Source organism: Hemibagrus wyckioides, linkage group LG23 (genome assembly GCF_019097595.1).
Source record: "Hemibagrus wyckioides isolate EC202008001 linkage group LG23, SWU_Hwy_1.0, whole genome shotgun sequence".
NCBI classification, from domain to species: Eukaryota; Metazoa; Chordata; class Actinopteri; order Siluriformes; family Bagridae; genus Hemibagrus; species Hemibagrus wyckioides.
The window spans coordinates 16,031,970-16,175,832 of NC_080732.1; the positions used below are offsets into that span (position 1 = coordinate 16,031,970).

At 40.2% G+C, this 143,863-nt stretch overlaps 11 protein-coding genes and 1 pseudogene across 28 annotated transcripts in view; 8 read left to right on the top strand and 4 right to left on the bottom strand.

Annotated features, from left to right (window-relative positions):
• Positions 1-30,010, top strand: part of ago3a (argonaute RISC catalytic component 3a) — a 30,052-nt gene extending 42 nt beyond the window's left edge. Inside the window, exons 1-19 of one of the 2 annotated variants that reach the window (XM_058377105.1) lie at positions 1-633; positions 10,492-10,663; positions 11,234-11,354; positions 11,440-11,648; positions 14,632-14,768; positions 16,269-16,403; positions 16,826-16,913; positions 17,311-17,458; positions 17,569-17,688; positions 19,148-19,291; positions 19,879-20,012; positions 20,131-20,315; positions 20,707-20,866; positions 20,969-21,059; positions 21,185-21,379; positions 21,756-21,890; positions 22,947-23,048; positions 23,697-23,896; positions 24,007-30,010. The exon at positions 1-633 is cut by the window's left edge and continues 42 nt beyond it. In XM_058377105.1, coding sequence (XP_058233088.1) covers positions 615-633; positions 10,492-10,663; positions 11,234-11,354; positions 11,440-11,648; positions 14,632-14,768; positions 16,269-16,403; positions 16,826-16,913; positions 17,311-17,458; positions 17,569-17,688; positions 19,148-19,291; positions 19,879-20,012; positions 20,131-20,315; positions 20,707-20,866; positions 20,969-21,059; positions 21,185-21,379; positions 21,756-21,890; positions 22,947-23,048; positions 23,697-23,896; positions 24,007-24,115 — 2,604 coding nt within the window. In that variant the 5' untranslated portion in view covers positions 1-614 and the 3' untranslated portion in view covers positions 24,116-30,010. The remainder of the gene's footprint in view (positions 634-10,491; positions 10,664-11,233; positions 11,355-11,439; positions 11,649-14,631; positions 14,769-16,268; positions 16,404-16,825; positions 16,914-17,310; positions 17,459-17,568; positions 17,689-19,147; positions 19,292-19,878; positions 20,013-20,130; positions 20,316-20,706; positions 20,867-20,968; positions 21,060-21,184; positions 21,380-21,755; positions 21,891-22,946; positions 23,049-23,696; positions 23,897-24,006) is intronic. The other variant, XM_058377106.1, reaches the window with a different exon arrangement.
• Positions 30,011-34,108: 4,098 nt separating this feature from the next.
• si:dkeyp-97a10.2 (uncharacterized) lies at positions 34,109-44,887 on the bottom strand. 5 transcript variants are annotated; one of them, XM_058377033.1, is made up of 6 exons: positions 44,662-44,887; positions 42,856-42,912; positions 39,992-40,345; positions 37,900-38,136; positions 36,448-36,636; positions 34,109-34,836 (listed from the first exon to the last, which is right to left on the bottom strand). In XM_058377033.1, exons 2-6 carry the CDS (start codon positions 42,905-42,907, stop codon positions 34,721-34,723), a joined length of 948 nt encoding a protein of 315 aa, XP_058233016.1. In that variant the 5' UTR covers positions 42,908-42,912; positions 44,662-44,887; the 3' UTR covers positions 34,109-34,720. The 5 variants fall into 5 exon arrangements, with proteins under 5 accessions (XP_058233016.1, XP_058233018.1, XP_058233014.1 ...); XM_058377035.1 differs by having other exon boundaries at positions 39,992-40,342; positions 44,662-44,886; XM_058377031.1 differs by lacking the exon at positions 44,662-44,887 and adding an exon at positions 44,090-44,601.
• Positions 44,888-48,763: 3,876 nt separating this feature from the next.
• LOC131344326 (uncharacterized) lies at positions 48,764-57,641 on the bottom strand. 2 transcript variants are annotated; one of them, XM_058376529.1, is made up of 6 exons: positions 57,546-57,641; positions 55,993-56,045; positions 55,474-55,803; positions 53,467-53,694; positions 51,360-51,483; positions 48,764-51,279 (listed from the first exon to the last, which is right to left on the bottom strand). In XM_058376529.1, exons 2-6 carry the CDS (start codon positions 56,039-56,041, stop codon positions 51,204-51,206), a joined length of 807 nt encoding a protein of 268 aa, XP_058232512.1. In that variant the 5' UTR covers positions 56,042-56,045; positions 57,546-57,641; the 3' UTR covers positions 48,764-51,203. The 2 variants fall into 2 exon arrangements, 1 of the variants encoding a protein (XP_058232512.1); XR_009203309.1 differs by lacking the exons at positions 48,764-51,279; positions 57,546-57,641 and adding an exon at positions 51,922-52,077 and having other exon boundaries at positions 55,993-57,201.
• A 534-nt stretch (positions 57,642-58,175) lies between these two features.
• LOC131344121 (free fatty acid receptor 2-like) lies at positions 58,176-61,404 on the bottom strand. The gene is made up of 2 exons (XM_058376119.1): positions 61,272-61,404; positions 58,176-61,001 (listed from the first exon to the last, which is right to left on the bottom strand). Exon 2 carries the CDS (start codon positions 60,997-60,999, stop codon positions 60,031-60,033), a length of 969 nt encoding a protein of 322 aa, XP_058232102.1. The 5' UTR covers positions 61,000-61,001; positions 61,272-61,404; the 3' UTR covers positions 58,176-60,030.
• Positions 61,405-63,169: 1,765 nt separating this feature from the next.
• Positions 63,170-68,022, bottom strand: LOC131344119 (free fatty acid receptor 2-like). 3 transcript variants are annotated; one of them, XM_058376118.1, is made up of 3 exons: positions 67,887-68,022; positions 64,714-65,457; positions 63,170-64,278 (listed from the first exon to the last, which is right to left on the bottom strand). In XM_058376118.1, the coding sequence occupies exon 3, from the start codon at positions 64,263-64,265 to the stop codon at positions 63,297-63,299; it is 969 nt and encodes a 322-aa protein (XP_058232101.1). In that variant the 5' UTR covers positions 64,266-64,278; positions 64,714-65,457; positions 67,887-68,022; the 3' UTR covers positions 63,170-63,296. The 3 variants fall into 3 exon arrangements, with proteins under 3 accessions (XP_058232101.1, XP_058232100.1, XP_058232099.1); XM_058376117.1 differs by lacking the exon at positions 67,887-68,022 and adding an exon at positions 65,643-65,782; XM_058376116.1 differs by lacking the exon at positions 67,887-68,022 and having other exon boundaries at positions 64,714-65,747.
• LOC131344117 (free fatty acid receptor 3-like) lies at positions 66,093-100,204 on the top strand. 9 transcript variants are annotated; one of them, XR_009203289.1, is made up of 11 exons: positions 66,093-67,149; positions 67,362-67,419; positions 70,238-70,582; positions 72,017-72,283; positions 75,167-75,451; positions 76,212-76,316; positions 76,399-76,460; positions 76,542-78,212; positions 78,502-78,657; positions 79,372-79,424; positions 81,226-84,731. XR_009203289.1 is itself a non-coding variant. In XM_058376107.1 (10 exons), exons 2-9 carry the CDS (start codon positions 67,377-67,379, stop codon positions 91,829-91,831), a joined length of 2,853 nt encoding a protein of 950 aa, XP_058232090.1. In that variant the 5' UTR covers positions 66,093-67,149; positions 67,362-67,376; the 3' UTR covers positions 94,300-94,420. The 9 variants fall into 9 exon arrangements, 6 of the variants coding, with proteins under 6 accessions (XP_058232090.1, XP_058232095.1, XP_058232092.1 ...); XR_009203287.1 differs by having other exon boundaries at positions 78,502-79,424; XR_009203288.1 differs by lacking the exon at positions 79,372-79,424 and having other exon boundaries at positions 81,226-84,730.
• A 71-nt stretch (positions 100,205-100,275) lies between these two features.
• On the top strand, positions 100,276-105,772 carry LOC131344118 (free fatty acid receptor 2-like). Its single transcript, XM_058376115.1, has 2 exons — positions 100,276-101,076; positions 102,603-105,772. Exon 2 carries the CDS (start codon positions 102,622-102,624, stop codon positions 103,600-103,602), a length of 981 nt encoding a protein of 326 aa, XP_058232098.1. The 5' UTR covers positions 100,276-101,076; positions 102,603-102,621; the 3' UTR covers positions 103,603-105,772.
• Positions 102,605-112,427, top strand: LOC131344122 (free fatty acid receptor 2-like; annotated as a pseudogene).
• Positions 112,428-115,605: 3,178 nt separating this feature from the next.
• Positions 115,606-119,375, top strand: LOC131344068 (free fatty acid receptor 2-like). Its single transcript, XM_058376020.1, has 2 exons — positions 115,606-115,756; positions 116,814-119,375. Exon 2 carries the CDS (start codon positions 116,833-116,835, stop codon positions 117,811-117,813), a length of 981 nt encoding a protein of 326 aa, XP_058232003.1. The 5' UTR covers positions 115,606-115,756; positions 116,814-116,832; the 3' UTR covers positions 117,814-119,375.
• Positions 119,376-124,049: 4,674 nt separating this feature from the next.
• Positions 124,050-129,968, top strand: LOC131344010 (free fatty acid receptor 2-like). The gene is made up of 2 exons (XM_058375934.1): positions 124,050-124,146; positions 125,595-129,968. The coding sequence occupies exon 2, from the start codon at positions 125,607-125,609 to the stop codon at positions 126,567-126,569; it is 963 nt and encodes a 320-aa protein (XP_058231917.1). The 5' UTR covers positions 124,050-124,146; positions 125,595-125,606; the 3' UTR covers positions 126,570-129,968.
• Positions 129,969-132,390: 2,422 nt separating this feature from the next.
• On the top strand, positions 132,391-135,549 carry LOC131344414 (free fatty acid receptor 3-like). Its single transcript, XM_058376707.1, has 2 exons — positions 132,391-132,713; positions 134,135-135,549. Exon 2 carries the CDS (start codon positions 134,139-134,141, stop codon positions 135,090-135,092), a length of 954 nt encoding a protein of 317 aa, XP_058232690.1. The 5' UTR covers positions 132,391-132,713; positions 134,135-134,138; the 3' UTR covers positions 135,093-135,549.
• Positions 135,550-139,357: 3,808 nt separating this feature from the next.
• Positions 139,358-143,863, top strand: part of LOC131344570 (free fatty acid receptor 2-like) — a 6,119-nt gene continuing 1,613 nt past the window's right edge. Inside the window, exons 1-2 of one of the 2 annotated variants that reach the window (XM_058376963.1) lie at positions 139,358-139,496; positions 141,795-143,863. The exon at positions 141,795-143,863 is cut by the window's right edge and continues 1,613 nt beyond it. In XM_058376963.1, the coding sequence (XP_058232946.1) occupies positions 141,815-142,795 (981 nt within the window). In that variant the 5' untranslated portion in view covers positions 139,358-139,496; positions 141,795-141,814 and the 3' untranslated portion in view covers positions 142,796-143,863. Of the gene's footprint in view, positions 139,497-141,374; positions 141,467-141,794 lie in introns of those variants that run through there. The other variant, XM_058376964.1, reaches the window with a different exon arrangement.

Sequence of the window (143,863 nt, forward strand, 5' to 3'; positions counted from 1 at the left end):
GAAAAACGGCGTTCTGGATTTGACATTTTGACAACGCCTCACGGACGAGGTTAAACGTCGGGGAAATTAACAACCGGAGCCGTTTTTAACAGTCGTCTTCGGTTTATTTAGTAGAGTCGCGAGCTAAGCGAGCGAGCTGGCTAGCTAAGTTAGCATGGCACCGAGCTAGCTAAACTTTTAGCTACTTCGCGAGCGCAGTCGCGAGACATTCTTGTCACGAGCTAAATAAATAAATAAATAAATATACAATAATGGTCCGCTGTATTCATTGTTCAAGCTAGTTGAGTCGAATATCCGGACGTCCTCCGAACAGGCTACCGTGTACAGCGAGCTAGCTCCGTCGTTCTGTCAGGGGCAAGCCGCGAGGAGTGACCGCGAGCCCGCGGTCGAGTCGCGGGGAGACCGTAGAGCCCCTGAAGCCCGGGGCGGCCCCTCGCACCGTGACTAACGCCATTTCTTACCGCGTTTCTGGACGAGAATCTTCACAGATAGCACATTTGGAGTATACACGGGATTTTCCTTGGATTTTTTTTTGCCTCCTTTTCTTTCTCACGGAAAGCCGGAGTTTTCTTCTTCTGTGAGCCGGGGAAGGAACCGGACAGAGAGCCTCATGAATGGAAATCGGAACTTCAGGTAAATGCAAATTGTATAAAAGCCTCATTTCTTTACTCTGTGAAGTCCTTGTACCGTAATAAGTATGCATAAACCTTGATGCCTAAATAACTTCACGCAATTGGACCTTAAATTATCCCTCGTAATAGAAAATAGGCTTTTTCTCCTGCACCATTTAGGTCAGCCTGAATAAAGATGCTTTTTCGCATATTCTCATTTTATTTATTTATTTACTTTATATTTAATCACTTTTAGGAACACGTAACACATTTTTCATTACTCATCCTGTACTATTTTTGTGTTTGTCCAATTAAAAGCCTTGTAAGTATAAGCCCCGCCCCTGGAGGCGGGCCTTGCTCTCCAGTAGCAGTAAACATTTTGACTTTTTTTGGCTGTACCTCTGAATAAACACTAACACCGTTCCCAATTTTTTAGCTGGCACTTGATCAGGAAAATTTATTACGTTTATACGTTTGGAAATTTGGCGTTTTCGAGTCGGTGGTTGTGTGAGATTTTTTGGGAGGGGGGTTTACAAACTTCTAGCTGAACTCTTCTTGGTGACGGCCCTGCGATTCTCCGTAACCATCGGGTTTAGATTCCTAAAAGACGTGACGATTCGTCACTTATGATTTCGTGACGGTGGTGGTGAGAGATCACCCGCAGTTGTAAAATATGTACGTATATATATATAATATGTATTTCTCAAAATATATCTTCTTTGTTCTCCGTATTTAGCTAGTTCATTAAGCTATAGTCAAGATGTGGTGGGAGGTGTCTAGACTTTTACATAGTTACAAAACAGCAGGCTCCTCAACATGCTTTTACGTAGGTAGTCTTCTAAAAGGAAGTATGTCGATGTTCAGCATCCGTTCACAACTCTCAAGCCGTTTCAGGGTGACTTTCAGGATGTCTTACAACTACTGATGCTGACAAGTCCTTCATGAGCTGCGTAAGCACAGGGAAGTGGGTTAACGTACTGGTTCTCCATCCTCAGTGATCACCTGCCAGTCCGTGATTCGACCTGGATCCTGAGCTCGGGTCATCAGGGGTCATAGCAGAATCCTCAGAATCAGATGAAATGGTTCTGCTACAGACCACATATCTAATAAATGATTAATTAATCATATTGAGTTATGATGGTCATTCATTCGGCTTTATCCTGTTTATGGTCAAGTCTGGATCCTCTGAATTCTTACATGACACCGTGAAGATTAAAAAAGTATTACATGTCATCCTTTAATTATTTAGAAGTTTTTATTTCAAGCTCAGATTGCTGTGGTTTAATAGAAATAAAATGGTTTGGGATGTGCTGATGTCACAGTCGTAGCGATGACCATAACTTTAATTCGTATTTGATTGTGTCACACTCATTGATTACTTTCCTGTAACAGCACACCCCCAAGTGTTTGTTAGGAAAATGATTTTCTTTCGTAAGTAGATGGTGGCACCATAGAATATTAGTGTAACCGTGTAAATCACACATCCTACCTATAATGCTGATAGTGGACAGGTGGTTCTGTCCTGGCAGTTGTTGGAAAACCCCACTGGAGATCTACCATGACTAATGTTTTAACAGAAATTAAAGATGGGGAGGCGGGGGATTCTGATCGAAATCGCCTTCAAGTCATCCTGCTGTCTGAGCTTTTGCTGTGATGAAAATGTGTCTCTGCCACTCGCCGCGTCACAGCCGTGGACATTTGACTCACACACAGTTAACAAATCTTTCTGACTAATCTGTACAGTTTGAATGAGGTAATATTGTAATCCAGGTCTGAAAAGAGAAGTGGATCCGTATCGTCTACAAAACATGGCAGCAATGTCGCTTCTAAAAGGGCGAAATTCAGCTCGGTGCATGCGAGTGATCTTACATCCAACCCCTGACCTATTAAGTTTGACATCATTGTAACGTCCTGCCCACAGATTAAAGAAAAGCGCAGCCCACACGTCACTGATTTCTCAATTCGATAAGCAGCTGTGGGTTATATGATGATGATGTTAAAGGGAACATCTTTTGCATGCTTTAAGATCATATCGACTGACTGAAGGACTCAAGTCACTTCATTGTTCTTTCTACATAGGGATGAAGCAAGGGATGAATCCCACTGCACCTCGGTCAGCCGGTGGTCAAGCAGCATTTTGGGCACCTAAGAAACTGTTAGCCTTGTTTCAGTGAAGTGTAAATGAAAAAAGAAAACATTTATTCATACAGAATGAAACGTGAAAGACAGAGGTCATAGTTTTTTTGTTTGTTTTTTATTAAGAGAGCTGGCTGAACCAAATCTTGTACCGCTGGTTAAAAGTATGAAGGAAGTCTCTGAATAATTGCAGATATTATTTTCATAATTTCAAGCATCCTGGCTGCTGAGTATTAGGTTTAATATCTGTGAAATAGGGGAAAAAATCTGAAACGGATATTTCCCTCATGGGATCAATAAAGTCTATTTGTCTGTCTGGCTGTCTATTTGTCTATCTTTCTCTGTCTGTCTGTCTGTCTGTCTGTCTGTCTGTCTGTCTGTCTATCTCTTTCACCTGTTAAAGGAGGACGTACACAGGACACCTGTGAGAATGTGGAACAACGTACGTTGTCATGATACAGATAGCATAGCTGACTGAAAGACCATGTCTGCACATCCCCACACACACACACACACAGACAGTGGATAGTGTATTTGGTGTCTTGGTGGAGGTTGGGCGTGGTGTGGTTAACAGAGCGTGAGATGCCAGGTGTTTCCTGTCTCCGAGTGTGTAACGGAGGTGAGAGAGGGATGCCCCGGCTGGGAGGTAGAGCATAAGGACGGTCCAGGTGGTGTGGTCAGGGTATGTGTGTCTTTTTAACGGCTCTCCTGCATCTCCAAGCTCACGCCCTCTCAGTCCAGTGCGGCTCAGTTTGTGTCTTCCTGTGCCAGATTTCATCAGTCTGAAACAGTGATGCTTATGTTGAAAGACTCATTTTTAGTGGCTTTCACATGTCCTCTGCTACTCCCTCTCACGGTGTTTGTGTGTCCATCTAGTCCGTGCTCTCTCTCATTTTCTCTTTCCTTGCTCTCTTTCCGTCTTTATCTCATTCTGTCCCACTCTGTCTCTTTTTTTTTTTTGCTCTCTCTCTCCTCTTGCATTCCATGAGCAGACGATATGGAGCTGATGGTGTGTTGTTGCACTTTCTTTGACGTTGTCCTCTCCATGTTTAACTCCGTGCCTGTCCTCAGTCTAACACTGGACTCGGTGATTTCACTCCGGCTGTTTTAATTCTGAACTCCGGGCCCTCTGGAGTAGACTGTTGGCCTGGGAAATGTTTCAGGCTCAGTGGCAAACAGATCTCACCGTGTGTGTGTGTGTGTGTGTGTGTGTGTGTGTGTGTGTGTGTGTGCGCGCCTTTGCCTGGAGAGAGAGAGGGGCCTCTTTGCAGAGGCAACATGGAGTCAGTGGACAGTTTAGAGAGGTGCTTTGTGCTCAGGAGACCGACACTAAGAGGAAAAGAGCCCGAAGGCTGACATTAGCACAAGTTTGTTTATTTTAGGTGATCAAGTTTTTTTCCCCCCTCCCTTCTTACTCTTCATTTCTCCTCGTTTCACCTTCACGGCTTTCTGCTTTCCTCCCATGACCAGCAGTAGTACATTTTTTTTTTTCATTCTCTCTCTCTCTCTCTCTCAAACACCCTTCATACAAAAAGAAAAGCTGTAGTATCATGATATGTCTATAACAGAGAGTTTCATTCACCGTCCCAAGCCCAGAATGGAGCTCATTCATATGGTCAATGGACACTCCACTTTTTCTCAGCGCAGCCTGACGTGCCAATCGTTGTAGCTCGGCTCTCGCCTTCCTCACGTTCCTGTGTTCGCCGTGCCAGTCAGACCGAATGCAAATAAAAATTTGAATTTGCCGAACCCTGAAAAAATCTCTCATCGCGTGACCCGATAGAAAACATTAGCGCACTCGACTTTTTCTGTCAAAAACCAACACCACCGATTTATTATTTCACTATGATCTCTGTTACGTTTTCAACCACAATTAAGAGGATGTCAGTAATTCTGGCGCTGTACATATCATTCCACTTATCCACCACAGACCCGGTGGCTTGTCGTGTGAAAGCATGATTATTGTGTTACGACTCTAATCGCATTTCAACAGTTCGTTCTGGTGCATTGTGTCGTGGGCAGCTAGTCAAAGAAAAACGACCTCGTATGTTATCACTTATCAGCTAAAGATTTCGTGTGCAGTTTTCTAGGCAATGATTTCAGGTTTATTTGGTCTCTGAAAGGCATTAAAGTCGTGCTTTTAAAATGTTTTGTGGGTGTTGCAGGCAACAGGATGTTGAGTTTTGGCAGTTGTGATGTGTGGGACTCGGCGCTCCACAGAGGCACGGTGATTGACGTGTTCGTCTCCGGATCGTTTTTCTTTTATTCCTCCTCTCGCACGGCCTTGATTCACGAGGCTACGTTTCGTGGAAGATCTGATGACGCAGTTCTCCCGCAACTCTGCGAGTGAATGAGAAAGAGGTGGTAGTGAGTAGGTGAGCGTGGGAGAACAAGCTTCACCTCAGGACTAGAGGAAGTGGAGTGGTGCATGTGCGGGAGTGTGTGTGTGTGTGTGTGTGTGTGTGATTGTGAGAGTTGATCTGATGACTCACGAGCGGAGCACCGAGTTTACGTGGTCGGTGGAGTGGAAGATGAAAAAGAACCTCCACCACCTTTTTTTCCCTCTCGTTTGTTTGTCGTCATTGTCGAATACATCACTGTATTAAATCGTACATGAAATATGAGTCATGTAAATGCAGAGGTCACATCTCGAGTCCAGCAGTGTAGTAACGTTTCAATCAAATGATGCTAACGAAGTCTAAATAAAATATTGCTGCGGAATCCAGGCTGCCGGTCTGATCGTTATTAAGTCATAGACAAGTATTAAAATATTGCATTAAGCACATCTTTAGTTAGTGGGCTTCCATTCAGTGTCTATGTCTGTATACTTGTTTGTGAGGGTGTGTGTGTGAGTGTGTGGCCTGCTTGAAGCATTTCCATCACAATCGGTCTGGAAATTCAGACTCTTTATGTCGTAAGAAAGACGGGATCTGCTGCGTGACCCATGTCTGCTGGAGATGACCCGCTGGCAGCGTCGAAGAGCTCCACGTTTGGATTTGGACAGGAATAATGATGCAGAAATATCAAGTCTAGTAATATTAGTCTAGTAACTGTAAAAGAAAATAAAATGAGTTTGTGATCAGCTGTGACTATTTGCGAAAATTCAAACCTTTCTCATCTCGGAGGGAAAAACCTTTCGTGTGATAAATAGGCGTGTTTTTTTTCTGTCTTTAAATGAGCCTTTTTTCCAAGTTAGTCTGAAAAAGGAAAACCCCATATTGTACCCATGTTGTCCCCCCCCCACCCCAATTCAAGACTTGAGTAGTACCTTGGGGACTTTGGACTTGTTTTAGGACATGAGATTGAAATGACTCAACTTAGAGTGATTAGACTGTGAATTTGCTAAATTAGTCAATGATAAATAGGTTCTTATTCATTTCATGAGCTGTATACACACACTATATTGCCAAAAGTTTTGGGACGTCTGCCTTTACATGCACATGATATGTAATATAGAGTTGGCCCACCCTTTGTAGCTATAACAGCTTCAACTCTTCTGGGAAGGCTTTCCACAAGTTTTAGGAGTGTGTTTATTGGAATTTTTTGACCATTCCTCTAGAAGTGCATTTGTGAAGTCAGGCACTGATGTTGGACGAGAAGGTCTGGCTCGTAGTCAGGACTCTGTCAAGTTCCTCCACACCAAACTCCCTCATCCATGTCTTTATGGACCTTGCTTTGTGCACTGGTGTGCAGTCATGTTGGAACAGGGGTTCCTCCCCAAACTGTTCCCACAAAGTTGGGAGCATGAAATTGTCCAAAATGTGTTGGTATGAAGCTGAAGCATTAAGAGTTCCTTTCACTGGAACTAAGGGGCCAAGCCCAACCCCTGAGAAACAACACCTGAATTCAATGATTTGGAGGGGTGTCCCAAATCTTTTGGCAATATAGTTTTATAGTATTGCAGAAAACGCTCCTCACTTTACATGTGAAGAATTGTAGATGTTTTTCTTCACCTGGCCATTTCTTTTCCTATGGTGAGGCATGGTGATGGCGGCATAATGTATATCAGCAGAATCTTGTCAGGGTCATGGGAAATTTACATAGTTTACCGGATGAAATCCTGCTTAAGAGTAAATTGTGGTGCGTCCAGACTGTGACGGTGTGTCTGACCGGAACAGGCTGAGCCCAAATCTCCAGATAGACCTGAAGGTAACTGTACAGAGAAGCTTGTAGCATCCAAGAAGACGTATAGCTGTATGTTTGGTATCATTTTACATGAAGGAATAATGAATTCATTCACTCTAGAGTAAAGCTGTTGTGGAACAAAATGAGGTAAAAGTGGAAGTGTTTTGAACGCACTGTATGTTCATTCAGAGGCACTTTTTCCCCCAAAAGCATAATGTTGTTAACAATATTATTGCAGCTATTGATGTCATTTGGGAAACTTGGAGACAAAAATGACCGAACAACTAGGTCTGGTTTATCAGTAAAATTTTTGATGAAGGTAATTGAAGTAAGGAATATCAAACAACAGACTATGGCTTTATGTGAAAATAATCCATGCCTCCAAAGCACAGTATTTTCGTAAAACGTCACTGCATGTTGCATGTTATTCTGCATATACCACAGTGTATAAGCCAACAATGACAAACAAACCACAAAACTTAAACTTCTCTTTGCTTATAAACGTTGACGGTCACAAAGTACATACAACTGATATCAAGAGGTACACTTCGTTGTCAAAAGTTTTGGAACACCCCCTCCAAATCATTGAATTCAGTGCTTGGGCTCGACCCCTTAGTTCCAGTGAAATGAACTCTTAATGCTTCAGCATACCAAGACATTTTGGACAATTTCATGGTCCTAACTTTGTGGGAACAGTTTGGGGATGACCCCTTCCTGTTCCAACATGACTGCACACCAGTGCACAAATCAAGGCCCATAAAGACATGGATGAGTGAGTTTGGTGTGGAGGAACTTCACAGAGTCCTGACCTCAACCTGATGGAACACCTTTGGGATGAATTAGAGCGGAGACTGTGAACCTGGCCTTCTCGTCCAACGTCAGACCTCACAAGCGTACTTCTAGAGGAATGGTCCAAAATTCCCATAAACACACTCCTAAACCTTGTGAAACGCCTTCCTAGAAGAGTTGAAGCTGTTATATCTGCAAAGGGCGGGACAACTCCATATTACATTCAAAGGCAGACGTCCCAAAACTTCTGTCAGTATAGTGTATCGGTATATGAGCTACCTGTACTGTTATGTTTTTGACCTATCAGATTCAAGCATTTTACCATGCTGTGTTACTTAATATATCTGAAAGAAAATACTATTTCCGTTGTTTCCCCTCCCCATACTGTACAGCTGTAACAGATCTACATGCCTGATGTATGCTTCACACCGCAGTCACTCAGCGGTGGCTTTTTGATTCTTGGTTGTTTTGGATGTGACTCCTCAGGGAGAGACCCAAAACGGGCCTCTGAAATAGGGGTTATGAGTCAGGAATGAATCACACACACACACACACACACACAGACTTTCATTTAATTTGTCATGTCTTAGGAGAAGTGTTTCTGCACCCTCTTCTCCTTCATTACAGCTGAACAGTACTAGGGCCATTTCTGTTTACCAAAATGACGTGGCGGAGGAGTGACGTGCATGTGTGATGGCACGTTCTCTTTCTTCCACTTTCTGATTTCGGTGTGTCTTTCTCTGCAGGCTTCTACTGCAGAAATTCGAGAATAAAACAACCGTCGCCTCTTAGTAAGCTTGTTAGTAAGAGTCATGTAAGCAGGAAGGGTTTTTTTTTTTTTTTTTTTTTTTGCTTTAACAGCATGCCTGGGCATGAGGTGTTGTTTAAATAGCTTGGGAAGGGGATTCGAGTGAGCTAACTCTGAGACATCCAGTACGCGTGGGCAGCCACGTACACGTGGCTGGCACCTTGCACTGTAAATGTTGCGAGTCGCTAAGTTACTCAGGCCACAGTGTTCTTTTCCCTTTTCCTCACAGCAAGATTCTGTTCTTTTTTCCACCCGCCCGCGGAGTTCAGAGAAGCTTTTGATAAAGCGAAAAAGCTGCCGTCGGTGTTGTGGGTAATTTAGCGTCAGGAAACCATTAGCAGCTGTCGCCGAGCTGGATCAGTCTGGAGAAGTACATCCAGTTATGCAGTTTTTTTGCTTTTTCGCAAGCAATATCAATTCTGAGAACCGAATTTCGTGTAACTGCTGAATTAAAAAAAATACCGAAAAGACGTTCTCAGTGCAGTGTCAACAAGAGCAGGGTTGGGAATGTACCTGGGTGATTCACATTATTGTTATTGTTGTTATTATTAGACTTTTATGCGTTCATCTTTAAAGTGCACAAGACTGAGCACAGTGACATAACTTGCATATCATACTCTTTCGTTCTGGGCAATATGACCATGTATAAACCGATCAGGCATAACATTATGAGCAGTGAGAGGTGAAGTGAATAACAATGATGATCTCCTCATCATGGCACCTGTTAGTGGGTGCAGCAAGTGAACATTTTGTCCTCAAAGTTGCTGTGTTAGAAGCAGGAAAATTGGTTGTAAGGATTTGAGCGAGTTTGATGAAGGGCCAAATTGTGATGGCTAGACGACCGGATCAGAGCATCTCCAAAACTGCAGCTCTTGTGGGGTGTTCCCGGTCTGCAGTGGTCAGTATCTATCAAAAGTGGTCCAAGGAAGGATCAGTGGTGAAACATCGACAGGGTCATGTACGGCCAAGGCTCATTGATGCACGTGGGGAGCGAAGGCTGGCCCGTGTGATCCGATCCAACAGATGAGCTACTGTTGCTCAAGTTAATGCTAGTTCTGATAGAAAGGGGTCAGAATACACAGTGCAGGACTAACTGGTCATATAGTACCCAAGTGTTCAGCTATACAAATATAAATGTAATTGTCGCATAACTGTATCTCATACTCTAGATGCATCACATGACTCACATCATACATATTTGACTAGGAATATAAATAAATCTCAAATACAAAAAGTGAAATGTTTAAGTATTTATCCCCCCAGGGTTTTTTTTTTTGCTAATGTTGACCTTTCCATGGAATTGCCCCAGCAGATCAGCCTGTGTCTAGTTGTGCACCAACCCTTGATGTTTCACCAAGTTGCATCACTCAATAACAAATGCCACTGATTACAGCATATGGCTGTTAAATACTGCAGACTGATTTGGTCAGAGGGTGATGAGTAATTTTCTATAAGAAGTAGTTGTTGTTTTTTTGATGAGGAAAGTTTGCTGATGCAGACAGAGGTGGTTTTTTTTTTTGTCATATTAAGTATGAGAGAGAAGGAAACTGTATACGTGGAATTTAATACTACTGTAAGTCATGTGAAACATCTAGAGTATGAGATACAGTTGTGCAACAATTAAATTAATATTACTATCACTGATAAGTCTATGTAACATATCCCTTAGGGCACTCAAAAAAAATGATCACAGTGGATAAAAAGAATGACTTAATAAAATAAATTGAAGACGTATGTGGTATAAGAGGAACAGGATGCTTCAAGACAAGCTTTAATTGGAGAGTAATCAACTTTAGGGTGGTGTAGTAGTAATCGCTCCATTGTTGATAACTTTCCTATAACACCAAGTCTTATATATCTTCTCATACGTATTTAGATTGTAGATGAAGTACTATATCTGAATTCTTATTTGAATACATGATGTCTTGTCTAAGCCGACATTTTGCCACAGAGATGACTCTGAAAATCCTCTTGAGCAGATATTGACCCCTATTTTCCCCACCGCTTTGTGTCTCTCTGCAGGAGTCGTTGGGGCCCAGTCCCTATTCTCCATGCCCCGGAGGCCTGGCTATGGCACCATGGGGAAGCCCATCAAGCTGCTGGCCAACTGCTTCCAGGTGGAGATCCCCAAGATGGATGTCTACCTCTACGAGGTGGACATTAAACCTGAGAAGTGCCCACGCAGAGTGAACAGGTATGCTCTTTATTTTTTTTGTCATTTAGTCCTGGAGCATTTAGCTAAAAACGGTAATGTTGGGCAATGTCAGTTTTTTTTTATCAGAATGTCAAAAAATTTTAACTTTTGAGTGGAGAATAAAAGAATAATTCTCCGTCCAGTACACTTTAACATTCCGTCTTCTGTCAAGTCACATATTAGTCCTAAGAGGCTAAATAAAATAGTTTTCGCTGTCTGCTTTCGTGCTTAAATAATATAAATGCACTTGATGTTGCACTTACAGGGGCTGTTATAGAAGCCACAATAGTTCCTGTGTAAATAAAATTGAAGTCACAAACATTTTCATATGTTTTTGCTAAAGCTGCTAAACGTTTCTGCGAAAGCATTTTTCATCACTTTTGGTGGGTCTACAGACACTGCACACCATCTTCTAGCCAAAAAAGATGCTAGTCTGTAATTACGCTTTTCTTAACATGATCATGTATTAATTAATATATTAATCTGTTTGCACCAGATCTACTTTTTTCCCCTCATGAAAGCAGTTGGCTGTAAATACATTTTTCCCCTCCTCTTTTTCTGTGTCTACAGAGAGGTGGTGGACTCCATGGTACAGCATTTTAAGGTGACCATTTTCGGGGATCGCCGGCCAGTCTACGATGGAAAGAGAAGCCTATACACAGCAAACCCGCTTCCTGTGGCCCCTGCAGGGGTAAGATTAGGTTTTAAGACTTTCATTACCTGTATGATTATTCATGCTCCAGGAAAGTGTTAAAATTCACTGCTTTCTGTCGCAGGTCGACCTGGATGTCACGCTGCCAGGAGAAGGGGGCAAAGACAGGCCTTTTAAAGTCACCATAAAGTTTGTATCTCTGGTCAGCTGGCACCTGCTGCATGAGGTGCTGACCGGGCGCAGCATGCCTGAGCCACTGGAGCTGGACAAGCCTATCAGCACCAATCCGGTGCATGCCGTAGATGTGGTGCTCAGACACCTGCCCTCCATGAAGTAAGCTATCAGAGCTCATCACACATTGTTTACTCCTTTAACTCATGATGCAGCACATCTCTCTCTCTCTCTGGACTCACATACAGAGCTTTGCTCAGCAGGCTTTACCTGTTACACCTGCCGTTTCTCGTTTGCATGAAGGGTATGCAAAGCAGCAGGGTTATTAGCTACCATACAGAGTTTGTCATTAACTTTCATGTGAAACCGAGACAGGCTCGTTTGGTTGGTCGGTTTCACAAAGCCGCATGCTGCAGAGATGAACTTCTGGGAGTCTCTGCGGTTTTGGATAAGAAGGAAATGCCTATTGTGTATTTATAAACTCTCTCTCCCTGCCTAGTGTAGTGGGAATACTTGTCTAGGCAGTACTACCAATGGAATTTACACCTAGAGAATTCCTGCATTCCTCTAAGCATACCTGTTTCAGAGAGGACACTAAAACACATCAGCGTCAGTAATAAATTAGTTTCTTTACACCAACGCTAACACACACAGACATGCGCCAATGCCATCCCATTCCTCAAACCAGTCCTTGAAACTGGAAGTAAAGAAACATGTCTAAGCTTTGCACTATATAATCTAGTGCCCAAATAGTGCAGTATATATTTGTGTGATTAGGGGCAGTTCCCACCTACTCGATAAAAGACGACTAATTGCTAGATTTTGCCTACATCTTGGCATGTAAACCCCAGGTGCAACCTTTCATCTATACGGAGCTAAAGAAGAGAGTGCAAATGACCCCCACACACACACCCATGGGTCTTTTTGTTCCTGTTGGCAAGCACCTGAACACTGTTTGTGAGTGTTTGTACACCTGCAGCATTCCCGTCTTCATTGAGAGTGATAAGAGTATCCTTAAGGCTCTGAGTACAACACAGAGCAGTAGCTTTAGAAGGAGCAGCCGAGAATATAATATCATTATCCGTTTATATGAGACTGTGTAGGTTTATAGTTTTAAAATGATATATTTTGATCAAAAAATTGTTTGACAGTTTATAACTTTTGGCCCAAAGCTTGAAGCACGATTTGCATCGCTGGTGTTTTTCTGCTCCTCTTACTAGCAATGCTAAGTCTGTAGCTTTAGTGTAAAAGTAAAGAAGCACATTGAATACAGGAAACATGTTTTGTTTATCACTTTCTTTTGCATGTACGGAGAGAATTAGCGAAGGTTTAAGTTTAGCCGCTCTGACGAGGCTCTCATGCAGCGTGTTCTCTAGGTAAACAAAATGACACCGATTTCAACACACGGGTGAAAGGATACAAGGGAGCCATCAAGTACATTTGTGTGCGTGTTGGCAGCTCAGCTCTTTTCAAAAGTTATAAACAGCACTCGTGTGTCCGTGCCAATTCGCAGAAAACGGCAGGTTTCCAAGTCACTGTCAATATTTATTGGCTCATTATGATCCATTTTGCTGCCTATTGGATCGCAGTCTTTGGCTCTAGTGGGAACTTTGAGTAAACAACTTGTAAAAAGACACTGCAACAGATTTCCAGACCCAGTTTTAAACTTTCTTTGGTGGTTCTTTATCTAGCATTATATTTATCCGCAGAGGCATTATAGTCAGGTGTGAAATGACACCCCACATAGTCTGGGTGAAGTCCTAGGGATTTGGTACGGGAATACGTGTGTGCCTGCTGTTCACACGTGTAACTGAGGTGATACCGTGGTTGGTGCTAATTCTGTGACGTGTCACAGCTTGAACCCTCACTTAGATGATGTTGGCTGGTAAAGATCTATACAGTTGTGTGGCAGCCTGCTGAAATTTTGTTCTTTGTTTTGGAAAAGGCGGTTCAGTTGTCTGGTGCGTGCATACTTTCAGATTATATTTAAGAAAATTGGACCCGTTTCCACAACCAGGGAGTCTCAGTCCATCAAAGCCGAGGACGTTGACCGAAAAAAAGGAATATTATAAATGAATAGTGTGGTTAGCAGACGCTCTGCTGCTCAGAGCAAAGCATCTTCCATCGCACATGTAGTTACCTGCTGACCTTCTGGGATTTTATACCAATTTGCTGTAAGTGTGAAATGAAAGATCTGCCAACATTTCCAGCAAGAGGCCTTGCAGACCAATTGCTCCTAATGGTCTAATGGCATAGTAGAAATGTTTGCATCGAAATAGCTGAAGAGAGAGAACTGAGAGAGAAAGGGCAGGAGAGTAATGTGTATCTAGACTGGAGATCTTCTTGACTGTTTAGATTTGATCAATGCATGATTTTAATGGTTTTAATTAAATAACCACATCACAGCTGAATACATAAGGCTGATGCGCTTCTCCTGAAAACTTGCTGTTCAGGCATTATGTGTGCATTACAAACACATGATTGATGAAATCTCTTCCTTACTTTCGTATGCTTTGATTCGCTAGACAGAGGTGGCAGGAGCTACAGAGGACCGGAGAGAGAGAGAGGGAGAATGAACAGGAGAGTAGCAACATGTATTGCGTACAACAAACGAGTGTAAAGAGATTATTGTGCACTGTGCTTAATCTTGCGCTCTTCATTCTGATCCTTGACAGGCTCGATAATCGGTTATTCAGATTGTGTTATTTATATCTCTAAAGGTTTAGGCAGAGGCTATTTTAAAACAGGAGAGGATCCTCACTCTGTAGTGTCTGGGAACAGGGAATGCTTGGCACTCTGTTTGACCTCGGTTCAGCAGGAGCTTCTGAGGTAATCGGAGTAGCCACCAAGCCACCGTAGAGCGAGGAAAAAGCCATGTGAACACACAAGGAAAAGAAGAAGAGAAAAAAAACAAAACTAGAGGTCAGGTATGAGAAGAAGTACAGTTTAGTAGAGCTATGAATATTGGCTAGAGGTCAAGTTTCAATGGTGTGGTAAAACTCTACTGAAAATATCCTGCGGAAATATCCTTAAAAGTTTACTGAGCATGATTGACTGCATTTTCAAGACGCACGTAGTTCTGCTGTATAACATAAAGCTATTCTGTATAAATACTGAAATTTTACCCATCCTCTTCCTTCTGCAGATACACTCCAGTGGGCCGTTCGTTCTTCTCCGCTCCGGAGGGCTATGACCATCCCCTGGGAGGAGGAAGAGAGGTGTGGTTCGGCTTCCATCAGTCTGTTCGCCCTGCCATGTGGAAGATGATGCTTAACATTGATGGTGAGGGTTCTTGTCTCTGTATACAGAGGGTTTGGTGAGCTAGCACTGAACACCTAATGCCTTAACGTCAGACAGAAAACTTTACCAGCATTTACTTTACCACGGACCGTTGCTGCAGGACTGTCCGGCCCAGTGTGGTCATGCAAGAAATTCTGAATGTGAATTTAACGTTGCATTTGGACTTTCCCACCTCAGACTAGGAAAAACCAAAGAAAATGCCCAAGACTTTAAACTGACAACGGTGAGCACTCAGCAAAGTAGCACCGTTCTACTTTAACCTTTACCTAGATGAGTTAAATCTACAGAACTCATCACAGTTACAGTGATGTCTTGAAGCTCACCCTTGAAAATGACTTAACTTCCCACTTAAGTCGAACACGTTATTAACGTATGTGACAGAAGATTCAGTTGCGGCTCCTTGCATTGCGTCTTCAACAACAGACATCACACCAAAACCTTACAGAAATCCGGATTGCAGCCTCAGATTTCCTGTAACTTTAACTCTAACTGTCTGCATGCATGTATGAAAAGGGTTTCAGCCACACTCTCCTTCCCTTTTGTCTGGAACTTTGCCCACCCCCTGCCACACACACACACAGCTCTTTCACACTTAGACACAGTTTTCAGTTGACTAAGCCCACTCCTCCTGGTACGCCCCCCGCCATCACTGGGAAAAGCCCGCCTGTCTGAGAGCACCTCTCTTTTTACACTCTCATTGTGTCTGCCATAATGGAGTGAATAGTTGCAGAAAAGGCGCGAAAGCAGGCGATTGTGGCTCGGCTTTGAGTTCACGCCACCGCCGGGTGCAAGCGCGTTCCCAAGATTTATCGATTTCTTGCCGCTGTCATCCGATTCTTCACACACCTCACTAAGTGTGTAGGAAAACAGCTAAAAGTACAGAGCGGCCGATTGTCCTCATTCTCCCAGGGGGAAAAAGCTATTCAGGGTTTATTCTTTTTTTTCCTGTTTCAGATGCATTTGATTCCCTGGTTCTCATTTATCATGCAATTGATCAAAAAGGTCTTGAGAGTTGGAATTCAGAAGTACCCACTGTCTGTGGAATCATCTTTCACCCTTATCTGATCATTGATAAATTTGTTGAGTCAGATATTTAAACCACAAGGGAAATGTGTCTGTGGCATCGACGAACGTCTTCCAGAAACATCGTCTGTGTTTACAAACGCAGCAGAAGTGTTGGGTCTCATTCGTGTCCTAACTTCACCCTTTTGAATAAAGTCCAGTGACTCACTGTTCCTGATAATTCTATTTCTTTTTTATTTTTGCTATAAGCTTACAAGAGAAATGCATGGCTTGGTTCTGCGGTTCACATTTTCATTAATCATCACGGTGGTGCAATGTTTAATTATGAGTTCAAAAACTAAGGAAACAAACATGTAAGGGCTGATTTTGGGGATTAAGGCTAAAATTGTCTATATTCTGGATGAATCATTCCTAGAATAGTGATTAACGATTTCCTGTTTCATCCTGTTTTGCCCCTAGTGTCAGCCACGGCCTTTTATAAAGCACAGCCGGTCATCCAGTTCATGTGTGAGGTCCTGGACATCCACAACATTGACGAGCAGCCCCGTCCTCTCACTGATTCTCACCGAGTCAAGTTCACCAAAGAAATCAAAGGTGAGTCTTTTTTTGCAGTGTTTAATAGAGGGGGAAAAAAAGCAGGGAACGATGAGTACAAGAGTCTGGCTTTTTCTAGCACTAGCCTCCACTCGAACTATGCGTCATCTGCTTCTCAGAGCCGATCTTTTTGATACGGCTTTCATTCGGCGGTGACTCACTAGCAAAACCTTCACATTAATATGTATAATCTGGTGCAACGAGCATGAAATGTGGACCTTTAAAATGTGTAACACAATCCAATGAGTAGTGTTCTGCTCTGTTTGTACCAGAACAAGAGAAATACAAGTTTGTACTCCGTCCGCGAGTGCCTTGAGCAGTTAGTGAACAGGGTTAAATATTTAAGTGCCAACACATTTGCTACGCCATTTAACGCGTGGTGCATTTGTTATACCTTTCCTGCCTCCTGTGGGTGTCTTTAGGTCTTAAGGTGGAGGTGACGCACTGTGGAACCATGCGGAGGAAGTACCGAGTCTGTAACGTGACCCGAAGACCTGCCAGCCATCAAACGTGAGTCAGCCTCATTGTGGTCCACAGCAGGGGCCCGAGATGGGACAGGGCAGAGCATGAGGAAACTTGACATGACTTTTAGTCACTGTGTTTTTCTTCTGTAGAAAAATCTTACTCAGACGTTAACAAGGAATTAAATCTTGCTAGCACGATTTCTTATACATCAGAGTTACACGCCGGAACTAGCGCTTAATATTCTCATGTTAAGAAATCGGTCATGATACGGTGTTGGCAAAATAGGCTAAGTTTGTAATTTGACAAAACAATGCCGTTAGTCTTTAATAGGTTTATTATAAGTAAGAGTATTTTGTTATGCTTATTATTACATTTGCTCTAAAGCACACCTTGTGTTGTACTTTATTCCATTAACATCACCTTCCTCGCTTTGCTGCTGCAGGTTCCCCTTACAGTTGGAAAATGGACAAACGGTAGAACGGACCGTCGCTCAGTATTTCAGAGAAAAGTACAACCTGCAGCTGAAGTACCCTCACCTGCCGTGTCTGCAGGTCGGCCAGGAGCAGAAACACACCTACCTGCCCTTGGAGGTGAGACGTCCATCTTCTAGAAATGCTAATGTTGATGCTAATAGGTCTCGGACGAAGCATGGCTAGTTTAATTTTTTTTCTAATTTTGTTATGTTTTTGTTTCTTGTCAGGTGTGTAACATCGTAGCAGGGCAGAGATGCATCAAAAAACTGACCGATAATCAGACGTCCACTATGATCAAAGCCACAGCACGCTCAGCACCGGACCGGCAGGAGGAGATCAGCAGACTGGTGAGCGCCCTCTACTGTTTAGAATAGTATTGAACTCTGCTTCTTTAGAAATCTAGTCCTTAATGTTGATCAGTGTGATATGCATCCATCAGGTCTACAGTATTATTATTTCCTCTTATAACAGTGAAGATAACTACACTAACTCTATTGTAGAATTCGTTATAGGTTACTAACTTAAGTGTCTTTGGTCAGAAGGAATGGATTATTAATATGAATAATGAATAATAATTTAACAAATAAAGGGCAAATGCAGTTAATATGATGCAAAAGCTTTTGTCTCAACAGTTCGATTAATGCACATTTAAGTTCCTCTGTAAATAAACCGGACACGCCATTTCTCTTAACTCGCAGTCGATCAGCTGAGGCATGTTGGTTTTTATCATTTTAAACTGTGACTGCCGGCACAATGCAGCCGGTCAGCAGATATAAATCACGTGGAGTGGCCATCTTAGACTTAAAGTGACTTTCCTTCCTAGGCATCACTTTACATACTCAGGCAGGAGGCATGAACTCTGTAAGATGTGATTTATGAAGATGTGATCGTTATGATTTTAGAATATAGATTAATAAGCTGTTAATTTCCATGTATTATATAATATTCCATGTATAATGTCCATGTATTTATTACTTTTGCACGACTTGAATGGCTTTTGTGACTCGTATGGATTTATGAATATGAAGCAACCAAGTTTCCGAATATTCTCATTCAGTTCACGTGCAGGTTTCTTATATTTAAACGTACAAGTATGTAAATGTAGCTAAATTTATCTCGGAAGCTCTCATTGGATATGACTGTCTTTCCAAACGAACTTTTGATGTCTTGTGTAAATGATCCTGTCAATGATGTACTAATGAATTAATTTGCTAAATGAGGGCTAATGTCTTACTGGTCGTGTAATTTTTACAACGCTAGTCTTCATTCATTTCATGTTGGACCACAAGCTCCAAATGTGCCTCTTGGCTCATCATCTCCATTTGGCTAAAATAATGAGATGCATGCCGTTTTATTTTCTCTTTACAAATGTCGATCCATTTAGTTCTGAACAGTGCGAGATGGGCCGTGGGCGTAATGAATTTGACAAAATATCTCCAGTTTGCGTCTGTGATTCTAAAAATAACCGTCCAGTGTTTGTTTTCAAGTGCACACACAGAGCAGTGCAGCTCGAGCTGGTGTTTCGAGGCGAAATGTTCAGTCAGCAGATTGAATGCTTTTCAGGAGACAGCTTTTCAAGTGTGCCGTGATCTCGGTGTACAGGACTTTCATGAATAAACGTAGAGCACTGAGCTCAATGAAATGATTGTGTCTTAATACAGATCCTTCTCCTCTCCTCTCCTCCCTACTTTACCCTTCCCTACCCTACCCTTCCCTTCCCTACATGTTTCTCCATCACTCCTCATTCTCCTCATGCCTCTTTCTCCCTGTCATTTTTCTTTTGTCCCTCTCTTTTCACTTCCTTAGGTACGCAGTGCCAACTATGAAGCCGACCCGTTCGTTCAGGAGTTCCAGTTCAAAGTGCGGGACGAGATGGCTCACGTGACGGGCCGTGTGTTGCCCGCGCCCATGCTGCAGTACGGGGGCAGGGTGAGCTCAGAGAACTTTCTGGTACCCTTCCTTTAAATCACGCTCATCTCTCTTTGTCCGTCTGCCTGTCTGGCTCTCCACTGGAGGAACTAACCCCTGTCTCTAACCTTTGCTGGTGTGAACTGTGTGTTGCACAATAACTACATCACTATGCCAGGGTCTGACCAGTTGTGCTGACCGTTAACCGGCTGCCATCAGTCAGCAATTAACCATCTATTGTTTTACAATTGAAGTATTGATAGTTTTCACTGTGAAAAGTGTTCATTGTCAAGTAGCTAAATATGGCTTAGACTGCACTCAGATTAATTTAAGGGATGTAAAATGTTTAAAAGCTGTTTTAAAAGTAAATGCATGATGGTCATTTTTCGATATTCAGTAGTTCATAGTATATGTTTTTGTATTTAATCTGTTGATAATGGAAAGAAATATTTTGTAGAGTATATTTTGGCTCTGTTGTGTGTGCATGTGTGCGTGTGTTACGTGCGTGTGCGCGTGGGGGTGTGTGTTGTGTGTGCGTGTAAGTGTTATGTGCGTGCGTGAGTGTGTGTGTGTGTGTGTGTGTGTGTGTGTCAGCATGCAGCAGATCAACCCTGTGATTTTACTTGCAGAACCGGACCGTTGCCACACCCAGTCACGGTGTGTGGGACATGCGAGGAAAGCAGTTTCACACCGGTGTAGAGATCAAGATGTGGGCCATCGCATGCTTTGCCACACAGAGGCAGTGCCGCGAAGAGATCCTCAAGTACGTTCTTTGTCTCTGTTCTTATCACCAACATTTCCAGTGCTGTCTGTGAGCCAACCGCCATCTGCAGTGGACAAAAACACATACATGATCATTGCCTCTTTTTCTTGTCTTTTAGAGGGTTCACAGATCAGCTACGCAAGATCTCGAAAGATGCCGGGATGCCCATTCAGGGTCAGCCATGTTTCTGTAAATACGCCCAGGGAGCCGACAGCGTGGAGCCCATGTTCAGACACCTTAAGAACACCTACTCCGGTCTGCAGCTCATCATCGTCATCCTGCCCGGGAAGACACCTGTCTATGGTACACAACAACACAAAGCTCTGATCACTGACTCTGGCTTTAAAAGGCAGTTTTAATATATTTTATTATACACTCCTGTACATTTAAACTTATTTGATAAGATTGTTCAACACAACACACTTTATCCCAGTAACACAAACTGCCACTGAAATCATTCCTGGTCAGTGGAAACTCCTGAAGTCCCAAGATTATATAAACAGGTGGACACATGACTGTATAAAACCAGCTTTAGGATTTTGATATTGTTGGTTGTCCCCTGAAGCTTTTGTTTAAAGCTGTAGCCTTTCTTTATAATAGGAACTTTCATCAGAGATTTCAATAACTCTAACATTGGTTCTTCAAATAGGAATGTATTTATTTTTATTAAAACATATTAAATGTGTGTTTGTAGCGGAGGTTAAGCGTGTAGGAGACACTCTCCTAGGAATGGCCACTCAGTGTGTTCAGGTGAAGAATGTTGTGAAGACGTCACCGCAGACCCTCTCCAACCTCTGCCTGAAGATCAACGTCAAACTCGGCGGCATAAACAACATCCTGGTACCACATCAAAGGTGAGAGCTTTTAGCTCACAAAAGTGCCAACAGGATTTCTTTTTGGTAAATTTGGTTAATTGCATTTAAGTAAGACAAGCGTGTATATGTGCTGTTCTTCAGGCCGTCAGTGTTCCAGCAGCCTGTGATCTTCCTGGGAGCAGATGTCACACACCCTCCTGCTGGAGATGGCAAAAAACCGTCCATCGCTGCGGTGAGTGATTTTTCTTATCTATCCGCCTCTAACTGCTCATTTTCTTTATTCTTTAACTTCTAGTGTTTTGTCTCATGTCTCTTCTGTCCATTCTTTAATTCTCACTCATTCCCATCTCTCTGTAGGTGGTAGGCAGTATGGACGCCCACCCCAGTCGGTACTGTGCCACAGTGCGGGTGCAGAGGCCGCGGCAGGAAGTGATCCAGGACTTGGCCTCCATGGTACGCGAGCTCCTCATCCAGTTCTACAAGTCCACTCGATACAAACCCACCCGCATCATCTTCTACAGGGACGGTGTGTCCGAGGGCCAGTTCAGACAGGTCAGTAATCACTGAACCACTATGTAATAATATTCCTTTTCTCATACGTGAGACATGGAATAAGATGCTTCAGGATTGTTAGAGGAAAATAATCATCTAGGATGGTAACCGAAAATCCACATCATATCACCATATCCCTGTAACAGCATATAAGAGCTTTATTCATGAAGCTTTTTAAACCAGCATCGTGGCAAAAATACAGATTCTGTGAAAATCTGCTGTGGGCAATAGGACAAGCTCTGCACCACTGCTGGTTCACTGCCTCTGTTTTAAGTTATATATAATACAAGCTATATCAGATTATACAGAGGCTGCATTACTAGTGAGTTTGTTTTATCAATCTGACTAAGGGTTGTGTGTTTATGCTTTGGTTCAGGTGCTGTATTATGAATTGCTGGCTATCAGGGAGGCCTGCATCAGCCTGGAGAAAGAGTACCAGCCCGGCATCACCTACATTGTGGTGCAGAAACGGCACCACACCCGACTGTTCTGTGCCGACCGCAATGAGAGGGTGAGTTCGTTCGCAGACACTAGAACGCTTTTTTACATCATAGAAAAGATGTCACATTTTACCATGGTTTATACGATCACATATTATCTTAAGTTACCCCTGACTATAAATGCTACCTCAAAATTCTGCCTACCTAGGCAGCCTTCTTCTGAATGTAACAGCATCCAACTTTGATGCATTTTGGCCAGCATAGTCACTACATCTTATGCATTTTAAGCAAGTTTTTTGAACCTTGGGCTCAAGTGCCCTCAGCCCTGGCCAGTTTCCTGTTTCTGTTATTGAAAAGTATCCCAGCAATTTGGTGCCGCTGCCACAGTTCTTCTATTGTGGTATAATGGATTAACGTATGTATGTATTTTTCTTTATATAAAATAATCTTTGTATAACAAGCTAATATCTTTTAATTTAGGTAAATGATATTAATGAGGTCTTTAGAAACATTCAGGCCTGAAAAGTTGACCTTACCAGCCTATAAAATTGAAGCTACTCTCGCAGACATTAGCTGTAAATTACTCACCAGACCAGGGGCATCCTTCACTTCTCTCTCTCTCTCTCTCCCTCTACCACTGCTCTAATTGTTATCAGCCGAATGCTTAATTACGCTCATTAACACAAGAGTCCACCGGTTGACAGTCTGTAATTATTTTACTTCAGCTGCATCACAGAATCAGGCTTCTTAAGATGCGCTCAAGAGACATAAGCAATAGCCCTATTTACAGAGAGCATGCTAGAGCCACTATAAAGCAGAAAGGCGAAAATTGATGAATTGGCCGGTTGATGAAGCTTAACAGGGTTACTGAAAGGCAAAATGGAGCTCTAATGGTTAGATTTACATTCTCTCTTTAAATCTGTAATTGGCAGAAGAATGTGGCGATACTCCAGATTTTCATCTGGTAACCTCTGTAAGTCTAACCACACTGTTAATCTTTTTGCATAACGAGTGCCATCTGGAAAAGGGATGACTAATTTATTAAACCTCCTTATTACCTCTTAGTTTAATCCTAATTGAAAGTCTCACTAATTGTTATTTTCTGGCAATCTGGATGCTGTCTGCAGGTGGGCCGCAGCGGAAACATTCCTGCTGGTACGACTGTTGACACAGACATCACACACCCTTATGAGTTCGACTTTTACCTCTGCAGCCATGCTGGAATCCAGGTACTTTTGCCCCTGAACTGGACATCTGTGTGGGGGGGAATGCTTTGCAGCGTGGTTTAAGGAATTCATTTGCATCTCCATGACTTTTCAGTGCTCCCTTCTCCCACGCTTTGTGTTAAGCAATAATTATAATGACTAGTTATAACCAGCTGTCGCTGCTTAGCTAGTTCTGAAAGTTTTACTCTGTTCACTCATTTAGAGCACTCATTTTTCTCTGTCATACCAAACCTCCATATCAACAAGATTTACTTTATTCATCCCAAAGGGAAATTCACAAGACACTTTGCTTGTTTTGGAAGCTCTACAGCCTACTGCAGTGCATTGTGGGAGTGCACCAGATGTTTTTCTGTACGCTTTTAGACGTTTATAAAGTGGCAAAACTCGCTATGCAGTGAGCTCTGTGATTTGTTTGTCTTGCTTTATGCTGCTTGAAATCACAGCCTATCCTTATCCAAGTTTTTTTTTTTTGACAGGTCACTTGTCAGCCTATAGTTATGTAAGCTAAGACCTAGTGCGTGTGGAAAGCTTAGAAATAAACAGTTTACCTCGAGAGAATACCTGTAATGCACAGAACACCTGCAATGTTCCGGTTAGTGCCATACAGTGCAGAGTATCTACTGAATAGACGAATTGCTTTTCCTCTACCAGGGCACAAGTCGCCCCTCTCACTACCACGTGCTGTGGGACGACAACTGCTTCACAGCCGACGAGTTCCAGCTGCTCACCTACCAGCTGTGCCACACATACGTGCGCTGCACACGTTCCGTCTCCATCCCCGCACCTGCCTACTATGCCCACCTGGTGGCCTTCCGTGCCCGCTACCACCTGGTGGACAAAGAGCACGACAGGTGAGGGTCTACAGTTTGTATCTATCTTGCTTGCTGTGGCTTGTGACCTTTGTTGAAAAGAGTGCATGATGTCAATCCCCCTTCTCTCTCTCTCTCTCTCTCATCCACAGTGCCGAGGGAAGCCACGTCTCGGGTCAGAGTAACGGCCGAGACCCCCAGGCTCTGGCCAAAGCTGTGCAGATTCACCATGACACCCTGAGGACCATGTATTTCGCCTGAGAGCCCTGATTCATCCCACTCGCTCGCCCACACACCTCCTCCTAAAAGCGGACCGGACACTGTGCAGCAGGAAGCGGGGGTGGGGTGTTTTGTGGGGGTCTCGCCAATCCCAAATCCGGCCTGAGAGTGCACACCTGCTTTAATCCAACGCCCAAACTCAGCACTGTTATGCAATATTAAACCAGCCAACCACGTTTTATTTATTTTTCGGATTAAGGTGACCCTTACACCAAACGAAAGGGAGTTCTCCCCCCCTCCCCCGTCTGTCTGCTTGATTTGTTTACCTCAAGGTTGTAACAGCAGCACTTTGACCGCCCAGTTTTGTTTTGTTTTTTTTCTTCTTCGCAGAATGACATCTAGGAAAGCCGAAAGAAGTTAGGAAAGAGTTAGAGTTCGTCTTCTGCCAGATGGACGAGTGTCAGTTGTTATGAATTATACATTAGGAATATCTCAAAAAAATTCACACACAAGCTCTAATTATAAGTGCCACCCATTAGGGCCAGATCTTATTACAAACTGCTTTTTTTTTTTTTCTTCTTCTTCTTCTTAGAACTTCTTCACTTGTTTCCCTCGGGCTTCATGCCGATGTTAGTCCTCTCGTGGTGGTCCGGATCACTAAGCTTTTATTTACTACAGTGCGAAGTGATCTTATTTTTAATGTTTATGTGTATAAAATTGTAGAATTTTTTTTTTTTTTTTTTTTTGGTTTTATTTCAGTTTCTCCCAGTATTTATTTACCTGTTTTTAGATGAATTTGGATTTTTTTTTCCCCAGCTTTCTTTCTTTCTGTTTTACAAAAAAAAAAACCAAGTAGAGGCCATGTTAAAGGAGAGATTGTGATATATTCCGGTTTTAGTGCAATAACCGATCAGCTCCTATGTAGGGTACAGTTTTCTGGATCATGTGAGAATAGAAATAGGGTTAAGGATGTGAGATGACGGCATCAGCACTCTGTATATCAATACGAGATGGAGGGTTGGACATAAGATGGAAACGTGTATGTTTTGGCACTTTTACAGTTGCATATATATATATATATATATATATATATATATATATATATATATATATATATATATATATATATATATATATATATATATATATATATATATATATATCTCAGCTAAATTTATATATAATTGCTAATACAATAATAGATCTCTTTGGTGAGGGTTCAAAATCAAGTGCCTGGTTTTAGAAAAGGAATATTTTCTAGGAGGTTGTTATTATTTTTTTTTATTTTTTTGGCTAATGAAAGATTTTAAGAAAACGGTTAATGCAGTGCATTAAGATGCCCAAGTGTGCAGTTTCACTGGAGAGATTTTTATTTTATTTTTATTTTATTTTTATTTTATTTTTATTTTATTTTTAAAGAAAGGCTTAGAGGTCACAAATTTTATTCGATTGCAGAAAGCCATGATCTGTACTTCTGTTTTGTGATGGAATAATGTTAATGAATTTCTTTCACTGATCAGTATTGCGTGGCCTTTAGGTCGTCTTCGGATTCAGTGCGAGTCCTTCGTGTAACTCTCCCAGCTTTTTATCCTGCACAGCAGAAACGTCTTATACCATCGTCTGCCAATTCTGATCAGGATCTAGCTGCTATTGTACAGGTTCCTTTGACGAGACTGACGGTGTGCTTCAGCTTCCTTTAAGGACGAGAGTGAGCGAGGTGATGCAGCAGCACATGTGGTGTAACTGTGTGTGTGTGTGTGTGTGTGTGTGTGTGTGTGTGCGCGCGCGTGTGTGTGCGCGCTTCTTCACCAGAAGGCCAGTAGAGGGCAGTGTGGAGTTGTACAAGCAGGCTCTCTTGCTCCTTCTGAAGCACATCCCGTTTTGTAAGCGAGGGGACAGTAACTGCACTAATTGAAGCTGAATAAAGCTTGGTGCTATACTGTGCATCGTGTATGATGCACACTACAGAGATTTTGACGTGAGGGTGGGAACATGGAGCGTGCAAATGGTGCTGGCTACATATCTTTCTGTTAGAAAAAGACCTTTGGGTTGCGTTTGATGAAGAGGGCAGATGTGGTACCCATGATGCCTAAACCTCAAACCAGTTCACGTCATGCTAAATGGTCCCTGATGGCTTTTTATCAGTTTTATTACATACTGGAAAAATCCAACTTCTTTTCCAATCCAGAGCTGACTTATTTATAACTATTTTTGTTTTTAAATTATTTCATAGACAAAAAAAAAAAATGTACTGACTTTCTGATGTTACTAAATACTATAGACAGTGGTAATGGTGCAAGATTATCTTATGTAGAGATTAAGAATGTGCTTTTTTTTTTTTTTTTTAAAGACTGTACTTTGTGTTCGAAGCATCTTCTGAGCAGAGTTTTAGTGCATGTGCTAAAGTTGAGCATCACAGTGAGCTTGAAATGTGTCCCCATCAAATCAGGTGGTACAGCGTAGTGTCTAAAGTTGATACCAATTCCATTTCTCATGTTCTGATATTCTGGTACCAGTACCAAGTACCGAAGCCTGCTCAGAGCGAGCTTCCGTCGCCCAAGTTAACACGAATCGTCCCGAGCATGTCGACGATGTGCTTTGAGGACAATTTTTAATACACAAAGATCTGTGGTGGTGGTGTATATTTCGACACCTCACGTTCACGGCACGAAAGACATCGCCGTATCGGATAATCAGTCAGTTTAAAAAACCTGGTCCAGTGCTGAGGTCAATGCTGTGATGATGAGTATGTCTTTTAAATAATGGAACCACTATCGGAGTTATTCTGGTCGATCATCGGTTTTGTCCCACCTTCAACAATGTAGAGTCTTTATAAATTCCTGTTTTAGGAACGTTCTGGTAGCAGATGTTATGAATAAAGCTGTGTAGCATGTTGGACCGGATGGTGCTTAGCGTGTAGCAGTTGTATTTCACCTCATGAGTATTCTCAGAGTCGCGCCATTTTTAAAAAAAAAAATTTTCTGACGTCCTGCTATCCATTCGTGAGGACTGAAGTCGGCTCGAAGCGCAAATCTCCAAACTCGTAGGCCTTCTTCCCCTTTTCAGTGTTTCAGTGTAAAAGCGTGTGGAGCCAAAAGAGGTTAAAGTCCTTAGAAAGTGCCTTTCCTCATGACGGTGCTGAAGAAATCCGAACTTAAGTGACAGATCAAACCGTTTTCTTTATCTTACCTTGCACACGTGCAGACGCATGCACAAGCTTACGTTCACACATTTTTCATCTAAGGAACGAGGCTAAGTCAAGTCTCTGTTTATATTCATAATATATGCCAAGTGTGTGTGTATATATATATATATATATATATATATATATATATATATATATATATATATATATATATCTCTTAAAAAAAGGTTTATGATTGAGCTCTGGGGTTTTTTTTTTTTTTCCAGTCAGGACCATGGGGCAATTGGTACACAGCCTGACAGAGAGAAAAGCCTAGCACAGCACTTTAAAGACTGCCACCCAAACAGGAAGTAACAACTGACTTGCTTTCTAATTGTTTGGGGTTTATGTTTTTTTACAAAAAAAAAATCTTCTAAGCATATAGGCATGTGCCAGTCGAAATGTATCATCCCTATCCCCGAACAACCCGTTCAGGATGATGTTGCCTTGATAGGTGGATTTTAACGGACAACGTTTGCACTCTGAAGGTTGTGCAGTCTCACTCATTTAATGCCTGGAAATTAGAACAGGACTGCTCAGCAGCTCCTTTTAAGGAGGCATGTGTAGTTTAGAAATCTTCAGAGGTCTCCCAAAGCGATTCTTAATTACATCCTGTCTGATGAAACTTGCCTGGTCGACAGTCGAGATTTGGCATTACACTTGGCTCCCCGCTGGTTTGAGGTCATTTCAGGTGGCTCGGTCACCGCCCGTGCAATGCCCTATAGAAAGTACTTACAGATATATCATACGAGTCTATTTTATTACCTTCACTTTCGACCTGGAGTATTAGGGTCAAGAATTAGAGACCCCTCAGGCGCTTTGTCGGTCACATGGGTGCCTGTCGGTCCAGGAGGGGGGAAAAAAAATAAAAAATACCTCTTACATACAAGAGATCTCGAAAAACACTGCACCTCACTGACCTTGGTATGCTGCAAATGTACAACTAAACGAGTTAAACTGCAAACATTGCTTTTGATTACAGTATCAGTGCTAGATTTAAATGCCTGACCATTTATCCTTAACTATTTGAGTAGATGTAATTGTAAGAAGTGTTCTTTTTTTGTGTGTGTGTGTGTGTGTGTGTGTGTCTCTTTAACACTTCTTTCTGTTTATTGAGCCAACTTTTCATTATTATTATTTTTTTTTGTCTTATTTAATTTTTTTTTCTTTTAATATATTCGAAATATATATGCGAAATATTTTATGGTGTATTTATTAAAAAGCGTTCTAAAGTGCGGCTGGAGTGACCGCATAGCGGGCGGCGTTACGGAGGGGGCGAGGGAAGGAGGAAAAGGGGCAGCAAGAGGGCGCCACATCACCCCCAAAAAATAAAAACCCAAACAGTCCTCACTCTTCCGTTAGACGAGAGCCCTTCAGATCCGAAAGAGCCGATTTCTGTTTTATTTAAAAAAAAAAAAACCAGGCTGATTTGTAAAATTGTCTGATGTCCAGATCAGTGCTGGTGTAGGATCCGGTGGACAGTCTTTTTAAAAACGCTGAAAAACGCCAGTCAGAAGTGTGCTGATTATCAGTTATACAATATACCACAATCTTCACACTTGCAGTATTATTATTATTGTTATTATTATTATTGGACTGCTAAAGACATTACCCCTATCTCTGTGCTTTATCTAGAAGGCTTCCTCATTTTGGACAGAAATGACAAGGCAATCCCACCATTCTGAATAATATAGCAGCTTTTTATAGACAAAATGAGCACCGTTCTGGTACAATTATTATAATTTGCAAACGTTTAAAAATACTGAGGCCGTCCTCAGGACTGGATTTTGCAGACAACGAGGGCGATGGAAGACGTGATGATGTGTTCAGGCGTATTTCCAGTATCTTCAAGATACTGTTTCCATCTGAACGTTGATCATTTCCCCATCCTGAATTGTTTTATTCTTCATATCCCACAGCAAATCGCCAACAGTTGCAGCGTTCCATATATGAAAGAATGCCACATCGTATTTTTTTTAGCCGTTTATAGTTAGTTCCACGTCAAATGTTTGCAAAAGGAAATTCATGCGTCCTTCTTCCTTCATATTCTTTCCCACAAAATAAACAAGGCAAAAACATGCAGCTTGTTATGTAATTGAGAAACCAAACCTCATGCCATGCCTATACTTGCTCACTGTAACAACAGAGCTAACACTGCATTGTGCACATTGTTTTATGTGCCAGAAGTGACCAGAATTCTGGGAGTGCCTTGTTTTGTTTTTTGTTATGCCCCCATGCCACCTTCTGAAGAACATCTGACCGCATTTCTGAGAATTTCACTTTTGCTGGTTGCAGTATATTGTGTAACTGATCATCAGTTATAACTTCTCTGATGCAAAGGAAAAGAAAGCTGCTCCGCCTCGATCCTCTCCGAACGCTGCTTGGTTTCTGTTTGGGGGGGGGGTCAGAGAACCACACTGACGATACAATATACACAAAGCTGACGTGTTTCAAATCCAGAGCTGCTAAACTCCAGCCATAGAAGTTTCCCCCTGCTTTTGGAGGCAGGGACGTTCGTAGTCGTGTGCTCGAGTTTGAGTTAGTCTTTTGTGCCAGAGCCATTTGAGAAGAGAGCAGGAACGTTAAAATACGAGTCCCATTCCACTCGGATGACATGAGCCTCAGCCTTAACTGTTGTCGGGTTTTTATCTTCCTTTTCTTTCTGGTTTCTGTTTATTAAATGCCTTAGTTTGTATAGAGAAGTATGCTAACTCGCAGTTGCGTCTTATTAACAAAAAAAAACAAAAAAACCACTAACTGTGCAAATCCCCATGTGTGAAAACGTACTACTCGTCCAGCATAACGGCTCCTCCAAGTCCAGCACGATTTAAGATCAGTCCCGATCAGACGGCCACAGCTCGTACCACCGCCTCGTCAATCCATCGCAGGTCTCGTCTTCGGCCATTAGTCCATTTAACCGAGGGGGACAGAAACATGCAGCTCCGGTGGAGTTCACGCATGAAGAGTAACGCACATGCACAACCAACTGTTCCTGAATTTGTGGATTGTTTACAAACAGTTGTTTACTAAAACCTGTCAAGCTCCAGCATTCCAAACGACGACTGTAGACGCATAGCGTCTTGAGTTAGCAGATCAAACAAAAAAATATATACATGTTCCTTTAATTGTTCTCTCTAAGTGCATCGTCTTCGGTGTCCGTCCACGGCACGGGACGCTGAGCTCCACGACACCCTTTTTTTCTCCGAACAGTAAAAGTTTATCCCTAGAGGAACCAAAGTATGCACTCTTTTAGCTAAGTGTCCTTCAGGACTGTCCTTCAGCTCGAGGGTCTCAAGGACGTTCTTCACGAATGTTTCATGTCCAGGAGCTCCATGACTCTGTCTCCCTCTCCTTCTCTCTCTCTCTCTCTCTCTCTCTCTCTCTCTCTGTCTCTGTCTCTGTCTCTGTGTCGCTACACCAAGGGGTCTTTTTATTTTACCTTTAAAAGTATTTCTTATGTATGTTTTGTAACTTTCTCTGATGGCCTTTTAGTGTTGCTTTGCCTTAGATTGAAGTGTATCTTTCACTACTAATTGCAATAAAAAAAAGCTTTGCTTTTAACGCGTGTGAGACGTGTATATTTATTTCAACTTGTATATATCCGCCTGCGAGTGGACAAGAGTTTTAACTACGAGGGGAAATTGTTTATCGGAAGCGGATAAAATTTATTATCAGCCATTTTCAATTTCTAAGTGCTCACCTGGCTGGGGAGAACTGGACGAGAGCGAGCAGCCAGTTTTGGGAAAAAAACACCTCTTGTGCTGCCTGCTTTTGTCCCCCAGGACTAACAGAAAGGATCCAGGTGATGAATGGAGCCAGGAGCTTGTGAAGAGCCTCTTGTTTACACTGTGTTATGTGTGTTGTGTGTTTTATGATGAGCCTTTTATTGTCGTTATCAGGTTCCCGGCAGGTGTACGTGGCTCTGCCAGCGCTGTTCTGTCATCGCCGAGCCATTAAGCTTCTGCTCTCATCCCCTGCATCCGTGCTGAACGAGGTTTATTCGATAACGTGATACTTGTTGCGTCATATTCTAATATAGTCCAATGGTTTTTTTTTTGCTCTTTTGCTAGAAAGCTGACGTACAGCTGGCTAAATTGGTTCTAATGGGTTTTCCTGTTCCTTTGTAGAGGATTTGCATAACAGTTGGGCTTTTTGTGGTTAATGCTAGAAATACAAGCTCTTTCGCAAGCATTTCTATCACCATGTGGTGATGTATTCTCGATTCTGGTTGCTCAGAAGGAGTTTATGTAACAGCAGATCTAAAAGTAGGTCCAGTTCATTCGTATACATTATTATTACTATTATTTCCCATAACAGGGAAATTATGACCACCTGCCTAATATTGTGTTGGTCGCCCTTTTGCTGCCAAAACAACCCAAGGATTCAGTTGCGATTATGAGGAGGAAGCAGTCGTGGGAGGACCGAATTAAACCAGATCGTTGGGAGAAAGAGCATCTCAGACAAGGTTACAGGCCATTCTCTGCCTTATAGCACTCATTATGGAAATCTAATTAGATCATCATTAACAAACTACTCACTGACACAGTGTAAATAAACCAGCTTTATTAACTGTAACTTGATTAAAGAAATCAAGCCTCCTGGTGGTCCAGCGGCAGGATCCAGCGCTCTCATTATCGAGGCTTGGGTACGATTCCCGAGCAGGGAAGCTAACCCAGCCACTGGAGAGTTAACTCCAGTGTGCCGGGGCCCAGCCTGAATGGATGAAATGATGAAATGGGAACAGATGAAATGGGAGGGTTGCGTAAGGAAGGGAATCCGTCATAAAACCTGTGTCAAATCGAAACTTGCGGATCAGCTGCAAGAACAACAATAATTTGATTATAGAAATCCGTTTTGATGATTATTATTCTCTTAGGAAATCTTTGGACCCCTAAGTGTCAGACCCCTGATGTCCTTGGGCCCCATGATGAGAACAGCTGTAAGGACTACACTATGTTCCCCATGAAAGACTGTTGGCCCCAAATCCTGCAGGATTTCTGTATTATGGTTGGCCTGAGAGTATGAACTGGTCAGAGAGAAAAAGTTAGAGTTAAGAGAAAGGTCAGAAGGGTGAAGTGCTGGGTTTTTTTGTGTCTGCCAGCTGAGCTCAAATGAAATGATGCACCGGGGTTCTATTGGTGTTTCATTCTGTTGGAGGAACAGAAATTGTTATTGTTATTATATACTGTGTATATATGAAGAAAATGAGCCAGGTCATTGTTGGCTTTCAGTGAGAGAGGTGTGGTTGTTTTTTTTCCCTCTGTTGGATAACCTTTCAAAACTTCCAAAACTCTTCTTCCTTTCGGTGGTACACAGTGGTCAGCATGGGCACCCTGACTAGTCTGCAGCTATGCAGCCCAATATGCAACAAACTGCAATGCACTGTTTATTCTGACACCTTTCTATCAGAACCAGCATTACCTTCTTCAGCAATTTGAGCAACAGTAGCTCGTCTGTTGGATCGGATCACACGGGCCAGCCTTCTCTTCCCACGTGTATCAGTAAGCCTTGGCCGCCCATGACCCTGTCGCCGGTTCACCACTGTTCCTTCCTTGGACCACTTTTGATAGATACTGACCACTGCAGACCGGGAACACCCCACAAGAGCTGCAGTTTTGGAGATGCTCTGATCCAGTGGTCTAGCCATCACAAGTTGACCCTTCATCAAACTCGCTCAAATCCTTAAGCTTGTCCATTTTTCCTGCTTCTAACACATCAACTTTGAGGACAAAATGTTCACTCGCTGCCTAATATATCCCACCCACTAACAGGTGCCATGATGAGGAGATCGTCAGTGTTCTGTCAGTGCTCATAATGTTATGCCTGATTGGTGTACACATTCTTAAAGCCCAGAGTTTATATGAGCTTCATATACATTAATCAATTCTAAACATGGACACACAACAAAAGAGGAGCAAACTCCATTTTTTTGGTCTCTGGTAGAAAGAGTTGGCACACGTACAGCAGTTGTGTCCTGTTATAAACTCATACACGATATAACTGAAGATGTACTTTAGACTGTAATAGCGTCTCTCTGCTGTTCTATGTAGCGGTTATACTGGCGTGATATCTGATCAGTTGTTCATTAAACATCAGAAATCAACAAATCCTAAGCCTTTCACATTGAAGACAATGTGATTTGTCAGTGGATGGCTCAAGAAAAAGCTCTATTGTGCTAACAAATTCCACACTAGACAGACAGTGGGTAGGGCTGACCTTTGCTTCTATGGATTTCACAAGATATTTCGAAACATTGGAAGAGTGCCTCTTCATACCAAAGGTGTTCTCTTGGATACACAGCCAGTGATTTGGACGGTTGCCAAGGAAATGGTGACAAAGAAAACATTTCCCGTACTCTTACACCACCTCCACCAGCCTAGACTGCTGACACAAAATAGATTCATGCTGTTGGTGCCAAATTCTGACTTCATCTATTCTGACTACCATCTGTGAGCCTCAGCAGAAATCCAGTTCTTCACTTGTTCCAGTCTTCACCTGTCCAGTTTTTGGTGAGCCTGCGCTCAGCTTTCCGGTCATGATTGGCAGAAGTGGAACCTGACGTGATCATCTGCCGTTGTAGCCCATCTGCTTCCACGCGGTCCCAGTCCAAATCACTGAGATCCCATTCCCCCCCCCTCACAGTCTGATGATTTATGCATTGCACTGCTGCCGCATGATTGGCTGATTATAAAATCGCATGCATTTTCTGAGCAGTTGTCAAGTCTAGTAAAATGCTTGTACTTGATATAAAATAATTTAACAGAAACATTTTATTTTATTTTATTCTGTAAAACAGCATGGAAAATATGAATTAAATTTATTAAATAATTAACAAAATTATTCATTCATAATAAAATGTAAATCTTTTATTTTTGTCTAACGTTATAAGAATATTTATAAGTACAATAATCTAAATTTTTTACATAAAAAAACCCCAATAGTTTCAGTATTATAATGTAGAAAATGTATAGTAAAATAGTATTATTTATACCTTTATTTTATTTATTTTATGTTCTATATATTTATACATATACGCATTTTTAAAATCATGTATTTTCGATTTAAAAGATTCCCTGGCTGTAAAAACATTTAAAAGTCTTAAGAGACACAGTGTTTAAAAGGAAGCATGACTTCACACACAAACTGCAGCATCCTGTTTATCTAAAAAGCCCTACCCCATTATCGGTCTGTCTTCATTCTTAGACACGTTACATGAAATGTGAAGAGATCTGGCGACAAGCAAAAGAAAAAAAAAAATACACGCAAATAAACAGGAAATTGCACGTGTTCCTTTTTTTCTGAAGCTTCAAACTGTTCAGCTTTCTTTTCTTCATCCTTAAAAAAAAAACCTCTCCACTCGTCCAACTGTGATTAAAAAGTCAATGGAAGTCAACGGTAGCGCACGCCTGAAATGTCTCTTAACGGACCGAATGCTTGGAAAAGAGACGTCTGATCCCTCAGAGTCACAATGTCCATGTTTCCACCTTGTTCGGTTCGTTCTGACAGGAAGACTGGAGGTTACATGTCCTCATCTGATTCTTGGAGCCTCTCACCTCTGTTGCTGTAACTCCTGCGTTTCCTGGACACACACACACAATGACATTTTGGTTCCTTTATTTTCACATTTCTATCCGCTGTTATTAAATTAAATTCTATTAAATACCGCAGTGTTATTAAAGTTCTCAAAATAGACCGGCACGAAGCAGAAAGAAAGCATGATCTATGGAAAGTACGGTTAAATAATCACTGTTTCGAGCCGTGTTCAATAACATCAAACCTCTTAAACTGTCATTGTACAATAAAATAAAACAGAATTTTTAAAAAACCCATCCAAGTTTTTTGTATGTTAATGGGGAAGGAGGAACCTTCGTATGCCAATCTAACAGGAGGAGCTTTCGTATTCTAAGGCTCCTTAGAGCAAGTGGAGCTTTCGTATGCCAATGGGGCGGGAGGAGCTTTCGTATGCCAATGGGGCGGGAGGAGCTTTCGTATGCCAATGGGGCGGGAGGAGCTTTCGTATGCCAATGGGGCGGGAGGAGCTTTCGTATGCCAATGGGGCGGGAGGAGCTTTCGTATGCCAATGGGGCGGGAGGAGCTTTCGTATGCCAATGGGGCGGGAGGAGCTTTTGTATGCCAATGGGGCGGGAGGAGCTTTCGTATGCCAATGGGGCGGGAGGAGCTTTCATAAAGTAATGAGACAGGAGGAGCCTACGTATGCTAATGAGACAGGAGGAGCCTACATATGCTAATGAGGCAGGAGGAGCTTTCATAAAGTAATGAGACAGGAGGAGCCTACGTAAGCTAATGAGGCAGGAGAAGCTTTTGTATGCTAATGAGGCAGGAGGACCTTTCATATGCATAATGAGGCTGGAGGAGCTTTCGTATGCTAATGAGACAGGAGTTTGACAGGGGTCAAAGTGTGATGGCTAGACGACTAGATCAGAGCATCTCCAAAATTGCAGCTCTTGTGGGGTGTTCCTGGTCTGCAGTGGTCAGTATCTATTAAAAATATCCTTTAAATCCTATAAGTATCCTTCAAGTTGTGAGGTGTGGCCCTTGCAGGCCCCACAGAGCAACTTATAGGACCTAATGGATCTGCTGCTAAGATCTTAGTGCCAGATACCCCAAAACACCTTCAGGGATCTAGTGGAGTCCATGCTTCGCCAGGCTATTTTGGGAGCAAAAGGGGGACCAACACAATGTTAGGCTGGTTCTGATAATGTTATGCCTGATCGGTGTGTATTACTGTAAATTCTCCAATTTCCTCGCTTTATGAATACACACTTGTTCTAATACATTTGTGTTTCTATAGCAAACAACAGGTAATTGAATGGTGGACATCAAACACCGAGTTACTGAATCATGAAAGAATATATAGTCATTAAATGTGGTGAAAATGATACAGAAGGCGTGTCCAGTGTCGGCGCTTGTAATTTTCTGGACTTTGGAACGACCGAGGAACTTTTCTGGTTTCTCTGAAACTGGAGTCTTATTCACCTTCAAGAGGGAGAAACGCTGATGTTCAGCAACATGTGATTAACTATAAACGGATGAAAAGCATGTCATTTAATCGTAAAGAAACACGGCTGTGGTATAGAAGATGCGGATATAGGAAACTATTCAACTTAATGACTCTCCCTGGGCCACATCAAACCACCGCAAACCTTTAATTACTTCAATTAATTCTTACTTGTCGCACAACCAGCTGTGGGTTCCTGATGTGAATGTGTATTGGTATACGTATGTTCAGTGTTGTAACTTGTCCCATGTATGTTCATGTACCTCCAGACCAGGAAGGCCAGACCTCCAGCCAAGAGCAGCAAGAGCACGAGACATACAACAGCTACAGCTGAGCCTCGGCCCTCTCTCTCACAAGGCACTGAAACACACAAACCCACAAACACACATTACATCAAGAATTCCCCTTTTACAAGAATTTTTTTAACGTACCACTCAACTTTTCCAAGTAATACAGAGGAAATCGTTATCTGCCCTTTTTCTGCCATTTTTGAGCACACTCATGACTGACTCACAGGAAAGAGTGAGTATCTTTCCCACTCAGAAAACACAGTACTAATATATGAAGAATATATTTACAACATTTTCATTAGTATAGCAGTTAAAATAAAAAGAGATACACTATATTGCCAAAAGTATTCGCTCACCTGCCTTGACTCACATATGAACTGTGAACAGTCAGACAAGTACCGTTCTCCTGGCAACCGCCAAACCCAGACTCGTCCATCAGATTGCCAGATGGAGAAGCTCGATTCGTCACTCCAGAGAACGCGTCTCCACTGCTCTAGAGTCCAGTGGCGGCGTGCTTTACACCACTGCATCCGACGCTTTGCATTGCACTTGGTGATGTATGGCTTGGATGCAGCTGCTCGGCCATGGAAACCCATTCCATGAAGCTCTCTGCGCACTGTTCTTGAGCTAATCTGAAGGCCACATGAAGTTTGGAGGTCTGTAGCGATTGACTCTGCAGAAAGTTGGCGACCTCTTCGCACTATGCGCCTCAGCATCCGCTGACCTCGCTCCGTCAGTTTACGTGGCCTACCACTTCGTGGCTGAGTTGCTGTCGTTCCCAAACACTTCCACGTTCTTATAATACAGCTGACAGTTGACTGGAATATTTAGGAGCGAGGAAATTTCACGACTGGATTTGTTGCACAGGTGGCATCCTATCACAGTTCCACGCTGGAATTCACTGAGCTCCTGAGAGCGACCCATTCTTTCACAAATGTTTGTAAAAACAGTCTGCATGCCTAGGTGCTTGATTTTATACACCTGTGGCCATGGAAGTGATTGGAACACCTGATTCTGATTATTTGGATGGGTGAGCGAATACTTTTGGCAATATAGTGTACATTCGAGAGAGAGAGAGAAAGAAAGAGACTAATATTTCTCTCTTGATTTCCTGCCGTAGATGCCATTCTCAAAGAGCGCGAGAGAGAAGGGGAAAGAGAGAGAGGGAGAGAGAGAGAGAAAAAAAAGAAAGAGAAAGAAAGAGACTAATATTTCTCTCTTGCCTTCTTGCCTCTCTCTTTCCCTCTCTCTCAATCTCTCTTGTCCCTCTTATTCTTTCTCTCTTAACCCCCCCCTCCCCCAACCCCTCTCACACACACACACTCATGTGTACCTGCAGTATAGGTGGCTGAGCTGTGGCCCAGCTTGTTGCTCACAATGCAGGTGAAGTGACCACACAGTGCAGTGGTCAGGTACAGTGAGGTGCCATCAGGTGACACCCGGCCCACTGCCTCCGTTACTGCCACTTTCTCATGAAGCCAACGGAAGACTGGCTCCGTCCCCCAGGCCTCCATACAGTGCAGGCTGGAGTGTGACACATTAACCATGATTGACACATGGTGCACAGCCTCTGGTACGTACACACATACACACACACACACACACACACAGGAAAAATCAACTGACACTGGCTGCAAGAATATATTTACAACATATTCATTAGTATAGGAGTTAAAATAAAAAGAGCTATGTTAAGTGAATTACGGATGAATAAAACATAGGTCATGTTGCTCTAGAATAAATATTAGTGTCGACATTTTGCCGCTCTCCAGAGAAGAACCCATCAGGCTCTAGGGCACAAACCGAGAAGGTTCAAGAAGGAAGAGAGAGGGAGAGAGAGAGGGAGAGAATAAGAGAGCGTGGGGAAGAGGGGGAGGAAAGGAGGGAGGGAGGGTGGGGGAGAGAGAAAGAGAGGGAGAGAAGAGAGAGGGGAAAAGAGATGGGGGAAGAGGGGGAGAGAAAGAGTGAGGAGGGAATAGAGTGAGAGGGGAACTGAAAGCACACTTGCACAATATCAAGCTCTTCAGGATTGGATCTTTAATCATGCTTCTACACCAATCAAAGCAGGGGTTCACCCTGGACAGGTCACCTGTCCATCACAGGGCCACACATATATACAGACAACCACACACTCACTCCTATGGGCAATTTAGAATTACCAATCAACCTGCATGTTTTCGGACTGTGGGAGGAAACCGGAGTAAACCCACGCAGGCACGGGCAGAACATGCAAACTCCACACAGAAAGAGATTTGAACCCAGGACCTTCTTACTGTGAGGCAACAATGCTAACCACTAAGCCACCGATCGTACAACCAGTTAACCCAATATCACAGCTTTCAGCGGAAAACACTAGAACTTCCTGCATAGCTGGGTCAAAACATCTGTTACAGAAATGACCACGTCTCTTCAGGATTGGATCTTTAATCATGCTGCTACACCAATCAAAGCTGGGCATCTCCAGGAAGGGTTTTTTTTCCCCCCAAACTTTGATTATAACAGCCACACACAAAGCATAGGCTGCTAATGTTATTTCCTGTAATTGTTCCCACCCTTCCTGTAAGGTGCCTTGTTTATAATTTGTGTCACGTCTTTTGGTTTCAGCTTCTCTCTATAGTTCACTATACTGCTGTACACCAACAGTATACACTGACGGCAGACATTTCACATTATTAAAAGCATTCGGTCAGAAGTTGTTGATCAATTAAGTTAAGTAGCCTTTGTTTAACACATAACCATTACTGCACGGTGAAGTTCTTTCTTCGCATATGCCATACTTTGGGGTTGGGGTCGGGGTCAGAGCGCAGGGTCAGCCATGATACAGCACCCCTTGAGCAGGGTGGGTTGAGGGTCTTGCTTAAGGGTGCAACGGTGGCAGCTTGGTGGTGCTGGGGCTTGAACTCTGATCTTCTGGTCAACAACCCAGAGACTTAACCACTTGAGCCACCCCTAATGTAGAGGAATTACATTAAACATTACAGTATGTTGGCATTGTTGTTGTTCTTTGGCACAGGTTTTACACCGGATGCCCTTACTTTTGCAACCCTCCCATTTAACCTGGGCTTGGGACCGGGACTGAGACCCAGTGGCTGGGTTAGCGCCTTGCCCGGGAATCGAACCCGGGCCGCGGCAATGAGAGCGTGGGATCCTGCCACTGGACCACCAGGAGGATCTATTAAATTTATCTACAGTATAAACTGGTAAAATAAAACAGATGTATGATGTACAATGGTGTGAACGGTTTTAAAGTGGGAAGCTGCTCTGATATAAGACGAATATTCCAGTCATTGATTTCTTTCCGCCGTAAAACACCCTCAAGGTTGATAAAGACAGGAAGTGTGGTTTGATAGATTGATTTTAAATCTGTTTTAAGTGTATCCGGGATGCATTAAGCACACTTGAAATCTTATACAAATTATTCATACCGTATTCGTAGACGGTGCATCGTGCTGAACTTTGACCTCCTTTCTGATCCCGGACCGTGACTGTGTACACGCCATTGTCCGTTCTCTGGTAATTCCGTAACGTCATCACGGATCCGCCCTTGTCTACAGTGACCCGGCCTCCGGAGTTCCAAGCAGGATATTCAGCCACCGTAGTTATGATTTTCCCAGCATTTCTTTTCCCCTCGACTTCCTGCTCCCAGGTGACTCTGGTGACCTGATCTCCTTGGGGCACCTCGAACTCAGCCCGCAGGACCAAATTCTGGCCGCTCACCACGTAGACGGTCTGCTGGCTCGGGAAACGAACCGAGACACAGAGGCAGGTCGGGAGAACTGCTTGAGGGAAATTCGACAATAGTACAAGAACATTTTAACACTTAATCATTACGATGTTTATTCACACATAAAAAAAAAAAAGACAAGAATGTGAGAAACTGCAACGCTGACACCTTTCTTGATTTTTTTTTAAATTGAATATTGAAGATGTGTCCTGTTCCTAAAAAAATCAGTGAAGCAGATCTATCGATCGTGTAGCAACACGTTAGTACTACAAATTCTATAGAGGTGTGGTGGAAGGGAAGAATACATTTATCGCACAACCATCCATCCATCCATCCATCTTCTATACCCACTTTATTCCTAATTAGGGTCACGGGGATCTGCTGGAGCCTATCCCAGCACACATTGGGTGAAAGGCAGGGGTACACCCTGGACAGGTCACCAGTCCATCACAGGGCCACACATATAGACAGACGACCACACACACTCACTCACTCCTATGGGCAATTTAGAATCACCAAGCAACCTAATGTACACTATATTGCCAAAAGTATTCGCTCACCTGCCCTGACTCGCATATGAAATTAAGTGACATCCCATTCCTAATCCATAGGGTTCAATATGCTGTCGGTCCACCCTTTGCAGCTATAACAGCTTCAACTCTTCTGGGAAGGCTGTCCACAAGGTTTAGGAGTGTGTTTATGGGAATTTTTGACCATTCTTCCAGAAGCGCATTTGTGAGGTCACACACTGATGTTGGACGAGAAGGCCTGGCTCTCAGTCTCCGCTCTAATTCATCCCAAAGGTGTTCTATCGGGTTGAGGTCAGGACTCTGTGCAGGCCAGTCAAGTTCCTCCACACCAGACTCTGTCATCCATGTCTTTATGGACCTTGCTTTGTGCACTGGTGCACAGTCATGTTGGAAGAGGAAGGGGCCAGCTCCAAACTGTTCCCACAAAGTTGGGAGCATGGAATTGTCCAAAATGTCTTGGTATGCTGAAGCATTCAGAGTTCCTTTCACTGGAACTAAGGGGCCAAGCCCAGCTCCTGAAAAACAACCCCACACCATAATCCCCCCTCCACCAAACTTTACACTTGGCACAATGCAGTCAGACAAGTACCGTTCTCCTGGCAACCGCCAAACCCAGACTCGTCCATCAGATTGCCAGATGGAGAAGCGCGATTCGTCACTCCAGAGAACGCGTCTCCACTGCTCTAGAGTCCAGTGGCGGCGTGCTTTACACCACTGCATCTGACGCTTTGCATTGCACTTGGTGATGTATGGCTTGGATGCAGCTGCTCGGCCATGGAAACCCATTCCATGAAGCTCTCTGCGCACTGTTCTTGAGCTAATCTGAAGGCCACATGAAGTTTGGAGGTCTGTAGCGATTGACTCTGCAGAAAGTTGGCGACCTCTTCGCACTATGCGCCTCGGCATCCGCTGACCCCGCTCCGTCAGTTTACGTGGCCTACCACTTCGTGGCTGAGTTGCTGTCGTTCCCAAACACTTCCACGTTCTTATAATACAGCTGACAGTTGACTGTGGAATATTTAGGAGCGAGGAAATTTCACGACTGGATTTGTTGCACAGGCGGCATCCTATCACAGTTCCATGCTGGAATTCACTGAGCTCCTGAGAGCGACCCATTCTTTCACAAATGTTTGTAAAAACAGTCTGCATGCCTAGGTGCTTGATTTTATACACCTGTGGCCATGGAAGTGATTGGAACACCTGATTCTGATTATTTGGATGGGTGAGCGAATACTTTTGGCAATATAGTGTATGTGACAAATAAAGGCTATTTCTATAACCAGTATTTTCACAAATCTCAATCGTGTGAGCCAACAGAAATCAAGAGACTGGGATCTGTTTGGATTGTAAATAATGGAGCTGTCACACTCATAATACACTTTTCTTTCAATTTTTTCTTACTCTTGCTTGGCACACGTGAAAAAAAACCTGATATATGCTAGTGGTTTTGTGGTAAATTTTCTTGCTAGCGATATTTAAAAATTGAACCCTGTGCTGTCCAAGTGAATTATTCATTATACTTGTGTTCATTGACATTTACCTTTGCATTTCAAAGACTCTCTGCTTCCAAAACATTCGAGAACCCCTGTGTTAAATAATGAATATCAGACTATCAGCTGTGGAACATTGTTTTCGGACCCTTATCTATTCCCAGGGAACAAGAGTCGATCCATTATCAGCTCTTTATTTTATGAAACCAAATATACTGTATCACATGATCTACTCAGTGTGTGTTTGTTTGCATGGGGTAATGTTGAAATCCTGTTGAGTTCGCTGACACAATTCATGCGCAATCATGTTGCACACTTTATCCTGAAGACAACACGCTTACTTCTGTTTTTGTGTTGCATTATTTGTCGTTTCTGTAACTGAACTGAGCGAATTTTAAACTGTGCTAAAAACCATCGCTCCGTCGCCTGTTCCAATTCTGTTCATTTCAGTACCAAACACAGCCTGATCCAAGTGATCATCAGTTCTGGACTTAATTTCAGACTTCGTTGTTGTAGAGACTAGGGAGCATTTTTTAAAATCTCACCGAAAGCTTGGAGCAGGATGCTGGCCATGAAACACCGTGATCCAACGTCCATGCTAGCTAGAAAAACAGAAAGAAAGAATCATTTTTTCCAACATCATGTGTTCATTCTATCCTGTCACTTTTTCCTCTCTCTCTGTGTGTGTGTGTGTGCGCGCGTGTATTTAGGTGTGCCTCATCCTGTTATCATTGTGCATGATCAGATAATCAGAACTGTAGAATTTGTATTCAGCTTCATGACCTGCCAACAATTTTAGCAACTAAAAAGATTTAGCAACTTTCACACCTTTATTGGCTTTATTAAAATAAAAAGAAAGAAAAAAAAAAGAAAAAAGAGAGACCAGTGACTGTCTGATTAGATGTTAGTAAATGTTACAATGACCAATCGATGATCACTACAGATCACGGTAACCAATCAATGATCACCATAGATCACAATCACAGTGGCCAATCACTAATCACCACAGATCACAATGAACTATCACTGATCACCACATATCAATGACCAATCGATAATCACTACAGATCACAATGACCAATTGATGATCACCACAGATCTCAGTGACCAATCAATGATCACTGTAGATCACAATGACCAGTAATCACTAATCACCACAGATCACAATGACCAATCACTAATCATCACAGTGACCAATCATTGATCATCATAGATCCTAATGAACAATGATCAACACAGATCACAATGACCAATCAACAATAGCCACAGATTAAAATGACAAATCAGTGATCACCACAGATCACAATGAACAATCACTGATCACTATAGAACACAATGACCTAACAATGATCACCACCGATCACAATGACTGATCAATGATCATCACAGTGACGAATCAATGATCACCACAGATCACAGTGACCAATCAGTGATCACCACAGATCACAATAACCTATCACTGATCAACATAGATCAAAATGACCAATCAATAATCACTACAGATCACAATGACCTATCACTGATCATCACAGATCACAATGATCAGTTGGTAATCACCACAGATCACAATGAACAATCACTGGTCACCACAGATCACAATGACCAATCTCTGATCATCACACCCAACAACCATTCACTAATCACCATTGTTCCCAATGACCCATCACTGCTCGAATTTGTGCTCAACAACCAGTCACTGATCAAAATAGATTACAATAAACAATCACTGATCATCATAGTCCCCATCAACCAACCACTGATCACCATAGTCTGTCTCACCTGCACACTCTCTCCTTGATGACACAAACAACATCCCCGAGTCATTGCATCTATAACCACGCCCTTTGTGTCTGTTTCCTAACCTCTCATGACTTCTGTCTTCTTGATCAAATTCAAGCATTTTATAAATACTGTGAGGCGCCGGGAACAAAGACTGATGTTTTTTTTTTTTATTAACAATAGATAAAATAACATTATAATCTATTCTGATAAAAGACTTAACCCTGTCTACTATAGTCTAACGGTCTTTCTGTAATAGGTTTTGATAAACAAATGATCACGATGCAAATGAATCGATGTCGTCATTCGCGAATACCTGGCAACACAGTAGGACACACACACACACACACACACACACACACACACACACACGCCACATCCCATGCCTCTTCCTCAGCTCTACACACTATTATGCGTTTATTTCTGTTCAGCTGGTGAAAATATGCAGCACTCAGTCTTACACAGCTCTGTACTTCCACTCCCTACCTCACATGCAGGTCAACATATTAATAATTAATATGAGCTGATCTGATAAAGCAGTAGAGCAACGGGCAATTTAATAGAAATCTTACCTGTCTCGTCCGGCCAAGAAGGTCCAAAAGAATAGGAATAATTCTTCTTTGCACCAAAAAACAACAACCGTGCATTAAATTAAGGAAGAAAAAAGTGTAGTGTTTCCATCATCACACACACTGCTGAGGCAAATTCTGTGTGCAGAGGAACACAATCACAGGAACCTGAGAGCGAAGCCACGCCCACAAGCCGCGGTTGCCAGATCCTTACTTTAAATGCGTTTTATTTTTTAATCATACCAGTGTTGCCATGGAAATCTATCTATCTATCTATCTATCTATCTATCTATCTATCTATCTATCTATCTATCTATCTATCTACATCAACCAGGCATAACATTATAACCACCTGTCTAATATTGTGTTAGTCCCTCTTTTGCTGTCCCTTTTTCTGACCCCTTTCTATCAGAACCAGCATTAACTTCTTCAGCAGTTTGAGCAACAGTAGCTCGTCTGTTGGATCGGATCAGCCTTCTCTTCCCACGTGCATCAATGACCCTTGGCCGCTCATGACCCTGTCACCGGTTCACCACTGTTCCTTCCTTGGACCACTTTTGATAGATACTGAGCACTGCACCCCACAAGAGCTGCAGTTCTGGAGATGCTCTGATCCAGTGGTCTAGCCATCACAATCTGGCCCTTTGTCAAACTCACTCAAATCCTTACGCTTGTCCATTTTTCCTGCTTCTAACACATCAACTTTGAGGACAAAATGTTGACTTGCTGCCTAATAAATCCCACCCACTAACAGGTGCCATGATGAGATCATCAGTCTTATTCGCTTCACCTGGTTGTAAGTACTGCTTCAAAATGCCAAAAGAAGAAACAAGAGCTGGCAATTTATTGAAAACTGAATTTAAACTCAAACAAGCTGTTCATCCCCTTGCCATCCATTCCCAACCGTTCTCAATGGGCTTTAGACCAGAGGAACACGTAGGATGGTCCAAAAGAGCTACATTATTCTCCTGGAAGAAGTCCTTCATCAGGTGGGCGTTGTGAACTGTACGAACCTGTTGAAAGACCCAGTCATTACCGCACATACAAGGGCCCTCAGTCAAGAGAGATGCCCATTGTAACGTCCACATAGCCAGCCGTCGTTTGATGCCCCTGCGCAACATGAAGCTCCATTTTCCCATAAAAGGAGCCTCCTCCACTGTTGCTAATGTGATCTCTTAAAACAGCTCTCTCCTTAGCTTTCTGTGCTCTGTGTTCAGTGTGGTGTACACCATGATACCAAACAGCATTTAAATAGGCAGACTGACTGACTACTAGTTTGAAGATGCTAATTGTGACTTGTGATATTAATTACATCTTTTCTAGTACCATCATTTTTGTCCAGGCCAGTTTTATTAGCTTGTTTTTTTTTAGTGAGTGGGTTTGTCTTTCTTTAATGGACGGGTGCCAACAATTTTGTCCATGTGTATGTGTGTATATATATATGTGTGTGTGTGTGTGTATATATATATATATATATATATATATATATATATATATATATACACACTATATTGCCAAAAGTATTCGCGCACCTGCCTTGACTCGTATATGAACTTAAGTGACATCCCATTCCTAATCCATAGGGTTCAATATGACGTCGGTCCACCCTTTGCAGCTATAACAGCTTCAACTCTTCTGGGAAGGCTGTCCACAAGGTTTAGGAGTGTGTTCATGGGAATTTTTGACCATTCTTCCAGAAGCGCATTTGTGAGGTCACACACTGATGTTGGACGAGAAGGCCTGGCTCTCAGTCTCCGCTCTAATTCATCCCAAAGGTGTTCTATCGGGTTGAGGTCAGGACTCTGTGCAGGCCAGTCAAGTTCATCCACACCAGACTCTGTCATCCATGTCTTTATGGACCTTGCTTTGTGCACTGGTGCACAGTCATGTTGGAAGAGGAAGGGGCCAGCTCCAAACTGTTCCCACAAAGTTGGGAGCATGGAATTGTCCAAAATGTCTTGGTATGCTGAAGCATTCAGAGTTCCTTTCACTGGAACTAAGGGGCCAAGCCCAGCTCCTGAAAAACAACCCCACACCATAATCCCCCCTCCACCAAACTTTACACTTGGCACAATTCAGTCAGACAAGTACCGTTCTCCTGGCAACCGCCAAACCCAGACTCGTCCATCAGATTGCCAGATGGAGAAGCGCGATTCGTCACTCCAGAGAACGCGTCTCCACTGCTCTAGAGTCCAGTGGCGGCGTGCTTTACACCACTGCATCCGACGCTTTGCATTGCACTTGGTGATGTATGGCTTGGATGCAGCTGCTCGGCCATGGAAACCCATTCCATGAAGCTCTCTGCGCACTGTTCTTGAGCTAATCTGAAGGCCACATGAAGTTTGGAGGTCTGTAGCGATTGACTCTGCAGAAAGTTGGCGACCTCTTCGCACTATGCGCCTCGGCATCCGCTGACCCCGCTCCGTCAGTTTACGTGGCCTACCACTTCGTGGCTGAGTTGCTGTCGTTCCCAAACACTTCCACGTTCTTATAATACAGCTGACAGTTGACTGTGGAATATTTAGGAGCGAGGAAATTTCACGACTGGATTTGTTGCACAGGTGGCATCCTATCACAGTTCCACGCTGGAATTCACTGAGCTCCTGAGAGCGACCCATTCTTTCACAAATGTTTGTAAAAACAGTCTGCATGCCTAGGTGCTTGATTTTATACACCTGTGGCCATGGAAGTGATTGGAACACCTGATTCTGATTATTTGGATGGGTGAGCGAATACTTTTGGCAATATAGTGTATATATATATATATATGTATGTATATATATATATATATATATGTGTATTTTTTCTTTATGTAGTGCATCAGCTATACACACCCTGACAATGGTTGAAATGACAATAAAAGCTTCTTGACTTGACACTTGAGATGGATTGATTTAAAAAATAATAAAAAAGCCAAGTATCCTGTTAACAATATTTTGATGCTAGCAGCATATATGGCTATATGTGTAATATATGGGCAGCATATATGGCTATATGTGTAATATATGGGCAGTATATATATGGCTATATGTGTAATATATGGACAGTATATATATGGCTATATGTGTAATATATGGGCAGCATATATGGCTATATGTGTAATATATGGGCAGTATATATATGGCTATATGTGTAATATATGGGCAGCATATATGGCTATATGTGTAATATATGGGCAGCATATATGGCTATATGTGTAATATATGGGCAGTATATATATGGCTATATGTGTAATATATGGGCAGTATATATATGGCTATATGTGTAATATATGGGCAGTATATATATGGCTATATGTGTAATATATGGGCAGCATATATGGCTATATGTGTAATATATGGGCAGTATATATTATGTCAAAGTCAAAGAAGCTTTAATGTCACTTCAACCATATATAGCTGATGCAGTACACAGTGAAGTGAAACAACGTTCCTCCTAGGCCAGAGGTGCTACACATAACACAGACAAAGTACAGTGACGCAGACAAACATAGAGATAAAAAACTAAACTATGCTTAAGGAGCAAGAAATAAACTAGACATACAACAGAAGTGCACAGGATGACAAGACAAGACAGTGCAGACAAACAACATATAGACCGACTTTTGTGCAAATAACAGTGTATACAGTGAATGCAAATATGAAATTGACACATGTAAACAGGATTAATATAAAAAATGTAAAGTGAAATTGTAAAAGTGACATGTGCGTGCAAACAGGACAATTTAGTGTGTGTGTGTCTGTGTCCAGCACAGTTCAGTTCTTCTTGGAACACAGTTCTCAGCTTTTGTGCATGTGTGTTATGTATGTGTGTGTGAGAACGTGTCCAGCACAGTTCAGTTCTCCTGTTGAGATCAGATCTTGGTGTGTGTGTGTCCAACTCAGCTCAGTTCCCTGTTGAGATACCTGATTGCCTGAGGGAAGAAACTGTTTAACAGTATGGTTGTGTAATATATGGGCAGTATATATGGCTATATGTGTAATATATGCGCAGTATATATATATATATATGGCTATATGTGTAATATATGGGCAATATATATATATATATATTAATTACACATATAGCCATATATGCTGCTAAAAACATTCCACAGAGATAAATGTATAAATTAATATATAATTTATTGAGGCATTTTATGTTTCATAGATTTAAACCATACAATTTTATGTATTAGTGGTTTCAAATTGTTCAAAAAGTGTTCAAAAGTACATCATTATTCATTACACTTTGAAAAAAGACACAGTGTTGAGGTAAGAAAGAAAAGGCACGTCACCGACTTTCACATTCCATTACTTTTGGCGGCTGTGGATAATAATGAGACTCTAAATAATTAATGCGACTCGAAATAGGTGAGATGGGAAATAAACAGCGCTGAGATCAACAGATATATGCTCCAAGTGCTACAGTGTAATTAGAGTCTCAATAACATTTAATGATGATTGCTTCATTTGTTTAAAAAATAACGAATTCTACCTCTAAGCTATTGTTTTAACGAAAACGTTCTTGGTGTTCGAAACAAGCATACTGTAGAAAATAAGAGGGTTTGGTTTTAGGAACAATGTCCCTTTTCCTTTTCCTGTGACTGCTCTTTGAATTTGTTTTTTCCTGACCTCTTTGTCCATTGGGCATACTGGAGTGTATGTTTTGTATGTGTAAGTGTCTTTTGGAAGAAGCATAACGCACAGGAGTGTAAAGCGTCTTTTAGAAGAACTTTTAAGATTTCATTTCAATTCTACTGAATGGTGTTCTACTGAACGTGACTATTAAAAGGAGAGTTAGTAACAAATGTGGTAGTGCAGGGAATGGGTGTATAAATCATTGGGAAAAATAGGAAAACAAAATCAGGAAATATTTTACACACACAAAAAAAAAGACACTTCTGATGATGGTTACTATTTGAAAACACATGCATAGGTGGGCTTTGACCAGAAGGTTTGCAGTACAACATTATCAAGAATATCTCTGCATCATTAAGAGTTCCTTTGTACCGGAACCAAAATGCCCATACCCGTTCCAGCATGACAAAGCGAGCTCTATGAAGCCGTGGCTTGCCGTGTTTTTTTGCCGGACTTTGGCTTGACAGGCTTGAAAGGCGGACTGCATGTCAGACGTCTGCACCTAGCTCCAAAATCCAATACAAAGACTTCTCAGGAGATTGGAGGATATAAAATGGGATATTCTGCAATAGTGTAAATGGGTGTGATTGTTCAGATGTCCTTATATCTTTGGCCATAAGCTTCTCAAAAAGTATTTGGACATTAAGAAAATGTATTGGAAAACTTTAATGTAAAGAAGAGTTAAAAAAATATAGTGCTCAGTAGTCCTTCATTAAAGATCATATTTGTAGGGTTTTAGTATTTAATAATAAATAACTTCTAATAACTGGCGACCTGTCCAGGGTGTACCCCTGCCTTTTGCCCTATGTGTGCTGGGATAGGCTCCAGCAGACCACCGTGACCCTAGGAGTCTTAGGAATAAGCGGGTATAGACAATGAATGAATGAATGAATGAATAACTTCCAATAACAAAAGCTCGGGATAAGGGCATCAGTATATATAGGCAGTATATGCAGTGTATATATATATACACGCTTCTAGAGGAATGGTCAAAAATTCCCCTAAACACACTCCTAAACCTTGTGGAAGCCTTCCCAGAAGAGCTGAAGCTGTTGTAGCTGCCAAGGGTGGGCCACCTCCATATTACATGTAAAGGCAGATGTCGCAGTTTTGGTCTGGCTTACAGTCTCCGCTCTAATTCAATCCAAAGGTTGAGTTCAGGACTCTGTGCAGGCCAGTCAAGTTCCTCTACACCAAACTCGTTCGTCTGTCTTTATGGACCTTGCCCCAAACTGTTCCCACAAAGTTGGGAGCATGAAATTATCCAAAATGTCTCGAAGCTGAAGCATTAAGAGTTCCTTTCACTGAATCTAAGGGGCTGAGCCCAAACCCTGAAAAACAACAATAATTTGGAGGGGTCCCTAAACTTTTAAAACAATTAAAACTGCCCTTCTTTGTACAGACCTTAGTCCCAGTCTCCTTCATAGTAGATGTATGTAGTCAGTTACCTTTCTTTTTCTTTTTTAATACAGATGCCCATAGCAGAGCAACCACATTGTGTAGACCATCAAAATAACTATGCATAATTAGGATTGACCGTATAAAATCCAGTGAAATTCATGTTTAAATGTGTTTGTTTTAATATCTGAATGAATTTTAAGGCCATTTTATACCATTGCAGGATTTATCAGATACTCTTAACATGTAGGTGCATGACAGTTGTAATTACTGCACAAAATCCACCAGTCCACGAGTTCCAGAAGACTTCTAGAAAATGGCCGGTGGACTGTGGTGAATAATTCTACCCACAGAGTCAGTTAATAGTCATTACAAGGTATGGTAAGTGTATCTGGTAAAGTTGCCCATGGTACAGGAAAATGTCCACTTAAGTTGATTACAGAATGTCAGAGTACAATCGATATTCCTATACATAAATAATTTATTTCAAAATAAATAACAATACTTTCTCATGGAAAAAAAAGGTGCTCAGAAGTCTATATCAGTGTTCGGCACACTCTCCGCACATCCACTGGCATTATTCTTCTTATACCATACGCATCCCCTATAAAAACATTCACCTTTCAGAACAAAAATCCAACTTAAATGTAAAATAAATGGATAAAATGTTCCTGTGAGGCTTACCCAATTATTAAAAGCCCAAGAGTGATGGATTCAATGACTACAGCCACAATCAACCCAGTACAGTGACAGGGGCCCGGGGGTGGTGATGGTGTTGGTGGTGGTGATGGTGATGGTGTTGGTGGTCCTGGGTTGAGTTCAAGAGAATAAAACAATTGAATCAAGTGAGTTAACATCCTTTTCAATCCTATGGACCTAATCTAATCATCTTTCTAGTTCCACTCTATTTTTAAGCCCTTAAGCTATAGCGAATGTTGCTTAGCCAATGATAATCACTAACTACCAAGCTAACTAACCATTTAGCTGCTTTAGTGGCTTTGTGTCATGTTAGTCAGCTAGCTAATTTCAATAAGCTTTTTATTTGTGACCTAGATATTCAAGATACACTATACTGCCAAACGTTTTGGGACATCTTCCTTTAAATGCACATGAAATTTAATGACATTCCATTTTTAATCCATGGGTTTAATATGGATTTGGCCCGCCCTTTGCAGCTATAAGAGCTTCAACACTTCTGAGAAGGCGTTCCACAAGGTTTACGAGTGTGTTTATGGGAATTTTTTACCATTCCTCTAGAAGAACATTTGTGAGGTCAGGCACTGATGACGAGAAGGTGTGGCTCACAGTCTCCGCTCTAATTCTGTCGGGTCGAGGTCAGGACTCTGAAGTTCCTCCACACCAAACTCCCTCATCCATGTCTTTATGGACCTTGCTTTGTGTACTGGTGTGCAGTCATGTTGGAACAGGAAGAAGAGGAACAATTTCATTGTCCAAAATGTCTTTTTGGTATGCTGAAGATTTTATACACCTGTGGCCATGATTTGGAGGGGTGTCCCAAAACATTTGGCAATACAGTGTAGGATCCTTCACTTCCTAGTAAGCACCGTATTGCCATACCACAAAGCTTGTTTATTGTCATGCTAGTTACTAGGCTTTAGACTACAGTGCTACAATTTTCTAGAACAGGACGTCTGCCAAGCAAATCACATGTTTATATTAATGTGCTCCTTATAGCAGGTTATCTATAGTAATAGCTAACTCACAGGACATCAAATAGACACTGTATGGGTTAAAAACATTATTTCACAAGTAAAGAAAAACATCTCTGATAAGGAAAAGGTTCCAGTAAAGAAATATAAGGAGTAACACGACGTAAGGATATTACGACGATCTATAGTTCCTGAACATTCACAATAAGGCACCAGCTCTAAAGAGTTATATTTCAGGGCTATTATCTGACGAGTGTCACTGAAGAATTTGAGTGAAGATAAATTGAAATTGGCCCTGTGAGCTGGTGTCTGGTGGTGATAGGGTCAGTTCAGGATTATCCTGCGCTTCAGATGTATAGTATATAGTCAACTCCTTGAACCTCAGCCCTAATGTAATATATAAGTAAATATAAATAGGGTACATGACGTGAGCATTGTGCCACATCAGCGCTTTGATGGTTTTCCACTTCGGCAGGCATGCAAATCTTACTCTGCGCTCATTCTGTGCCTGACTGGGGAGAGCACTGGGAGATTTCCATAAAGCAAATAAGGTGCTCTGTTTTATTTAAAGACCTAGTTAGATCGAATCAACAGGCTCATGCTGTCAGAGACTATCTGAAACACTAAAAACAAGACATCGATATACAGGTCTGTATTTGCGAGCAAGTATTTTAAAATGGCTGTTTTCACTTCATCACTAAAACTTACTTACGTAGTTGCATGTGAGGGCAAAACATACACGAATTCTTTCTAAATATGTCCAGGGATGGATCTGATCCAACAACTTCAGCGCCATGTGAAATACAAATCTATACAGAGCATTTTTGGAATCTCAACAGAAAACATCTAGTGCCTCTGTATAAAAGGAAACCTAACCAGTCTAAACATAGTCGCCTTGTACCACACCCAGTGTTCAACCACTCTTCAAATGTAATTAAATTTGTGTCTATTGTTTTGTAAGAAATGTGTGGAGCACTGAATTTACTGCTCAGACTCTATAAATAGGTTTGATCCTGCTTGATCCCTCTGGCTAAACTAATCAGCTTTGTTTCACCAACACCTATACACAGACAGAGACGACGCAGAGAAGGAAACAAGCAATTTGTTTCTTTAGATTTTACCTATCCTGTGCACTTGTGCTTGGCTTGTCCCCTGACTGCTGCTCGCGATGCAGGTGTAGTTGTGGCCTAGTTTGACCAAGCGGAGCAAGCTGCCTTCTTCCGATATCTCGCCAGTCTCATTGGTGACCTTGACACCATCCACGTACCATAAGAAGCTAGGACTGTCCCATTGTGCTCCCTGAGCCGCGACGCTACAGTGCATGGAAAGAGAAGCGGTTGGAGGATTTGCTGTGTGCATGGAGAAAGAGAACAATTAAGGAGGATTAAAGAGACTGTCATGCAATTAAATATGTTGTAATCTGTTGTATGGATATGACATCACACAACCCCATGGTTTTCAGGGTTCCTCAGGTTATAGCAAAACGAAAGTCTTAGTTTGTGCCTTGTCTTACTTGCTGAACGAGTAGAGCACTGGGGAGTTTACATAAAACAAATGAGGTGTGCTTTCCCATAGTCTAACATGGATTCAGTAAGAGCAAAGAGCCAGCAGGGCTGGGATGAGCCTGTGTTTTTTTTTTTATTATAAGATTAAAGCAAAGCTTGACATCACTCAAAGATTAAATAGACAGTGAGACTCATTTTTAGCATCCATGTCAGATTACTAGTTGGGAAATACACCGATCAGCCATAACATAATATTGTGTTTTGCTACCATAACAGCCCCGATCCATTAAGGCATGGACTCCATTAGATCCCTAAAGGTGTGCTGTGGTATCTGGCACCAAGAGGAGTCCTGTAAGGTGAGGCCTCCATGGATCAGACTAGGTTGTTCAGCACATTCCACAGATGCTTGATTGACGGAGATCTGGGGAATTTGTAGGCACCTCAAACTGGTTGTTGTGCTCATCAAACCGTTCCTGAACCATTTTTGCTTTGTGGCACGGCGCATTATCCTGCTGAAAGAGGCCACAGCTATCAAGGGAATACTGTTTCCATGACAGGGTGTATATGGTCTGAAACAATGCTTAGGTAGGTGGTACGTGTCAAAGTAACATCCACATGGAGGGCAGGACCCAAGGTTTCCCAGCAGAACATTGTCCAAAGCATGACACTGCCTCCGACAGCATCCTTTCTTCCAATAGTGCATCCTGGTGCCATGTGTTCCCCAAGTAAGTGACTCACACGCCCCCAGCCATCCACGTGATATAAAAGAAACGTGATTCATCAGACCAGGCCACCTTCTTCCATTGCTCAGAGGTCCAGTTCTGATTCCCATGCCCATTGTTGCCGCTTTCGATGACGCACAGTGGTCAGCATGGGCACCCTGGTCTATGCAGCCCCATACGCAACAAAAGGCCATGCACTGTGTATTCTGACACCTTTCTATCAGAACCAGCATTAACTTCTTCAGCAGTTTGAGCAACAGTAGCTCGTCTGTTGGATCGGATCACACGGGCCAGCCTTCTCTCCCCACGTGCATCAATGAGCCTTGGCCGTCCATGACCCTGTCACCGGTTCACCACTGTTCCTTCCTTGGACCACTTTTGATAGATACTGACCACTGCAGACCGGGAACACCCCACATGAGCTGCAGTTTTGGAGATGCTCTGATCCAGTGGTCTAGCCATCACAATCTGGCCCTTCGTCAAACTCACTCAAATCCTTACATTTTTCCTGCTTCTAACATCAACATTGAGGACAAAATGTTCACTTGCTGCCTAATATATCCCACCCACTAACAGGGGCCATGATGAGGAGTCTTATTCACGTCACCTGCTCATAATGTTATGCCTGATCTGTGTATATTAAAGCGGATTTTTGTGGACTTTTGGGAATCGACCGCCAACAAGTAAAACACAAATAATGTTATGAAGAAGCGAGGCTGATTTCTTTCCATCTTTGCCAAACTGTTGATTCATGCATCTATGCCACAATCATCAGCATTGCTGGAAAAGATTCCAGGTGTAACCCTAATACTGGAGTTAGTCATTACTGAAATCATCAGCAGCCATTGTGTTTGGCAGCCACCAAACACTTTTAATTGTTAAAAAATTAAAAGTTACTTACTTATTTGCAGGACTTGACGAGAATCGGACATTTGGTCTCCGTTATCTGAGGTGACTGTGACCTTGTAGATTCCATAATCGCTGTCAACAACACCTTTAATCCTCAAAAGTGCTCCACTTTTCCCTACAGCTGTCCTGTTGTTATATGTTGTCAGACCTTCGGCCACTCGGACTTCGCCGTTGCTGTTCTTAAGCTCCCATGTGAGTAATTGTATCGTCTCCTTTTGCTGTAGTTGAAACTGGACTTCTAGAACCAGAGTTTGACCCAGAGCCACATATAAAGGCTCATTTTGAGAGAACTTCACAGCTATACTCTCAGACATGTGCAGTACTAGAAAGGAAGCACAAACAAGTTGATTGTTTTAATGATCAGGTTTGTTTAGTGATTTGATCTAAATATCCAATATCTAAAATAATATCTATTATTTTTAATAATTAGGGCATCTCGAGAAAATAACCAACTACCAAAGCCTAGTGTTGGTATTTAATTAGCATTGTATTCTGCTTAGCAAGCACTTACCTTCCACAGAAAGCAAGCACAGGGTCAACCAGCACTGGTCAAATCTCATTTTCCTGTTTCGGTCCAAATATAAGCAGAAGGTTAAAAAGTAACACGACTGCCTTAGTGACAAAAAGTTAGCTTTAAAAAATGTCGATTCATTTTTTAAAATCTACTCAACCACCAACAAACACTCTGTAACAAAAAGAAGACTCCTCTGGGGATGAAACCGAGTGATAATGCTGGCACCTAATAAAGTAAACTCTGCTCCATAATCTTTAACTCAAGTTCCTTCGTAAAGTCCAAAAAGCACCGTCTCTCCCTGTCTCTCTCGCTCTCTCTGACGCACACAAACACAAACAAACACACCCACCACTAAAACCTATCTTAAGCCTCCAGATCATGACTGTTCCTTGACAGTGTAACTTTGGTGGAGTCAATTATGGACGATAGAACGGTTTCTATCTTCCTGCGTGTTATTGTCACCTCACACAATACACACACTAAAAGAGGATATTTTCTGAAAAACAAAACAAAGAGTCGGTCTGTATGTTGTCTGTCTGCACTGTCTTGTCTCGTAATCCTGTGCACTTCTGTTGTATGTGTAGTTTTTCTTGCACCTTAAGTATAGTTTTAGTGTTAGCTCTATGTTTAGCTCTGTGTTTATCTGCGTCACCTGTACTTTCTTTGTTATGTGTAGCACTTTCGGTCTAGGAGGAATGTTGTTTCACTCCACTGTGGACTGCATCAGCTATATGTATATATGGCTGAAGTGACAAAGCTTCTTTGACTTTGAAAACAAAACAAAACTCTGAAACAGAGTTTAAATAATTAATAAACAACACAAAACACAGGTTCTGTTTTGTATAGAACTAGCCTTCAGTGTTAAAGTGTTAAGTCTCAGGTTCATGTACATATTCAAGTGTCTAAATATAAAGGACACCAAAAATGAATAGAAAGAAGATAGAATCGCAATACACACACACACACACACACACAAATAATTGTAAATCAAGGTCCAAGGTGCCGGTTCCATGTTTTATTGAGAGTTCTGGGAAGATTTGTTTCGAAAATTCTATGTAACCAGGCGCGTGCCAAGCAGGTAAAAGCCGGAACGCCTTCTGTTGAAACTAAATCTCATTCTGCTAATAAATAATTAATAAATCTACCTGGAAATTTATCACGGCATCAAATAAACATGCGTAAATAAAATGAGTTTCTCCATTTTAAAAAAAAAAAAAACCTCTAAGGTTTTTTTCCTCGAAGGCTTTCAGAGCGCGTGAAACATTTCGGGCTGTCCGAATGGCCTGACGCGTAAATGATTGACCATGAAAACAAACAAACAAACAAAAACAACTCAACAACGTCACAATATTCTCTCGCACCTGGTCCAAAAAAAAAAAAAATAGTTTCGTTAATTTGACCCAGCAGAACTAACGTGGCATTAAAGTTCGCAAAACCTGTGGTGTTTGTCACCTTTTGCGTAAACGTTTATAAAGTACGCAAGCGCGTGCAGTGTAAAAAAAAGATTAGAAGACGTTACAACGCAGTAAACAAGTCTAAATGAAACTTACCGAGTAATGGTAAGTGGACAGGGTGCGGGTCATTTTAGTACGCAGTTCAATCTACGGTTGAATAAGTAAAGAGGCGGGGCTTTGTGACGTTTGCAACCGACACGGTGATAAGTGATTATCAGAGGACAAGTGTGTGTGTGTGTGTGTGTGTGTGTGTGAGAGTGAGAGAGAGAGAGAGAGAGAGAGAGAGAGATCGATCGATCAGGAAGACTCGTATTTAGCTTGTTCAGTACTCAAATGTTACTGCAATAAGTTTCCCTGTCAGTGAAACATTTATTTTCTTTTATTTATTTTTATTTTTTACTATTATAAAAAATGTGGGGTGAGCCCCCCCTTAAATGAAAATCCTAGAATCGCCCCGGTCTCTATCTATGCATTAATCATAATTATAAATGGCATTATTATATATTGTAGCTATTAATAATAATGAATAAATTAATAATTAATATTAAATATTATCCTACACTGATTAAAGTTTTTAGTGTTACAGTTAGTACACTTTATAACACTTTACAATGTTAAAGTTTTTAGTCTGGGCTTGACTAATATAAAAATAAATATATTTGGCAGAAACAGGATGAATTAACTTTGTGCTCCTTTTCATTCTTTCTCTGTTGGCCTTCAGACAGATTAACCAATAGCAGCAAACGAGAATAGAGTCCATTGTTCAGATGGCTGAGCGCTTTCAATATGTTCCTGCTGTTTTGTCTCAGCATGGCTTAATGTATGGGCTGGCAGATCAGTGAGGTCAGTGTGGGCAGTACTGGACGTCCAGTCCTGTTCTCAAACTTGATTCAGACCAGTATTTTAGTGTGTTCAGGTCCCTTTAATTCTAAACTATTCCACAGGTCACAGACACAGAAAAATGTAGCAATACAGGGCATGGAAACTCTCGGGGACTCAGGGATTTGATGTCAAAAGTAAACTTTATTAAAAAATCAGCATCAAAGCTGAGCTGATCCAGAAAACTCCTGAAATCTCAGCAGGGATTAACTTTCAGGATTTTTGTCCAGTCTCTTTCAACTGTCCTGCATGTTTTGTGACGTGTATACATACACCCTACCCTAGTGACCTGTTTACATGGAGAATAATGGAGTAACTGAAACACAACATGCATTCATTATTTTTGAACAATTATGATAAACCAAAGTTATCTAAAATATTCTATATTTACTGTAAATGTCTGGACCTTTAATTTTGCTATATTGCTATAATTAAGGCAGCAGGCATCTGCTCTTCAAGTGGCTCTAATTATAACATATACAGAGGTCATGAAAGCATTTGGCACAAGTATATTTTGGCCACATAGAGTGTATGTACTTTACAATTCTATGACATTACCATTTACCGACCAGGCATAACATTATGACCACCTGCCTAATATTGTGTTGGTCTCCATTTTGCTGCCAAAACCTCCCTGACCCGTCCTGCAGTGCCATTAAGTCACTGTTCTATCAGAGCCAGCATTAACTTATTCAGCAGTCTGAGCAACAGTAGCTCGTCTGTTGGATCAGATCACGCGGGCCAGCCTTCATTCCACACGTACATCAGTGAGCCTTGGATGCCCGTGACCCTGTCGCCGGTTCACCGCTGTTCATTCCTTGGACCACTTTAGGAGACAATCAGTCTTATTCATGGCACCTGTAAGTGGTCATAATGTTATGCCTGATCGGTGTCAGTTTACTGGTGTACAGTATATACAGTAGATTCTTTATTTGTGGATATTTTCAGTCTTTAAACACATAACTGATGGCTAGTGTAAGCTGTATTTCCAGACTGATTCCTTAACACGCATGCGGCTAATGACTTGACTAATGAAACCTATTGTATCTATGCAAAGTGTTCTGTTCACGGTATTAATTCAGAGATGCAACTGTTTGAGACTGTATAGACGACACCAGTACTTGCTGTGTATATAGCCAAAGATCCATTCCTTATGAATATGAAGTTTTCTTTAATAAAGCATCATCAACAACAACTATAACAATAATTATGTATACAATTTTTGGCTAACTCTATCTACAGACCTTAATATTGTTAGTTTACAACATAGTATAGGTGTTATGAAGTAATCTAGACAGTTGATTAGAAAAATACCAGTGACTGTTTTCTTCATCTGTTCAGGTTTGGTGTGTTCGTCACCTCAGATTCCTGTTCTTGCCTGATGGAGTAGAAATTGATGTGGTTTTCATTTGTTGTAGCTCATCCACGTCAAGTTCGGATGTGCTGGGCCTGTGACATGAATGATGTGTGTGACATGAATCCTCTTCTCACCATGGTTGCAAAGAATGGCTAATTGAGTGACAGTAGGTTTCTGTCAGCTCCAGGCACTCTGACAATTCACCTCTGACATCTTTCATTCAGGAAACATTTCTGCTGTTTGTGCGCTGTTTTTTTCTTTTTTCTTTTATTGTTCTATTTTTTCTCTATTGCGTGTGACTGATTTGTGTGAAAATCCATGGAGATCAGCAGCTTTTGAAGTGTTTTATGTCTCACTGTGATCAAAGATTGTGCTATCCTGTTGGGTTTGATCAGAGCTGTTATTGGTGACCAAACATCTCAGCCACATATAGAGTCTTGGCACACAGTCCTTAAACGTGTTATACAGTGTTTTAGACGAGCAATAGAATACAATTGGGTCCAGACAGACACTGATGCTGCTGCTGAGCAGGGCGTACACTCGCCAAATAGGTCTTTCATTTTTAATGAAACCGTACACATGTGTAATACCGAAGGGCAACGAACAAATCAGAAAAATCAGTATGGTGGACATAGCAAGCCCAACGGCTCTGTAACGCTTCATTGGCTTGATGTTGTCTAGCTGGTAGAGGATGCGGATGATGCTGATATAGCAAAAGCAACAGATTATCAGTGGTATAAATATGGCCACTATGGAGACCCCGAGACACTCAGGCAAGAGGATGTGTAGCTGTTCTCCGGTGAAATTCCAATAGCAGGTGTCATGGTTGATCGGATCCAGGCCAGCTTTTTCCCCATCTGAAAATTTGTACTGCATGTAGAAAACAATGCTACAGTGGATCAAATTGATCACCCAAATGACCACACTGGTCATCACAGCATATCGAGGATGTCGCTTGAGTTTGTACTTGATGGCGAAGACCACTCCCAGATAGCGCTCCACACTAATAGCTGTTAACGTTAGGGTGCTATTATAGATGTTAATCAAGAAGATATAAGTTGCTAGGGGACATAGGGAATAGTTCATGTTCCATTCCCTTTCAGCGGTTACTTTGATGTGAATGGGGAGGAACGAGAGAAAAATCAAATCCGAGATGTTGAGGCTGAGGAGGAGCACGTCAGTCGGTTTGGCCTCTTGTTTTACTCTTTTGACGAAGGCGTAGAAGGACAGCAGGTTGCCCGGAAGACCTGTGATCAGCGTTACGCAGTAGACGATCAAGACCAAAGTGTTGACTGTCTCGTCCCAGATCATCATGACTAATAATAATGAAAACAAAGTCAGGTGTTTTGAGTTTGCTAGCTTCGATAGCCACTTCGATATCTTAAATAATTTTGACGACTGCAAATATACAAAGTAATTGCTAACGAAACAACCACACAGAACGTTATGCTTGTATAGTACGGGTTGTTTAGTTAGTGCAGCTGTTGTTAATAAAGCAGTCAGCTTATTCAAAGCAAATCAATATGACAGTGAACATTTTAGAAATGACGTATCAGTCTTTTTTAAAACAGCAAACGAAATCTTACCAAGATTTTTGTGCTGTCTCCTAGGCGCTGTGTTCTTCCAGAAAACAAATTAGCGAACAAAAAAAATAAATAGTTAATCAGCCTGTTGCCTAAACCATTGTACAAGTCATTCTCTCTACAGCAAGCACCCGACTAACATACTGATCCTCTTTTGTCTGGCTATGTTTATTAGTGTATTGTATGAATTGATGTTGTGTATTACATGCAAACGTGTTTTACTATGATATTTGTATGTATTTGCCTAGCTGATGGACTTAATGATACTTCATAAACTTCTCTCTCTGCTAGAGAAGCCTGGTGGAAAACCAGGAAACTGACCATGTCCACAAACGGCTATTACGCTTTGTTATTCAATCCACTGTGGTATTTCAAAGCATCTAAAATATTACAGATATTACTCGAATAATCACAGGTTACGCGTTTTGCTAAAAGATCCAACGATCCAATGGTGGGGCAACACTTGCCATACAAAGCAACCGAAAGTGTGTATTCGTTATGCTTATGTGTGTGAAACAATTTGTCATTTGTCACGAGTCACTTATGATTAACGAATTCACGAGGTTACGTATTTTCGTTACAGGAAGTACCTTCCAGCTATTATCGTCCCATAAGTTTCTGTGACTCGGTGTTTGCTTGAAAAGTCAGGACTATGTGTATTAAAGGAATATACTGTAATTAGGAGTTAGCAGGTGTATTGATGCACATGTTTGGAAGCTGGATGCTTTCTCATCGACTGAGCAACAAAAAAAAATCATTCATAATGTCAGTCATAATACCATACACTGCTGTAGTATTGCAATAAACATTAAATCGTCAGAGCTAGGTTTGTACAAATACAGGAGCCGATTCATGGAAACGACGCTCTTAAATTTTTCTAATCAGTGGGTGGTTTAACAGCATGCCTGGGACATTATTTCCGTCTGCAATTAATAGTAAATGCACTCATTTGGATACGCTGTCATGTCCATTGGTCATTACGGTGAAGAATTTGGTAAGCAAATGTTTATGTAACATTTATGGAAGAGGTCTCTAGTTTGAGCTCTCTGGGGGCTTTTAAAAGATGAGAGAGCTGTTTATACTGTAGCAGTAATACCATGGACAAACAATGATATTAAATGCACCTTTAAACTGCCAAAATATGGTTTATAGTTCATTGCTAAATGATCATTTGTAATCACTGATAAATTGTTGTAGCATAAAATTAAAGCAGCTGGTCAAGGTGTCCCCAGGTCCATTTTGGTGTCCTTAAGGTGTCCCTAGGTGTGTTTTTAGGTGCTCAAGGTGTCCCCGTGTCTATTTTGGTGTCCCTATGGTGTCCCCATGTCTGTTTTTGGGTGCTCATGGTGCCCCCCAGGTCTGTTTTTGTGTGCTCAAGGTGTCTCTAGGTCTATTTTGGTGTCCTTAATGTATCCCTATGTCTGTTTTTTGAGTGCTCAAGGTGTCCCCAGGTCTGTTTCTTGGTCCTTAAGGTGTCCCCAGGTTTATTTTGCTGTCCTTGAGGTGTCCCTATGTCTGCTTTTTGAGTGCTCAAGGTGTCCCCAGGTCTGTTTTCGGGTGCTCAATGTGTCCCCGTGTCCATTTTTGTGTCATTAAGGTGCCCCCATGTCGATTTTCGTGTCATTTAGGTGTTCTCTGGTCTATTTTGGTGTCATTAAGGTGTCCCCATGTATGTTTCTGGGTCCTCAAGGTGTCCCCAGGTCTATTTTGGTGTCCTTAATGTGTCCCCATGTTTGTTTCTGGGTCCTCAAGGTGTCCCCAGGTCTATTTTTGTGTCCTTAAGGTGTCCCCGTGTATGATTCTGGGTCCTTAAGGTGTCCCCAGGTCTATTTTGGTGTCCTTAAGGTGTCCCCAGGTCTATTTTGGTGTCCCTAAGGTGTCCCCAGGTCTATTTTGGTGTCAATAATGTGTCCCCATAGTTTTACAGGAAAATAATCAGCCACTGCATTTTATTTTTTTTTCTTAAAATAGATTTTTATTCCTTACAGTTGGAGGAATTCACTCATCAGTGTGGGGATGTTGTATGGCTCACGTCATTTGCAGCTGGATCTGATCAGAGCTGTTATTGGCAGATACCTTTAGATTTATTCTTAATTGGAGGAGTTGCAGCCACATGAAGAAGCTTTGAGCACAGTCTTTAAATGTTTTCTGCACTGATTTAGAGGAGAAATAGAGAACAAACGGGTCCAAGCAGGCGTTGAAGCTGCTAAAGAGCATGACATGCACTCTCCACCAAGGACTGTACCAACCAATGAAACCTTCTACAAAGGACACTCCGAGGGGCACGAAACAAATCATAAAAACCAAAAGGGTGGATATGGCAAGCCCAATGGCTCTACAACGCTTCATGGGCTTGATGTTGTCTGCCTGGGAGAGTCTGAGAATGATGCTGATGTAGCAAAAGCAGCAGATTATAATGGGTATAAAAATGCCTAATATGGACACCCCTAGACGCCCAGGCAGCAGGATTTTCAGCTGTTCTTGAGTGAAGTTCCAGTAGCAGCTGGTCTGGTTTGTCGGATCAACGCCGGCATTGCTTTTGTCCGAATAGTTGTACTGCAGGTACAAAACAATACTGCAGTGGGCCATGTTGACCACCCAAATAATAACACTGGTGATGATGGTATGTCGAAGATGCCGCTTGAGTTTGTACCTGATAGCGAAGATCACTCCCAGATAACGCTCCACACTAATGGCCATTAAGAGGAGGGTGCTATTGTAAAAGTTAATCGCGAAGATGTAAGTTGCTAGAGGACAGAGGAAGTGGCTCATTGTCCATTCCATATCAGCTGCCTCTTTATAGCGAATGGGAAGGGAAATGAGGAAAATCAAATCCGAGATGTTGAGGCTGAGGAGGAGCATGTCAATGGGCTTGGCCTCTTGTTTCACCTTTTGGATTAAGACGTAGAGGGACAGCAGGTTGCCTGGAAGACCTGTGATCAGTATTATGCTGTAGACGGCCAAGACCAAACCTCTGAGATCGTATGTCCACTTCATTATGACTTGTGCACTAAATGATGAACAGTGGAAACAGAAAAATCAAGATATCAAGTCAGAATATTTTGAGTTTTATAGCTTCAATTCCCACTAAACAATCAAATTGAAACAATTTTGGTTAACTTTAAGGAGTTTAACTCCTTATGTTACAGGTAAAGCAGATAGCAGATTGAACTACTTGCAACTAAAATGATCTGAAAATCATTTACACTTAAATAAACTTGCAAAACATGCCAAAATAAAAGACCTAAACTACAAATAGACATTTATTCTAAGCATATCGATATTAACAAACATTATTAATAGTGTGAACACTGTAGAAATGCTTGTTTGCGAATCATTTGACCAGCCATTTTGACCAGTGTATTGGATCTTTATTATTACTTTATTACTTTAAAAGTAGTAAATTGTATTTTCAAAGCTAAAATATTAAAAAAAGGACTCTTACCAGTGTGCTTGCTTTTTTCTTATCCTCTCCTATGTTAGGAAAAAGAGTGTGCTTTTCAACAAGCCGTGGTCCGGTATACTGAGTTTCAGACAAGGTTGTTTGCATCTTTGTTTAGGGGTGTAATCTATATTATGTTATTAGTAGTGGCTTTACATGGTGATATATTTGCCTAGCAGGAACTGCTCCTGACATATTGCTAAACTTCTCTCGGATAACTCCAACTGGATGTACAGGAAGTTCCACTGAAATCTGATGCCGGATATCAAATTTTCTCTCAGTAAAATACTGGCAGTTGTGTGTTTTGTTTTTGCATTACAGTACTCTACTGTTCACAGTAAAATACTAGAGACTACAGCTGCCAGTACTTTTAGAGCTGTTGTTTATTTATAACATGTATTTATAACATTTATAACAGCTGGCACGATGTATGAACATAGATAACATTTTCTAACCAGGGTACTGTAAACTGGTTAAAGGTTAAAAGTACACTGAAACTGTAAACATGGCAATGAATTAAATAAATTAAAATCACAGAGGAGTTGTGTACAAAGCAAATTCAATAAACGTATTCTCTGCAGAGAGAAGTGCTCTCTTTTTGTGCTCTCTTTTTTATACAGTGTTTTCTCATGCACTTTCTTGAGTTCTGCCACCCCTGCCCAGTAACAATGGCAAAAACAAATGAAAAAAATGAATCTCAACAGGTTTCTTATCAGTCGACGGGCCTGGGCCAACGGCAGAGCATGGCTGCAGAAGAAAGACACCAGTTAGAACTTTCTGTACAAAACAAGATAAGTTACATAACAGCATATTCCACATCTTAATACTAGGTTATGTGCAATAAAACTCAGCTTAGTATGAATACATGTCTGTGTTCATGATTGGCAAAAAAAGAATAAGAGATTAATTTTTCCATTAAAGATGATATTTACCTTTATATTGCATTCAAGAATGGAGGATGGCTGGTGATTGTTAAAGGCGAAAGTGAATAACACTGATGATCTCCTCATTAGTGGGTGGGATATATTAGGCAGCAAGTCAACATTTTGTCCTCAAAGTTGAGGTGTTAGAACCCGGAAAAATGAAGGGCCAAATTGTGATGGCTATACCACTGGATCAGAGCATCTCCAAAACTGCAGCTCTTGTGGGGGGTTGACACGTACCACCTACCTAAGCATTGTTGCAGATCCTGCACACCCTTTCCCACAGCAGGGATCTAGTGGAGTCCATGCCTCGACAGATCAGGGCTGTTTCTGGCAGCAAAAGCGGGACCAACACAGTATTAGGCAGGTGGTCATAATCTTAAGGCTGAGTGGTGTAATGAAAGGGTGTACATGGTCTGCAACAATGCATGACACTGCCTCCGCCGGCTTCCCTTCTTCCCATAATGCATCCTGCCATCTGTTCCCCTGCTAAGCGACTCGCACGCAACCGGCCATCCATGTGACTTAAAATCAGACCAGGCCACATTCTTTCATTGCTCTTCTGTTCAGTTCTGATGCTCATGTGCCCATTGTTGGCGCTTTCGATGGTGCACACAGGGGTCAGCACGGGCACCCTGACTGATCTGCAGCTATGCAGCTCCATACACAACAAACTGTCATGCACTGTGTATTCCGACACCTTTCTATCAGAACCAATATTAATTTCTTCAGCAGTTTGAGCAACAGTAGCTCGTCTGTTGGATCGGATCACACGGGCCAGCCTTCGCTCCCCATGTCCATCAGTGAGCCTTGGCCGCCCATGACCCTGTCACCACTTCCTTCCTTGGATCACTTTTGATAGATACTGACCACTGCAGACCGGGAACACCCCACAAGAGCTGCAGTTTTGGAGATGCTCTGATCCAGTCGTCCAGCCATCACAATTTCTAACACATTAACTTTGAGGGGAAAAATGCTCACTTGCTGCCTAATATATCCCACCCACTAACAGGTGCCATGATGAGTAGATCATCAGTCTTATTCACGGCACCTGTAAGTGGTCATAATGTTATGCCTGCTCGGTGTGTGTATAACTATATGCATACACATTCTATGAAACCTTTCTGTTTTTAGCCACGATGTACAGGCGCACACATTTGGGCTAAAAGAATGCTAAAAAAAAAAAAGTTAATAGGCGTTCATGTAATACAGTTCATATGTTCATACAGATCATGAACAGAACAGTTTCTCTGACGTAAACATGTTAGCCTGAGCGCTATGCTGTTTGTAACAGGTGTCATTTCATTCAGACCAAACTGGAAAATCAGGAAGAGAGACGCCCAAACGCAGGGCTAACCCCTACACAAGCGCCCTACGTAGGGCGCGACGAAATAGCCTTTCCAGACCCTATGTAGTGCTCGGTACGTGCAATTGTGATTGAGCCCGGTGGAAACGGCGGTGGCTCTTTGGGCAAGGTGCGACCGAAACATGACGGCTAATAAAAGTCAGAGTCAAAGTGAGTATATGAGCAGTTTTCCTAATCAAAACGAAGGTTGAAATAAGATCATAATCATAATATAATCTCGCGAAAGGCCTTGCTTTGTGTGTAATTTCAATGTATTTTGCATATAACGTGCTTTGAGACGTTAGTTCCTGGAAACTAATGTGTTTGTTTACTGTTTACTTTTTCCTTTTATTTATTTATTTATTTATTTATTTTTGTTTTAGCTCGTCCAGACTGAGATGAATGCATTGCCGTGTCCATCTCTGGTCATAATTTTGGCAGGTATCCTTCGGTTTCTGTTCTTCCTTACTTATCTGAAAGCTTTAATGAGTGCGTAAAAAATGTAACGAGGGCTGCACAATATTAATCGTGATAATACCGGTCGATTACTGTTATATCGAGCAACCGAACAATGCGAAAAGATACTCCAGATGAAAGTTACTTTGTGTAGGGATAATAATCATACAATAAAAAAATATTCCAGAAAGTGTTTCAGGCAAATGTTTTCACACAACACAAGAGCTCGGCACTTCCAGACAGAAATGACCCGCATGTGCTGTCTAATATTTCTCTTGACTTGTTAGACAACATAAGTGCACAAGACAAAGATGACAAGACAGTGCAGACAAACAACACATATAACGCCGACTCTTCTGCAAAAAACAGTGTTAACAGTGGGTGCAAAGACGGATAGAAACAGGTTAGGACAGTGAATATATCAGTAGAAGTAATTAAGAGACGGTGCAAACCAGGCAGTTATGCAGCTGCTCAGGACGCTCTCGATGGTCCCTCTGTAGAAGGTAGCCAGGATGGGAGGTGGAAGATGAGCCTTCCTCAAGCTTTGCAGGAAGTAGAAGCGCTGCTGGGCTTTCTTGGTGATGGAGCTGGTGTTGAGTGACCAGGTGAGGTCCTCTGCCAGGTGAACACCAAGAAATTTGGTGCTCTTGACGATCTCCACGTTGGACCCGTCGATGTTCAGTGGAGAGTGGTCACTCTGTGTTCTTCTGAAGTCAACAACCATCTCTTTAGTCTTGTCGATGTTCAGAGACAGGTTGTTGGCTCTACACCAGGCTGCACCTCTTCTCTGTATGCTGACTTGTTGTTCTTGCTGATGAGACCCACCATGGTCATGTCATCGGCGAACTTAATGATATGATTAGAACTGTGCATTGCTGCACAGTCATGAGTCAGCAGAGTGAACAGCAGTGGACTGAGCACACAGCCCTGAGGAGCTCCAGTGCTCAGTGTGGTGGTGCTGGCAATGCTGTTCCCGGACTGACTGAGGTCTTCCAGTCAGGAAATCAAGGATCCAGTTGCAGAGGGAGGTGTTGGTGCCCAGCAGGCTCAGTTTCTCAGTTTTGCTGAGGAATGATCATGTTGAATGCTGAACTGAAGTCTATGAACAGCATTCGTGCATAAGTGTCTTTATTGTCCAGGTGTGTGAGGGCCAGATGGAGGGTTGTGCTGATGGCAACGTCTGTGGAGCGATTTGGACGATATGCAAACTGCATGGGGTCAAGTGAAGGTGGCAGCAGGTTCTTAATGTGCCTCATGACAAGCCTCTCGATGCACTTCATGATGATGGGTGTGAGTGCAACGGGACAGTAGTCATTGAGACAGGACACTGGAGACATCTTCGGCACGGGGATGATGGTGTTAACTGTGGGTTTCTGTGGGTTAACCCTGCATAGAGTTTTCCTCACGTCAGCTGTGGTGAGACAGAGCACCTGGTCCTCTGCAGGAGGGATGGTCTTCTTCACTGTCACGTCATTTCGTGCCTCAAACCATGCGTAGAAGTTGTTCAGCTCATCTGGAAGGGAGGCATCACTATCACAGGCAGGTGGAGCTGGCCTGTAGTTGGTGATGGACTGGATGCCTTGCCACATGCGCCGAGTGTCACCGCTGCTCTGGAAGAGGCCGTGGATTCTCTGGGAGTGTGCGCACTTTGCTTGCCTGATGGCTCGAGACAGTTTGGGCCGTGCTGTGCTTAGGGCGTCCTTGTCTCCAGCTCTGAAAGCAGACTCTCTGGATTTTAGCAGCGCACACAGCTTTGCGGTCATCCACGGCTTCTGGTTTGAGCGTGTGATGGACTTCCTCCAAGTGTATTCCTCCAAGTCTGTGGTATCGCTGTTGGTTGCAGCCTCCCTGAACGTGTTCCAGTCAGTGCACTCAAAACAGTTCTGTAGAGTGGAGAAGGCTCCTGCTGGCCAGGTTTTAACCTGTTTCAGAACCGGTTTGGTGCGTCTGACGAGTGCATTGGAATCAACATGACAGAGATGTGGTCTGAGTAGCCGAGGTGGGGACGGGGGTCCGCACGATATGTGCCAGGAATGTTCGCCCCTCTTACCGCAAAATCCACATGCTGATGCAATTTAGGGAGAACAGACTTTCAGAACATTCTGCAGCTCCGTAATAGCTCCGTAGAGCTCACACAGAGCCTCCTTAGCATTAGCGCTGGGTGGAATGTACACTCCGAAAATGAATACCGTGGTGAATTCCCGGGGTAAATAAAAAGGTCTGCATCTCCACTAGTGATGAATAGTAGTTAGAAACAAGAACCATTCCGTGTTGATGTATACACACAAGCCACCACCACGAGTCTTACCGCACAGAGCACAGAGGTGGTGCAGCACAGAACAAATATGCCTTACAGCTATTAACTGTCAACTTGTCACTTGCTGTTATTACTCAGTCATTCACATTGCTGCCTTCATGAAACAAGTCACTGCTTTTAGTCATTTTTCAGAGTTAAACATACACTGTATGGTCAAATGTATGTGAAAACACCTCACCATTACTTTCATATATGAGACTTCACCAAACTGGGGTGTCCACATATTTTTGGTCATATAGTGTGCACTCTCATGTCCAAAATAATGGCAAAGATAACAGCTTGTTAGGGTGAAACTAGAGCAACATCGAATGTAGAAGATTAGAAAAAACAAAAAAAGTATATATCTTAAGAAATTAAATTAATCCTAAAATACTATAAATGCACACTGTAGATCCAAAGAATTATGAGCGCTAGTAATTTGTCCGTTGTTTAAACCAAGTAAGTAGAAAAAGGTTTATTTAAATAAAATGATTTCTTTTTCCTCAGTGCTTCCTCTGACGTCATGTCAGGACCCAGTTCCCATTCAGTTCCAGAGCTCCCCTGTGCTGGTGGCTACAGGAACCAATGCTGTTTTTACAGTGCAGACCATCTCCAATATCTTCTCCATCACATGGCTCGCTCCTGGAGGAGGCACTCTGGGCCAGTGGATCAACAACCAGGCTGTTCTTAATCCGATTGCCCAGTACCAAGGCAGAGTGAGCATTAGTGCCACCCAGCTCACAATCAGCAGCAGCCAACTCAGCGACGCTGGAAACTACACGGCCGTCGTAACGCCGTCCGCTCCCACCGGACTGTCCACCAACTCGCGCTCTGTCACCTTGTCCGTTTTTGGTAGGAAAATGTATTAATTATGCACAGATCAGGCATAACATTATGACCACCCGCCTAATATTGTGTTGCTCCCCCTTTCGCTGCCAAAGCAGCCCTGACCCGTCCTGCACTGTGTATTCTGCCACCTTTCTATCAGAACCAGCATTAACTTCTTCAGCAATTTGAGCAACAGTAGCTCGTCTGTTGGATCGGATCACACGGGCCAGTAGGGCTGCACAATTTATTGATTTTCTAATCGCGATTACGATTACAGGCGTTCAACGCTGGGATTACAAAAAAATCTACTTACATTATTCTGTGTGCTTAAGGGGTGTTTATTACATGTTGCATTGCGATAATGTTTTAACAGGTCTGTAGGCGTGTCCTTATCAACAACCTGATTGTCCGCTTGTCTAACCCGCCATGTTAAGTTCACAAACATGTGCGCTGATACAGAAACATCAGATAGAATCAAGAATTAGAACAGAAAAGAAATATCCGTGGTGTGGAATTATTTTGGATTCACTAGCGATGATGTTGGGCGGCATGTTATATTCCATGAATTAATTCAATCATTTAAAAATTCAGCCACAGAGTGCAATACCACCAGTGATTTAGCGTGGAAAAAAAGCAAGAAACCATGCGAGAACCATGCAGACCGGGAACACCCCACAAGAGCTGCAGTTCTGGAGATGCTCTGATCCAGTCATGTAGCCATCACAATTTGGTGCTTGTCAAACTCACTCAAATCCTTACACTTGTCCATTTTTCCTGCTTCTAACACATCAACTTTGAGGACAAAATGTTCCCTCGCTGCCTAATATATCCCACCCACTAACAGGTGCCATGATGAGGAGATCATCAGTCTTATTCACCTCTCAGTGGTCATAATGTTATGCCTGATCATTGTGCTTATTTCCTCTTGAGTCTGAGCGTTCTAAAATGAAATGAGGTGAAACTAAATAGCAACTTCAAACTGGTTCTTGGTGTCTGGCGATAAGGGTAAAAATTTGCAGTCTCATCTCTGTACAGTCAGATTTCCTGTTTGTAGAAGGATGATGCCAGGCACGTTTAGATACTTACGGGAAATCCTGGTTGGACAAAACCCAATATGGGTGGAGCAAGTATTTAAGGTAGATAAGCATTGACCAAGCTTGTACTATATAAAGACAATAATCATAATAGCACAAATGAGTGACGCAGAAATGTATTGTCTTAAAATCTTTTCATGTGAGGAGTACATACACATTAAACTAATTTGTGGGAGAAGCATGATTTAGTCATAAACTCTGTCTTATTATTTAAATTGTTGGTTGTGGTAATTGCTTATCCCTGGCCAGTTTTGCTCTGATAGGCTAAGCTAAAAAGCATAAGATATTATCAAGAAAAAGACCATGTTAAAAGTATTCTATACTCTAATGTCTGTAAATGATCTTTCCTGATCCTCCTGTTCAGTTGCTGTGGGAGAAGTGAGCCTGGTCGTGCCGTCTGTGACCATCGAGGGAGGCAACGCTTCCTTAACCTGCAGCTGGACTTCAGGCACCAACATCAGCGTGACATGGGGTAAAGGTAGCACCAATCTTCCCTCAGACTCTCGCTTCATCGTCAACGCTGGGTCTCTGATTATCAGGCCTGTGAATAGGAACGATGCCGGACAATACACCTGCACCGTCAGCAACCCCGTCAGCAGCAAGACTGCCACGGCAAGCCTCACCGTTTACTGTGAGTCTAACACAGATATCTGGGTAGGGATAAAAATGAAGAATAAAAAACAACGAGGTCATCTGTTATGTTATATAACCGCATTTCTTGAGCTGTATTTTACACCAGCAATTTATCCAATTGTAGTTACATTCACAGCATACGAATGCCCTCCCTTAAGAGTTTCCGCCTTAGGAATTTACATTTTGCAAGAAATTTGCATCGGCATCCAAAGCATTTTCAGCATACGAACGAACCTACGTTGTGCATACTTCCAGGAGCCGTTTAAAACATGTTTGTGTTTGTGGAAAGTCGAACGAGGCTTACCGAAGTGAGTTTAAGAATTTTAAGAACTTCACCCACAATACCAGTGTTACAGCATTGCATGCAGTCAAAAGCTAGGTGATTTTTCGGGTGTGGTTTTTGTTGACAGATTGGTGGCGTGGGTGGTCTGTTCTATTTTAATCCCAAGCTTAATGCACGACTTCCTGTGAGGACCCTTGACACGGAATGCTTGGCTTGGGTCAGTTCTTTGTAAGCAGCCATACAGTTTACATATGCTTCGTATTCGTAATATTGGTCATATTTTTCGGGGGCTGGAACGGATTATCTGCATTTATATTATTTCTCATGGGAAAATTATTTTTGCATTACGAGTCTTCGCCTTAAGATCTCGCTTCCAGAACGAATTAAATTCGTATGGCGGGGTTCCACCGTAATGTGATAATTTACAACACATTTTTAGTTAATCTTCTTGTAAATGTGGGGCGTCTCAGTGAATTTGCTGTTGCTATAGAAATGACAAAGCATTCATATAAACCTAATAGTTAAACTATTGTCAGAGATGCTGTTATTAGAATTTAATCAACACCTTCTGACCAATCAGATTGCAGTATTCAAAAGCATTTTGGTAGTTTTAAGTAATTACTTAATAATTTCCAACTGGAACACATTTGGAACGTTCTTGGGCCTTGGAAAGGTGCTAACTTTAAATATAATAATTAAAAATCTAATATTTACTGTGCATATTTATTATTCATTCTTTTATAGAACGAGTCTGTCATATATGCATTAATCTCAAGAGTAATTGTCTTATACTTAATTACTGTCTCCTCATGCGTTTGGTGTTCTGTCACGGTTTCTTTAGAGCCTTTAGATGATGTTTGCTTTTCATCTTTTGTGTTATGTCTGCTTTTGAACTTTCATTCCGTTCTCATTATGCGCGCGTTCCAGCCGTACAGCACTTTAAATGAAGCCAGCGTTTGGTTAAAAAAAAAAAAAAGAAGCTAATTCATTTGTTTGACTTCGTTATTAGCGTTACTAGCATTATTAGGCAACATTCCCATCCATGAAAACTTGACTATTTGTGATTATATTGGGATAAAAGGATTGTACTGGGATTTTAAAATTATAATGAAACGATATAGGCTGAAAAAAAAAAAAGAACCTTCTGTCAAAACTGTTTACCTTTATTTCATCAGTTAACTAAAAATACCTCATATAATTTTGAGTTATTGAGAATTATATACTTTGTTATAAGTTGAGCAGTCACAGTCAGCAAACCTGAGCGACTTGCGAGGGTGGTAAGGTGACAGCATCCAAACATCCCAGTACACCAGACACTCTATGCCAGATCTTCTCCTTTACCTAAGAAAACTATATATTAAAATCTTGACTAAACAAATGTGTCTTCAGCCTAGACTGAGACTGTGTCTGAATCCCGAACACTAATTAGAAGGCTGTTCCATAACTGTGGGGCTTTGAAAGAAAAAGCTCCACCCCCCGCTGTAGCCTTTGCTACTTGAGGTACTACCAAATAATCTGCACCCATTTGAGGCGTGGCGGATCATAAAAGACTAAAAGATCACTCGGGTACTGCAGCGCGAGACCGTTTAGTGCTTTATAGATCAATAAGCAGTATTTTATAAACAATGCGAAATTTGACTGGGAGCCAATGTAGTGTGGCTAAAATAGGAGATATGTGTTCATTGCAATAATCCAACCTAGAGCTAACAAAAGCATGAACTAGTTTTTCTGCATCATAAAGTGCCATCATATTTCTTATCTTAGCAATATTTCTGAGATGAAAGAAGGCTACCCTAGTGATATTATCTACATGAGCTTCAAACGATAGACCAGAGTCAATAATCACACCAAGATCTTTTAATGCTGGATGAGATGAAACAGAAAGACCGTCCACTGTTACTCTGTTATCAGAAAGCTTACTTCTAGCTGCACGTGGTCCTAGTACTAGCACCTCTTTCTTGTCAGAGTTAAGCAGGAGGAAGTTAGTGGCCATTCAATGTCTAATGTCCTTTACATATTCTTCGTTCTTAATAAGCTGGTGTCTCTCATCTGACTTCGCTGAAACATATAGCTGTGTGTCATCGGCGTAACAGTGGAATAATGGCATGTTTACGAATAATTGCTCCAAGGGGTAGTGTATATAAGGAGAAAAGCAGTGGGCCTAAGACATAACCTTGTGGAATACCGAACATAACCTTGGTATGCACAGAGAGGTCACCAGCTAGATCTACAAACTGATAACGGTCAGTCAAATAAGACCTCAGCCAGGAGAGGGCTGTTCCTTTAACACCAACAGCATGTTCTAGCCTATCAAGTAGAATAGTGTGGTCAATGGTGTCAAAAGCTGCACTAAGATCCAGTAGCACCAGTAAGGAGACACAACCCTGATCAGAAGCCAGTAACAGGTCATTGACCACTTTAACCAGTGCTGTCTCTGTGCTGTGATGAGGTTTAAATCCTGACTGATACATTTCATGAATGTTATTCCTATGCAAGTATGAACATAACTGCTGTTCTACAGCCTTTTCTAGGATCTTGGAGATAAATGGCAGGTTTGATCTTGGTCTATAGTTAGTTATAATTTTGGATCTGCTTCAGATGGCCCGGACACCCCTCAGGTGACCAGAACCTCCTCGGAGTGTGTCGGTGGAGGAGACACCATCGTCGGACAGACGGTCCAGCTCACCTGCACATCTGTCTCTCTGCCCCCTGCTCTCTTGTCGTGGCAATTCAATGGTCTCCCACTGACAACCAGCCAGGCAAACGGTGGCACGCTGAATTTGCAGGTTTTCTCAACCAATCAGAGTGGGCAATACACATGCATAGCACGTAACAGCATCACGACACTAACGACGCAGCAGCAGACGAGCCTTAACGTCGTAGGTGAGTTCTTGATGCTAGATCTGTTAGTGACAGGTGTGTGTGTGTGTGTGTGTTTGTTTTCCTCGAATGCTTACAGGAGATGAAATGTAATAGAAAATAATACATATCTGATTCATTTTCATAAATCATCAGATTATAGCATTTATATTTTACACCATGTTTATCACTATCACTTTTTTCTTCTTCCTCGTCTAGCTTGTCTTTTTGACCTATACACATTTTTGTTTACATGTAAACACTGCTTCAGTGTGTTTACTGGTTGTTCAGGTACAGCAGCTTTTCCCATGTTATCAGTACAGTAACTTCATACAGACAAACTGCTACTGAGGGTATTGCTGTTAACTTCTTCATTATACTTTAAAGTGTTAGCAGTACCCATGTTCAAGTATGACTCAGTTTCAAATCTCACTCATTGCTTTCTGAAAGGGTTTGTCTCCATTTTTCTTAGCGTCATTTCAAAGCATGTTCCGCTTATGTGAGTAAGACGGACAGTAACAACTAAAATATGCTGCATTGTCTAGTTAGACGTCATCATAGGATGGTATTTTAGCTGTGAGATGACCATTTATGATAAAACATTTATAAGCATCTTCCACAAATAAATGCCCCCAGAAATATGGGGTATCTGTCATAAAACTAATGTGTATTTTAATGATTAAAGCAAGGTAGGGATCACCTCATGCCTCTTCTCCCTGTTCTTTTCCTTCTCTGTGCTTTGGTGAATAGTTGTTACTAACACAACATTTGTTCCTCACTATAGCAACGTGTCTAAGTGTAGGCGCGGTTGCCGGGATAGTCGTTGCCTGCTTCGTCGTGCTTGTGTTGATTATTGTCGCCATCATACTGCTACTACGTCAGCGGAATGGTAAAACTCCTCCTCCATGGTGTCTGAGTGTGAATAACATTTTTTAGACTTCAGGGAAATTTATGAGCTTTATCTGTTGCAGTTGATCGGAGACTCAGTACAGTTATCGCACAGAGGAAGGAAAACCCAAACAATAGGCCAACAGTAAGAAAACATCCACACTTATACGTTTGCCATGGTTACACAATTTAGAAGTGACCCATGTGATTTTATTCCCTTTCTCAGTTTCTTCCAGCTCCACAGAATGGTCATGATAATGCTGGGTTTCTTAGCCAGGGTGGCCAACCTGACCCACCGCTGCACAACTATAACAGAATAAATCGGTCAAAGAATCAACAAACCACTGACCAACACAACGATATACTGATGCAAAACAGAACAACCAACACCGGTGCCATTCAAAGCAGTGGCAATCTTAATACGGGCATGTTCACAAATAATGCCAACGTCAACTCCAATGCCCACTTACACCATAGCCAGTGGAATGGAAGTTCAAATCCACACAACTCTTTCCAACAAGTGGGCCAACACAACCCAAATATTCTCATACAGACTGGCAATGCTGAGCCAGGACCTCACACGGTCCTTATAAACCTTAATACACTACCACAGCATCAGAATGCCACCACACAACCTCACACTGTGCAAGTAAGTCTCAATGCACCTCAGCCTTCTTCAGGGCCCAACCAGAACACCATGCAGTTTAGCGATCAGCAAAGCAATGCCATCCAACAGGAGTCTGTGATCACTAGTCGCTCAAATCCCCGTCATGTCAGCGGGTCACACTCAAATCCTCAGACTTGGATGGATAACATCCATAATACAGCACAGCCTGCCTACAATAGCACTTTAAGAAATGGACAACACAGTGACCACCATGCCACCAACCAGACACGGTCAAGGCGGAATACCGAAGACACACATAATTACTCGGCGCAGACTCGGACACAGTTAGGTCACGAGCTCTCCGTCGACTACTCAGATGATGATACACACCCACGTCAGATGCCGTGGGACCGTATACACGGTACACCCGCATACCCGAATCCTCAAGTGGACAGCTACGAATCCCAAAATTCGACACAGCAAAACAGTTCATTAGATTCAGAGGGTTCACATTCAGCTCCAGCTCTAAGACCCTGGAGGTCACCTGCGAATGAACAGGTGCGGAACATTTCCAGAGCTTCGAGAAGAAACTTTCTGAGACAGCTTGCTCACAGTGCCGCCCAGAGACGCTCTCGAGCTGATCGGGAAGCGCCAAGACAGGTCACACAGCCTAACGTGATTGCTCAGCCACGTGCTGACCATCAAAGTCGGACAGCTCGACAAAACATCACGTCTCAGAGATATGGCATGGACAATATGAACAGAACAGTTCCTGTTCCTCAACATCAAACAGTTCAAATGCAGCCTGCTCAGCCATCACATTTGATCAGACAGGCAGGTTCAGATCAAAGGCAGTCAGGTCCTCTTAATGCTGCCGTTCCCAACTCCCTTATGCTAACTCGGGTTGCTTTGCAGCAGCACACCAGCCAGACTCCCAACCCCTTTGTTAACCGGATTCAACAGACACAAGCTGCATTGCAGCACCCTGGAACTCAGTCCGCACCTGCTCAAACTCTTCCTGCAAGGCAGATCAACCGGGCTGGTCAAGTTGCTCCAGATCCCCCTCCAGTTCTGCACCCAGCGGAGTTTAAAAGGCTACCTCGAAAGCATTTGCACAAATCACATACTGTAAACCCAGTTCACGTCACGAGACGGCCTGTGGTCGTGCATCATGGACACAGACCTCCAAACACGACCAGACATGCAAGACCCATGCAAGCGAACCCTCACAAACATGCCAAGGCACATGGGCATGGTACTACTCATGGCCACACAGTACATATGAGTCAGGTGAGATTAACCTTGCATTAAGATTTGCTAGATTGTTTTGGTTGAAAATAAGTGCTTCACTTAGACTTAGACTGGGATCCAAAAATCTAGGTTCATTATGGTGTCAAATATTATACAGCTTCAAATATTATAGCATTGCTGCCTCACAGCTTAAGTGTCCCCAGTTCAACCTTGAGCTTTGGGTCACTGTCTCTATGGAGTTTTGCATGTTTTCTCCATATCTGCATGAGTTTTCCAGTATCCTTCAACCTCCAAAAACAGACTGTACGTTGTTTGGCTACTCTAAAAGGCCTCTAGATGTGAAGGAGTTTAGGAACTCGGAACCGTGAAGTGGACAGGCATCCGATCCAGAGTGTGTTACTGCCTCACAAGTCGCATGGACTTCATCAAGCTTGGCCATGATTGTTAGAATTGTTTAAACTGACGAGCAATAGAAGAACAACAGGTGAGGTTTTCATTAACCATTGTGGGAAAGAAAATTGGATTTAGTTATTTGTTTCAATAAAGTAATAGGAGGCTAATTGTGACTGAATAGGTTGAATCTAAGGCTGATGGTCAGAGGAAGAAGACTGGGATTACTGTAATCAGTAAGACTTTGCAGATTTAGATGACGAATCTTAACTTGAATTCTGAACAATAGTATCTGATTAAATAAGCCAGAAGGGAACAATAGCAGGTAATGATTTAAGCCTTAGTAACACTTAACACCCAGACACAGAATGAATTAAAGTGATTCTATTATGACTAAACGAGAAGGGATGGAAAAAAAAGGAAGAAAACATTTACACATGATAAAAGTCACACAAAACAGGCCCAAGGAAAGTGTCCTCAGTTCAGAAGGATAGAGAGAGAAACATGAGTAGTGCACTGGGTGAAGTGAGGACGAAAATACGGGAAATTCGACAACAATTGGATAATAATAAAGAAGGGAAACCCAAATTTAGTTTTAAAGTTCTTAAAAAATTTATCTTAAACATCTCATATAGTTTTAATAACAAAAACTGACTCTCGCCATGAATATAGCTATAGAAGCTGGCATGGCGTTAAAAAAGAAAAGGAAAGAATAATAAAGGAGGGGAATTTTAAAAGAAGCTGAAAATAGAAAATAATGGGAATTATTATAAAAGGCGAAGCCTTAACATAATAAGAAATTTTCCAGGCATGAAACCTAGGAAATATGGGAGGTGTACCAGAAGCAGATCTGCAGACAAGGTTGGTTGCTACTTTTTCCTTTTCTCACCTCCTGTGACTATTATTTAAGTGTTTATTGTTTTGAGTAGTTTGACAGAATAGACCGTACACCATGAAAATCAAGTCAGACTTCTGGTGACTGTGACCTCTGGTGGACATGAAAGGTATTGCTCCATGTAACAGGCTGTTGAAACAGCAGGGATGATCAGGAAGTCTTGGCTGCAAAGCAAGCTAAGGGGGTGGAGGTTATTATCCCAGCCAAACAGGAGCTTTATATAATAAAAGTCTTCTGAACAACATGTTAAACATGAATGAAAACCTTTGTGGATAAATAAAGTGTGGTTAAACATATAATTCAACAATAACGTTTCTATAAACATGACATTAATAATCAGTATCTGACATTTCAGACAAATATGGCCAAATGTTTTGTTTATTTTTGCTCCACTAGAGGAAATAGATCTCACTCACGTTATTGCATGTTTATTAGCTGGCTAGTTAGCTCGCATCGATCTGTACATTCCTGTTAATCGTGCTTGTGGTGAAATCGGTGCCCCAGGTATTCCTTTTCACTTACATCTACAACAAGCTCAAAATTTATTTTCCTGTAAAGTATTGTTTGCCGTGTCTGGTGTTGATGTCTATGGTAGTAACTGTGATATTTTTCTACAAGGCAAACACTGATGAGTGACGTGATGGACACAGTGAAACATCTGGAAATATAAACACTCTTACAGTGCTGGTCAAAATAGTGGACTGGAACTAATTGGTCCAAAACAATTTTTTTGTTAGGGAAAAGTGGCTGAGATGTTGGACTGCCATTCATGAAAGTTTAAATTCCAACACCACCATGCTCCCCCTGCTGGTCTCTTGGGCGAGATCATTAACAGCTCAGCTGTGACAAAAAAAAAAAAAAGAGATAAATGTAGGTCACTGTGGATATGGTTGTCTGCCAAATGCTTTAAACGTAAATGAGACTTCTAGTAATTGTTTCCGGAAGTGTCACTAGTGTCAGCTCTTTGTGTGAAAGTTTCAAGTACTGTGAAATACTTCAGGACAGAGGACTTTGCTTAGTGGTTTTTTTTGGTAACATGACAAGCTGCATTGTTTTTACAAGAAAGCAAAAAGAGAAGTTTATCAGGGAATATATGCTTACGGTTGTTATAACTGGAACTAACTTGTTCCACAGATGTTGAAAATATATGGCGTTATTCTTCAGTAAATAAACATTTTGGGCGGGGATGTCCTGTTATCGGAAAATACATAACAGGATATTGAATCTACCCCGTCTTTGATTGTGAAACGTTTTGTTTCTTACATATTTGCAGAGTTCTCTAATGTTCAGAATAGCACTTTCATAGTGTTCTCATTTTGGACGTTTTATAGCAATACAATAGAGCAGCTTCCTGTTGGTCCAGCGGCAGGATCCCGTGATCTCATTGCTGCGGCCCGGGTTCGATTCCTGGGCAGGCAGTAAAGAGTTAACTCTCAATGCCGGTCCCAAGCCCGGATTAAATGGGAGGGTTGAAATGATCCGCTGTGACGACGCTGAACAGGGAGCAGCTGAAAGAACAACAGAGCAATACAATAGAGCAACGCGTTAGGGCAGGGTTGTCCAGTCTTCTTGACAAATGGACCGTGTGGGTATTGGTTTTTATACCAGTCAAGCAGGAGACACACCTGATTCCATCTGTTTAATAAGTTGATCTTGGTTTTCAGTAGACTGGCTGGAATGAAACCTGCACACACACCTGCCCTTTCGGGTAAGATTGGACACCTGCAATAGATATACATAAATATCTTTCTTTCTCTTTTTTAACAGGTCCACAGTAGTCGACCCAGACCCTGAGACAAGCCAATCCATGTTCTGACAAGGCCTCATACAGAGGAAAAACTGGTTTATTTTAAAGTGATGACCCTCTATGTGCCCATCTATGCTGCTTTGGACTACTTTCATCCTTATTTGTTGACAGAATGAAGCGTGAGGTGTGCAGGGCTTGAGCTGTATCCGACCGACAAGCCTCAAGAAACTGCCAAACTCTAAGCAATGATCTCCAGTTTAGTGCCTATTTACAGATGTGTATTCAGCATTTGGTACACAGACGCTTCCTCTGACGCTGCTCAATTAGTGGCACCTCCACGGACGAAGCGCTCGACTAACTATGAAGGAGAGCCAGCAAACGGACGTGCTCATATTCATTATGCACATTTTTTTTTTGTTGCTAATGACATGGAAAATGCTAATGACTTGGAGTGGTGGAGGTTATCTTGAAGGGCTCGGGCAGATTGGATTTTGAAAATAAGCACAACAGAGTAATCATTTGTGGTGGTTGTGTCTGATGAGGCTGATTAATTCTAAATGTTATTGTTTTACTTCTTTTTACATATATTGTTTATTCATTTTATCATGTTACGTGACTGGGTATTAAATTATTTTCATATTATGGAGTCATCCCTAGACTCAGTCCATTTGCCTCAGTGCACTATTTGCCTCAGTGCCCCCGGACCCTTCGACTGAATCAAAGACCTTCTGAACGGGTTCCTGCTTCAGAACCAAATATCCTTTGAGAGCCTGAAAAGAAGCAGTAGCTGGGGTTCTTGTTGCGCTGGCTTAATGGTGAAGCTCTGGTCACAATGGCAAACATGGGACTAGGAAGCGTGGCAGAATTCAAATGTCACCTGAGAGTGATTTATAGGAAGCCAGATTTGTGGAAAGGCCCTGTCCATGCCCTGACACCTAACCCCTGAACCTGGGGCTGGGGCTGGGGGTGCTGTCCTGGCCACGCCTACCTGACCCTGGCAAGTAAGTTCATCCCAGCTCTGCTACTAGATCCTGGTGTTGTTGATTCATTGCTTGCTTCTCGCTTGTATGCTCCATGTCTGCTCCTCAGCTCCTCTAGGAGGTGTCAACTTGAAGGACAATTCCTTTTTTGGGACCCTGGATTTTTCTTGGACGTTTTACCCAGGGTGGCTGGGCTGCTTCGGAAGTAGGAGTTATTTTCTCTCACGTGCCATGCAGAATCACTCAGCTCGCATATCTGCCTGCAGATCTACTGCTCTTCTGGGTTATGTGGTTACGTTTTGTTTACTTTCCCATGTCTGGTCTGTTTTTGGCTCCTGTCTCGTCTCTACCCACGTCCCCGTCATTGTCCCGATCACTCGCCCTTTGCTCTTATTTATTTGTATATTGATTGATATTTTTGGTGCGAAGTAATGTTCAGTGTTTCCATGCCTGCCTTTAGGATGTACTTGTTCTGTGGTTTTTGGTTTCCGGTTTTTGACCTTTTATTCTAGCTCGCATGTTTTGGATTTCACTTTCCATAGCTATTTCTAGATGACCTGACCTTTGTCTGTTTACTGTATGCACTGCACTCGCACCTCGTGCCTCATGACACAGCAAAACACTGATATTCTCTAATATGATTAAAACTGCACTTTATTTGGAAGACAAAGCAGATGATAATCCTCATGATATATGATATGCTTACATTCAGAAACAGGGATCTTGTTTGTGAAAGCGTGTGCAGAGGTGACATTGACAGTTTAGCTGAGTAGTTTACATAACACCTGAAACCTACACTTTTCCATTTTGTCATCAAGCGTCCTAAAAAAAAAAAAAAAAAGACCGAAAAGGGACTTCACAATGACGCAGCACTATCTCTTTGCCCCGATCCTTATCTTGGTGTGTATTTTGGTCTGTGAATTTACAAGCCTTTTGTTTTGTGAGCTACTAGAGACTACTTCTGCATTTCTGTGTCGATTAACAGAGGGTTCTATAATAAAAGCTCAGGGTAAAATGTGCTGTGTGTTTATAGTGTCTTTCTGTGAATATTATAAATCTGATCATTTTTTATGCATCAAGTGTTCCAGACAAGTTGTTCGTTTCCGTCAGTAAATTGTAAAATAGACGATTCTTTTGGTAGAAGTCTGTATGCTTATTATACAACCAATGGCCAGTTCATTCAGGAACTCTGTACACTTGCACATTCATGCAATTATCCCTACACCCACCTGGTGAAACGACTGGAATCCGATGTTACTGTTGCAGTTTATATCATCCACCTCAAGCTCCACTGAGTTCTGAGAAGCTTTTCTCCTCAGCCTGGTTATAAAGTGTGGTCATGTGTGTACCTGTCAGCCATCTTGCTCATTAACAAGGCCTTTCCACCAACAACAGGACTGCTGCTTACTGGACATTTTTTGTTTTTCACTATTCTGTGAAAACTCGACACACTCTATGAATTTAATTCGTTCTGGAGGAGAGTTCTTAAGGGGAAAATTTGTATTGCGATACGAATTTTCCCACAAGCAATAATGTGAATGCAGATAATCCGTTCCAAAAATATGACCGGTACGAAGCGTATGTAAACTGTATGGCTGCTTACAAAGAACTGACCCAAGCCAAGCATACGAACAAACCGAACCGAACGCTAAGTTGCGCGTACGTCCGAGAGCTGTTCAAAACTCGTTTGCACCAGTGGAAAGCCAAGCGAAGCGAGTTTACAAATTTTACTAGTTTTATTTCAGTCAGTGAAAGCTGTGTGGAAAGTCAACCAACGTTGCCTTTGATTTTGGGACGATTTTGCGATTTTAACAATGGATCTTGTCGCAAGGCAGCTTTTACATGAATGGAAATTCAGAATTAAAAAAATCTATATTTAAGTTTATATTTATGAGTAAGCCAGACGCAATGGTGGTTAGGAGAAACTCCCTGAGATGATATGAGGAAGAAACCTTGAGAGGAACCTGGTGCAATACTTTCTCACTGCATCACATGATAAAATCCTGTTTTTGCTTTCTGATAATACTATATGTGTAGGTGTCTAAGAACTGAAGAAAATGAACATGTATTGCACAATTTATCAAATAATAATAATGATAAATTCAACATATTCTCTATCTCTCCGCTAAAGATATTTATGGAGAATAACCGGACTGACAAGGAAATGGAAATGTCGTTGCTTGAAATAAAGCACATATGCAAAATCTTTAGCACTTTTATGAGCGGTTTAATAAAAGAGACATATTATACGGGAGTCGGTGAAGTAAATCTGTTAATGTGTCGCCTGAAGCTGTATGACAGGTTAAAAAAATGGTTTAATTAGAAAGAAAGGGCCATAAAAAAAAAAAAAGGGAAGAAAAGATCTGTGGTACACAAACCCTGCTAGAAAATCTACAGGAAGGGGTTGTCACACATATCTCGTTGCCATCTAGATGGATGGAAAATGTGAAGATTGTTGTTGGTGATGTTGCACTGCGTGGGCTCTAATGTGGCATGAAAGTGCCATTCTGTCAATTACAGCTGAGGATGAAGGTTAGTTTATGTTGGAAAATAAAACTGAATATGCTGTTAATGGCTCTTAAGTATCTCTCAACTTGTGTCTTTTGCAAATACTACTACTACTACTACTATTACTAATAATAATAATAAAAATAATAATAAGTGAGATAGTAATAGTGTACTTTGCATAGCGACCACTGCTACTACTACTAATAATAATATCAAGTGAGATAGTAATAGTGTACTTTGCATAGCAACCACTGCTACTACTACTACTAATAATATCAAGTGAGATAGTAATAGTGTACTTTGCATAGCAACCACTGCTACTACTACTACTAATAATATCAAGTGAGATAGTAATAGTGTACTTTGCATAGCACACACCACTATAAGTCTCTGGGTTGTTGATTGTGTTTCAAGCCCCAGCACCTCCAAACTACCACCGTTGACCACTTGAGCAAGGTCCTCAACCCCCCCTAGTCCAGGGAGATTGTAATAGTTTGCTTTGCATAGCGAGCACCACCACTACTACTACTACTAATAATATGTGAGATAGTAATAGTGTACTTTGCATAGCAAGCACCACTATAAGGCTCTGGGTTGTTGATTGGGGTTCAACAGCACCTCCAAACTGCCACCGCTGACCCCTCGGACTCGCTCCCACTCTCACAGTCATACCATCATACTAATCACACCAACCTGATTCGGATCACCTCTCATACCCACAAAACCACAAAAAAAAAAAAAAAAAAGTTCCATTCAGTTGACTGCAGCGAATCAGACTCTCAGCTGCACTGATGTCACCATGCTTTATTTTACTTTCTGCCTGCTGCCCACTTTTGACTTTTCCTCTTTTGACATTTCCTGAGCTCTGGGTTTAGCTTAGCCCGCACAATTCTGTTTGCAAATCTCTTGACCTGTTCCTGATTTTGGACTCTGTCTTTGCTTGACATTTTATAATCTTTATTGTAAATCCTCTGACCCGCACCTGTAACGTCTGAGATTCGTCTTATCTGACGCTAACTCTTTTTGTGGTTGTGTGTAACATGCCCTATTTCAGTCTCATCGATGCAGGTAACAGCGTATACTAGCTGATTCCCAAGCAACTGTTTGGTCATTTAAAAATCTATTAACCCATTTGTGCAAGTCAGAAGTAAGGTGTACCTTTAGCCACTGTAATACATGCTAAGAGAATTTATTCTAGCTAGTCAATAAGGCAATAAGGCTGATTCATAGCAGGTACAGTTTCTGTAGACCGGAGAGAGTTTTTATAATTGGTTTATATTAATTTCTTGTTGATGGAAATTTTATTTTATTTTATTTTTTTCTTAAAGCAAGCTTTGTTTTGTCATTCTTCCAGAATCATGAGGCTGACTGTAGCAGTTTAGTTTACTTTAATAATCCGCTAGTGGCTTCCTGGTTAGCGCTGGTCATGTGTGAAACATCTGGTTAACACCATTTATTGTGCACGCATTGTGAGTTCGCAACAGAAAACTGAGCGTTAAAAGCGTCACACGAGGAGACAGACTTCTGGAAAGGATATTCGGGCTAGTATTATAGCGTGCGATGCTGATATTGTGCTTGTGACTTGAAGAGCATTAAAAAGTGCGTAAAGAGTGTGATGATCAGGCTCAGCTCTTCATATGCATAACTTGAGACTTGAGAATCTTTACTTTAAATTGATGTTGTCATTAACCCTGAAATATTATACACACATTCATTCACCTTCTGTGGGGCCTGAGGCAGGAAAACACCATGAATGGGATTCTAGCTTCATTTTAAAGCACTGTGAACTCACACGTACGCATTCACACACACACACCACCTACACACACACAAACACCACCTACACACACACACACACCACCTACACACACACACACACACCACCTACACACAAACCTACACATTCACACACACACACACCACCTACACACACACACCACCTACACACACACGTACACATTCACACATACATATAGACATACACATACACATGAGCATAGACATTCACACACACACACACACACATTAACATGTAGCAGCAAGTATTTAAGGAATAAACCTTTTTAGACACGTAAAGAACGCTCATGTTAATCCATCATGCCATCAATGTTAAAATGATGCTAAACCTCTAAATATAGGATTTACTGACACCTAAGCTTTAATGCAAACTCCCATATGCCACGGAACAGATGTGAAATGGGGAAGCGTTTGCCACTTCTTCTTTTCCTGCATGATATGAACAAGTGAGGTTACTATAATCACAAATCCAAGAAGCTGGTTTGATTCTGAGAATGTGTGAAAGAAAAAAAGATGCTGAGGAGTGTGGTTTTTTTTTTTTGTCTAATAACAAAGAGTTCCCCTTTACTAACCATGTTTCATTCAACAACAAAAGGACTTCTCCTTTAAAGGCTATTTCTGCTATTTATTCATCATACAATAAAATATTCTGTAATAATGTTTGTGATTAGATCTAGGTTTTAATTCACAGTTGCATAAGGCTCTCTGGGGCCTGCATTCTCACTCCCTGGATTGCACACGCACACATACACACGCACACATACACACGCACGCACGCACACACATACACACACACACGCACGCACACACGCACACACATACACACACACACATACACACGCACGCACGCACACACATACACACACAGACATACACACACACACATACACACTCACGCACGCACACACATACACACACACACGCACACACGCACACACACACGCACACACGCACACACATACACACACACATACACACACACACACACACATACATACATACACACATACACACACACATACACGCACACACACACATACACACGCACGCACACACACACACACACGCACGCACACACATACACACACACACATACACACACACACACATACACACACATACACACACACACGCACACACACACACACACGCACACACATACACACACACACACATACACACACATACACATGCACACGCACACACGCACACACACACACATACAATAAAATATTCTGTAATAATGTTTGTGATTAGATCTAGGTTTTAATTCACAGTTGCATAAGGCTCTCTGGGGCCTGCATTCTCACTCCCTGGATTGCACACGCACACACATATGTATATTAATTCACTATATGCATATTAATTCACCTCCTACATCACTTTTTTGACACATACTGTTTTTCAACCTACTGCATATGCTGCTATATATTTATTTGCTCATTTCGTACTTTGTCTATTGTGCAGCACGTTTACGCATTCTCACATACACATACACACAAACACACACACACACATAGACATACACATAGACATACACCTACACATGCACAGAGACATAGACATACACACATGCACATACACACACACACACACATAGACATACATAGACATACATACATGCACACACACACACATGCACAGACATAGACATACACACATGCACATACACACACACACACACATAGACATACATAGACATACATACATGCACACACACACACACGCACATAGACATAGACATACACACATACACATACACAGAGACATAGACATACACACATACACATACACACATACACAGAGACATACACATACACATACACACATACACAGAGACATAGACATACACACATACACAGAGACATACACATACACAGAGACATAGACATACACACATACACATACACATACACAGAGACATAGACATACACATACACATACACAGAGACATAGACATACACATACACATACACAGAGACATAGACATACACACATACACATACACAGAGACATAGACATACACACATACACATACACATACACAGAGACATAGACATACACATACACATACACATACACAGAGACATAGACATACACACATACACATACACATACACAGAGACATAGACATACACACATACACATACACAGATACATAGAGATAGACATACACACATACACAGATACATAGAGATAGACATACACACATACACATACACATACACAGAGACATAGACATATACATAGGCATATACATACACACGGACATAGACATACACACATACACATACACATACACAGAGACATATACATACACACAGACATAGACATAGACATACACATACACGTAAACACAAGTTTACTATAGAAGAATGTTTCTCCTTGTGCTACACAAAAGGCATAGCAAATAAAACGAACATAACAAAATCAAAATACACAAAAGATAAATATCAGTCTGAGACTGTAGGCACACTGAACGGTTTAGGGTTAAGATTTCCAAAGTTGTGGCTCTCTGGCAGTCTTGGGAATTAAATTCCCAAATTTCCTCCCACTAGCACTAAACCACAACTATCATGCTACCCCTGCCCTAGAAGTGAATTCATGCAAAGTATCTGGGTAAGACTGAGCAAAAGTGAAAAGAGGAACTGAATAAGTCATTAGTTAGCAGGGTTATTATAAAGGTTATAATAGTTTGAATCAGTTCTGGTGATCTAAATTTTCATCATATATTTAATTTCTGATCCTATTCATTTTGAGATAACGACCACATCAGGGTCAGGAGTATCACCACCCAGCTGAGGGTAAGAAATCTGAGAAATTTCTGTTATCACTACTTCTATTACTGCTACTACTGATAAATAATATCAAATAAGGTGCACTGGGATAGACTGGCATCCTGTCCAGGGTGGACCCTGCCTTGTGCCCTGAGTCTCTTGGGATAGGCTTCAGGTTCCTCATAACCCAGTAGGATAACAGATGTATAAAACACAGCAATATATATATATATATATATATATATATATATATAAAATTTGTATTTATATAACAGTTGTAAGACGCTGTATGACACCTTAATGTGCTTCATTTGGGCAAATCCAAAAAACTTAATAGTGGGGATTAAAAACAGGCAGACTTAGTTAAACTAGGATAATCCTAAATAAGGAAAACAAAGACTGAGAAAGTGTTTTAATACATGGAAATCAATGCCGTGGGATTAATGACAGTAATGCATGGTAAGACTTTGTGATATATAATGATAAACAAAACCTATTAAAAGAGAGTCAAGAGTCAAGAAGCTTTTATTGTCATTTCAAGCATATATAGCTGACGCAGTACACAGTGAACTGAAACAAGGTTTCTCCAGGACCTTGGTGATACATAAAACCTCATAGACCTAAAGACTGAAAGTAAGTTGTCCTAGCCACATAAAGTGCATCCTAGTGTAAACAGGGCAAGACTAAACAAAACAGTACAGGACAGATACACAAAATAGCGCTGACCGGTACACATTCTGTATAATACGTTATGTGCGAAAAATAAGGGTTCTTGTAAAGATATACACCGATCAGGCATAACATTATGACCACCTGCCTAATATTGTGTTGGTCCCTGTTTTGCTGCCAAAACAGCCCTGACCAGTCATGCACTGTGTATTCTGACACCTTCCTATCAGAACCAGCATTAACTTCTTCAGCAATCTGAGCAACAGTAGCTCGTCTGTTGGATCGGATCACACGGACCAGCCTTCACTCCCCATGTGCATAATTGAGCCTTGGTCGTATATGAACCTGTCGCCGGTTCACCACTGTTCCTTCCTTGGACCACTTTTGATAGATACTGACCACTGCAGACCGGGAACACCCCACAAGAGCTGGGACACTTGCCCATTTTTCCTGCTTCTAACACATCAAGCTGAGGACAAAATGTTCACTTGCTGCCTAATATATCCCACCCACTAACAGGAACCATGATGAGGAGATAATCAGTCTTATTCACATCACCTCTCAGTGCTCATAATGTTATGCCTGATCAGTGTACACTTCTGTAATAGCAGCAGTTGGTAGCAGTTTGCAATGTGAGCAAAAACAGCAACGGCAGCAGCGATTGAGTAACCATGCAAAAAACCCATCTTGTAATCAGTTATAATATGGTCGGTGCTATATTGACGTGGATGAATATTGAATTAAATTGAGCGTTTGACTGTGTGTAGGGAAATTAGAATTAGAAAATGCAGGTGCAGTGCAGGTGAACACACGATAACGACAAACCCGGCGACAGGACGGGAAGACGAGGGGCCTAAGAATAGAAACCCAAGCAAGCATTAGCATGTGGTATTTAGAACCATGGAAACCACAATGTAAAGGGGGTTTCTGTATATTTGTTCACACAGGGTATATGGTATGTTTCCACACACGCAAAAAGAAAACTGTAACCCTTTTGTTCACACAATAAATAAATCACTAAACATTAGTCCTTTTTTTAAAATTTATTTTTACTTTCAGTGAATAATGTTTCTGCACCAAGGCCATTTCAACTGAATTGCAGTATAGTGTTTTAAATTTTTATAGCAGTATAGTGTTTTCCATTTATTTAGCAGTGTAGTGTTTTCCATTTCCAGTTCTTGACGTAGTTCTTGATTGCACCTAAACCATAACTAATCCAACATCTTCACATTCATTCACAACCACAACTTTACTGCACATTTCTATTGCACAGTCACTGCTCGTGACTAAAAATTGTGTTGTTTTTGCACTTGGTTCCAGGTGTAACCAAAGTAGACCTACGATTATACCATTGTTAACAGCAAAACAATATGATAATGCTGCTAAAGAATGCAACGGGGCATTTAGCTAAGGCTAGCCATGACTTATTAAAGACATTGTCTTTACTCACAATGCACCACTTTGGCTATTTATTTATCTCTGTAGAAAAGAGGAAGTAGAAGATTTCCAGAAATTAATTGGTATCATGAGTCTGTTTTCTAGTTCCTAGCAATCCTCTGTGAATTTTGTCTAGACTAATGTATATTTTAAACATACGCAGCAGAAATACTGTATAGAATTCAAATGAACAGTGAGAAAGATCAGCTGCACAAATGACGCACGTATTAACTTCCTTTTTTAAACGTAGTCCCTTCCATACAGTGTTGTTTTTGGGTTTTTTGCTAACATTGCTTACACATAGAAACTGTCTTTTTGGGAAAAAAAAAAAACGATGTTAAGGTTACTGTAATAACCCTGCTGGTCTGTAAATGACATTACAGAGTGTCACTAAAGAACATTTGAGTGCTGTGACCACAACCTCAGAAGAAAACAAGACCAACCCAGCTCTGCTGTAGGTAAGAATTCTCCTCTTTTTCTGCTTCCAACAATCAGACATACTACATATTCACTCAAGATTTATTGGTTTAATAATATCATGGTTATAATGGTTTTACTCAAAGTGTAGGAGATTCGGGGCAAAAATTTATGGTGGTAGATTTTTTATTACATTTAGTCCATCATGTTAAATTGTGTCTTGATGGTACTGCTTCTGCTACTAACAGCTGCCTGATATTTAAAATAATAATAATAATAATAATAATAATAATAATAATAATAATAATAATAAAAAGAATACACAAGCTGTTTTTAAATCAAACTTACAATCAGTAAAATGTTAAAGTAGAGATTGTTTTTCGAACCAGTGACTTCTGTGCCGGTCCCAAGCCCAGATAAATAGAGAGGGTTGTGTCAGGAAGGGCATCCGGTGTAAAACATTGCCAAATTTAACCATGCGAATCGTTGATAGGGATGCACGATATTTATCGGACAGATGAATTATCGGGCGATATGGGTGAAAATGACGTCATTTTTATTGCTCCGATAAATAAATTAAATCCGGTAACTAGATCTGATAAAGTACGCAACCCGCAGAGAAAAGAGCCTAATGCACTGGCCTAAGACCACTGTTTTTAAAAAATACAGTTTGTTATTGATGACACACAGGACCACATCAGACCTAATGCTGTGTCATGCATCATGAGTTACATCACAGAAGCCCTTGATTTTATTCATTCAGAAGGTCATTTTATAACAGGAGCTCTGACTCAGTAGTTCTGGCTGTAAATCAAATCACATGTTTATATTAATGCACATGTTCTCATATTGTAATTTGTTTACATGGATTTACTCACATAAATGGATTAGAAATAAAATATATAAAAACACATGATATAGTCAAGTATTATATATAATTTTTTGCCCTCAAAGTTGATGTGTTAGAAGCAGGAAAAATAGCCAAGTGTAAGGATTTAGTGAGTTTGACAAGCACCAAATTGTGATGGCTACATGACTGGATCAGAGCATCTCCAAAACTGCAGCTTTTGAGGGGTGTTCCCGGTCTGCAGTGGTCAGAATATATCAAAAGTGGTCCAAGGAAGGAACGGTGGTGAACCAGCGACATGGCCGGCCATGGGCGGCCAAGGCTCATTGATACACGTGGGGAGCGAAGGAGAGCTACTGTTGCTCAAACTGCTGAAGAAGTTCATCCTGGTTCTGATAGAAAGGTGTCAGAATGCACAGTGCATCACAGTTTGCTGCAGACCAGTCAGGGTGCCCGTGCTGACCCCTGTGCACCACCGAAAGCGCCAACAATGGGCACCTGAGCATCAGAACTGGACCACGGAGCAATGGAAGAATGGCCTGGTCTGATGAAACACGTTTTCTTTTACATCATGTGGATAGCTGGGTCCGTGTGTGTCACTTACTTGGGGAACACATGAGACCAGGATGCACTATTGGAAGAAAGCATGCTGGCTGAGGCAGGGTCATGATTTGGACAATGTTCTGGTGGGAATCCCAAAGTTCTGCCATCCATGTGGATGTTACTTTGACATGTACCACCTACCTAAGCATTGTTGCAGACCATATACACCCTTTCATGGAAACCTCTTTCAGCAGGGTAATGCGCCATGCCACAAAGCAAAAATGGTTCAGGGATGGTTTGGTGACCACAACAAAGAGTTTGAGGTGTTGACTTGGCCTCCAGATTCCCCAGATCTCAATCAATCAATCAATCAAGCATCTGTGGAATGTGCTGGACAAACAAGTCCGATCCATGAAGACCTCACCTCGCAACTTACAGGACTTAAAGGATCTGCTGGTAACATCTTAGTGAAGTTCATAAGTCTACGACTCAATGGGTCAGGGCAGTTTTGGCAGCAAAAAGGGGACTAACAGAATGTTGTCATAATGTTATTCCTGATGGGTATATATATATATACACATTACACTTAACTGGTATTTTACATGTTTCATATATATATATATATATATATATATATATATATATATATATATATATATATATATATATATATATATATATATATATGAAACATGTAAAATACCAGTTAAGTGTAATGGTCAAAGGTTAAGCTATAACAAGTTTTCTGACTTGAGAACAGCGCAGATTTTTTCAGGGTTTCAGGATACCATGACAAGTTGACAAGAAAGAAATGAAGAAAAAAGCAAGGCTAGTGATGGAACCATTTTTTATAGTTGCTAGGTGTTAACAGGAAATAACATGTACACTCAGGATGTGCAGTTATTGGAAAATACAGCTTTGCCTTGTTGAAATACATCACAGAGAAATATATTACATTTCTCACTTATTCTTGCCATTGTTAATTGGTTGGATGTCAACAATTACAAAATGACACAAAATTACAGAATTATAAAAACATTCATGAATTTTTCTCAGTATTTAATGACAGCACACATGTTGTGGACTGAAAAGAATGAACTTTTTCCTTTTTAATTACAGATTATCTAAAACTGTGACCATGGTGTGGACAAAAGAGCGTAGCTATACTGTCCTGGTTGTTGACAGCATCACTCTGATCACCGGTCTTCCTGCCAACCTGCTGGCTCTCTACACTTTTGTCCGAAAGGTGAAACAGCGTGCTACGCCTCTAGACGTGCTCTTGCTTAGCCTTAATATTTCTGATCTCCTGTTCCTCTTGTTCCTCCCACTGCGCATTAAAGAGGCAGCCGACATGGAGTGGACTGTTAGCTTCTTCCTTTGTCCTCTCTCGGGTTTCATCTACTTCAGCACCATCTACAACAGCACCTTGCTCTTAACAGCTATCAGTGTGGAGCGCTATCTGGGAGTGGCCTTCCCTGTCAAATACAAACTCAAGCGTAATCCTCGATATGCCTTGATCTCCAGCATCCTATTCTGGTTGGTTTCCATGAGCAATTGTAGTATTGTGTACATTGTGGAGTACCATAAACAGAGCAATAACACCATCATGGAGTCGACCAACAGGAATTCCTGCTACAAAGAGTTTAGCAGCGAGCAGCTGGAGATCCTTTTACCCGTCCGTCTCGAGTTGTTCATCGTCCTGTGCTGCATCCCTTTCTTCATCTGTTGCTTCTGCTACATCAGATTCATCATCATCCTTTCTCGCTTACCTAATGTCAACCCTAAGAAGCGCTCCAGGGCCATTGGCCTTGCTGCAGTCACCCTTCTGGTTTTCATCATCTGCTTTGTACCATTCAGTGTGTCTCATTTGCTGGGGTTTATTGGATGGTACAGTCCTCCTTGGAGAGTCTACACAGTACTACCCAGCACCTTCAATGCCTGCTTGGACCCCTTTGTCTTTTATTTGTCCTCAGCAGCAGTTCGAGGGACTTTCAACCACGTAATAAAACAATTCCATAATTGGCAGCATTCTGTGTTTGAGAAATTCAGCTGTCTGCAGTTAGGATGCACTTCTGCTTATGAGGAGAGAACACAGAGTTCCAATGATAGTTCTCGTTAGCGTTCGGCCGAGATTGCAGATAGGCAAATGTTTTAATTATCGCTCATGTTGTAAATATTTTTACAGGACTGTCGGTGAGAAATCCCACGGTTGTTGGTGGATCAACTGTTGATGGCCAATATAATTTGACCCTGGTTACACAGCACAGAGGTGTATCTAGGGGCAATTTCAAGTTTTAATCCCCTTGAAAAATGTTACTAACTAACTATTATGAGTCCTACATATATAAACACCCAAAATGTCAAACAAATGAGTTCATTGGTTTAGTAATCAAATTTTTTATTGCCTACCAGTGAACATTATGAATCAATGAACCAATGAACCAATGAGAGGTATATATTTTTAAAAACAAATTTCCCCTTATTACTAGCATGCTATTTTGATAATTTCCAGTGAAACTAGGATCCAAAAACCCTAATATACTTGGAGAGCCAGCCAGGAGTGGGAATCTAAACTGAATAAGTGTGTTAGGAGGTAAAGCAATAAGCAGGTAATCACAAATTATGAAAATCCCTCAGAGAGAGCAGGATGTACTGTGTAACCTCGATTACTGCTTAAGAATCATATAGAATCATTATATTTGGGATGAGCCAGCAAAGAGTGGGCATCTAAATAAAACTGAAGGGCTCTGTTTTTTTTTCTTTTCTTTCTGTTCTAAACAAATTTTCACCTATCACTAGCATGTTATTTTGATAAATTCCAGCAGAACTGTCATAATGGTATTCCAGTGCCTATTAATATTATTAGATTATATTAACAGTGCAATTCTGGTTACATACAAACTTTAAGCCAAACGCTGCTTCTACTAGCATCTGGCATCCACCCAACGCATAGCATATTTCCTCACACCACCTTGAAAAATATTTCCTGGGTAGAGCAACGAGACAGTGCAAAGTACCTTCTGCCTACCTTTTGCTTCTTCTACATGAAATTCATCAATATCCTCTCTCACTTAACTAACATCAACCCTCAGTTCATGTTAGGTAAGTGAAAATCAGTGCTTCAATAAGATTACTGCAACAACCTTAAAGATTTGTGAGATTTAGTTTTGAATATCTCGTAATGTGTCTCTGTCTATTATGATTTATGCATCTAATTGAATATGTGATTGTTATTCCTGAGGGATTAGTGTCCATAATGCGTTTAGAATTGCAATCTGTTATAAATGCAGCTTTCTCTGAAATGTGACTCAACTATCTAGACACCTAAACATCTCTGTGAAAATAGTGTATGTTCTTGAAAAAATGATCAGGACCTAGTTACAGGGATATAATTTTAGAGCATCAGGTGGGAGTGGTAGCTGATCTACTTTTACAGTTTCGTGTGAAAAACTAATAGAGGCAACCCGGAAAGAGAGCGTGAGAAAAGATAAGGTCAGAGGAAATCTCTAACACTTTGGAACCACAGAAAGAATGATGCAAAATTAAGAAAGATGGCATGTCACTTCAAAAAAAATATGTAAATGAGCAGGAAATTGTTTGTGGTTCATCTGTTATTTACACTTTACATGTTTCCGTGCATTTTTCTATTCTCTTTTAATAGGCATTATAATTCTTTGAGTTATTTAAAGTTATTTAAATAAATATGTCAATTCACTTTGTCTGATTTATATTTTTAATGAAAGAATCTTTGAATAGTAATCTAAAAAAAAAAATCCTTAAATACTTTGTCATCCAGCCAGGGGTGAAATTTAAAATTAACCTGAAATATTGATGTGTTACAGCAATCAACAGATAATAACTAATGAAAAATTCCAGGCAGCATGTACTGTTTAATCTGGATTACTGCTATAATCATAATTTTAAAAATTCATCAGAATTTTTACATTTGTGGTGAGCCAGCCAGGAGTGGTCATCTAAATAAACTTGACAAATCTCTGTGATATATACAAATATAAGTACAAATACTATACTGGGTGTCAGCAGACTCAGACAGGACAACATATATAATATAGATTATTGCCATAATTAAAGAATCATTATATGTGTGGTGAGCCAGCCAGGAGTGTCAACTACAACTGCATTACTGAAACACTTAAAACTAGAATAATACAAGTAAAATAGCCCTAAAGTTCACCCACATTCATTTGCTTTTTCTAAATATGATTTTGAACATAGTTCAATATGTAATATTTATTTTAGAATGGTGGTGTGACATTTTTAAATATCTCTTTTTTTTTCAAAACACAGATATTCAAAGAAAGAATATTATTATTTTCTCATAAAAAAGGCTGATTGTTTGGAAAGTTGGCTTCAATATTTAAATATTTAAATCGTCCTCAATATTTTTGGCACCATGTTAATAAGACAGCCTAAAGACTAATCACTATAACTGAGCCAGATAACTGAGAGAATGTGTCAATTTAGCATTCATTTAAAATCACTGATGTAAAATATCTAAATTCTAATCATTTTGGTTGTAGAGTTTTCATCTGCAATAAGCAGAAATTTGTGTAAACTAGATTACTCCCTTGAGGACTGGAATTCATGTAGTTATTTTGTTTGTGTAAGTAAAACCAGATCATAATGCAGATAAGATGTCCAGTAGAAGGAGTCAAAAATGTTTAAACTGGTATGAGATCTTTGATTTACAATATTGTCATCATGAACATAACCAGGGCTGCTTCTGAACCTTTAGGGGCTTAAGTGACATGAGACACCTTACTTGGCCCCTAACCTCCCTACTTACCCTAGTGATGTATTTCAAGTTTGGTATCGTAGAGCTGCTGAATTCTTAAATCTAATTGGTCAGAAGGTCTTGATTAATGTTGGTTGACCATAGTTCTGACTTATTTTCGTTATAAATAGCAATAGCTCATTCACCTGGCTTAATTTAAATTGTATAAGATTTGGGGATGTATGGTATCATTTCAGAAAATATCAGAAAAATCTTGAAAACAGAATCAATATTATGATTTCATTTACATTTTGTAAATTGTTAAAAAATAAACAATTAAAATATAGATTTTTGAAAGCATTCTTACTTTCCAGCATTTCTTTACACGGTACTGTATGTATATATAAAATATATAAGTATTGGTATACAACAGTTAAAAAAAACCCACATGAGCATACAGTATTGCACAAAAGTGAGTACACCCCTCACATTTTTGTAGATATTTTATTATATCTTTTCATGTGACAACACTGAAGAAATGACACTCTGCTACAATGTACAGTAGTGAGTGTAAAGCCTGTATAACAGTGTAAATTTGCTGTCCCCTCAAAATAACTCAACACACAGCCATTAATGTCTAAACTGTTGGCAACAAAAGTGAGTACACCCCTAAGTGGAAATGTCCAAATTGGGCCCAAAGTGTCAATATTTTGCATGGCTACCATTATTTTCCAGCACTGCCTTAACCCTCTTCACCAGAGCTTCACAGGTTGCCACTGGCGTCCTCTTCCACTCCTCCATGATGACATCACAGAGCTGGTGGATGTTAGAGACCTTGTACTCCCCCACCTTAGGGTTTAGGTCTGGAGACATGCTTGGCCAGTCCATCACCTTTACCCTCAGCTTCTTTAGCAAGGCAGTGGTTGTCTTGGAGGTGTGTTTGGGGTCGTTATCATGTTGGAATACTGCCCTGTGGCCCAGTCTCTGAAGGGAGGGGATCATGCTCTGCTTCAGTATGTCACAGTACATGATGGCATTCATGCTTCCCTCTATAACTGTAGCTCCCCAGTGCCAGCAGCACTCATGCAGGCCCAGATCATGACACTCCCACCACCATGCTTGACTGTAGGCAAGACACACTTGTCTTTGTACTCCTCACCTGGTTGCCGCCACACACACTTGACACCATCTGAACCAAATAAGTTTATCTTGGTCTCATCGGACCACAGGACATGATTCTGGCCATGTCCTTAGTCTGCTTGTCTTCAGCAAACTGTATGTGGGCTTTCTTGTGCATCATCTTTAGTAGAGGCTTTCTTCTGGGACGACAGCCATGCAGACCAATTTGATGCAGTGTGCGGCATATGGTCTGAGCACTGACAGGCTGACCCCCCCACCCCTTCAACCTCTGCAGCAATGTATGGTCTTGCCCACCATGATGCAGCTCAGATTCAGGGTCTTGGCAATCTTCTTATAGCCTAGGCCATCTTTATGTAGAGCAACAATTCTTTTTTCAGATCCTCAGAGAGTTCTTTGCCATGAGGTGCCATGTTGAACTTCCAGTGACCAGTATGAGAGAGTGCGAGAGTGATAACACCAAATTTAACACACCTGCTCCCCATTCACACCTCAGACCTTGTAACACTAACGAGTCACATGACACTGGGGAGGGTAAATGGCTAATTGGGCCCAATTTGGACATTTCCACTTAGGGGTGTACTCACTTTTGTTGCCAATGGTTTAGACATTAATGGTTGTGTGTTGAGTTATTCACAGGTTTAGACTAGCCACTCATTGAAGAAAGTCTTCTACAGGAAGTGAGGGCATTACAGGTGTTGCATGTTGCAGTAAGCAGATTTTGGCTTGTAGCAAGCAAGAAACAAACATAAATACTGACAATGGCATACTAAATAGGTAGATGGTCCAAACACTCTGAAACAGCATCCATCCATCCATTTTCTGAACCACTTACCCTACACAGGGTTGTGGAGGGACTAGTAGGACTTCATTCCAGGGGACTTGCAGCACCTTGGACAGGGTGCTGACCCATCCAACCCAAACACACACACACATTCATGCCCTACAGACAATTCAGAAAGACCAGTCAGCAAACCACACACAGTGTCTTTGGTCTAGGAAAGGAAACAGGTTTTCCCGAAGGAAACCTCTGAAACAGGGTTTCACCAGTTTTAAGGATCATGAGATCAGTTTTATAACAGGAGCTCTGACTCTACAGTAGTTCTGTCTGTGAATCCAATCATATATTTATAATGATGCATGTGCCACATGCAAAACCACAGGATCATGGATATGGTCAAGTATTTTATAATTTTTTTTTTCAGTTTTAGTTTCTTGTATCAGTTCTGTGTATTGACCTAAGGTAAAGTTGTTTATAGTTACAAAGTGTTAGTTCCTGTTAACACTTAGACTCAGGAAGTGGTGTTATTGGAAAATACAGCTTTACTTGAAATACATAGCATCTTAACCATGTTGAAATATGCTACAGAGAAACATTACATTACATTTCTCACCAAGTCTGGTGGAAATCTTTAAACAAAAAGCTCTTTTTTGCATATAGTATCGGATAGAGTTGCATGAGACCGCATAAAGCACATGGATAATACTGACTCATTTTAGTGTCATATTGACACCATTTTTAGCTGAAATGAAACTGTCCATCTCCACAGATTCATGTAGCTAAATCTCAACCCACCTGGAACCTACATTAGTGCAATGAGTCATTAGTCTGTCTGCATCTCTGCAAACAGAATTTTTTAAAATTTGCTAATAAAAATGCATGCTTGTGCTCAACAGTGTTATCGCACCATCACTACACCGATGACTGCTTTGCGACAAGACCTAATGCATTTAAATCGATATATATATAGGCTTTCTGGTTAACATCATACATGTGATTGCCAGATCAGTTGTTTCCTGCAAGGAAAGGCGTCACTTTCTGTTCTAATACCTCTTTCTAAAATGTTCTATCATTCTGTGAGTAATCCTGGCCTCTTTTTTTTTTACCCCATAGATCACTATTTTATATTGTACTGAAATAATCCTGTTGGTGTGACTGTAGCATTACAGCATTAGGAAACAGATTTAAAGAGCGTGAGAGGAGTGGCCAAGTCACAGTCTGAAACTTCACAACTCAGCTGAAGGTACGGAATTTGCTCTTTATACTGTTTCTGTTGAGTCTTAACTGATTTTTGTTTTTACATTTTGCAACTAAATACATTTTTACGTAGAATAATTAATTTGTTCATATGATATGGTGTCGTTGTCAAAGTTTGATTTCTGTATGGAAATAGAATATTCTAAATATATAGATTACATATTGCATGTGAACAGGTATGATATGAAATAAGCACCCTTTAACAGACATTAGTATAAGGTTTTATTTATGGCTTCCACATCACATTATATAGACTAACCTGATATATATATATATATATATATATATATATAGGTATACACCACCAGTCAAAAGTTTGGACACACCTTTTAATTCAATGTTTTTTGTTTAGGGATTTATTTTCTACATTCTAGAACAATACTGGAGATTTCAAATCTATGAAATAACACACATGGACTTAAGTAATCCATATGTAATGACAACAAAAAACAGTCAGTTGTTATTTTAAGACACGAAGGTCAGGTGTTCTGGAATAGTTCTTGCAAGAACAATATTGTCAAGTGCATTTGCAAAACCCATCAAGCACCATGATGAAACTGGCTCACATGAAGACCATTCCAGTAAAGCAAGACCAAAACTTACCTCTGCTGCAGAGGAGAAGTTTATTTAGAGCCTCAGAAATCACCAATTAACAGCACCTCAGATTAGATTAGATAATGTTCAAAGGACATTATTGTGTTTTTCGGCCGCCTTCGGCATTGTTTTACAATGTAGAAAGAAATAAACATCAGGAAAGACCATGGAATTAGAAGGTGTGTATATATACATACAACTCTGGAAAAAAATAAGAGACCACTGCCCAATCTCCAGATGTGAACCCTATTTAAAACCTCTGGAATGTCATCAAGAGGAAGATGGATGGTCACAAACCATCAAGCAAAGCTGAGCTGTTTGCTGTTTTGCAAAAAGAGTGGTAAAAAGTTACCTAACAGCAATGTGATAAACTGGTGGAGAGCATGGAGCCAAAACACATGCAAATCGAGGTTATTCCACCAAATATTGATTTCTTAATGTTATTTAGCCAAAGCATTAACACAGTTTGTTTACAAATTATTTGCATTTTGTTTTATTTGAGTTATTAAAGCTCTGCAAATATACTGCATGATCTTGGGTTATTTTGATGTGTTTGATGTGTTTCCTTTAAATATACACTCTAAATAACAATAGTAATATTTTGAATTTAGGAGAAATATTGTCAGCAGTTCACTATATATATATATATTACAAATAAATGTAATAAATTGTAATATAATATAAATATAATAAAATTATTTTTACCAGCTTACCAGCTTGAGGGCCATTGTTAATCAGCTTTCAAACTTTAGTTTCATTCTTATTTGTGTTGGCTGGCAATAATTATAAAATGACAAAATTATTGAATTTAAAAGACTTTAGTCTCAGCATTCAATAACAGCACATATGTCATAGACTGAAAAGAATTAATTCATTCATTCTTCCAGTTAATATATTTCTTTGTTTTCTCTTCTACAGATTATCTAAAACTGTGACCATGGTGTGGACAAAAGAGCGTAGCTATGCTGTCCTGGTTGTTGACAGCATCACTCTGATCACCGGTCTTCCTGCCAACCTGCTGGCTCTCTACACTTTTGTCCGAAAGGTGAAACAGCGTGCTACGCCTCTAGACGTGCTCTTGCTTAGCCTTAATATTTCTGATCTCCTGTTCCTCTTGTTCCTCCCACTGCGCATTAAAGAGGCAGCCGACATGGAGTGGACTGTTAGCTTCTTCCTTTGTCCTCTCTTGGGTTTCATCTACTTCAGCACCATCCACAACAGCACCTTGCTCTTAACAGCTATCAGTGTGGAGCGCTATCTGGGAGTGGCCTTCCCTGTCAAATACAAACTAAAGCGTAATCCTCGATATGCCTTGATCGCCACCATCCTATTCTGGTTCATTTCCATGGGCCATTGTAGTATTGTGTACATTGTGGAGTACCATAATGACAGCAATAACACCATCATGGAGTTGACCAACAAGACTTCCTGCTACAAAGAGTTTAGCAGCGAGCAGCTGGAGATCCTTTTACCCGCCCGTTTCGAGTTGTTCATCGTCCTGTTCTGCATTCCTTTTCTGATCTGTTGCTTCTGCTACATCAGATTCATCGTTATCCTCTCTCACTTACCTAACATCAACCCTAAGAAGCGCTCCAGGGCCATTGGCCTTGCTGCGGTCACCCTTCTGGTTTTCATCATCTGCTTTGTACCATTCAATGTGTCCCATGTGGTGGGTTTTGTTACATGGAATAGTCCTTCTTGGAGAGTCTACACAGTACTACCCAGCACCTTCAATGCATGCTTGGACCCCTTTGTCTTTTATTTGTCCTCATCAGCAGTTCGAGGAACTTTCAACCACATAATGCGACAATTCCTCAACTGGCTACAGCATTCCGTGTGTCAGAAGTTCAACTGTCAGTTAGGCCGCCCTACTGCTTACGAGGAGAGAACACAGAGTTCCAATGATACTTCTCACTAGATTTGGTATAGATTAAGACCTGAGAGCTGATCACATGCTGGAGGTGTAATGCTGGAGGTGAACAAGAAGGGCCCGTTTTTTTAAAAAAAGAAAAAGAAAAATTTGTTATTAATATTAGTTTATATTATTATATTATATTTTTATTTTATTAATATTAGTATTATGGAACGAGAAACCAAAAATCAGTATTTGTGAGCCAGCCAGGAGCGAATCTAAATTAACCTTGAATATCTGTGTTAAAAGGTAAGGCAATCATCATGTAATTACCAATGAAAGTAATCCCTCAGACAGAGCAGCATGTACAAATTAATCTGGATTACTGTTATATAGAATCATTATAGTTGTGGTGAGCCAGCCAGGAGTGGACATCTAAATGCATATGAAGACACCTTAGGGTGTAAGGTACATTCTACTCACCTACTCAGAACAGTGTAATCCTTTAACAGCAGTATTAGTGGAGTTATATACATATAATATACTGACTTTTCTTGGATAGTACTTTGATATTTTTGCATTTACTTAATGATTTGTTTGAGATTTGAGAGTTTTTGACTCAACTATCTAAGATAGTTTCACGTCTTGCAAGCAAAGAGTGAAAAAGCTATCAGGACCAAGTTGTCAAAGGTTAATCACGACAGCTGTTTCATTTAATCAGACAGCAGGGAAAGAATTTTGTCGGACCCTCAGTCGGACGTGATCAGCTGGGAAAGTGAAGTGAAACACAAAAGCACATTTATGACCGCAAGAAAAGACAAGGTCAGAGGAAATGTCTCAACACTTTGTGAACTGCGGAAAGGTCAATTGAAAATTAAGAACGATGGTCTGCCACACAGCATGGAATTTGGTTGTGGTATTTCACACATTTGTTATTTCTGTTTAAGCTGTTGTTTATATTTTGCTTATATTTTTGTTTATATCTACTTTCAATAAGCATAATATTTCTTTGAGAAATTAGTTTAAAAAAAAATGTCAAGCCATTTTTGGACTGATTTATTTTTAATAAAGAATCTTTTCATATTAATCTAAAAAATCTGGAGTGGAATCAAAAAATTTACCTGAAATATCTGTGTTAAAAGTCACAGCAATCACAGGTAATAGTCAACAACAACAACAAATCCCAGGAGTGAGCCAGCCAGGAGTGGACATTAAAATCAACGTGAAATATCTCTGTGAAAAGATAACCCAGGGGTAATATTAAGTGGCAACAGACTCGAACAGGGCAAAATGCATAATCTGGATTATTGCCATAATCAAAGAATCATTGTGTTTTTGGCAAGCCAGCCAGGAGTGTACATCTAAATTAACTTCTGTATTATTTACACAATCAGGACAACTAGAATAATACAAGTGAAATTCGACCCCATGCAACATCACCTTCTGTTCATTTGCATTTTGCTTAATATGATTTTAAATATAGATAATATTTGTACAGTGGGGGAAAAAATTATTTGATCCCCTGCTGATTTTGTACGTTTGCCCACTGACAAAGAAATGATCAGTCTGTAATTTTAATGGTAGGTTTATCTGAACAGTGAGAGACAGAATAACAACAAAAAAATCCAGAAAAACACATTTCAAAAAAGTTATACATTGATTTGCATTTTATTGAGTGAAATAAGTGTTTGACCCCTTTGCAAAACATGACATGGCAAACCCTTGTTGGCAATCACAGACGTCAGACATTTCTTGTAGTTGGCCACCAGGTTTGCACACATCTCACATCTCAAGGAATTTGGGCCCACTCCTCTTTGCAGATCCTTTCCAAATCATTAAGGATTTGTGGCTGACCCTTCAGCTACCTCCACAGATTTTCTATGGGATCAAGGTCTGGAGACTGGCTAGGCCACTACAGGACCTTAATGTGCTTCTTTTTGAACCACTCCTTTGTTGCCTTGGCCGTGTGTTTTGGGTCATTGTCAGGCTGGAATATCCATCCACGACCCATTTTCAATGCCCTGGCTGAGGAAAGGAGGGCAGAAATGCCATAAATACTCAGCAGAAATACTGTATAGAATTCAAATGAACAGTGAGAAAGATCAGCTGCACAAATGACGCACGTATTAACTTCCTTTTTTAAACGTAGTCCCTTCCATACAGTGTTGTTTTTGGGTTTTTTGCTAACATTGCTTACACATAGAAACTGTCTTTTTAGAAAAAAAAAACGATGTTAAGGTTACTGTAATAACCCTGCTGGTCTGTAAATGACATTACAGAGTGTCACTAAAGAACATTTGAGTGCTGTGACCACAACCTCAGAAGAAAACAAGACCAACCCAGCTCTGCTGTAGGTAAGAATTCTCCTCTTTTTCTGCTTCCAACAATCAGACATACTACATATTCACTCAAGATTTATTGGTTTAATAATATCATGGTTATAATGGTTTTACCCAAAGTGTAGGAGATTCGGGGCAAAAATTTATGGTGGTAGATTTTTTTATTACATTTAGTCCATCATGTTAAATTGTGTCTTGATGGTACTGCTTCTGCTACTAACAGCTGCCTGATATTTAAAATAATAATAGTAATAATAATAAAACAAAGAATACACAAGCTGTTAGTTTTTAAATCAAACTTAAAATCAATAAAAAGTTAAAGTAGAGATTGTTTTTTGAACCTTGTTGATAGGGATGCACGATATTTATCGGACAGATGAATTATCGGCCGATATGGGTGAAAATGACGTCATTTTTATTGCTCTGATAAATAAATAAAATCCGGTAACTAGATCCGATAAAGTACGCTTGCTGGTAAATCAATCAATCAGTCTGATTTATCCGAGATTCGTCCACTTTCCGAGTGCACGTGAATGCAGCTTTAACCTGCAGTGACTCAGCCTGTGTTGCGGTCATTAGGTCATCATCGGTGAAAATATCTTCGCCGGTCTGGAAGTTTTTCAATGCCATTGCTATTTGCAACGCATGTACCGCAAGGATTCCGAGAGGAGCTAAAAAGGCGTCAAGTTTTAACAAAACAAACATTATATCTCACTTGAAGGGTCGTCATCGTGGGGTAGCTGTATTAAAAGAATATGAAGCATCCACGGCAGCAGCAGCTACTAGCGCTAGGCCTAAAACACGGAGCATTGTGAATTAAGGTCTATATACCTTCCTCATCCTCATTCAACTAAAAAGGTTGAATAGATGCATTTCTTTGTTATGCATGAAATACTTTAGTTTTATATGAGTTGTTAATAGCAGATAAACCATAGTTCTGTCATAGTTCCTTTAAACCCTTACTGTTCGAGTCAGGACTGATGTTTTCTATTACAGTTAGGCCAGAGATACTAAAATATCAGTTTCATCAGTGCATCTTAGATTTTCTATTCTCCTGGGTGCACAAACTGCAGATTATATGAAAATTTTAATCTAAAAATATGTACTTATGTAATATGTAGGTATCGGTATCAGAATTAGCCATGAGAAGGATTTAATTATCGGTTATTGGTTAGGGTTAGGGCTATTATCGGTTTAAATTTTTCATATCGTGCATCCCTACTTGTTGAAATTGAATATATCCTGTACATTGCAATGCCATACTGCAATACAGAAGGAGGCCTTGAGGCACCTTTTCACAAGGCGGCAACCCATCAGAGGAAACACACACACACACACACACACACAACTGAGAGCCTAATGCACTGGCCTAAGACCACTGTTTTTAAAAAATACAGTTTGTTATTGATGACACACAGGACCACATCAGACCTAATGCTGTGTCATGCATCATGAGTTACATCACAGAAGCCCTTGATTTTGTTCAGTCAGAAGGTCATTTTATAACAGGAGCTCTGACTCAGTAGTTCTGGCTGTAAATCAAATCACATGTTTATATTAATGCACATGTTCTCATATTGTAATTTGTTTACATGGATTTACTCACATAAATGGATTAGAAATAAAATATATAAAAACACACATGTGATATAGTCAAGTATTATATATATTATTTTTTTCCTCAAAGCTGATGTGTTAGAAGCAGGACAAATGGGCAAGTGAAAGGATTTGAGCGAGTTTGATGAAGGGACAAATTGTGATGGCTACATGACTGGATCAGAGCATCTCCAAAACTGCAGCTCTTGTGGGGTGTTCCCGGTCTGCAGTGGTCAGAATATATCAAAAGTGGTCCAAGGAAGGAACGGTGGTGAACCAGCGACATGGCCGGCCATGGGCGGCCAAGGCTCATTGATACATGTGGGGAGCGAAGGTGAGCTACTGTTGCTCAAACTGCTGAAGAAGTTAATGCTGGTTCTGATAGAAAGGTGTCAGAATGCACAGTACCTCACAGTTTGCTGCAGACCAGTCAGGGTGCCCCCTGACCCCTGTGCACCACCGAAAGCGCCAACAATGGGCACCTGAGCATCAGAACTGGACCACTGAGCAATGAAAGAATGGCCTGGTCTGATGAAACACGTTTTCTTTTACATCATGTGGATAGCTGGGTCCGTGTGTGTCACTTACTTGGGGAACACATGAGACCAGGATGCACTATTGGAAGAAAGCATGCTGGCTGAGGCAGTGTCATGATTTGGACAATATTCTGGTGGGATTCCCAAAGTTCTGCCATCCATGTGGATGTTACTTTGACACGTACCACCTACCTAAGCAAAGACAACAAAGAGACACAACAAAGAGTTTGAGGTGTTGACTTGGCCTCCAAATTCCCCAGATCTCAATCAATCAATCAAGCATCTGTGGAATGTGCTGGACAAACAAGTCTGATCCATGAAGACCTCACCTCGCAACTTACAGGACTTAAAGGATCTGCTGGTAACATCTTAGTGAAGTTCATAAGTCTACGACTCAATGGGTCAGGGCAGTTTTGGCAGCAAAAAGGGGACTAACAGAATGTTGTCATAATGTTATTCCTGATGGGTATATATATATATACACATTACACTTAACTGGTATTTTACATGTTTCATATATATATATATATACACTATATTGCCAAAAGTATTTGCTCACCCATCCAAATAATCAGAATCAGGTGTTCCAATCACTTCCATGGCCACAGGTGTATAAAATCAAGCACCTAGGCATGCAGACTGTTTTTACAAACATTTGTGAAAGAATGGGTCGCTCTCAGGAGCTCAGTGAATTCCAGCGTGGAACTGTGATAGGATGCCACCTGTGCAACAAATCCAGTCGTGAAATTTCCTCGCTCCTAAATATTCCACAGTCAACTGTCAGCTGTATTATAAGAATGTGGAAGTGTTTGGGAACGACAGCAACTCAGCCACGAAGTGGTAGGCCACGTAAACTGACGGAGCGGGGTCAGCGGATGCTGAGGCGCATAGTGCGAAGAGGTCGCCAACTTTCTGCAGAGTCAATCGCTACAGACCTCCAAACTTCATGTGGCCTTCAGATTAGCTCAAGAACAGTGCGCAGAGAGCTTCATGGAATGGGTTTCCATGGCCGAGCAGCTGCATCCAAGCCATACATCACCAAGTGCAATGCAAAGCGTCGGATGCAGTGGTGTAAAGCACGCAGGCATTGGACTCTAGAGCAGTGGAGACGCGTTCTCTGGAGTGACGAATCGCGCTTCTCCATCTGGCCATCTGATGGACGAGTCTGGGTTTGGCGGTTGCCAGGAGAACGGTACTTGTCTGACTGCATTGTGCCAAGTGTAAAGTTTGGTGGAGGGGGGATTATGGTGTGGGGTTGTTTTTCAGGAGCTGGGCTTGGCCCCTTAGTTCCAGTGAAAGGAACTCTGAATGCTTCAGCATACCAAGACATTTTGGACAATTCCATGCTCCCAACTTTGTGGGAACAGTTTGGAGCTGGCCCCTTCCTCTTCCAACATGACTGTGCACCAGAGCACAAAGCAAGGTCCATAAAGACATGGATGACAGAGTCTGGTGTGGATGAACTTGACTGGCCTGCACAGAGTCCTGACCTCAACCCGATAGAACACCTTTGGGATGAATTAGAGTGGAGACTGAGAGCCAGGCGTTCTCATCCAACATCAGTGTGTGACCTCACAAATGCGCTTCTGGAAGAATGGTCAAAAATTCCCATAAACACACTCCTAAACCTTGTGGACAGCCTTCCCAGAAGAGTTGAAGCTGTTATAGCTGCAAAGGGCGGACCGACGTCATATTGAACCCTATGGATTAGGAATGGGATGTGACTTAAGTTCATATGCGAGTCAAGGCAGGTGAGCGAATACTTTTGGCAATATAGTGTATATATATATATATATATATATATATATATATATATATATATATATATATATATATATATATATATATATATATATGAAACATGTAAAATACCAGTTAAGTGTAATGGTCAAAGGTTAAGCTATAACAAGTTTTCTGACTTGAGAACAGCGCAGATTTTTTCAGGGTTTCAGGATACTATGACAAGTTGACAAGAAAGAAATGAAGAAAAAAGCAAGGCTAGTGATGGAACCATTTTTTATAGTTGCTAGGTGTTAACAGGAAATAACATGTACACTCAGGATGTGCAGTTATTGGAAAATACAGCTTTGCCTTGTTAAAATACATCACAGAGAAATATATTACATTTCTCACTTATTCTTGCCATTGTTAATTGGTTGGATGTCAACAATTACAAAATGACACAAAATTACAGAATTATAAAAACATTCATGAATTTTTCTCAGTATTTAATGACAGCACACATGTTGTGGACTGAAAAGAATGAACTTTTTCCTTTTTAATTACAGATTATCTAAAACTGTGACCATGGTGTGGACAAAAGAGCGTAGCTACTGTATGCTGTCCTGGTTGCTGACAGCATCACTCTTATCACTGGTCTTCCTGCCAACCTGCTGGCTCTCTACAGCTATCTGTTTGGAGCGCTATCTGGGAGTGGCCTTCCCTGTCAAATACAAACTCAAGCATAATCCTATTCTGGTTGGTTTCCATGAGCAATTGTAGTATTGTGTACATTGTGGAGTACCATAAACAGAGCAATAACACCATCATGGAGTCGACCAACAGGAATTCCTGCTACAAAGAGTTTAGCAGCGAGCAGCTGGAGATCCTTTTACCCGTCCATCTCGAGTTGTTCATCGTCCTGTGCTGCATCCCTTTCTTCATCTGTTGCTTCTGCTACATCAGATTCATCATCATCCTTTCTCGCTTACCTAATGTCAACCCTAAGAAGCGCTCCAGGGCCATTGGCCTTGCTGCGGTCACCCTTCTGGTTTTCATCATCTGCTTTGTACCATTCAGTGTGTCTCATTTGCTGGGGTTTATTGGATGGTACAGTCCTCCTTGGAGAGTCTACACAGTACTACCCAGCACCTTCAATGCCTGCTTGGACCCCTTTGTCTTTTATTTGTCCTCAGCAGCAGTTCGAGGGACTTTCAACCACGCAATAAAACAATTCCATAATTGGCAGCATTCTGTGTTTGAGAAATTCAGCTGTCTGCAGTTAGGATGCAGTATAATTGATGGCCAGTATAATTCGACCCTGGTTACGCAGCACAGAGGTGTATCTAGGGGCAATTTCAAGTTTTAATCCCCTTGAAAAATATTTCCATATTACTATTTATGGATGGTTAATACAAATTATATACCATTGTTTTTCTCAGTAACTGCACGATAATGATGTTCATAAAAGTTAACAATTATGAGTCCTACATATATAAACACCCAAAATGTCAAACAAATGAGTTCATTGGTTTAGTAATCAATTTTTTTTTGCCTACCAGTGAACAATGATCCAATGAACCAGTGAACCAATGAGAGTCAGGCATTTTAAAAAACAAATTTCCCCTTATTACTAGCATGTTATTTTGATAATTCCCAGTGGAACTAGGATCCAAAAACCCTAATATACTTGGAGAGCCAGCCAGGAGTGGGAATCTGAACTGACTAAGTGTGTTAGGAGGTAAAGCAATAACCAGGTAATCACAAATTATGAAAATCCCTCAGACAGAGCAGCATGTACTGTATAATCTCGATTACTGCTCAAGAATCATATAGAATCATTATATTTGGGGTGAGCCAGCAAAGAGTGGGCATCTAAATAAAACTGAAGGGCTCTGGTTTCTTTTCTTTTCTTTCTTTTCTAAACAAATTTTCACTAGCATATTATTTTGATCAATTCCAGCAGAACTGTCATAAAGATATTTTATGGTATTCCAATGACTATTAATATTATTAGTTTAATTAACAGTGGAATTCTGGTTACATACAAACTTTAAGCCAAACGCTGCTTCTACTAGCATCTGGCATCCACCCAACGCATAGCATATTTCCTCACACCACCTTGAAAAATATTTCCTGGGTAGAGCAACGAGACAGTGCAAAGTACCTTCTGCCTACCTTTTGCTTCTTCTACATGAAATTCATCAGTATCCTCTCTCACTTAACTAACATCAACCCTCAGTTCATGTTAGGTAAGTGAAAATCAGTGCTTCAATAAGATTACTGCAACAACCTTAAGGATTTGTGAGATTTAGTTTTGAATATCTCGTAATGTGTCTCTGTCTATTATGATTTATGCATCTAATTGAATATGTGATTGTTATTCCTGAGGGATTGGTGTCCATAATGCGTTTAGAATTGCAATCTGTTATAAATGCAGCTTTCTCTGAAATGTGACTCAACTATCTAGACACCTAAACATCTCTGTGAAAATAGTGTATGTTCTTGAAAAAAATGATCAGGACCTAGTTACAGGGATATAATTTTAGAGCATCAGCTGGGAGTAGTAGCTGATCTACTTTTACAGTTTCGTGTGAAAAACTAATAGAGGCAACCCGGAAAGAGAGCGTGAGAAAAGAGAAGGTCAGAGGAAATCTCTAACACTTTGGAGCCACAGAAAGAATGATGCAAAATTAAGAAAGATGGCATGTCACTTCAAAAAAAAAAATAAAATAAAAAAAAATAAAATAAATAAATAAATAAATAAATGAATAAATATATATATATATATATATATATATATATATATATATATATATATATATATATATATATATATATATATATATGTAAATGAGCAGGAAATTGTTTATGGTTTATCTGTTATTTACACTTTTTCTATTTTCTTTTAATAGACATTATACTTCTTTGAGAAGTTATTTAAATAAATATGTCAAGCCATTTTGTTTCATTTATTTTTTAATGAAAGAATCTTTGAATAGTAATCTAAAAAAAAAAAAAAATCCTTAAATACTTTGTCATCCAGCCAGGGGTGAAATTTAAAATTAACCTGAAATATCGATGTGTTACAGCAATCAACAGATAATAACTAATGAAAAATTATGTACTGTTTAATCTGGATTACTGCTATAATCATATAATTTTTTACATTTGTGGTGAGCCAGCCAGGAATGGTCATCTAAATAAACTATAAAAATCTCTATAACAATATATATATGTAAGTACAAATACTATACTGGGTGTCAGCAGACTCAGACAGGGCAACATATAAAATATAGATTATTGCCATAATTAAAGAATCATTATATTTGTGGTGAGCCAGCCAGGAGTGTCAACTGCAACTGCATTACTGAAACACTTAAAACTAGAATAATACAAGTAAAATAGGCCTAAAGTTCACCCACGTTCATTTGCTTTTTCTAAATATGATTTTGAACATAGTTCAATATGTAATATTTATTTTTGAATGGTGGTGTGACATTTTTAAATATCTCTTTTTTTTTTCAAAACACAGATATTCAAAGAAAGAATATTATTATTTTCTCATAAAAAAGGCTGATTGTTTGGAAAGTTGACAAGTTGTCCTCTGTATTTTTGGCACCATGTTAATAAGACAGCCTAAAGACTAATCACTATAACTCAGCCAGATAACTGAGAGAATGTGTCAATTTAGCATTCATTTAAAATCACTGATGTAAAATATCTAAATTCTAATCATTTTGGTTGTAGAGTTTTCATCTGCAATAAGCAGAAATTTGTGTAAACTAGATTACTCCCTTGAGGATTGGAATTCATGTAGTTATTTTGTTTGTGTAAGTAAAACCAGATCATAATGCAGATAAGATGTCCAGTAGAGGGAGTCAAAAATGTTTAAACTGGTATGAGATCTTTGATTTACAATATTGTCATCATGAACATAACCAGGGCTGCTTCTGAACCTTTAGGGGCTTAAGTGACATGAGACACCTTACTTGGCCCCTAACCTCCCTACTTACCCTAGTGATGTATTTCAAGTTTGGTATCATAGAGCTGCTGAATTCTTAAATCTAATTGGTCAGAAGGTCTTGATTAATGTTGGTTGACCATAGTTCTGACTTATTTTTGTTTTAAATAGCAATAGCTCATTCACCTGGCTTAATTTAAATTGTATAAGATTTGGGGATGTATGGTATCATTTAGCAAAATGAACAGAAGAGCAGTCTAGAAATCTGAATCAAATCAATGTTATGATTTCACTTTGCATTTTGTAAATTGTTAAAAAATGAACAATTAAAATATAGATTTTTGAAAGCATTCTTACTTTCCAGCATTTCTTTACACGGTACTCTATGTGTATATATATATAATATATAAGTATTGGCATACAACAGATAAAAAACCCACATGAGCATATATGTAACAAGTCTTATAAATAAGTGAGACAGTTTAGACGTTGCATGTGACAAAGTAGTCATATAGAGATTGTGGTAGACCATTCACAGGTTTAGACTTGCCACTCATTTAAGAAAGTCTTCTACAGGAAGCAAGGGCATTATAAGTGTCACATGTTGTAGTAAGCAGATTTTGGCTTGTAGCAAGCAAGAAACAAACTGAAATACTGACAATGGTGTTCTAAATAGACAGTAGATTCTGGTCCAAACACTCTGAAACAACATCCATCCATCCATTTTCTGCACCACTTACCCTACACAGGGTTGTGGAGGGACTAGTAGGACTTCATTCCAGGAGACTTGCAGCACCTTGGACAGGGTGCTGACCCATCCAACCCAAACACACACACACACACATTCATGCCCTACAGACAATTCAGAAAGACCAGTCAGCAAACCACACACAGTGTCTTTGGTCTAGGAAAGGAAACAGGTTTTCCCAAAGGAAACCTCTGAAACCTCTGACTCTACAGTAGTTCTGTCTGTAAATCCAATCATATATTTATAATGATGCATGTGCCGCATGATAAGGTATTGTTTAAAAAAAAAAACCCACAGGATCATGGATATGGTCAAGTATTTTATATATATATATATATATATATATATATATATATATATATATATATATATATATATATATGTATATATTTTTCAGTTTTAGTTTCTCGTATCAGTTCTGTGTATTGACCTAAGGTAAAGCTGTTTATAGTTACTAAGTGTTAACAGGAACTAACACTTAGACTCAGGAAGTGGTGTTATTGGAAAATACAGCTTTACTTGAAATACATAGCATCTTAACCATGTTGAAATATGCTACAGAGAAACATTACATTACATTTCTCATTTAAGTCTGGTGGAGATCTTTAAACAAAAAGCTCTTTTTTGCATATAGTATCGGATAGAGTTGCATGAGACCGCATATGGATAATATTGACTTATTTTAGTGCACTGTGTCATATTGACTCCATTTTTGGCTGAAATGAAACTGTCCATCTCATGTAGCTAAATCTCACAGAGGGAACCTACATTAGTGCAATGAGTCATTAGTGTGTCTGCATCTCTGCAAACAGAAATTTTTTTTTTTATTTGCTAATAAAAATGCATGCTTGTGCTCAACAGTGTTATTGCACCATCACTACACCGATGACTGCTTTGCAACAAGACCTAATGCATTTAAATCGCATTGTTAATCATAAAAGCAGCCAAAATAAATGGAATTTACATTTTCAACAGCCTCAGCTCTGACGGCTTGCAGCTAAAGCCACGAGTGATGACTTCTTAGAAATCGATATATATATATAGGCTTTCTGGTTAACATCATACATGTGATTGCCAGATCAGTTGTTTCCTGCAAGGCAAGGCGTCACTTTCTGTTCTAATACCTCTTTCTAAAATGTTCTATCATTCTGTGAGTAATCCTGGCCTCTTTTTTTTTTTACCCCATAGATCATTATTTTATATTGTACTGAAATAATCCTGTTGGTGTGACTGTAGCATTACAGCATTAGGAAACAGATTTAAAGAGCGTGAGAGGAGTGGCCAAGTCACAGTCTGAAACTTCACAACTCAGCTGAAGGTACGGAATTTGCTCTTTATACTGTTTCTGTTGAGTCTTAACTGATTTTTGTTTTTACATTTTGCAACTAAATACATTTTGACGTAGAATAATTAATTTGTTCATATGATATGGTGTCGTTGTCAAAGGTTGATTTCTGTATGGAAATAGAATATTCTAAATATATAGATTACATATTGCATGTGAACAGGTATGATATGAAATAAGCACCCTTTAACAGACATTAGTATAAGGTTTTATTTATGGCTTCCACATCACATTATATATGAAAAAAATAAGAGACCACTGCCCAATCTCCAGATGTGAACCCTATTGAAACCCTCTGGAATGTCATCAAGAGGAAGATGGATGGTCACAAACCATCAAGCAAAGAGCTGTTTGCTTTTTTGCAAAAAGAGTGGTATAAAGTTCCCCAACAGCAATGTGAAAGACTAATGGAGAGCATGGAGCCAAAACACATGCAAATCGGGGTTATTCCACCAAATATTGATTTCTTAATGTTATTTAGCCAGAGCATTAACATGATTTGCATTTTGTTTTATTTGACGTGATTATTGATGTGTTGTCATTTCCTTTAAATATACACTCTAAGCAACAATAGTAATATTTTGAATTTAGGAGAAATATTGTCAGCAGTTCACAAAATATATATATGTATGTAAAATAAATGTAATACATTATAATATAATATAAATATAATAATAATAATAATAATAACATATAATAATATTTTACTATATATGCTAACATGATATATGATATATAATACTCTAAAAAACACTATCAGTGTGGTATCTTTTCTGCAAACAAGCTTCTTTTTTAGAAACCTCTTCAGCTTGAGGGCCATTGTTAATCAGCTTTTATCCTTTAGTTTCATTCTTATTTGTGATGAGGGCAATAATTACAAAATGACATGAAATTATTGAATTTAAAAGACTGCTCATCGATTGTGCATCTTTAGTCTCAGCATTCAATAACAGCACATATGTCATAGACTGAAAATAATTCATTCATTCATTCTTCCAGTTAATATATTTCTTTGTTTTCTCTTCTACAGATTATCTAAAACTGTCACCATGATGTGGACAAAAGAGCGTAGCTATGCTGTCCTGGTCGTTGACAGCATCACTCTGATCACCGGTCTTCCTGCCAACCTGCTGGCTCTCTACACTTTTGTCCGAAAGGTGAAACAGCGTGCTACGCCTCTAGACGTGCTCTTGCTTAGCCTTAATATTTCTGATCTCCTGTTCCTCTTGTTCCTCCCACTGCGCATTAAAGAGGCAGCCGACATGGAGTGGACTGTTAGCTTCTTCCTTTGTCCTCTCTCGGGTTTCATCTACTTCAGCACCATCCACAACAGCACCTTGCTCTTAACAGCTATCAGTGTGGAGCGCTATCTGGGAGTGGCCTTCCCTGTCAAATACAAACTAAAGCGTAATCCTCGATATGCCTTGATCGCCACCATCCTATTCTGGTTAATTTCCATGGGCCATTGTAGTATTGTGTACATTGTGGAGTACCATAAAGACAGCAATAACACCACCAATAAGCCGACCAACAAGACTTCCTGCTACAAAGAGTTTAGCAGCGAGCAGCTGGATCTCCTTTTACCCGTCCGTTTCGAGTTGTTCATCGTCCTGTTCTGCATTCCTTTTCTGATCTGTTGCTTCTGCTACATCAGATTCATCGTTATCCTCTCTCACTTACCTAACATCAACCCTAAGAAGCGCTCCAGGGCCATTGGCCTTGCTGCGGTCACCCTTCTGGTTTTCATCATCTGCTTTGTACCATTCAATGTGTCCCATGTGGTGGGTTTTGTTACATGGAATAGTCCTTCTTGGAGAGTCTACACAGTACTACCCAGCACCTTCAATGCCTGCTTGGACCCCTTTGTCTTTTATTTGTCCTCAGCAGCAGTTCGAGGAACTTTCAACCACATAATGCGACAATTCCTCAACTGGCTACAGCATTCCGTGTGTCAGAAGTTCAACTGTCAGTTAGGCCGCCCTACTGCTTACGAGGAGAGAACACAGAGTTCCAATGATACTTCTCACTAGATTTGGTATAGATTAAGACCTGAGAGCTGATCACATGCTGGAGGTGTAATGCTGGAGGTGAACAAGAAGGGCCCGTTTTTTTAAAAAAAGAAAAAGAAAAATTTGTTATTAATATTAGTTTATATTATTATATTATATTTTTATTTTATTAATATTAGTATTATGGAACGGGAATCCAAAAATCAGTATTTGTGAGCCAGCCAGGAGCGAATCTAAATTAACCTTGAATATCTGTGTTAAAAGGTAAGGCAATCATCATGTAATTACCAATGAAAGTAATCCCTCAGACAGAGCAGCATGTACAAATTAATCTGGATTACTGTTATATAGAATCATTATAGTTGTGGTGAGCCAGCCAGGAGTGGACATCTAAATGCATATGAAGACACCTTAGGGTGTAAGGTACATTCTACTCACCTACTCAGAACAGTGTAATCCTTTAACAGCAGTATTAGTGGAGTTATATACATATAATATACTGACTTTTCTTGGAAAGAAACTAAGTACTTTGATATTTTTGCATTTACTTAAAAATTTGTTTGAGGTTTGAGAGTTTTAGTTTGGAAAATCTCTTTATGTCTGTCTCTTGTGATTTATCCCTCTGAGTATATGATTATTATTCCTGAGGGATCAGTGTCCACGTTGAGTTTAGTATTGCCTTCTGTTATTCTCCGAATCATGACTCAACTATCTAAGATAGTTTCACGTCTTGCAAGCAAAGAGTGAAAAAGCTATCAGGACCAAGTTGTCAAAGGTTAATCACGACAGCTGTTTCATTTAATCAGACAGCAGGGAAAGAATTTTGTCGGACCCTCAGTCGGAAGTGATCAGCTGGGAAAGTGAAGTGAAACACAAAAGCACATTTATGACCGCAAGAAAAGACAAGGTCAGAGGAAATGTCTCAACACTTTGTGAACTGCGGAAAGGTCAATTGAAAATTAAGAACGATGGTCTGCCACACAGCACGGAATTTGGTTGTGGTATTTCACACATTTGTTATTTCCGTTTTACCTGTTGTTTATATTTTGTTTATATTTTTCGTTTATATCTACTTTCAATAAGCATAATATTTCTTTGAGAAATTATTAAAAAAATATATGTCAAGCCATTTTTGGACTGATTTATTTTTAATAAAGAATCTTTTCATATTAATCTAAAAAATCTGGAGTGGAATCGAAAGATTTACTGTGTTAAAAGTCACAGCAATCACCGGTAATAGTCAACAACAACAACAACAACAACATGTCCCTCAGACAGGGTAATATGTACTTTGTAAACTTGATGACTGCTGCATTCATAGAATCATTATATTAGTGGTGAGCCAGCCAGGAGTGGACATTGAAATCAACGTGAAATATCTCTGTGAAAAGATAACCCAGATGTCATATTAAGTGACAACAGACTTGAACAGGGCAAAATGCTTAATCTGGATTATTGCCATAATCAAAGAATCATTGTGTTTTTGGCAAGCCAGCCAGGAGTGTACATCTAAATTAACTTCTGTATTATTTACACAATCAGAACAACTAGAATAATACAAGTGAAATTTGACCCCATGCAACATCACCTTCTGTTCATTTGCATTTTGCTTAATATGATTTTAAATACAGATAATATTTGTATTGTTTATTTTTGAATGGTGTTGTAATAAATTATATTTTAAAATGGCTCTTTTTTTACATGGGAATTCAAAGAATGAATATCATTAGTCTCCCACAAAAAGGGCTGATGATTTGGAAATTTGTCAAATTGTCCTCAGTATTTTGTATCATGTTTATAAGACAACCTAGAGAGTAATCACTGTAGCGCAGCCGGTTTACTGAGAGAATGTGTCAGAAAAATGTTTCAATTTAGCATTCATTTAAAATCACTTATGCAAAACGTCTGAATCGTAATCATTTTGGTTGTAGAATTACATCTGCGTTAAGGAGAAATTTTCTTGTAAACTAAATTACTCCCTCCAGGCCTGGAATACATGTAGTTATTGTGCCTGTGAAAATAAATCCAGATCAATAAGCTTGGAAGATGTCCAGTAGAGGGAGCCAAAAATGTTTATAATGATATCAGAGCTATGACTTACAATATTATCATCATGAACACAACCAGGGCTGCTTCTGAACCTTGGGGCATCCTAAGTCACATCATACTTGATCCATAACTTTGCCACTTACCGAGCTGCACACTACAAGTAGGTCTCGGAAAAGCCTGCAGCATCATAACAACCATGGGCTAGTTGTTCATTATTGCGATCACGGTGCTGCTGAATTCTTAAATCTTATTGGTCAGAAGGTCTTGATAAATTTTTAACAACAGCTCTGACTGTTACTGTTTCTATAGTAACAGCTCATTCACGGGGACTTGTATGGCTTCATATAATGGCTTGAAAATAAAACTTGATGGTATTTAACAAAGAAATCATCATTGATATTGTTTTATTGATAGGTTTTCCTCAACGGAGATGCTTAATTAACATTAATGGAAGGACTCGGAAGTGCCAAAATCAGTAAAGTTTAAATCGGTACATTTTGCATTACAGGAGGCTTTAGAACCTAGAACTCTGTGGTTTCTTGGAAACGTTCAATTGATTTGTTTTCCTTTATTAACTTGGTGAGGAAGCAACTGTTAATTGATGGTAACAAGATGGAACCTACAGTACCTACACCATTAAATATAACTAATATATCATGTAGGTGGCTTAGTGGTTAGCACTGTTGCCTCACAGAAAAAGGTTCTGGGTTCAAATCCTGGGTTTGAACCTTTCTGTGTGGAGTTTGCATGTTCTCCTCGTGCCTGCGTGGGGTTCTCCAGTTTCCTCCCACAGTCCAAAAACATTAGGTTGATTGGTAATTCTAAATTGCCCGTGTGTGTGGTCGTCTGTCTATATGTGGCCCTGTGATGGACTGGCGACCTGTCCAGGATGTACCCCTGCCATTCGCCCAATGTGGGCTCCAGCAGATCCTTGTGACCCTAATTAGGAATAAAGTGGGTGTAGACAATGAATGAATATAACATGTCTGACTTACTTTTCTTTTCTTAATTTTCTTTTCATGATACTATGTTATGTTACCATGAAGGTATAAATAAATATTAAGAAAATTGCAGTCTTATAGGACAAGTGACGACTTATGCTGATTAGTGCTGGCTTTATTTATCCTCTTAAATTTTCTGTTATTTTTTTGCCGTTTATTCCGCATGGTAATTAAAATAACAAAGCGATTTGTGGTTTGAGCTTTTATATGTTTAAGTAATTAAAAAAACCACCCACAACACTAGTAAAGATGTCAATCTAAACATTGTAGGCCTTATGTCTGTATTTTTCTTAAAACACCCACACACACACACCACACACACACACACACACACACACGGCATTATAGGTTGATGGCATGAACATACCGGTGTGTGTGTGGCACAAGATTGAAAGGTCTGGCTGATTCTCAATCACAAGGAAAATCATCAGAAGTTGCCACTGGCTCTGCACCGATAAGCAGCTCTTTGATTGTTCAAGCTGCTCATGGACACGCCGGACTTTCGCATAATTACTAGACAAAAAGCGTGATGGTGAGATTATCACATCAAGTCATCTATCAGAGCAAGATGAATGTGTGCATCAGGCAAAATGTCAAGGAAGGAGGCACAAATTGCCATGGTGCTTGATTGTTGTGTGCAAAACTATGATATGGAAATTCCCTTCACCTTTTACTATGACTACGTGCATGTGTGTGTGTGTGTGTGTGTGTGTGTGTCTGCTCTCTTTACCTTTGAACTAATTGTAGACATGACTTAAAAATAAAGTCAGAGGATGTGGGTTTCAAGAGACTTTTGGAATTAAACAAAAATAAACACATGGTTTTCACCATCAATCAGGGTATCTATAGAAATTCAATAATTCATGAGAAATTATTTTTTTAAAAATTATATTAATTATAATAATTAATAATTATATGAATAATAATACTAATATAATATAATTTTATTACAATTATATTATAATATTATAATTATTAATGACATGACTGCAGTTTGCAGTAGTCCAATAAAATCAGGTTTTTCCCCCCAGGTTAGTGTGGTATAGGTTTAGCAACATTAAGAAAAACTGGAACACAACCTGATTCTCACAATAAGTTCTTGGTACTTATAGTGACTCAACACCTTTCTAATTTGTTTCCATTCCTCTTTATACATGGTTATTATTAAAGAATCTAGATATCATTGTTAAAATTGCAGTTTTTTCTCCATCTTTTTTCCTCCCTTGAGATTGAGATTGCGCTCAGAATGAACCAATCACATGTTTCAAAGTCATTATCATACTCCTATCATCAGTGCATGTGAACCCGATTAGCTCAGGTCAGCTGTTTTCTGTAGGATTCTGAAGCCTTTTTAAGAGCTCACTATAGAACGGTATCAATCTGACGGGGGATATGAAATGATTTCTATTTCTGTATTGAAAACACCTTCTGACCAAACACTTCTTCAGTATATAAGAGAAATTTAGTCGTTTCTAACATTAGATTGCAGCGGCTATGACTAATTCACCCTGTACTTTCTTTATTAAATGAATGTCCAATTGAAATAATTTAGTTAATAAAACGAACCAGCTTGTTCTTGAAAACTAAATGTTCATCTTCAGGATGTGATGAAGTCTCAACGGAAAAAAAAAAAAAAGAGGCGCTGACCGTGTTTGAGCAAGTTGACCACAACGTCTGCATGAGTGCTGATATTTTAACACTCCTGTATATACGCTAACTCATCGTTTTCTCCTAAATCTAGACTAGATTTTTTTTAAAATAGCTTACTGATTTAATGACCGCTGCTGTGTGCCATGGAACTCTTAATAATCAATTGTCCATTTTCTGGAAGGTTCTCGAATATGTTCGAGGTTTGAACTAAAAAAGCAAAAAGAAGAAGCAAGTGTTTTATTCTTCCTGTGTGTGTGTGTGTGTGTGTGTGTGTTAGAAAGAACCCTAGACAAATTTTTTACCCAACTGCATACTGTCTGTGGCACGTCAACGTTGTTTTTTTTTTTAGTGTCTAGTTGTTGTTTTATTGGACATTTCTTTTTTGATGTTTTGGACCACAGTCATCTTAAACAAACACATTTAACAATTATTACAATTTATTATTCATTTCCAAACAACAATTAAAAAAAAAAAAACATTTCTGCAATACTCTGGAAAATTTCTTGTTAACACTTTCATTATAACAGCTGGATAATATTCCCTCAGAATTTTTTCTTTTAAAGAAAAAATGCAAACAACAACAACAACAACAACAAATCACGGAACTTCTCATGACTTTCCTGTTGCAGAAAATAAATGACCGTTCCAAATATGTGAAGCGGCAGCACAGATCTCACCCTTCTTTTTACATTTCTGGCATATGCTCTTATTTTTTTTTTTTATACAACTGAGCAATACAGGGTTAAGGGCCTGGCTCAGGGGCCCAGCAGGGGCAGCTTGGTGGACCTGGGATCTGAACTGATGACCTTCTGATCAGTAGTCTGACACCTTCACCACTAAGCTTCCCCGACGATGTATATGAACGTAAGCCACTGTGAAAAAGTATACTGTTGCTATAGAAATGGCAAATTTCTAAGAATCAACACTTCAATGCTGTTATTTTCCTGTGATTTGAATTACAGGCAGCGCGATTCTCAGAGCTGCTGTCATGGAAACAATGAGTTAACACCTTCTGACCAATCAGAGTCGAGAATTCAACAGCGCTGTAGGATATAAGAGAATGTAGGCTGCTCGTGTTGCTTTGACCTCTAAAGTCAAATTATATTGGATGTTTAATGTTTTCTTTAAGCTCTTGTGCTTCTGTCTGTCCTTCTTTCTGTTCTTTCTTTCTTTCTTTCTTTCTTTCTTTCTTTCTTTCTTTCTTTCTTTCTTTCTTTCTGTTGATGATCAAGTATTACTGAATTTTAATTTGAAGTAATTCTGCATCACCTAAGATGTAGTCTAACCTTTTCTCTACGCTCTTGTTCTTCTGTCTGTCTTTTTCTTTCTTTCTTTCTTTCTTTCTTTCTTTCTTTCTTTCTTTCTTTCTTTCTTTCTTTCTTTCTTTCTTTCTTTCCCCATCTGTTCTTTCTTTCTTTCTTTCTTTCTTTCTTTCTTTCTTTCTTTCCTTTCCACTCTGATACTGTATGCACACAACAGAAAAACAATGCGTTCTGTAAGAGTTTGCAATCCATTAGGCAAAAAAAAAGTTGAAGCAAGAATTTCTTCTTTCCTGTGCGTGTTGCTCCGTCAGTTGCAACATCACTATAAGTGCCTGTAGTACCGTAAAATCTCTGCTAGACAAACCAAAATCTCACCACACAGACAAACACAGGTAAGAGTTATTATCTGGTTATTTTACCGATATTAAAGCTGTGTCATCTCGGGTTGGAAAAAAGGCAGTGTAAATAAAAAACAAAATATAAAACCTACTCAGCATCAAGCTCAGCATAAAGCATCCTTTAGTTTTTCTCGTTGGATGTCAGAAGTTTTTCGTGAAAATTTAGCACCATCACGCTAAGCCTATATTTATAGCTATGTTAGCTGTAGCCAAATATATCAGTAACTTTGTCCAGGAATTTGCTAATGAAATAATCAAAGACTAGCAACAGTAATAACTATAGAAATATGCATTGCATAAATGCAGACAAAACATCTCCATCTCCAAGACTGGCCAGAGATTGGACAGACTCCAGCTGTTATGAGGAAAGAATGTTAATCATCTATAACAACATTAATATTAATCATTGTCAGATTTCCTTTGTTCAAAGACTTTTTTTGAACTGGTCTTTTGTTTGCATGGCCACGATCGCCGTTTTAATTGAGACGCATTGAATTTGTCAGTAAGTTTGTAAATCATATGCAAGTCATATAAGCAATCCCACTTGGATTCCACTTCAAATGAGCTCCGAGTACAATACAAAAGCCTTGACGGTCTACTGATCACTGATTAAAAAGGAAAACTGTATGATCGCTGATTAAAAATAAAACTCCAGTGTGATTCCGAGCACTGATTTAGAAAGGGCTTTTAAATAAATTAGACTGTCTGATTCTATTTACTTCCTCAAATGAAATAAAAGGGACCAAATTAAAACGTATCACATATCACGACTTGCTTATGGAGAGTGAAGATCCTCCTACTGGCCTTGTGTTCCAGGTTTTACAAATATTTGGCAACATTTAATGGGTTAGCTTTAGTGTTTACAACTGTTGACATCTCCATGGGAAAACCATTTGGATTTTTCAGCTCTAGCAAAAGCGAAGGGGAAAGGACGCAGGACAGGAAAACCTTATCTGTTTTTGCTAGTGCTTAGCTTCATATTGTGGGGGTGTTTATCTAGGTGAATTTTGATCTCTGAATCCAGTCTTCATCTTTCCAGTCAATGGAAAACAAGAAAGGTCTGTTTTCTAGGTCTCTTTGGACTAGATCTAGTATGATTAGAGAAACTGATTACTGATTTAAAAGTGATTATCGCATGTTTGCAGGTTTTTCATTTAGAAAAGAAAAGAAAAAGCTGTACCAGTGCACCGGCACAGGGTTTTTATGTTAAAATATATATATTCTTTTACTCTCTGCCTGCTAGGATCTTTTGTTAGACTCTACAGATGGATGGAGACATTTCTGAAAGCACATAAATTAGCCTTAAACAATATTTTGCCAATAGTAAATAGGGGAAATAATTAGCCACAAGGATTGTGCTAGCATTAAGTATAAACGGCCATCTGTTGTGCATGTTCTGTCCCACATTCTCTCAAAATTCCTAACAGTGTTTATGTTTCTAGGGAGGAAAAAAAATGTACTGGACCAAACCACTTAGCGATTTGATCCTGACTGTGGACAGCATATCCCTGCTGATTGGCTTCCCTGCCAACCTGCTGGCTCTCTACACCTTCGTACTGAAGCTTAAAAAGCAAGCTATGCCTCTTGATGTACTCTTATTCAACCTGACCATCTCGAACCTTCTCACACTGATCTTCCTCCCGATCCGCATCAGAGAGGCGGCCGACATGCGATGGACCCAGAGCTACTTCCTGTGTCCTCTGTTGGGATACGTTATATACACCTCCATCTACAACAGCACCTTGCTTCTAACAGCTATCAGTGTGGAGCGCTATCTGGGAGTGGCCTTCCCCATTAAATATAAACAAAACCGAAATCCGCGGAATGCCGTGATCGCTGCCATCTTATTTTGGGTGGTTACCATGGCTCATTGCAGCTTTATCTACATCGTACAGCAGTATGAAAAACATAATGACACCAGCCCCGAGGACAGGGACTCCTGCCACACCATGTTTAATGAAAAGCAGTTGAAGCTTATTTTGCCGTTCCGGTTAGAGCTCTTCATTGTACTTTTCTTCATCCCTTTGATAATCTGCAGCTTTTGCTACATCAAGTTCATTCTCATCCTTTCACACTTACCGAAATTCAACCCTAAGAAGCGCTGCAGGGCCATCGGACTTGTCATAGTCACCTTCCTGGTCTTCATCATTTGTTTCATACCTATCAACGTGTCCCATCTAGTGAGTTTTATTGGATGGTATGTTCCCAGTTGGAGAGTATACACTCTGCTTCCCTGCACCTTCAGCGCCTGTTTGAATCCCTTCATCTTTTACTTCTCATCTTCCGTACTCCGAAAGACTTTTGCCCAATGCGTAAGCAGACTCGTCAACAGGCTTCAAGAATCCTGCTTCTTGAGATTATTCAAGTGCCTTACATCAAAGGAGAGATTACAGAATCCCAGTGAAAGTTCTCAATGAACAGTGTAGTATTGCAGACTGGATTGATAATGTGACTTACTTTATCAATGGGAAGTTCAAATCCCAGGTCTACCAAGCTGCTACTGGTGGGCCCTTGAGCGAGACCCTTAACCCTCAGTTGTGTAACTAAGATAAATGTAGGTTGCTCTGAAAAAGGTCGTTTCCCTCCCAAGTGTCATAAATGTAAATGTTAAGGAAAAACTTAGAGCTGTTAATGGACCAAGGTTCAGGTTCAATAAGATCAAAGCAATCATTTCCAAATTTTCCCATATTCAAGCAATGTCCACTGGTATAATGTGGAATGTGCAGGATTTTTCTTTCAAAAGAGCTTGGATATCAGAGCCTAAACATCTGGCATGGGCTCTTGTCTTCGTCTTAAGATGGAAACATAATAGACGTTTAAAGAACGGAATGGAAAGCCAGTGCATGATGAATGATTTGAGATTTTGCTGTGCAGTATTGTACAAGACGTCTGAATGGTTCTGCAGTACTATAAAACATTTAATTGTTATTTGATATCACTGTAATTTATAGTGGATGAGAAAGACTCTTTCCATCTGCTACAGCTCATATTATCACAGGAACCTCAGTTTGTTACTGTAAATCTGGTACATCTGCAAATTGATATATTTAATAGAATAAAAAATAAATCAACTTTTTATAGCCCAAGAAAAGCTATTAACAAAACAAAAACAACAAATCATTCAAATTTAAATCTGTTCATGGCAGAAATTATGTATTATGTATATTTCTGCTCTTTTTCCCCCCACTATGCACTCGTCTATTTGTCAAAGTGTCATTATATATATGTAATTAAACATTCTGTTAACTTTAATTGGAATTATTTTCACTTGTTGAGCAAATGTTTCATAAAAAGCAATTGTTTCACATTTTAGCATTGTTTGGCCATAGCTTGCTTCGGAATTTGGATAAAGAAAAATTTTTCTGTGACATCAGCCTATATAAATGAATTAATATGGATACCAGGACTGGAAAGATAAGTAATGCACATAAATTAAACCTATTGCTATGTAAGTCTTATAGGCCTAGAATTCGTTCTCATCAGATAAACGAATATATATAATATTTAGGGAAAAAATTATTACAAATATTTCATCTTGTGTGGTGTGAATCATTGTGTACAGATAGAAATCCTGCATAAAAATATGATCTCAGAAAAAACACAGTATCCTTAGAAACTGAAAAGAAACAAATAAGAAGAACTGTTTATTTCTGATAAGGGAGAACGCTGGCACTGGGAGAAAGGGGAATTTGAGCTGTTATTGGAAGATGAAATGCTAAAAATGCAAAAAAAAAAAAGTGAAAGTGAAGTCAAGCAACCATTTTTTAAATATTATTTTCACTACCGGTTCCAAAAAAATTGGGATCATTTGGAAATTTCCTTGGTTTCCAGTCTTCCCACTCCTTTTTCTGTTTTATGAAGGGAGTAGTTCACAGCATGGTCATTTTGAGTCTGTAATCAAACTCCTGAAGCTCCAGATACTAAACGGACCTAAAGAAGGCCATTTTATTGCTCCTTTAATCAGTACAACAGTCTTCTAATAATCAATTAGCCTGATAAAATGATTAACTTTTAAGGATTAGCAAACATAACATCAGACTGAAACAGAGGACTGATGGTGGGCCTCTGTATTTACAAGTAACCTTTCGAATGGTAGTGTGTTAAAAATAAAACAAAATTATCTTCTATATATACTTAGGGGAAGTGCGAATGTGTCAGAATTATAATTTTCACTTTTTATGTCATGTTGTTTGAATATTTCTTGTACATCTAGTGCAGGAAGTGATGTATTCTGGTAGGTAAAAGAAGAAGTCAGCAGTTCCGCTTTCCTGTGTGTGTCATTGCAACATTAATTATACAGAAAACTACGTATCTGTTTGACCTTCTTGAACCATACACTGTATATATACTGCCATTATTGTTGTGGCTTGCGTTTTATTTGATAAATTAATTTATCCGTTTAATGTTGAAAACAGAAATCCAGGAAAAATTAAATTTTCCACACACTATATTCTTAAAACAAATATCAAGTATTGCTTGCACATGCTGTTTAAATGGAGGTCCAGCCTCCTGTTTATGAAGGTACTGCATTGACTCGCTGCAGTGGCAGACAGAACAGACACTGACCGAAGCGGGGCTGGTGTTAAAAGAGGCTTTTATTTCTTAAGTGAGATAGAAAGATGGGGGTGCAGAAAGGGGAATCGAATACCGTCTCCAGGTGTAGAGGGCAGTGAAGGAGGTGCCAAGGTGCAGCATGGGGTCAGTCCTTATTGGCTAGGTGGCGTGTCCTTTTTTGTGGTTAGCGTGGGTGAAAGGTCGAGTGTGAGTCACGGCACATAGCTGAGGGAGACTGTGCCAGCATCAGTACGTAGACAGATTTTACTTACAAACTTGGCAGATATCCTCTGCTGTGTCCTTTGAGAGGACGGTGATGAGCTCTTTCCAGCCTGCGCTCTTGTGGTCCACAAAGGTAGTGAAATGGCGCTGTCCTTTCAGCACCACGGCGGCAGTAGTGCCGAGCCTGCAGCAATTTATAAGTGTGGTATGAAGGCCTGTTTTTACAGAAGCCTCACTCATCTCCAGGTTAATTGAACCCAGAGTTTATTAGTACCTTAATAGCTGGAGTAGTCCTGCAATAACAAAAACTCGGTTATTTGAGGATTAACCTGCTAGAGGAGGTGTGGTCAGTGGTCAGGGGGAAATATCTACTCGAGAGGTAGTATTTCAATTACTCATTGGCTCATTTAATGGCCAGGGCTTCTTAATTCACAGTGGCATAAAATAAAGAAGGCTGTACTGTGCAATACTTTGTATGATACATGTTCAGCATTTCGTACACACAATTTTCTCACACAATATCCTACAGTATATAATTATTCAAAATCATTATGCATTATCTGGTAAGTAAAAACAACAAGCATCCAATAAAAGTTGTTTTCTTTGTTTGACCTGGGGATCAATTTCACTAGATGCTTAGGACTAAACATGATGAGTTATTCAGGATCCTGGTATTTGTGTTTCTGTGTGTGTTGACACCTGTTGGCCTGCGTGTGAAGTTCTCTTCATCTGTTTAACTTCCAACGCTTCCAACGTTTTCCAACATTGCTCATTTGTGAGCACAGGTGCACTGATAAACTTAAGATACACATCCATGGAACTGCTAAATCCATATCCAAATGAGTTAAGATTTACCAAACAGGAGTCTGGAAATGTTTCAGACAAGTACAGGAGGTCCAGACAATACAGCAAATCCAAAGAGCTGTCACAAACCAAGGCAAAGTTTTGCAATGTTTGCACATGCTCTAAGAACAGGAAATGATGTGGTGCAGAGGAAGCATTGTTAGTATTCATAGGGGGGAGGACCTCTGCAGGCATGAAGATGAAATGTCTCTAGTGGATGTGACATAAGACTCTTTTCCACCTCTTGTATTCTTTGAGAAATGAACAAATTGAATACAACAGACATATTCATATCTGCCATCTGGTGTTTGTGTCTTTTAAGCTTTCAGCCCTCCCACTTGCATTATTTTGGCACCTGATATGCTAGAAGCAGTGGCTCAGAGGTTAAGCCTCAGGGATAATGATCAGAAGGTCAGGAGGTTCAAGCCCCAGCACTTCCAAGCTGCCATTGTTGGGTCCATGAGCAAAGCCCTTAACCCTGTCTGCTCTAGGGATGCTGCTGAACCTGTGCTTTGACCCAAGCATGCTAACATGAAAATGTGAACAAAATAATTACCTTGTGTTGTTGCTGAGGAATTTACGACCTCCTTTGTTGTGGTCTTCAGATGTTTTTGAGAAACTGCTTGCCACTATTGAAAAATCTTTATTACCAGGCATGCATAATGTTGAAAAAAACTCTTGAGGGGTTTTTAGCAGTTCCTTTGAGAGTACCATTTCAGAAAGACTTCCTCACACATCCCATTTCTAGTTGCTTAATTATTTAAGGAACTCTTAAAAGATATATTTAAGTGGGTAATAGTCCTCGGGTCTAATTCAAGTCTGGTGGTAATGGTTGTACATTTAGTCTGGCATGTAGTGCAGGTCCTTGACCACAAACAAACAAATCAACAAAACAACACAAGAATAAAAAAATAACCTCATCTGTTCATCTTCTGTACCATGTACTAAAGTTATCTGACTAGATTATGTACACCTTATGAGTTCTAGCTATTAAGAAGAGAAAATTGACCAATAATTACTCTTATATATGGTTTATAAATAGTTCTTAAGGGTTCTAAGCTTTAAAATAGGTTTTGTTTTGAACTGTGTCTGACTGGAAAATACCTTCCAACAGTATCAGAAACTGACGGTCTGTGATGATGAACTACATTGTTTTAAATCCACAAATAATCTGATTTATTACACATGAAATAATTTTACATTCTGGGGGAGTTCCTTCAGTGAGAATTTTGATTTATGTGGGATTTATTGGTGGCAGGGTCAAATATGTTTTTATTGTTTTTAATGCCAGGCTGGAATCATTATATTATTTACTGCACTGTGGGAGTCCAATAAAATAAAATATCATAAAATAAAATAAAATAAAAAGGTGTCTTTATTTGTCACATATACATTACTGCACAGTGAAATTCTTTCTTTGTATATCCCATCCTTGGGGTTTGGGTTCAGAGCACAGGGTCAGCCATGATACAGTGCCCCTGGAGCAGGGTGGGTTTGGACCTTGCTCAAGGGCCCAACAGTGGCAGCTTGCCGATGGTGGTGGGGCTTGAACCTCGATCTTCTGGTCAACAACCCAGAGGCTTAACCACTTGAGCTACCACCATTCAAAACAAAACAAAAAACAAAACAAAATAAAATAAAAAAAATAAAATAAAATAAAATAAAATAAAATAAAAAAATAATAAAATAAAATAAAATAAAATATTCAAAATGTAAATAAAATTAAAATTTTCAGAAGACAGCTACAGATCTTAACAGCTGGCTATATACTGATATACTTTGTTAATGGTATATGGCACCAATGGTTAATGGTATATACTCCATTTTTTTTAGGTAAATAGAGAAAAAAATCCAAATGCATGTAAGAAAGCTCTTCTTAAGAACAGACAGACATAAGAATTCAGGATGTGATGAGGTCTAATGCAATGCCGAGTAAACGTCAGCGTCGCTGATTGTGTTTAGGTAAAGTCAATACTTTTCACACAGTAGCACTGTTGAATTAAAGTTGAAAATGATGTTGTAAAAAAAAAGAAAAGAAGAAGTAAGTGTTTCTGCTTTCCAGCAGTGTTTCATTGCAACATTATTGCAACAGAAAACTGTTTGACCGATCACTCAACATCAGTCTTTCGAATTGATTAATTTATTTGCTATTTTGTTTTCACCGCAACATCACTTACTCCTGAGGATATATACAGTATATTTCCTACATGTTCTAACATGTTCTTTTTTAACATGGTCTCTTACTTGTTACTCAGATAAGCCATAAACATTTTGTGTCACAGTTTAATATCGGCTAACAGATATTATTCAGACGGAATAAAGAATAGTGTTTGTTTATGTAATTTAAAAAGGTTGTCCGTCCTTATCAGGGTGTATATGCAAATGTTTTGGCACCCCTGCCTAAAATGGCATATTCTGTTGAAGTGAATCAAACACAAACTGGTATTATTTTTTCCTAAAAATGTTAATTAGTTATTTTATATCTGATTAGACATCCTTAGAAACTCAGTACTTACTAACACACTTTGGAAGATGTGCCAATGCATCTTGCCAATGTTTTTTCTTTTCTACCACTATTCCTCTCTACTACCGAAATATATTTGGTCCTTCTTGTATGCACAGCTCCATGCCTAAGACTTAAGGTAGTCGAGATACTCTGAGGGCAATGTTTTTAGAAAGCTTCAGCCTGCAGTTCTTGAAGTAGTTGATGGGGGATTTTTAAGAGAAATACATACTGTATAATCATTTCCTGGAATCTTCTGTATATTAGTTATATGCATGACACCCAGGAGACTTTCACAATCTGATGAATAAAAGAGGATGTTAGTTTTGTGGGGGTTTTCTTTGTTTTCAGTGTGTATCATTTTGGCAAATCATTAAATACAGAACTAAAGTAAATACTACAGACAACAGAGCCGGGGATACCACTAGCATTAACAAAGGTAAGAATGCAATGATTCTGTAAACAAACCTGTGTGTCTTACTCTTATTGCATGATCAGCCTGAAATTGAAGTGAAATGAATTGAAGTGAAATGAGTGGAATTGCTTGTGTCTAATTGGTCTACACTAACTATTAACTATTGGTGCATTTCTGATATGATTTTCTAACACAGTCATTTTATATTACTGAGAAATTTCCATAAAACCCATTAAGACAAACAAAACAAGACGTTCGGTTCGATGACAAAAGAAATATAGTCCCTATAATGGACCTTCCTCCATTAGTTGTTGTTTGGTCACCAGGTTTTGAACAGTAACAATAAAAAATACTTTTGACATGGAATGTAGATGCAATTAAAAGATCACTTAATTGATGTATTAAAACTTTTCTCCCTGTATATTGATATACATTTATTTATGTTTTAGTCTTTTTTATTTAACATTATATGTATTATTAGTGTCATAGTCAGGTGTATCAATTAATATCCCCCTTATCGTGTATGCACACTTACATATGCAAAAATGTGTACACATGAACACATATACATACATGTTATTTACTCATTTTCTGTTTTTATTTGATATTTTATTGTTTTTTTATTGTTATTGTAATTTTTTCGTTTTGCACTTTGGTGCAGTATTTTTATACTTTTATACTTAAATTTACAAAATTTAATATTGTTTAGCTGGAGGCTTTAAATAAAGCCCATTTTTTTCTGTCTCTCTGTTCAAGCTATAATAAATTGTTTTAATATTAAATTTAATATTTTAATTTTGGAATTGTGCACATCCAAACAGACAAAATAAATAAATAAAAAATATCCACTAAATTATTTAACTTAATTAACTTCTGCACTTATTGAAAAATAAATAACTATGGCAGGGTTAAATGCAGCCGAATTATTTTCATGTATCAGTACATTCCAGAGTATTTTACACCACAAATATGTACCCATGCCAATAACTATTCATCTCACTTTTAATTGATTTATAGTTAACAAGTTAGTTCTTGTTATTGCTTACAATATAGCGGGACAGATATCCCTCAACAGCTTCTACTTTTTCCCTCCCATGAAGTTAATAAGACAGATGGCCATTATTATAGAGAAACCACAAAACTGACCACATCAGAACTGATTTATTTTTAATCTGTCTGTTTAGCTCAGGGGCCGTCAAAATAGTTCTCATGCATTGTGTTACTCTCTGTTTGAAGTAACCAGATTCATTTTCAGTTTTGGGTGGAAGTAATGGTTGTTCATTTTTACAGTTTGAGTAACTATGGAAATACCTTCCCACAAGAGCTATCAGGCATTGTTTTGTCACAGTTTCTGAAGATCTGACCTGTTGTGAACTGAAATGTTGAATTGAATTAAAATGACATTTTCTATTAAAATTCTGACATTGTTTCTACTATCTATATAGAACCATGAAGTGGACAAAGAATCTTAGCAATTTGGTCCTGGCAGTTGATGGCATCACACTGATTGCAGGTCTTCCTGCTAATCTGCTGGCTCTCTACGTCTTCATTCATAAGGTGAAGCAGCGAGCTACGCCCATGTACGTGCTCTTGCTCAGCCTCACCATCTCGGACCTGATCTTCCTGTGCTTCCTTCCGGTGCGCATGAAAGAGGCGGCTGACATGAAATGGACCATGAGTACCTCCCTCTGTCCGCTTTCAGGATTTATCTTTTACGCCACCATTTACAACAGCACCTTGCTTTTGATGGCTATCAGTGTGGAGCGCTATTTGGGAGTGGCCTTTCCGATCAAGTACAAACTCAAGCAACATCCGCGATATGCCCTGATCGCATGCGTCATCTTCTGGGTGGTTTCCATGGCGCATTGCAGCTCTGTCTATATTATTCAGTACTATAAGCCCAATCAAACCTCTGAACAATTCAAAGAATGCTATTATCAGTTTACGAATGAACAGTTGATGATCCTTTTGTCTGTTCGTTTCGAATTGTTTGTCGTGCTGTTCCTCATCCCTTTCATCATCTGCAGCTTCTGCTACATCAAATTCATCCTCATCCTCTCCCGGCTACCTAGCATCAAACCACAGAAGCGCTTCAGGGCCATTTGGCTTGCCATAGCCACCCTCCTGGTTTTTATCGTCTGCTTCATGCCGTACAACATGTCCCATGTTGAGGGTTTTATCAGATGGTACGATCCTGAATGGAGAGTGTACGCCCTGCTCACCAGCACTTTTAATGCCTGCTTGGACCCCATCATCTTTTATTTCTCCTCTTCAGCAATCCGGGCGACTTGCAAACACTTGAAAATCAGACTTATCAATAGCATACACCCTTTCTTTTGCTGGAAATTGCTTAACTGTTCTCAGTTAAACACCACACAGAGATCCAATACCAGTTCTCTCTAGTATAACATACTGGATGTAACATTGTATGTAAGAAAAGTCTGGATGGTCACTGCAAATGTAATTTGCCAAGATGTTCTAGAAATATCTTACAACTGCTGGTGGGCCAATAGTTTAGCCCTTATTCTGAAACATCACTGAGGTTCACTGAATCAACTGTTTTTTTTTTTTTGGCTAATTCAGTTAAACTGTAAGTCTTGCTTATGTCGATTTAATGTCTACTGATGCAGACCAGTACAAAGCATCTGGTCAGAAGACACTCTTTACTGACATCTGTGTTGAAAACAACCCTACTGTCCCCTCAGTGGTGTTTTTAAATCATAACTGTGTTAGCTCTCCAAATCCAAATGTTTTGATTACTTGTATAGCAAACATGACTGTGTAGGTGAAAAGGTTGTAAATAATGTATGTAATGCAAAAGTCAATAAACTAAGGCAAATAAATAAATCACATTTTATTATTAGCACATGTTAGCTTTAATAAACTGAGTGTAATAGTTTTGGCAAAGTATATTATTTCCCTGTATTTAACTCTTTGTGTAATCTTAATAATGCATTTATTAAGTACATTAGTGTATACCATAAACGTGACCTGATATCCATCTTCAGTTTGAGAACTGAGAATCAGACACTGTAGGTCAGACACTGTATCTTCAAGTATGGCATAATAAAAAAAAGTCTTTAATGGCCATAAGAGGGCAGTGGTATCATGACATAGGCAAGGTCATAGGGTTGTAGATGGAGCACAGGCTTCTTCACAGGCTTGAAGAAATCCACACAAAATCTATCAAATACCAGGTTGACCAGCTTATTCAGTGGGCTGAACATTCCTGCTATTGGGTTTGAGAGCTGTCCATTATATCCCACCTGTTTAAAAACACAATGCAGTTGAGGAGACCGATGGCTAGTTGTGCTTAAGAGTCTCCAATATAGATTCTTAGATCAAGGTCATTGAGTCAGAGTGAATTTGAAGCAAGTGAAAGATCTAGCTTGATAGAAATTAAGCCTTTCTGCAGATTTCACGTATTTCATATTTTATATCACTGATTATGATGAAAGTATGGTTGAGGAAGTTTCTTGGCTAGGAACAACTAGGAACTTGTGATTCCCAACATCATGATTTGAGATGCCACAAGGAGAACTTGCATGGCCACAGTTACGGTCAATTGTTTTTGTTACAAGACCACTCCCATGCTGCTTTGTGAAGCATCTGTCTCTTTCACTTATGGTAAAGAAGGATCTGAACGAGGAAGAATAGGAGCAATGGTGAATTTGTCCTTGAGGATGTTCAATGCACTGATGGCTGCTTCATTCCTTTTAAGGTTCTTGGGTTTTGCTGTGACCCAGGAAGTTAAATGAGAACTCTTACTGAATCCGTTAAATACTCTTCGTCAAAAGTTAGCGTCTCCTGCGAATCACTGCAGACGTACACGCATCATCACAATGCTGCTTCAACTATCACTCATCACAACTGCTTGGGTATCTTTGATGTATCCCAGGTATAAAACTGAGGACTGATGAAGTTCAGTCTTTTTCAGTTTACTGATGATTGCCTAGGAGTTTTTTGAGGACTTGGTGAGCATGATCTACAATGAGTGGAAATGTTGTCATTGTACACAATTGTGCATCTCACTGAGTACATTATTCACAATGGCTTAGAAGACAGGGGGGCATTAACCAAACCGCACAGCATCACTAGCTATTCAAAATGACCAGACTGTCTTCCAATCATCTCCCTCTCAAATTCTGTTAAGGATATAAGCACCTCTTATTTCATGTAGCTCATCCAGGGCTGATGGCAGCAGTGGTAATGGGAATCAGTACTTCACCATGACAGAGTTGAGGCCTCTATAATCAGTGCAGGGTCTCAGCCTGCCGTTATTGTTTCTATGTAAAAAAAAAACCCAGCACTATGCAGAGAACTGGAATTAAGGCACAGTACCTTAAAGCTCAGATCTAGTGCTCGAATGGTCACTGGGCCCTTTAGAGGAACTTCAACATGCTAACCTGCTAATTTTGAACCACAAAGGGCTGGAAAATGTTCAGATTGTGATTACAGGATCAAAGATGCTGGTACTGAGCATTTGCATGTCTAGTGTAATGGATTAAGTAGAAACATCAGCCCTTTCTCCTCTGATGAACTTTTTCCTTGTTTTCATTCTTGTCAGATTTGTCCTACAAAATAAATGTTTAACTTGCGAGTGCATACTCTAGGATGCCATATATGGATGCATATACCTCTACAAGATTAGCAGAATTCAGTGACCCAATATTAGCCGATCATGTCTACATGCTAGGTCAACTGGTTTCAATTCCATCCACTCTCCATTGTGAAACTTTTATTACCCACCTGTTTTGATCTGCTTCATATCTAGTGTGTTTTGTTATCCTCCATTTTTAACTATTGAGTATATCGATCGTTTAATTGTCTTCCACATATGATGCTTTTGAGATCATCTTTGCAGTAGGAATGGCGAGATGAAGCTTCATGAATTGCGTCCAGCCAATTGTGTTGAAAATAAAAGTAATTTTTTCTTTTATAACTGACCACAAGAGGCCTCTATTGCTCAAAAATCATAGCCTTCTGACCCACGAAAACTGTTAGCATAGTTAAAAACTGTTAACACTGAGTAGAACATGTGGAGCTTGCATAACATCAATACATAAATAAACCATAAGCCACATTTGGGTTTATCTTCTTCAGCACCATCAAAAGCAGCACCATCCTCTTAATGATTCCCAATATATTGTCTGTTTTATTCCTCAGAGACCTCGAGAGGAGCCAGACTCTAAAATGAAACCCATGCTCTTCTGGGTGCTGCTGGATAATGGGATTATGAATCATTATAGTATGCGGCTGTAGACCAGTAAATGCAAACAGTACTAAATTATTTCCTGACCAAAGTCCAAGCAAGATCGAGTCCAAGCAAGATTTGGTCTGCAGAATCGTGATGAAAATTACATCATGGCTACACTATACATTACCATAAGGACTATGAAAATATGCAGTGTGGCATTTGTTCGTGGCATTGAGTCGTATGGATAAATTATGTCCTCTTAAAAAACATACTGGAGAAGCTGGTGATGGTAATGCAGAGCTATAGACACGTCCCGAACCGAACAAGCATGAGATTGAGGTATTCTTTGCTGAAGGGATGCATCTGGTTAATGCCAGCATTTTGTTGTGTAATTTTATGGTTTTAACCAAATTTTTACTTGGTGGTTTTGTGGGAAACAAGTTGTATATGAAAAAAGGATGTTTTCCTTCCAAGGATGTTTTAAGGTAGTCTTCTAATGAGCGGCCATTGAGAATATAATGTAAGAAATGAAAGTCTCATAAGATAGGGATGTGCTGTCTTATGAATTTATCAAAAGTGAGCCGCCCGAGGTGAAGTGCAGTTATTCTTACCATCCTGTCGTCCTTTATTTCTCTTCCAGTACACAATTTACCAAGGACGATGATTTAACGGCAGTTTTTTCTTAATCTTGAAGTATGCATTTCGTCATATTACTGAACCTCAAACCTCTGCCTTCTAGTGAACAATGTAATTACGGTTACATTAGCTCTCACACAAGAGCACTAACTTTCCGTAAATGTTAAACAAATGGTTGCTTACAGGAAACCTCACCATATGAAAATAATGATCAACTGACCCGGTATGGAAATGCTACTTTCCTTATGTTCCAGTTGTGCAGCAGGCCTCCCAGTCCTTTTTCTGTTCTAGTGAGAACCACTTTGCACTGTTCTATGAGGGGAGTTGTTTACAACATGGTAAGATAAGTTCTTTCCATTAAAAAAGAAAGAAAGAAGGTTCTTTCTTTCTGGCCATTGTGAGCCTGTAAGCAAACCCACAACTCCTGATTCTCCAGATACTAAACTAACCTAAAGAAGGCCACTTGTATTGCTGCTTTTATCAATACAACAGTTTTCAGCAGTGCTAGAACAATAGCAAAAGGGTTTTCTAATAATCAATTAGCCTTAACTTTTAAGGATTAACAAACATAACATGAGCCTGGAACAGAGGACTGATGATCGCTGATAACGGGCTTCTGTCGGACAATGTAGCTCTTTCTTTAAAAAATCCTCTGATCCATTTTATGTTTTTGAAATAGATAAAATGGTCATGTAACTAATCCTGTATCTCTATTATGTCGTACGTGTTTAATAGTCTCAGGTATGAGTCGTTATGAATGTTCTGGAATAAGTCTATATTTTAGAGAACGAGACTTGCCTGGCAAAACTGATGATCATATACTAGACATTCAGACAATGTAATCTCGCGAGTTAAAGAGGATGTAAGTGTTTCTTCTTTTTCCGTGTGTGTCAATATTGGCTAACCATTATATACAGAACTCATCAGTCGTGTCGGACACATCTGTGGAAGAGACATCACACGGACAAACAAAGGTAAGAAGATCTGGGATTTGTTTATCAACCGCTGTTCAATATTATTTCAGTTCATTAATGACATAATCACAAATCTAATCGGATTTATTCAATTTCTGTTGAGTTCTACTTAAAGTTGATAATAAGTGCAGAAGCCCGGAAGTATTCGGAATTCACAAATTCACCACATCTTCAGAAAATATGTGATCAGCCTATTAAAACCTGTTTAAACATAATCTGAATTTGCCCTTGACTTGGTTGAAGTTAAATCAGTGGAATATTAAGGAGAATTGGATATGTTTGGATCTAATTGGTCTGCTTTAGTATAACTGTTGGTCCTTTTACGATACGAATTCCTGTCATTTCTTAGCCTTTCATACAAAAATCATTCCAATACTCCGTCCATTATAATCCTTACATTCAAAAGACTTCTCAGGGAAATTGAGTAGGAATTGCAATGCATGAGGGTAAGTTTGCTTGTTCATACAAATGAAGTTAAACCTGTCCATCGCCTTGAGCCTCACATGTGTTACCTGAGACAGATATGTTCAAAACGAAGTGTTTAGTTAAACTTCCGCCCTAAAAAAAAAAAAAAAGAGAAAGTAAAACTATAGAATAAATCTTGAAGGAATGGAAAATTTAGCATTTATATTAACTTTCCCCAACATTTTATCATTTCTCCCTGGAAGGGTTTTCTTCTTATTACCATTAGAGAAACACTTTACTATGATGATAAACTTTAACCGCTGAACTTTAGCAGCTTTAATAATTAATGTCTGGAATGACTGTAGTTTAATAGTCACATTTTGTGCTTATCATTAATTAAACATTTTATGTTACCGCTGTCTACAAAAGCTTTATTACCATGCTACACTCTTAAAGGTTCTTCGGTTGTTCTTCATGGAGGACAACAAAACATTTCTTCTGCCCTTTTTTTTTAAAGGAAGAACACTTTCACTATACATATAACCAATTTTCTAAAACCGTTTTCTAAGATTTACCTTCCTGCTTAGTATCCCATTCTTCAATTTTTTGGGGAAATTTGGTATCCTTAAGGCTTTAAAGAATAATGTTGTTTTTTCCCCCTGAGAGTGTATTAAACACTTTCAGAGACTTATCCTATTTGTATTTCTTTAAGAATGGCTTCCAAGCTGAATCCCCCCCCCCCAAGAACTCTTGAAGAACCGCTGAAGAGTGTAATAGCCTTAGGGTTCTTCTGAACAATCCTGATGCACCACTGACTGCAAAGCAAGGCTGATGGCTGAATCAAATTTAGTATTGTTTAGTCTTGACCCTATTTCAATTCTGCTGGCGGAAAGAAATCAAATTATCAGACATCGGTATAAACAAATGAATTATTTTATCGCTGGAAGCCTTAAAGCCTCCAGTGTCTCCTTTTATATGAGACTCGATGCTGAACATAGACACCCCCAAAATATTCCACCATTTTTTCACCTCTGGTAGAGTCAGAGTTTTTCAGTGGCATCTGCAATATTTATCAAGGATTGGAAAAATTGAAATGCTTGACACGCTCGAGGTATTAAGAAGAAAATAATTGCACAGAGATTGGAGTTAGGAGAGGAGTGGCTCTTTGATGGACTTGCTAGTCTAAATAGCTCATCAGTGTGTGAATTTGTGTGTACATAATACCATGTGATAGACCTGCCTTCGATTCAGGGTGTATTCCCGCCTCTCACCCGATGCTCTCTGAATCCATGATGGAGATAGAGCAGGATTATGAATAATTTGGAGTGTGTACCGTGCACTTCATTAAACCGTTATAATGGAAGGGTTCTCGGCTTCCGAAAAAGGGTTCTACTGAATTGTTCCTACATGTAGGATCTTACATAGAACCTTTTCAGGAACTGAAAGCCCGTGCTGTGATGGTGAAATTACGTTATTTCTAAAGTGTGTAAAGGGAGCTTTTATAAACTGAGCTTCTTACAGAAATCATTCTGGAAAGCACAGGCACCACAGAGTCGTTTCTAAAAGTAAGCCTCTTGTGGAATTCTGAGCTGCTTTAGAATGAAGAGCGATTCTTCTTTTCAGCGCATGAATGTCTTTAGCTTGAGGGCCTTTGCTAATTGGTTGTCATTCAGCATTTGAGAGTTTCTTTCTGTTTTCAGTAAACACAGAGAACAAATTTTGCAGCTTTGGCTGGCAGTAATGGATGCTGAAGTACTGTGTTACTGTGATGAACTACGGAAATAGAACTAGCATCAAGCAGAAGAGCTCTTGTGTTTTTGTTGCAGGTCTCAACAATGTAACCTTTCTCTTTCTATTAATATTAAAATTGTAAATTAAAATCTCTTTCTACAGATTGCCATAAAAGCTAAACCATGCTGTGGACAGAAGAACTAAGAAGTTTGGTCCTGACAGTTGATGGCATCACACTGATCGCAGGTGTTCCTGCTAATCTGCTGGCTCTCTACACCTTCATTCAAAAGGTGAAGCAGCGAGCGACGCCCATCGATGTCCTCTTGCTCAGCCTCACCATCTCGGACCTGATCTTCCTGTTCTTTCTTCCATTCCGCATGAAAGAGGCGGCTGACATGAAATGGACCATTAGCTACTTCCTGTGTCCGCTTTCAGGATTCTTCTTCTACTCATCAATCTACAACAGCACCTTCCTTTTAACAGCTATCAGCGTGGAGCGCTATCTGGGAGTAGCCTTTCCGATCAAGTACAAACTCAAGCGACATCCTCGATATGCCGTGATCGCCAGCATCATATTCGCCATTGTTTCCATGGCGCATTGCAGTATCGTCTACATCATGCAGTACTACAGGCACACCAATGACTCTCTCTCTGATCCGTTCGAGAAGGAGGTCTGCTATGAAGAGTTCAGCAAAGAGCAGTTGACCATCCTTATGCCCGTCCGTTTGGAATTGTTCACCGTGCTGTTCTGCACCCCTTTTCTCATCTGCTGCTTCTGCTACATCAAATTCATCTACATTCTCTCCCGCTTACCTAACATCAAGCCTAAAAAGCGCTCCAGGGCCATCGGACTTGCCCTAGCCACCCTCCTGGTCTTCATCATCTGCTTCGCGCCATACAACATATCCCATGTCGTAGGTTTTATCGGATGGTACAGTCCTGAATGGAGAGTGTACGCACTGCTCACCAGCACCTTTAACGCCTGTTTGGACCCCCTGATTTTTTATTTCTCCTCTTCAGCACTCCGGGCGAATTTAAAACAACTGTTACGAGGACCCACCAAACGGAGGCACACTTCCTGCTGCCGATTTATCAAATGTCCACAGATAAACTGTACTGCAACTGAAGAAAGCACACAGAGCTCCAATGACACTACAACGTAGAACCGCAAAATCTAGAACTGCAGATAAAAACAATTGTTCTAAGGGGTTTACAATTAGAACCTTAGTATTTTTTTTTTTAAAAAAGCAGTTGCTGATAAACAACAGCAAAGAAAATATTTAGCTTTAATGTTTATTCTATACAATTAACAACATAAATGATGTTCTATATATTTAATGATAATCATAAATCTATTACACAATTTACGACATGGTGGCTCAGCTGAAATTTTGCAAGCGTGGAACGTGGAAGCTCGCGTCCATTCACAGAGACGTCTTTAATTCTCAATGGGTGGACTTCTGTAGCTAGAGAATGTAATGTCTACAGCGATGTCTGGGAGAAGCTGATAATGACCAAGGGATTGAACCACCATTACATTCAGCTCTGGCTTTGTCTTTTCTCTTACTCATGTCGATCCGAAGTTCATCGATAGAGATCAATCCAATGAACCTGGTCTTTTCTGCAATCACAGTAAGATACTTTAAATACCCAAACAGCATGATGGGAAATGTGCCATTTCTATCAAATGGTGTTCTCGGCAAACTCAACAGAATGTAATGAATGGTGAATGTACAAATGTGAACGCCTAATCTCTCTCATAATCGACATTTTGATGTGTCAAAACAAGGAAATAGTTTGAATTCATAAGCTATTAATACAGGATGATTCAAAATAAGGTAACACAACCTGCATATCCAAGTTTGGATCAACAATCCAGCGCCTCAACCACTTGAGCCATCACATCTCCCATAATGTGTTTCTGCGACACTATTCCAGTGTTGTAATGTTATACATGTGTAAATGCTACACTATTCAGTGTTGTAGTGTTCAGGGGCGGACTTAGTGATTTGGGGGCCCTAAGTGATTCCAGGTATGGGAATCTTGCGCATGGTGCAGTACGATAGGAACGTTCTACTATTCATGAATCATAGGGGGGCCCCGCATTTGAAAAGATGTAATAATAACATTAAAATCTTAATGGTTATAGACAGACCATACAATATATGATAGAAAAGTAATAAGTACTATATGATTTATATAGGCTTCTTGGTATTGGTCGGGGCCCCCTA

Coding starts and splice junctions, on each gene's coding strand:
- LOC131344326 (XM_058376529.1), bottom strand. CDS start 56,041: ATGAGATTTGACCAGTGCTGGTTGACCCTGTGCTTGCTTTCTGTGGAA. Junction 55,804..55,992: donor GTGCTTGCTTTCTGTGGAAG/GTAAGTGCTTGC, acceptor CTTCCTTTCTAG/TACTGCACATGTCTGAGAGT. Junction 51,484..53,466: donor AGCACAAGTGCACAGGATAG/GTAAAATCTAAA, acceptor AACTCAACCCAG/GACCACCAACACCATCACCA.
- LOC131344414 (XM_058376707.1), top strand. CDS start 134,139: ATGAAGTGGACAAAGAATCTTAGCAATTTGGTCCTGGCAGTTGATGGC.
- LOC131344117 (XM_058376107.1), top strand. CDS start 67,377: ATGAATGCATTGCCGTGTCCATCTCTGGTCATAATTTTGGCAG. Junction 76,317..76,398: donor GCTACTACGTCAGCGGAATG/GTAAAACTCCTC, acceptor TATCTGTTGCAG/TTGATCGGAGACTCAGTACA. Junction 76,461..76,541: donor ACCCAAACAATAGGCCAACA/GTAAGAAAACAT, acceptor TCCCTTTCTCAG/TTTCTTCCAGCTCCACAGAA.
- LOC131344119 (XM_058376118.1), bottom strand. CDS start 64,265: ATGAAGTGGACATACGATCTCAGAGGTTTGGTCTTGGCCGTCTACAGC.
- LOC131344121 (XM_058376119.1), bottom strand. CDS start 60,999: ATGATGATCTGGGACGAGACAGTCAACACTTTGGTCTTGATCGTCTAC.
- LOC131344118 (XM_058376115.1), top strand. CDS start 102,622: ATGGTGTGGACAAAAGAGCGTAGCTATGCTGTCCTGGTTGTTGACAGC.
- LOC131344068 (XM_058376020.1), top strand. CDS start 116,833: ATGATGTGGACAAAAGAGCGTAGCTATGCTGTCCTGGTCGTTGACAGC.
- si:dkeyp-97a10.2 (XM_058377031.1), bottom strand. CDS start 44,210: ATGCTTGAATTTGATCAAGAAGACAGAAGTCATGAGAGGTTAGGAAAC. Junction 42,913..44,089: donor ATCAAGGAGAGAGTGTGCAG/GTGAGACAGACT, acceptor CTGTTTTTCTAG/CTAGCATGGACGTTGGATCA. Junction 36,637..37,899: donor CTCAGCCACCTATACTGCAG/GTACACATGAGT, acceptor TGTGTGTTTCAG/TGCCTTGTGAGAGAGAGGGC.
- LOC131344010 (XM_058375934.1), top strand. CDS start 125,607: ATGTACTGGACCAAACCACTTAGCGATTTGATCCTGACTGTGGACAGC.